Source organism: Rhinolophus sinicus, linkage group LG01, assembly GCF_036562045.2.
Source record: "Rhinolophus sinicus isolate RSC01 linkage group LG01, ASM3656204v1, whole genome shotgun sequence".
In the NCBI taxonomy this organism is placed as follows: Eukaryota; Metazoa; Chordata; class Mammalia; order Chiroptera; family Rhinolophidae; genus Rhinolophus; species Rhinolophus sinicus.
The window spans coordinates 183505383-183627278 of NC_133751.1; the positions used below are offsets into that span (position 1 = coordinate 183505383).

General features: G+C 38.8%; 2 protein-coding genes across 9 annotated transcripts; one reads left to right on the plus strand and one right to left on the minus strand.

Annotated features, from left to right (window-relative positions):
* Positions 1-49658: 49658 nt before the first annotated feature.
* Positions 49659-110516, minus strand: INO80D (INO80 complex subunit D). 8 transcript variants are annotated; one of them, XM_074340838.1, is made up of 11 exons: positions 110377-110516; positions 95896-95988; positions 95534-95689; positions 90052-90800; positions 84023-84131; positions 75924-76148; positions 71371-71480; positions 69544-69677; positions 63464-63681; positions 62602-62759; positions 49659-61438 (listed from the first exon to the last, which is right to left on the minus strand). In XM_074340838.1, the coding sequence occupies exons 4-11, from the start codon at positions 90701-90703 to the stop codon at positions 60276-60278; spliced, it is 2769 nt and encodes a 922-aa protein (XP_074196939.1). In that variant the 5' UTR covers positions 90704-90800; positions 95534-95689; positions 95896-95988; positions 110377-110516; the 3' UTR covers positions 49659-60275. The 8 variants fall into 8 exon arrangements, with proteins under 8 accessions (XP_074196939.1, XP_019582452.1, XP_074196949.1 ...); XM_019726893.2 differs by having other exon boundaries at positions 95534-95780; XM_074340848.1 differs by lacking the exon at positions 110377-110516 and adding an exon at positions 110229-110366.
* LOC141571135 (uncharacterized) lies at positions 109029-112765 on the plus strand. Its single transcript, XM_074330612.1, has 4 exons — positions 109029-109211; positions 109871-110189; positions 110435-110536; positions 110624-112765. Exons 1-4 carry the CDS (start codon positions 109029-109031, stop codon positions 110905-110907), a joined length of 888 nt encoding a protein of 295 aa, XP_074186713.1. The 3' UTR covers positions 110908-112765.
* Positions 112766-121896: the final 9131 nt, after the last annotated feature.

Here is a 121896-nt window from a genome sequence, read left to right on the forward strand (position 1 = left end):
ATAGCGTTTGAAAAGTGGTGCTGTTATTCAGCCTCTGTCTGGAAGAAAAGGAGGAGGTGAATGGAGTTTAAAACAGGAACAAGCAGTTAGTGTCACGGCTTTTCCTCAGTCTTTGAAATGGAGTGCCCGCTATGTACCAAGCACAGACTTGCCTGTTCCTACGGACGTTCCCTCATTTAATCCTTACAATCACCATTTTCTGGGTGAGGGAATGAGACTGAGGGAAGTCATGTAGTTTGCCAAGATGGAGAGGGAAGTAAGGGGCAGAGCTGGGACTCCTGACTCTTACTTCTGAGTCTCTCTCCCCTTGAGTAATGTACGCCCGATCCCAGGACAGTAAGTAGACACCTACCTGTATGGGTCTGCCTATTGTTACCACTTTTATATCAAGTAAACTTAAAATAGAATTGTCCCTGCAATGTGCCAAGCTCTGCGAAGCACCCTCCATGCAATATCACATTTAATACAACCCCCTCCAAAGAAATAACATCAAGCCCACATTGCAGATGAAGAACTTGACTCACAAGTTAAGCAAGGTCTCAAGGTCACACAGCCATTAAAAAGGAAAAGTTCTCAGATTCTAACCCAGGTCAGGCTGATTACAATTAACTCTACATTTACATCAAGTCGGGTAAAGATAAAAGGAACACACACACCCCCATAGGTTTGTTCTTGTTAGATTCACAGTAACATAGCATGTCAAATATTAAGGAAAGCACTTTTAGGAAGGGACCTAATATTGCAGAAGATCCTGAGTTTAGAGGAAAACCCAGGCAAGAGACTCAAAAGGGCTATGGTTTTTAGGAATGAGCCAGCAGTTGTTCAGAGCAATTCAATTTATTTAATTTAAAAAGAAAGAAAAAATAAAAAGAGGGAAAGAGGATGTTAGGGTCTTTTTTTTTTTTTGAAAAGCAAAACTCTCAGCCAGGGAATGCTTTCGCCCTCCACAGCATCCATCATATGATGCTGCAGATTTTCTGAAACCATCAACTGCGCAAGTGTGTGGAATTATTCCCTCAAGGAAAGTGGCCAAAACTTTGTTGCATGAGACTCATATAAGTGTGCTGGACAGAGATGAGGAAAAATACTCTGGGGAGGACTCTGCCTGGTGGGAGGTGAGACCGGACGACGTAAGTAAAAGTGCTGAGCTCTTCAGACCTCACGTCTCTCAGTGCCCAGCAGCACGGAGAAGCATGTCACACCCAGCAGGTATACAGAGAAGGACCCTAAGCTCTAATGGGCCCTGGAGGCCGGGCATAATGTAAGCACCTCTGGCTTCTCACCAGCCCGGGTGGCCCTGCTGACTGAGGCCTGGTGAGGCAGCACAGGCTTCTGCCTGGCACAGCCAAGCCCACCTGGGCCCCCATGATGCCCAGAGCCCTCCCCTCGGCAGGCTGCCCAAGCTGATGGATGACACCCCGTCAGGATATTGATCCTGGTGAACTCGGGGACCCTTGGCTGTGATTAAAAGAACCTGAGCATAAAGAAAAGTCTTGCACTATCGATGATGCCATGCCCCTTGGGAGACATTGCCAGAAAATCAGCGCCAAACGGTTCTAAAGGAATGTGACGGAGGCCTGAAGCAACTAAAGAGTGGAGCAAGACGAAGCTCTCCACAGACAGAAGATGCCATCCACAGCCAGGAGGTCCCAGTCAGTCGTTCTACAGATGTTGAGTCCTTGTGCTCTGTGTGGAGATCAGACAGCCCACCAGCCCTTTGCACAATGACCTTACATCACATCCCTTTAGCGAGAACAAATCGGCCCCTAGATAGCCACACATCCAAGAGTGGGTGAGCCTGTGGCCATGATGGAGCTCCTATCACACGGACTCCCCAGCACCTCTGACCTCCTGAGTCCACGGGTGAACAGCAAGGCACCTGCCGAGCCAGGTCTCTCCACTTGTCCCACCTGTCCCCAGCTTCAAAGTCCCAAGGAGTTCATGATCCTCCCTTCCTCTTTCTGGGCTCTCTTCTGCTGTTGAAGTCACCTGCTAGTCATGTAACGTGTTGAGCCAGGCAATCTGGGCCATTTATAGGAAGTGAAAGCACTCGTGTCCTTTGGGAGCTGAGGCTGATCCATGAGAAACAAAAGGGCCCTTCAGTGGTTTCCAGGCATGAAACAGACTTGAGCGGAGATAAACAGGGAAGCAGGTAACATAACGTGGTCCTTCAGTGGGATCTGAAAACCTGGAGTAAGAGCCATATCAACGGTTCACTGCATTCTGTGATGGTTTTCAAGGTGTGTTTCCACGGAAGGCAGTGCCATGTCTACTTCCCCTTTCTGTCCCCCACTTCAGGTATTCCACCTAACAACTATATGCTTCCGTTTGCACTGCGTTTCATAGTTGACAGGGCTCTTTCCCCCTCACTCATCCATCGTCCCTTCAGCTGACCTCCCTGGTATGTGCCAGGCACTGTGCTGGGCCACAGGAAAGAAAACATTGGAGCCCCTACTCTACAGAGCTCCCATGACGGCAGGAAGAAAAATTAGAATACAGCCTGACAGACACAGTGATGAAAGTGCCCCCTCTCCACACCCAGACAGGGAGAGAGGTCAGTTGAGGAAGCTTCTTAGTGGCGGTAGGTGACTCGGGGGCCCAGGCATGAGGGTCAGTTTTGATTCTAGACAGAGAGCTGAGCTCACAAAAATCCCAGCAAGATTTGCAGCAGAGAAATGATGCCATCATGCCCACCCTTGAGAAAGGTCTTTCTGACTGCACTTGGGGATGGGTGGAAGTGTTGTGGGGAATGAGGAGGCCAGAGGCGGGGAAAGCAGGTAGGAGAGGAGGGAGCTACATCCTGGTGGCTGTAGGGAAGTGGACAAGAGATACAGATGGAGACAGGAAAATGAACGGGCATCCGAGGCCCATGGCCCTAGGGAGTGAAGGAGAAGGCAGCAAGGATAATTCCCAGGGTCTGCCTGAGAAGCCTGGTAGGAAACGGTGCTGTGAGGTAGGAAACTCAGGGGTAGGGGCAGGGGGTCAGAGAAGGAAGCGGTCATCAAGTCAGGCTGGGCCATGCATAGTACCCTCAGGAGATCTGTGCGGAATCCTTCAGCTGACCTCTGGTTCCAGAGCCCTGGATAGGAGCTCGGAGGGGAGCAGGGGATCTGGGTACCAACAGGGCAAGCTGAATCCTGGTAGGTGATGTTGCCCAGGGAAAGCACCCAAGATTATTTAAAACAACCACAACAAAAGAATAAATGGATATGGAGAGAACCCAGGACACACCAATCAATATTTAAGAAACTATGGAAAGGAAAAAAATCCACAAAGAAGACTTTTTAAAGCCCAAGAAAGAGAAGTGAAATCAGGAGAGTTATATGTAAAGTATATTTCAACTTTAAAAAAATATTTTAAGAAAATAAAAAAGAAAGAAACATCAGGAGTGGGTGATGCCATGAAAACAAAGGAAGAAGAGAGGAGGTCCTCAAGGACTAGAGTCTGATTTGCTCTTCACAACAGCACTATCGTTCCCATTTTACAGAGAAGAAAACTGAGTCAGAGAGGTTAAACAACCTATCTGTCGTGCGGGGCGGCCTGCGGGGTCTCTGCTCCCACTCCCCACACAAGAACGCAGGATATGGTAAGGCCAAAAAGGAACACCCACGGAGCCATAGGTAGGGGAGTCATACCACTACTGTCTCACTGGAGGCTGGGTTCACTGGACGTGCGATCTGCTGTCCGTTTTCTCTGCAACCGACCGACGACTCTCTTCCACTCTCCTCGGCTCTCCTTCGTAGCCACAGCAGTTATATTAGTGGCCAATGGCTCAATGGCCACAGCTGATGGCCAATCAGCCACAGCTGATTGGCCATCTACTACCCGAGCCAGCACCCCTCCACGTGAGGCCGAGAGCCTGTAAACTACTTTCTGGGGCTCTGCCCCCACACTATCCAAAGATCTTAGTTTAGACAATAGACTCAAATCCAACTCTTCAAGTGTCAGCCCAGCTCACGCTTCTTTTACCCACTGCTGCCTCCCACAGAGCAGGCTCTTAGGTTCATTCGTTCGTTCATTCATTCATTCATTCATTCACTCATTCATAAATACTGTAACTACTTCTTATGGTCAAATGAAGTCATTGGAGGTGGGGGAAGTGTTCCACACTAATATTTCGATAAACGAACTGAAAAGGGGTTCTTCGGGAGTGGAGAGAAGACCAACATTTGTTAAAATGCTTCGTACCAGCTCCAGCCCCTGCCCCCACAATCCTGGAAGGTCCCGGACAGGTCCACACAGATGAGAATGTGAGATAAAGCAGTGGAAACCAGGTAGCTTCTGAGACACCCAGACACGGAATGGGGAGCTTGCTGTGTTGGTGAAAGGGTCGGGGCTGGGCGCTTTCCCGGACCCCAGACACTGCTGCGGTTTCACGAAGCTGCGGGAAGACGGCTTGCCAGCTGGCGTCCCCCCTTCCGTGCGCAAGCCTGCAGTGCCACCTCGTGCACCGCACCGGCATAAACACATTCCAGAGAGCGCAGCGGGCGGCGAGAGCGGGGCTTGCCTTTGGTTGGATTGGTGTTTCTGCTGGAGATACCCTGGAGCATTCTCAAACGCTGTTTCTCTCAAATCTTCAGGCCAACGTGGCCACTTCACATGATCTGAAAAGTTTTCTAAAGACGGCTTCGGTGGCCGGACAACGCCCACCGTGAGTGAGGATGACAATGAGCAAAAGAACGACTGCAAGAGTTATCAAAATCCTGAAAAGGCTGAGACAGGTGGACAGCCCTGGGGGGGGGGGGGGAACCCCATGTTTCAGAAAGAGCTAGACAAAGGAGATACAGCGAGAAAAACATACACCTAGGAACTCAGCTGCCCTGAGCACACCATTAATTCCAGCCACACTGAATGATAAATCCGAAGAATAAAATTATTTTCCCATGGAAAATAAAAAAAAGAGAGAGGAAAGATACATAATGTGCGATGTGCGATGAGAGATTTTTTTTTTTTTTAAGGGTAATAACAATAAGGGAAAGAAAAATGCAGGCGCCTTTGTAGAAGGGAGGCCACTTGATTCGGGATCCACTTGGTGTGGGAAGGATGGCATTTCCCTCTGCACCCAGCTTAAATCAGTCTTGAAATGTACCAGAGACACCAACAAACAAAACATTCCCTTCTCCCGCATCTCTCATGTAAAAGTGTCCCGGAAGAGGCTCCACAGAATGGAATTGAGCCGAGTTTTGCAATGAGAAAGCATATATGCTATAAAGGAACCTTCTCTATAGAAGCAATCAATCCAAGGTGATTCATGCAGTCAGTCAGTCAGAGGTGTAAGTCCCTCAGGGCCCATGAGGTGTGCGGCTGGCCTGGATGCCTATTTTCTGGGGGCTATGAATGAATGGATTACTCCCTCCTTCCCAAGCCCCAATGCTTTTAGCAATTGGCACTGTGGCAGGATTTATGCCATGGTTCTTGTAAATTGTACCTTCTCTCTCTCCTTTTCAAAGGTTTCTTTCAATAAAATGCAGATGGAATTGTTTGAGAGCTGCTTTTCATGTGTTTATAGGTTACTTCTGCTCGGCTGCTTATGCAGGTGTGTGTCTCTAGGCCTCTTTATTTTCCCTGCCTATTAGGGAAATGGAAACATATGGATTCCTTGTTTGGGCCCAGCAGACCTTATAGAATGGTATCCCTGTTGCTTTCCTCACACATCTTCCTGTAATCACATGGCTCTGAATGAGCCTCTTAATTCCCTGTGGAAAAGCTATAATACAAGGAAATTCAATAAAATGTATATGCCGTCCAAATGCCAAAGCATTTACAAAAATAGATGGGAATGTGGTCATTTATAGAACTGTGAAAGGAGGGTCTTAGCTGGTGTTGGTGATGAGTCACAATGCATGTAAAGAAGCAGACATTCAAAATGGCAGGCATGAGCCTGGTGTTTGGGCAAGTGAAGGTTTTAAAGTCTAGTTGGGGGGAAAAAATAGTACTCAAGTACAAAGAAATTGGAGGCTTGAATTGGATCTGAAACCGTAACATAAACATTTCCTGGTTATAGAATAGTTTGATGCAGAAATTCCATGACTCTTCTTTACCTAGAATATGAAGTCTGGAAACATGGAGAATATTCCCAGAAATGAATGGCGAAGGCCTGCTATAGGTAATATTCCCATGTTAAAATTTTCATTTTAAATAAATAGCTCATTTACTGAAGGCTGTGTATATTCTATTAAAACACCCAACACAGTCCTTTAGGATGTGTCCTTTAGTAAATGTTTGCCCAGGAGGCTGTCCACCATTCCCAACAGAGTGCTTATTTAAGACTAATAGGAACACATAATATCTACATTGCTCAAAATTTCAGAAAAATAACATCCCTCAGGCAAAGATTACCATTTTGCAGTCCTCCTTCCATGCCAGTCTAAGGACAGCCTAGGAAAGGGGTGAAGTGCACAGACCTCTGTCCGCATCTGGACAAAAAGGCAAATGCATCTTGTGAGGTATCAAATTTGCAGCTGGGGGCCCCAAAGTGATTTGCTGAGACTCAGATCAAAATGTGCCTGGATTCCATGTGCTTCACAGAGCCTTTTGGGAACACTGCCAAAGTTGCAGTCTGCAGGGAGTCACACCATTGTGCCCTGAAAACCGATGCCTCTGACCATCTTCCTGATACAATGGGTGGGAAGCCTGCTCTTCTAAACGGATAGATTCCACTGGGGTGGTACGGAGGCTTTCAAACCTTCACAAGCCCTTCCCCTGATCCACTCCAGAATATGGAGGTATGGCAGCTGGAGGAAGGATACAGCAATATTCTCCCAGTGGTGGAGAGTCATTGCATGTAATGAATGATATTGGCAGTGGAGCCTTTTGCTCAATGAACAGAGTGAGAACAGAAAAAAGAATTACTGATCAAGGGTCTGCTGGGAAAACTTTTACAATGACCCTCACAACTTGAACTTGGCTTCTCCCCTCGCAAATTCATGAGTCTAATTCTATACTAGCTCCTTCTCCAAAGCAAGTCAAACAAGAACTAGCTGTGGGATCCCTGACTAAAGGATTAACACACCCCCATTGTAGTCTCAGCTCTGCCTTAAACATATAACCTCAGGCAGATTGTGTGACATCTTGGTTTCCAAATCTGCAAAGTGAGAAGTTTGGACAAGATTCTTTCTAAAATCATTTACAGCCTTACCATTCTAGTACTCTACATATTAAGTGTTAAATATTATCTAGGAAGAGGTGTTGCCTATACAATGCAAATACGATGCTTGTTACTTAGGGGTTTCCCAACAGGGCAAGATTGATTCCCCCCGTCCTTGTATTGACTCCTCTTATGACCATCAGTTCTCAATCAAGAGATGGCTGGCCAGACAAAAAGGATTGCCTGTGATTTGTCATGGAGCATTTTCTCCCCTGGTTTCTTATTGCCAGTAGGAAGATGTAATAAATACTAATTAAAATAACATGATGCAGCATCTTTCCTCCTGACAAATAGCTCCTCCCCCATCTTTACATAAAAAAATTAGAAAAACCACATGAGGATATGTGGCGCTAGAGAAAGTAAAAGAACAGGAGTTACACCATGCACTGAGTATTTGCCACAAGTGATATTGTTAGCCTGTGATTGCAGCTATTTCAAATGTAATTACCTCAGTCACTCCCCACTGGGCAGGGACGCTTAAGGTCTGCTCAGCTTCTAGTGCATGGCTGGTGCTCCATAAATGACAAATGCAATTATAATAATTAATAATTCATATATTAATAATGCAATCCCTTTTCCCATGCTCAGTAATTGCCCACCAACACACTACGCATATACAGGAACCGGGGCTGCCAGGCGCCCCGGAATTTCTCCACACTTTCACAGAGCTGTGTCTAAAGGTCACCTTGAAGAGGCAATCACAGCCGCCTGTTAATCCAGCAAAATGGCTGGTGTAAGTGCTTCATTTCCTTTCTATCTCCTTCCCATTTCAAATATTTAGAACTGTTTTTGAGGGCCAGCTCTGAGGAAATAAATGCCATGTTGACAGAGTCCATAGCTATGTAGAAGCCTCATTGCACTTCCCAGAGGCCCAGCAGTCATGACAACTCAGCCCTCCCTCCTTATCCAAAAACTGCAAAGAGCTCAAGCAACTGAAATGATCAGACCCTCCCTGGGCAGAGCCCAGGGCAGCAGAGAGCCTTGAGGCAGGCAGAGCCTCTTATCTGGGGTGAACTGGTGAGCTCAATCCTTCACCCACAGTGAACAGATTGGTCCTTTAGGAGGCACTCACCAAAATCAGAAGCTCAGGCAGGTAATTAATATCCTAGCAAGTTTCCCTAGAAGAGGGCTAATGTTCGTCTCTTTATCTTAACTGTGTTTTCTTTTTTTCCTGGCATTCTTTGATTTTTTACAATGCAGGTAATTCTGTGTTTGATCAGAACTCACTCGAGTTGTCTAATGAATTTCAATCGCCAGTTTATTTAGTTTTCCAGCTGGCCTCTCCTCCCCGGACATTCCAAGTGATTTCCAAAGAGAGATTAAAACTCAGTGTTTCTAACTCCCACCCTACCTCTTCACCTCACTCTACTCCCTCCCTCTCCCCCCCCCCACCCCAATCTGCCTGCTTTTCCTCCAGACCTTCCCATTTTTTCTGTAACAAGGCAGTGGTCAGCAGGAAGCAGAGAGGCTGATGTCATCAGACAACTCTCTAATCCTTCTGGAGCCCAGACATGACTGACCTTTTGTTATGCATAAAATCCACTCCTCACGAAATAAATCAGACAGAAAAAGTCGAGAACCATATGATTTCACTGATATGTGGTATATAAAACTGAAAACAACAAAAGAACAAGACAAACAAAAGAGGAATAAAAACTCATAGACATAGACAATAATTTAGGGGTTACCAGAGGGTAAGGGAAGATGGGGGCTCTAGAAGAGGGTAAACGGGGTTTAATATATGGTAATGGAAAGAGAACTGACTCTGGGTGGTGAACACACAATGCGAGATATAGATAATGTATTACAGATTGTACACCTGAAATCTATGTAACTTCACTAGCAATTATCACCCCAATAAACTTTAATTTAAAAAAAGTACACCCCCACACCCTAACTCTGAGGGACCCAAAACAAATGAATCCTTTAAACTTATCACCATGCTTCTTACAAATTGCTTTCTCACATTGTTTTTTCTTTAGCTTTACTTTTTCTCAGGCTCCAAGTAAAACCCACTAAAATATAGCTTCTGGTTTTACCTTCAGAGACTAAAGACCATATGAAACTAACCTTCAGATTTAATTTTCTGGGTGTTGATTGGATCACACTCATTAAGATAACATTTAATTGGAGAGCTCTGTGAAGCACTCCATTGGCACAGACCCACCCCAAATTTGCCTCACAGGAGACTGAGAATAAAATCCTTTGAACATCAGGTTTTCTCTCTCTCATGCTTCTAGTTCAGAACCAGTGGCAAAAGGATCTGTCTCTGCGTTAACACTCTCCTTCCACACCACTAAAAATATTTTTGCCTTCAGTTCATTTCTTTATTTTACTGAATTCAAGATTTCTCATTAAACAAATACACTGCTCACTCGTCTCTAAATCTATTCATAAGAGAAACCCAATATAACAAATCCATCATCTTCCCCCATAAATCGGTTCTTTACTAATTCGAGAACACCACTATTCCCCTAGTTCAACAGTTGGCAAACTCTTTCTGTAAAGGGCCAGATGATAAATATTTTAGGCCTTTGGATCATAAAGTCTTTGTCACAAGTACTCAATTCTTCTGTTCTAATGTAAAAGCAGCCATAGACAATACATAAATAAATAGGTGTGACAGTATTCCAATAAAACTTTATTTACAAAAACAGATGGTTGCTCAGATTTGTCCCTAGGGTCATAATTTATCAACCCTTTTGACCAGAAACCTGGAAATCGCTACATTTCTTTCTCTCTTTCGCTCCATAAATCCAATGACTAGATGAGTCTGCCAATCTTACCTCCTAAATATTGCTGAAATCTGCTCTTCTTCACCATCTTTCAATTCTTACTCTAGTTTAAAGAAACTGCAACCACAAATTATAGAAGATGTAAAAAAGACACACCAACTGATGTTCAAATAAAATTGCTCCAAGATTGCATCCAAGAGTGGATAATAAATTTATGCTTACTCTACTTCGTCAAATCTAAGATACCATTGATTTTAAGATATGCGTTATTTTATGCATACCACTAAGAAAAAATACAGCCAAAACTATAATCAAAGTTTTTTTAACACTTAGCATTTTTGTTTTATAATTCTTGAAAAAATTATTTTAGATACAGAAGGTGTTAATAGCCTTGTGCCTACGTTAAATACACATCTGTTTTCAAAACACATTTGACATGTAGAATCCAAAACTTCTTGACATGTAGAGTCCAACTCACACGTCATTTTCCATCTACAATCACGGAAGTCTATATCTTTCAACTTGCTATTTTCTGCTGTGCCATCAGTGTGATGGCAATGCAGGATTTCTTAAATGAGTACTCCCCAATTGTTTCCAAAAATTCTCCCCAGCCTCTGATACCATTCAGCAAGTTTTGATGCTGTCACTTTCGTGATCTTACTAGAAGATGTCAACAGAATATTTGTCAACAGCAACCGGGACTTACATTTCTTCTTCAGAGAGTCTTTAAAGGGTTTGTGGCTTAAAACATTGCAGATATGTAGTTGTCCAGTCATGCCACCAGGAGCAGCAAACTAATATGCTCATACTGGCAATGACAACCACATCTTGAATTTTGCCTGGCAGACAGTGATTATAAAACAATCCCAATTTTAGAAGTGTTCATGTAAAAAAAAAATGTGCTCCTTAGGATCCATGAAATATGGCATGTTTTAAGTTACAACCAATGTTTATGGTATGTATAACACAATTTTTATGATCTCCTACTTCAACCAGTTTTCTGATTAACTAACTGAAAATCATTGTTACCTATGAAATAATAAGAGTGCTTCTGCTGCACATGCCAAACAGTAATTTGACAAAATCAGTTTCTATCAGAGGTGAGGTTTGGAGCTTAAATGCCTCTCTTCAGATAAGTACGTCACTAGCAGTTGGACTGTCTCACTGGCACTACCTTTGGCAATTAGGAAAAAAAAAAAAAGAAATTCGTTTTTCCCCCAAAAAACTCCTTCCAAGAGGCTTGAACAATTCTTATTCCCCTACTGATTTGGCTTGAACAGGCTCAGCCATGGTGGCAGAATGAGCATTAAGAGTCTTAGGCCAAATTCTTCTATTCCAAAGGTTATACTATGACCTCAACAAAGTGAAATCTTGCAGGACACACAAGATACAAAAAGAGAGGAGCTAAGTTGCACAGGGAAAGCCCTCCCACCCCGAAAGGTTGGAACATTCTTCCAGATTCACCCTAGGAGGGCACATGCACCCGTGGTGGAAAAGCATTCAGGCTTCTACAGGACAGCTCCCCATCAGAGACTTGGGTTTCCTCCTAGAATGAGTGGCTAAGTCAGCTACTGATTACAGAAACATACCACTTGTATAATTGCGTAGGTAGAAGGGACCTCGGAGAGCCAAACCCCTCAAGCCTCAGCCGGGAAGATTGGAGAAAAGTGGATTTGCTCATGGGAGCACAGTTGGTGCAGCACAGTGATCAGATTCTTACCCCCACACCTTGGGACCCTGGGTAGCAAAATCCTCAATTCTTCAGACAGGCTACTGCGTAAGGCAATTGTTTTAATTATTAAAATAAAATGCCACCCACCTCAAACGCTAGGATGGGAAATAATCTGTTTTTCCTTTTGAAATGTGGGTGAGCACAGCACTGCCAAAGACGGCGTAAGACCTCTTCTCTATAGCTTTACATGGAATTCATTAAAGCACATAAAATACTATTGTTGATTTTCTTTGTTTCTAAAACACATTGCTGAAGTTTTCAAAGGAAAGGCAGCATAGCTAGGAGAACAAGCTCAGGATGAAGCAACAGAGCTTCTCATTCTAACCCTCAGCTCCTGAAGAAACAGAACAGTTAAACATGAGCCCATCCCACCTTTCTGCGCATGAGCCTATATTTTCCTGAGCTGAAAGACTGACTTGTGTGTGTCCAGGAGACTTAACAATAGGGGTGAAGTGATGGGGGAGCCAGAGGGAAGAGGAAGGCGGGGTCACTTTTCTCTGTCTTACTTCAGCTGTAAATTTTCTGGGCTATATGACCATGAGAATTGATTTATTTTTCATTTAATACAGATTTATTCTGTGAAGCTTTGAACACTCACTGACTCAGAATGGTGAACTTTGAGTTTCGCAAAGCAAACGCTCAATAAGTATCATTGGATATGAAATTTGTTAATCTGCCCTTCCCCTGTTTGGAGATAACCATATTTTCTGCTGCCCCATTTGACAGACCCAACCTCTAGCATTTCAATGTTAATCTGAAACGATGAGTGATCAAGGCTTATAACCTATTTTCTTTTCAGACAAGACTGACATTTTTTTATTTTTTTTTAGTATCACATTCTTCGTATTGCCCAAAGAACAAGTCAGGAATCCCTGGGGAATCTAATCAGATCTATTATGCTAACTATGAAGACACTCCTGCCCCCAAGCCCTCAAGAAAAGATCTGAAGGAAGGAGACATTAAATTGCCAAGTCTAATGGATTCCCTGTGTGACTAAACTATTGTATTATTTCTCATGTTTGAGGAGATACACAAATTTCACGGACAGGCCCACTCCCAGCTTCCACGCTCCTGCTTTCACAGCTGCTGCTTTCCCTTGAGGCTGAGGTCAGGTTCATCGATGGTGAAGCCCAGCAGTTCTTACTCAAGTAAGCTGAATGCATGAAAGGGTTTTCTGTTGACATTATTCTGATACTTCCAGGAGACCCCTCCCCACCCTGTCCTAGGGAAGATTTTGCCTAGCCTTTTCGTCTTTTCATGATGGGAGGCGAAGGCCAATAAAGCCATGGGGTAGATGAAAGCGCTTTCATCTGAGAGTCTGAATAGCATAGGATGATTCGGGTCACCCAGCTGTACCAAATGGGCCCGCCCCCTCACCGCTTCCAACCTTCACTTTCATTTTCAATAGGCCCCGCCCCCTCACGGCTTCCCATCTTCACTTTCGTTTTCAATAATTTGCTTCTTCTTGGTCCCATTTTTTATGCAAACACCGGAGAGACAAGTAAATTAACCATCTTAAATCCTTTGGGGGAAAGGGTGGCATATATACATTAGACAAAAAATAATAAACTTTTGACCTTAGCCTTTTTCTTTTCTGATATTTTCATATTAATCATCCTCATCTTCTGACTGCAACCTCGGTAGCAAAATCTAAACTAGCCTCAAGGCTGGGGGCATAATGTATAGTTCTTTACACTTAATTTCACTTATACATTTTAATACAGTTTAAATTATACATATATATAATTTACACTGTATATAATAATAATAATATGCTTATGTTATATATTACCACTTAATATATAAGTCTTATGCATAATGTATTATATAATTTATATTGTATTATAAAATATATGTTTCTAAACAAGACTATACATATATTCTTGCTTAGAAATTATCATTTAAAGTATACTGAATAATGAAACAAATATAATCATCATACAGTTCCATAATAGTACACTTGTTCACATATGTAATCTAAATAGTACAACATGGAATTTCCTTTTTTTTTTATCTGGATTACAAATAGAATTAATATTTTTTTAGCTCTATAGTGGACCTCTTAATCTAAACTCAGACAGGGACGATAATCCTCTTTCCTTTTTACAAATCCTATGCCTAGGGAACAGTAAAAATAATGTGATGCCTAAAGTTTAAAGTTAGCTCCTCAGGGAGCCCTTTGCTCTGATAATTTTTACTACTTTCTAACACATTATTTCCAGCTCCAACATCAGTTTTAGTTATGTTCAAATAGAAACTTCCCCCTTCCCCCCCAAACAAGTATATCTACCTATTAGAGAAAGAAATCAGAAAACACTAAGACTACATCTCACTGTCCCTTTTTCTATCAAGTCGTCATTTGAAGTGGGCCAAAGAAAGGAAAAAGACGGTTCTGAGTTGACAATGAGGTGTGCGGCAGCTTAGGAGGGATCATTCCACCTGGCAAGGAGAGAGCCCACCAGAAGGCGGGGGGCCCACCCTCGTCGGAGCAGGGAGTGCTGCCCGTACACACATGGCAGGCTGGTGTGAACGAGCCCTGACCTGACCAGTGCCCATGAACAAGGAGAGGGCACCAAGCGAAGAGCTTGAAAGGAGAGGGGAAGAAAGAACTTTCAAACTTGCACATGTGCATTCAAAAAAAGGACTAGGCAGGGGCATGAAATGTGGGCAGAGCTCCAGACTCAATTGAGGTACCTAAGACCTACCCAGTCTTCATTCTGCCACTGCCCAGGCGCTCTATTGCTGCCTGTCCTGGTCTGCTTGGGCTGCTGTAACAGAATGCCTCAGGGGTGGCTCAAACAACAGACATTTATTTCTCTCAGTTCTGGAGGTACCTGGTGAGAACCTCTAGTTAATGGTGGGAACTCTCTTACCGACTTGTAGATGGTTGACTCCTCCTGTGGCCTTTCCTCAGTGTGTGCGAGGGAAGGAGGAAAAAGCAAAGAAGGAGGGGGAAAGAGAGCGAGCAAAGGGCTTTCTGGTGATTTTCTTATAAGGGCACGGATCCCATCAGACCAGGGCCCCACCCTGATGACTTTATTACCTTAATTACCTCCCAAATGCTCCATCTCCAAATACCATCACATTGGGAATTAGGGGTTTAACATATGGACTTGGGGGGGGGGGGGTGAAGAGGAGGGGCAGGACACAAATATTCAGTCTGTTACCCAACTATACATCATAAAACAACCAACCACAAAGCTTCAGCACCATGCAACAACAAATGTTTATTTCTCACACATCTATGAGGTTCATTGATTTCATCTGGACTCACTTGTATATTTCGGGTCCAACTGTGGGTTGGCTGACCTAGACTGGATCACCTGGGGCCCGTGTACCCGGGGCCCTTGTCTCTCTCCTCCAGGAGGCTGGCCTGGCCATGTGCTCATGGTGGTGGCAGAGAAGCAAGAGAGAGAACAAGCCTTTTCCATCACCTGGTTGTATCACATTAGTTACCATTCCATTGGCCAAAGGCAGCTGACATGTCTGAGCCAAGAGCCACCTTGGAGGGCACTATAACGTTACACCCCTCAGTAGGGTGCAGAGAGGGGTAAAGACCCTCTAATCCGTCACAACCACTCAGTAGTTGCTCAGATTATCTTACTTCTCTGCAGGAGCTACCATTTCCTCTTCTGTGGGGCATCAGAAAATATATGCACGATCCTTTCCAGCTTTATTATTCTGTGATGATTGTCTTGACATAATATTTTATGTGTAATTTCATCCTACTGAAGATGAAATAGTTAAATAGTATTTTAAGCAATATTTTCACATATTGCAATGGATGATTTTAGGTCTAGATCGTTCAATTAAATCTTAACTAAAATTAACTTTTTTAAAAAAAGTTAGCCAGAAAGCACTACTGCCTGGGTTTGTCTCTCTCCTCCGCCACCCCTGGTAGAGTCTTTTTCTCTAAAGAGAACTGGGGGTTGGCTTAGGCGAAGTGAAGTATCCAGTGGGGCCTGTCTCCAGAAAACTCCAGTTTGTATGAGAAAGATAACACCACATCCCGAAAAGTTACATGGTGCAGGGAAAGAAAAAGACAAAAGAACTATTGTACAGTCATCCTGATGAATAAAAAAAAAAAAAAAAACTAGATGGAGATTTAAACAGAAAATCTAGTACTATAAGCTTGTGAGATGTCAGGATAATTGAGAACAGGCAATTTCCTAAGCGATAATGAACTAATGTAGAAGAAATGTATTTTTTCAGCACTGGAAACAGGTTGTACCAAAATATCAAATTGAGAGATCCCAGAGAGACAGTTTGCCGCAGTGTTCTGGGAGTGAGAACAGCGCCTGGCCCTGCAGATCTGAGCACACTAATGCCTTCGTCCTTCTGTGGTCCCTCCCCAGGGAGGTGGGAGCCTACAGCACTTCCCAGTTGTCATAACCAGCCTGCCCTTTCTGCAGAGGTGCTGGGAGTCAGCCCAGAGGGGACTGTGGTGGCATAAAGCAGGCAAACCCTTGTCCAAGATCAGTTAAAGGTGTGGAGTTTTGTCGCTAGGGAAGATGTACCCCAATACTCCTCCCTGAGTCCCCTGAGATGTGATTCCACTGAGGCAGGCGTCAGCAGACCCCATGACCTCAACGGAAATCCTGCTGTCATTTCTTCATCTATAGAACAGAGCCATTCAAATCAGGTTGGCTGAGGGCAGGCTGTCTGGGCCAACAATCCCTGCCTGGACATGCCTACCCTGCAATCCCAGGTGTCAGGCGCCATGCTCGCCACCAACTCACATGCTGTGAGCTGTAGTGAACATCACCTTCTATGAGCACGGGCTCCTCAGACTCAGACAACCCACCTGGCAGCACTCACAGGGCAGAAGCCCAGCCAAAAGGAAAAAAAAGGAAATGAGGATTGAATGTGACCAGTGGGCAAAGTATTGTTGGGCTATTTGGAAAGAATCTGGTGTCCTGCTGGGTCCTGGGTCCCCAAGGGAAGATGGGAACACTCCCACCGGGCCCACCACATGTTCTGTCAGGACGAGCACACAGCCTGGCACTGGTGTGCGTGGATGTGGAACTCCACACTCAGCCTACATCGTGACTCAGAGGTGCCCAGGAGCAGAAGCTGTCATGTTGTCACTAACACTAAATGATCTGGTGAAGCACCTCCCAGCACTCGTAACCATGGCTATGCCAACAGTGTAAAGTGCTTGAAAAGAGGATAATGAGAGACTCAAGAAAGTCTGGGGCTCGGAGATAAAGCAACTGCTGTAAAATCTTTCTCTGTTGAACTAGGACAGAAAGTCAAACTTAAGTTAGCAGCTGACACGCGTTCACGGGCTGATTCCACACCTGGATTTCCGAGCAAAACCTATGAGGAAATGAATCCAAGAAGAACCCAAGAATGCTATTTGATGCTATGTTCATTCTGTGCCATTTTTTGTCATCTATTAACAAACAGAGGAGATTATTTTTTAAAGATGAAACTTAAAGGACACCCTTCAGCCATATCAGAAAATTATCCTAACCTATATTTTTAAAAAACCCACAGGAAACAAAACAGGAAATGAGATACAGGAGTGGCCCTAGCTTAGGATGTAAAATGACTCCACCTCCTCTAGCTTTGCCTTTTTCTTGCCCCCCATATCTGCCTTCTGCCTCTCAGCTCTCAGTGCATTCTATCTGCAGATGGACGTCGTACTGAATGCTACAAAATAGGCTACTTTTATACTAAAAGGAATTCAATAAAAGTGGAATACATAAAAGCTGGCACTTATAGATTTTTATTATGATTCTTTTCAGCCAGGCTTTAAAAAATTCTCTGATGTTGGGAGAAGTATAATCAATGTATCTTGCAGGAGGAGACAAGGTGTCAGAAACCAAAGCTGGTGTGTCTATCTACACAAAAACAATCCTAGCCAAGAACAAACCCCTGCCTGTCACAGGAGCCAGGTTCAAGATCAACCCTCCTCATCCCCACGTGCTTTGAGACGACTTGCTTTATGTCTGTTCTCTTGATGGTTTTACGTACCAAGGAGGTGGTCCCCACAAATTGCATCTTTTATGAATCTTTCATGAAAGCACTTGTTTTTGTTGTTTTTTTTGTTTTGTTTTGTTTTGTTTTTTCATAAATGGCGGTGATCTGATGTTCACAGAGGTTGATAAGGGGCCCTGGGTGTCAGCAGAGTAGCAGACAGATGGCAATTGTGACAATAAATAATCGTAATGCTTTTCACTCCCTTGACCTCAACAATCCCAGGGTCTCAAAACACAGCAGAAACTTAGAATTATCGGGAAGGAAGAGACCTTGAAAAATGGCAACCACTTCATCCTTCCAACTTCTCCCCCAGAGCTCATCCTAACTGACTGCTCTGATCAGCACTGGGCCTCTGTTTGCAATGGGGACAGCTGTGTTGCTGTGAGGACACACGTGCAGCCCATGAGTTATGCGACAAGTTTCCTAGTTGCCTCAGGGAATCGATTCTCCCAGACTCAAGGACAGAAAACACAATGAGCTCCAGAGCCCTCCCAATGAGATGGAGAAGCTTGTGGCCTAGGGCTGGTTGGGTGGTGCAGAAGACAGCAGTGGCCCTCAGAGCACCACCTTGGCAGGAAATGGCCAATCTGGCCACCTAGAGGGGCAGCACGTGCCTGGGACCTGGCCATGACCCAAACCATGTTGACATAGACCCATCACGTGGTGGATAGCCCTGGCTGCCCCATTCTTTCCTAGAGTAAACATTCAAGCCAGGGCTCCTTACATGTCCATTCCTCTTATAGGCTGTTAATCAGATGCTGAGAAGGGACGTGGCATGAGAGGGTGAATAGCCACTCACCTCACCTTTCACCTCCCAGCCGCCATGACCAGCACTTAAGGAATGGCTCGTATTTCCAGATGTGGGGGGAGAGTGACAGAGGACTACAGTTACTAAATCTTGGTGCTGAACAAAAAGGATAGAGGAAGTGAGGAGAGGAAATAAAGTTTTGCTTTTGGTTATCCTCGTCTTCTCATTTCCCATCCTGAAGAACCAGTTTGAGGTGAATGAATGTCCAGCAAATTAGTTGTAAAAATGCTAATATTTAATTTTTCCTCATTCCACCGGGTTCAAGTCCCCTTGAGAACTCCTTCCTTCTTCATGGGTTCCAAAATCATAGGTCCAGCTGAACTACCCAAGGGTCTCCTATTTTCTGGGATCTCTCCCTTCCTTCAGGGGCCCCATCTCTCCAGAATCTTGGGTGTATCTTAATTCTCATCTCCTTTGAAAAAGATAATCTTGTCTTTGACTGGAAAAGTAGAAACTATGCTGCATCCATAAAATCTATAACAATATCCTTGTTCTTAAGATTCAAATACAAAAAGGGAAAAGTGTTTTCAGGTCCTTCAGGCCTTCCTTACAATACTCAAAATGAGCAACCTGAATTGAGGGCATTTTTTAATATAACAAATGTCTTAATTTATTTTTTCCAATTAAAAAATGTAGTTGTTGTGTTATCAGAAAACTGACCTTGAAACAACAATGCCAACAAGTAAATAGGACAACTGACAAATCATTAAGGAAAAATGAAGCACTTTTTATTAAAGGTTCCGTTTATGGCTCAGTTATCTTGTCCTAAGTACCGACATAATCAAAAATAAATCCAAGTATCATTAAAACAAGCTAGAATCTAATGTCCAAAGTGTTCCAAAAATACAACTGTTCCTCAAAGGCGGACGTGTCCCCAGTCAGCGGCATAAACCTTCCGCCGAGAAAAATCATGATCATAACCCGGCAGTGTTCTGCCATCTGGTGGCCAAAGGTGAAATGACCCTAAATGCTCAGCCAAGACTGAAAATACTGTAGGTGAGTCATACAAATTACAGTAATCATGAACGAAACGATTTTCTCAAGTCCAAGCTACCAATACGCAGTGAAAGTTGAGATCCTGAAAAAAGATAATTTTAAAGAATCTCCTTCTCTAAACCTCACAGGTATGAATGAAAGGCTCTTAAATTGCTTGGTTAGATGAGCCTGTCTGGTTACCAAACACATGTGCAGAAAAATAGCGGTTATTAAGTCGGCAAACCCCTTTGGCCATATGGATTCACTGGCCATCTATCTGTGTCATGCGCATCTGTGTTGGTGGTCAAATAGAGAAACAAGTAGCTCGTTTTGGTGGTACATTTACAAGATGAGAAAAGGCACCTGGGACACTCGGGGAGCCTCTGTGAATGTACTTAAATCGTTTGCGTCTGCATGAGCACTTCCCAGAGTCTGGTCTATAAAACGCCAGTCCCAGAGACAACGGACAAAACGGGTCACAGAGTTTGAAAAATTGACAGCACTCTCCCCGCCCTTTCTCTAGCACATCTTTCTTTTCTCCCTCCTTGGAGACTCATAAGGTACTTTAGCATATGACAACCTTGAGAACTCCTGCAGAAAAGTTGTTTAACTTTGCTTAACTCAGAATCTCCTAAGGTTCTTGGACCTCGAAATAGGTGTTTTTTTTGTCTTTTCTTTTTTCTTTCTTTCTTTTTTTTTGGTTATATTTTGTCTTTTTGTTGTTGTTATTTTTCAGTATAACCCAGAGAATTTGAGAAACATGAATCTAAATATAGGCTCAGCTCTGTGTTAACTGAACAATATTTTGCAAGGTCACCTAAGCATTGTGTGCCTTCTTTTCTTCAGATGTAATCCAAGAGCAAAAAAAGAGAGAAAAGATATTTTACTTTGGCCATCTCTTAACTCTGCCATACACAGTCAACTTTCAACAATTTCCATTGCAGATTATCTAAAGCCATGCATCTGTGACTACCCTCTCGAAATAGCCAACTGACAACACACATTTGTTCCCTTCCTCTCCCCACACTCAACTAGGCTATGAAGGATGAATAAAAGGGTATTAATATATAAGGATAAAAAGAATAGAAGAGGAAACAGCTAAATATACGCAGTTTCAAAACATGCGAAGCGGACAGAAAAATAGCAACTGGCTTAACAGAATGGACAAAGTCATAACATATAGTACACTGTATTTTGCAAAGATGGCCACAACACTTCCTCCCATCCTATGTGTTCTTCTTACCACTTTCCCATCAAGAAGTGTAGTCTAATTCCCCTCTCCTTTAATCTGGGCTGGCCGTAATGATTTTCCTATGACTAATACAAGTCTTGCAGCTCTGCCTTGGTCTCTTGGAAAGCTCACTCTCAGAACATTCCGGCTTGGATCCCAGACGCCATGCTGTGAGGGAGCCCAAGCTACAAGCAATGGTTATATGCAGGCACGCTGGTCCACAGGCCCAGGTGAGGCCAGGTTTTGAATCATCCTAGCCTAGGTGGCAGACAGGGGAGTAAAGAAGCCTTAGACAGAGAAGACTTCCGTGCCTAGTCTATCTAAAACAACAGTTTCATCCTGCTTTATTTTATTCATCGCCATAATGTGATTCATTTGTTTATTATTCTCCCTTGCTAGAACATAATCTTCATAATGTTGGGGGACTTTATCTTATTAACCACTATATTCCCAACACATGGAACAATACATGGCACATAAAAGGCACTCAATAACTATTTAATGAATAAGTAAATGAATAGAACAATCATTAAAAAATAATAAAATGTGGAAAAAGCAATAAACAAAATAAGACTTCAATGAGGTATTAATTAAAATCCTCAGAGAAGTGTACAGCACCCACATTAAAAGAATCAGAAGCTATTGAGGGAGAGGAGCAGACAAGAATAAACAAGGAAGAAGAAAGAGCTTTCACAAAGTAAAAACATGGTAGTTGAAATAAAAAATTCAATAGAAGGCTTAATTAGAAAAAGCTAACAAAGTCTTCCAAAAAGCTAAACCAAAAGACAATGAGATGAAAAATGGAGGTAGAGGGAATTGGAAAAATTGAGAAAGACTCACATCTAACACAAGTTCCAGAAAATAGGAACAGAGAAAATGGAACTGTCTGAGCAGTAAAGGGAAATCACAGGAAGTCACATGTGCATCCAGCCAGAGAGCACCCCACGAACTGGAGCAGATCACAGAGGGTGGGGAGACGCCAAGGATACGTAGGACTGATGGACTGCATGATTTGTTTGAGCATTTGGAAAAACCATTAGAACGTTTTTTGGAAATTTCTATTGGAAAGGTCTGTTGTGTTTAGAAAAAAAAATCTTTTTTGTACAGTGGTAGATCCATAGAAAATACAAAAATAAGTTAAGATAATTATAAGTTCCAGGAAAAGCAAGACATTGTATAATTTAACCTAGCAGTAAAGAGACATGACTATTAAGTCCCAATTGGGATATCACCATGTTGGGACGATGGGGAAGAAAAGGGCAGAGAGGAGGGAGGGGTGTGTAAGGGAGCTAAATGCTCAGCTTCCAGGGAGTCAAGGATTGTGTCCAAAATAGATAAGTAATACATAATAAGCTAAGCACATTATTTAGAAATATGGAGTCCATACAGAAGACAACAATCATAGAGACCTAAATGGGGCCTCCGGAAAATAAAATGGAGAGCAGAGAGAAATGGAGCAGAAAAGTAATGTTTTCCTCCATATAACGTTTGATTCTGATTTTTTTTTGGCTATATACATATATATCTTCGATTTTAAAAAATAATAACAAATTTTAAAAGAAAAAGAAATAGACTAGAATGAAAGAGATACATAAGGTGTTGTGGAATCTTGGATAGTGAGGTCTTGGGCATTGCTTTCACTTCCTTCTCCTTTTTAACATTTTCCAAATTTTCCAGAATAGAATGTAATGTATTTGTAGTGGAAAAGCTTCAATAAACATTTTTTAAGAACACACTTACCGATATTTATGCTAAAGTGAGGGTCCCAAAATGTTGAAATGGATAAAAACGACCTGGGGGAGTTACTTAAAATGCAGAAGCACAGGCCTCACCCTCAGAGTCCCGACCTTTCTAGATGCCCTAAATATCCCGGGAGTGCCACAGCGCTCCACCCGTCATATAATTCAAACAATACCAAACCATGACGTTGTGTTTGATTCCCTAAGTCATCCAATACATAATACTTATATAATGGCTCTGAAGTTTAAATAGTGTCTTTCTACATTGAACTATTTTCTAATCTGTGTCTGTTTCCTGCACACGCCTTTGCATTGCCAGTGTTCTCAGCAGGTGCCAGGCTTGCCTGATGGCTTATTCAGCCCTAGTCAGAGCTGGGGTACAGAGATTTGCATTTGCAATACACTCCTCAGGTGATATTGGAACCACTGCTCAGGACTCCATTACATGGGGTAGTGCTCTCCCAGTCCAATCCCTGTACCTCTCAGGCCAGACTGCGTGCAGTTCTTCCTTCCACTCAAAGTCTGGAGCCACGCTGTGATCATAGAGATGAGAGAGACACTGGAGCTTTCCGGGAAAGAATGATTTGGTTGAGGGCAGCAGCCAGTAAGTTTAACTGAAGAAAAGTTAACCAAATGAAGTAAATTCCCTCAGGAGTAGGAGGCCCAGCTCTGTTGGAAGTGTCCAAGCATCACTCACCCCCTTCACCCCAGGTGATGATGAAGAGGGCTTCCCACAGCCAGAAGGTGGCTGGATTTCAAGGTCCCTCATAACCCTAGAGGGGTGGTTGCCTAGAGCAATTTTGTCCTCCCCCACACCCACCCTCACCTCTGCACCCCATCACCAAGGACATTAAATGTTTAGAGACATCTTTGTTTGTTATAACTGGGACTAGGGGGTGGGATACCACTGGAATCTAGTAGGTAGAAGTCAGGAATGCTGCTAAAAATCTGACAATGCACAAAACTGTCCCCCCCACCCACCAACTCCAATAATGTATTACCTGACCCAAAAAACTACGTGCTAGAACATGTAATACAACTGTACAAATGAGATTAAAAGACTAGCTGTCCTCGGGGCCGGCGCGGTGGCTCAGGCGGTGAGAGTTCCATGCTCCTAACTCCGAAGGCTGCCAGGTCGATTCCCACATGGGCCAGTGGGCTCTCAACCACAAGGTTGCCAGGTTGATTCCTCGACTCCCGCAAGGGATGGTGGGCTGTGCCCCCTGCAACTAGAAAAACGGCAACTGGACCTGGAGCTGAGCTGCGCCCTCCACAACTAAGACTGAAAGGACAACAACTTGAAGCTGAACGGCACCCTCCACAACTAAGATTGAAAGGACAACAACTTGACTTGGAAAAAAAGGCCTGGAAGTACACACTGTTCCCCAATAAAGTCATGTTCCCCTTCCCCCAATAAAATCTTAAAAAAAAAAAAAAATATTAGCTGTCCTCTTCTTTTACCACAATAAAGCGCTACTATCTATACACACTCAGCTTGCTAGAATGTGTCCCAGGCCTTGTGCAGAAGAAGGGACCATTCATAAACAGGTGCATTTGCAAGAATACCTGTCAACCCTTCCCAAATAAGATCAAAATACACACCATTGCCACCTCTCTTTACAGCAGATTACAGATGTAATCTCATAAAAGATGCTTTGCATGATATGTTTTTTTCTGAAGTCTTATTTCACAGTGTAAGCTGGAGATGATAAAAAAAAATAAAATAAAATCTATATACAAAGCTAGTGAGAAAAACAATTTGATGAGTGATGGCCAACACTAATAAAAGATCTGATGATGTCCTAGGTAAGATGTTTTGTTAGGTTGTATTACTGTGTAGATATGGTAAAGCCAAAGGTTAGGAGACAATTGCCATTGAAAGATAGTTTACTTATAAAGAGTAAACTCTCTGACATTGCTTTTAGTAATGTTTTTTTTGGATATGTCTCCTCAGGCAAGGGAAACAAAAGAAAAACTAAACAAATGGGACTACACCAAACTAAAAAGGTTTTGCATAGCATGCAAAACCATGAACAAAATGAAAAGAGAATCTACTGAATGGGAGAAGATATTCACTAATGATACATCTGATAAGGTGTTAATATCCAAAATACGTTAATGAACTCATACAACTTAGCACCAAAAAGACAAACCATCTGATAAAAAAATGGGCAGAGGATATGAATAGACATTTCTCCAAAGAGGACATACACATGGCCAATAGACATATGAAAAAATGCCCAACATTACTAATCATCAAGGAAATGCAAATTAAAACCACAATGAGATATCACCTCACACCTGTCAGATTGGCTACCATCAATAAATCAACAAAAAACAAGTGTTGATGAGGATGTAGAGAAAAGGGAACCCATGTGTGCATTGTTGGCGGGACTGCAAATTGGTGCAGCCACTATGGAAAACAGTATGGAGGTCCCTCAAAAAATTGAAGATATGACCCGGAAATGCCACTTTTGGGCCTATATCTGAAGAAATCTAAAACTTAAATTTGAAAAGACATATGCACCCCTATCTTCACTGCAGCATTATTTACAATAGCCAAGATATGGAAGTAACCCAAGTGCCCATCGATAGATGAATGGATAAAGAGGTGCATATACACAATGGAATATTACTAAGCCATAAAAAGAATAAAATCTTGCCATTTTCAATGGATGGGCCTAGAGTGTATTATGCTAAGTGAAAAAAGTCAGATAAATACCATATGATTTCACTTATATGTGGAATCTCAAAAACAAAATAAAACAGAAACAAACTCATAGATACAGAGAACATTTTGATGGTTGCTATATGGGAGAGGGGTTGGGAGATGGGCGAAAAAGGTGAAGGGATTAAGAAGTAAAAATTGTCAGTTATAAAAATAGTCACAGGAATGTGAAGTGCAGCATAGGGAATATAGTCATTTTATATTATAATAACTATGTATGGTGTCAGATGGGTACTAGACTTATCGGGGTGATCACGTTGTAAGTTACATAAATACCTAATCACTATGTTGTACACCTGAAACTAATACAATATTGTAAGTCATAACTGAAAAAAATGTTTTAAATAATAAGAGAAAGAATAAAAGGAAGAAAGAAAAGCTAGTTTGTCCCTCACAGTTCTTGGGGGGCGGCATACGGGGAACACCAAGGTCAGCGAGGAGATAGAAGAGGGGCATGGGCAAGGGTCATTATTGCAATTTTCGTGGGAAAGAATGGGCAAGGCAGGGTAAGCAGGCTAACCAGGATTGGGGTTGGCTAGTTTGAATAGTTTGGGCAGGCTCTGGAAAACTTATCCCTATTTGTCTGGTACCTGGCCCCAGGGTGATTGGGGCAGGTGGATAGTGGCCCAGAGTGTGAGAGCCCAATACAGGAGGTGGGTGTGGTTGGTTTGCATTTGAAAATAATCTGTTTACTATTTCTAGGAATTGGTCACCCTGGGGAGAGACAGTTCCTCTAGAGTCAGCAAAGGCCCAGATCACAAAGCATCAAAACCCAGAAAATAAAAGACATGGTTAGTACACAAAATGAGTGTAAGAATGATTAACAAAATATGCTAAATAGTAAACTTATTCTTGCTGAGTGTGCAGGGGTCCATGAAAAGGAGATACACATCCAAGGAAACTGAATGAAACCAGACAGAGTGGGGTCTTTTTTCCCCTCCACAAATTAGGTTTAATTCAAATGGCTGGGTCATATGATGGGTGAACAAAACCAAACATACACCCAAATGCCTATCAGTGGATGAATGGATAAACAAAATGTGGCATATACATACAATGGAATATTATTCATCAATAAAAAGGAATGAAGGACTGACCCATGCTACATCACAGATGAACCTTGAAAACATCATATTGCATGAATGAAGCCAGACACAAAGGATCACATATTTGTATGTATAAGAAATGTCCAGAATAGGTAAATCTATAGAGACAGAAAGTAAATCAGTAGTTGCCAAGGGCTGAGGGGAAGGGGAAACTGGGAGTGACTGCAAATGGATACCAAGTTTTTTGGGGGGATAATGAAAACATTCTAAACCTAGATCATGGTGGTGGTTGTACAAGTCTCTGAATGTACTTTTAAAAATTGAATTGTCCTCTCTAAAAGGGTGAACTTTATGGTACTTGAATTATATCTCAATAAAGTTGTTATAAAAAACAAACAACAACAAAAACACTAGGCTATGCAAGAGCCTTCTAAGACACCGACTGATGAATTTACAGAGTAGCTGGGCAAGAAGGCTCAGGGCCGGCGGTCAGCCCAGAGGAAGGGCCTCTGGTAGGAAGGTAAGGTTTAGGCCTGCCCCCCCCCCCCCTAGAGCTTCCCCACTGTCTGACTCAGATAATTGTATTCCACCCTAAAGTATTTGTTGAGACTCAAAGGCTTTGATAGTCAAGAGCCTCCTATTGATGTGCAAATACTCCTGGGAGAATGATAAAATAGCAATCTCAGAGTTCTAGTCAAGATGGCACAGTAGGTAAACACTGTGCTTACCTTCTCTCACAACCACATCAAAATTTCAACTAAACTACAAACAGCCATCATTGAGAATCGCCTGAAATCTTGCGGAACTGAAGTCCTCCAACTAGGGACATACAGAGGAAGCCACCTCAAGACTGGTAGGAGAGGCAGAGACACGGAAAGGACTGGTCCCACACCTGTGTGTGACCATTAAAAATTGGGTGGGATATCTCAGTTGCGAAGGTCTCCCCAGGAACGAGAAGTCCCAGATCCACCCCAGCCCAGGGTTCCAGTGCCAGGGAGAGAAGTCCCCATAATTTCTGGTTGTGAAAACCAGTGGAGATTATGACTGAGTAAGATGGTAGACAACTGCACTCCCAGGCGCTCCCCTTTAAAAGGGCCCGCATGCGCACTTACTTACTGACAGAATCCCTGTTTCTGAGCTCAGTGCTGGGGCAGTAGCTGAAGAGCTGACAGGGACATATTGGGGGGAACTGAGTTGTCTACCTTCAGGATGAGGGCTGGAGGGGCAGCTTTCTCTCAGGTGGAATTGTGGCAAAAGCCATTGTTTCTTTTTTGAGCTCTCCCCTTTCCCAGCTTGCAGACACAGGTGGCCTTCATATCTGAGTCTCCATCAAGTTGGCTAATGCTGTTTGTTGGCCACACCCTGGTGATTCGAGACCCTGCCCCACCCAACTTTCAGGCACACCCAAGCCACTTCCAGTGGTTTCTTCATACAAACCACCTGCCTTGGCTCATGCTACATATTTTCCTAGGGTCTTTCAAATGTTCCCAGAACCCAGACAAGCAGCATCTGGCTTAAGTGTGTCCCATACCTCCATCTGAGCAGCCCTAAGCCAGGCAATAGTGGCAGCTGAATTTGGTTCATGAGTTGGCCTCTCAAGGCAGCTCCAAGCACAGCACAGGTGGCGGCCAGCTGTGGATTGCTTTGTGGCTCCTACCAGGTGGAAGCGGGTGGGGTATGGGCTTCAGCTGAACTTGGCCAGCAGCAGGTCCACTTTCAGGTAGCCCTGGAGCTGGCACAGCTAGTGGCCAGCTTGTAAATGAGCTGGAGCTTCACCCAGCCACTTCCAAGGATGACACATGCAAGGGGTGGATTGGGCAGGCACTAGAGCCCTACTGAGGCAGATCCTGCTCTGTAGGGTCAGCCCCTGCACCACAACTCTTCCACTGTAGTCACAGCCAGTACTTACAACCAATGAGCCCAAGGGTCAATCTCTCCCATTGATGTGCAAACAGTAACCAAGGCTCAACTACAAGAGGAGGGCACACACAACCCACACAAGGGAGACTGTGCCACAGGGCCCCATAGGATACCTACTACATAAGATCAGGAGACATAGCAGCCCTACCTAATACATAGAAAAAAGAAACAGTGACAGCCAAAATGGGGAGACAAAGAAACATTTCCCAAATAAAAGAACAACAGAGCTCCAGAAAGAGAACTAAGCAAAATGGAGACAAGCAATCTACCAGATGCAGAGTTCCAAACACTGGTTATAAGGATGTTCAATGATCGCAGGGAGAACTTCAACAAAGAGATAGAAAACATAAAAATGGAGATTAAAAATGTAAAAAAAGAACCTGTCAGAAATAAAGAATACAATATTGGAAATGAAGAATACATTAAAGGGAATGAACAGTAGATTAGATGAAGCAGCGGATCGAATTAGGAATTTAGAAGATAAGGTAGCAGAAAACACCTACTCAGAACAGCAAAATGAAAAAAGAATCCAAAAAAATGAGGAGAGTGTAAGGGGCCTCTGGGACAACATCAAGTGTACCAACATTCCCAGTATAGGGGTACCAGAAGGAGAAGAGAGAGAGCAAGGAATTGAAAACCTATTTGAAGAAATAATGACAGAAAACTTCCCTAACCCGGCGAAGGAAATAGACATACAAGCCCAGAAAGCACAGAGTCCCAAACAAGATAAACTCAAACAGGCCAAAACCAAGACACATCATAATTAAAATGCCAAAGGTTGAAGACAAAGAGAGAATCTTAAAAGCAGCAAGAGAAAAGCAATTAGTTACCTACAAAGGAGCTCCCATCAGACCATCAGCTGATTTCCCAACAGAAACTTTGCAGGCCAGAAGGGATTGGCAGAAAATATTCAAAGTGACGAAAAGCAAGGACCTACAACCAAGATGACTCTACCCAGCAAAGCTATCGTTTAGAATCTAAGAACAGATAAAGAACTTCCCAGACAAGAAAAAGCTAAAGGACTTCATTACCACCAAACCAGTATTAACAAAGAATTTTAGTGGCACTTCTTTAACATGAAAAAATAAATAAATAAAAGAATAATAAAATGGCAATAACTACATACCTATCAATAATCACTTTCACTGTAAATGAATTAAATGCTCTAATCAAAAGATAAGGGTGCTGAATGGATAAGAAAGCAAGACCCTTACATAAGCTGCCTACAAGAGACTCACTTCAGATTGAAAGACACACACAGACTGAAAGTAAAGGGATGGAAAAAGGTATTTCATGAAAATGGAAACAACAAAAAGGCTGGGGTAGCAATACTAATACCAGACAAAATTGACTTTTAAAAAAAGACTATAACAAGAGACAAAGAAGGACCCAGTAATTGCACTTCGGGTATTTATCCCAAGAAACCCAAAACACTACTTCAAGGGGATGTGTTCATCTACATGTTCATTGCAGCATTATTTACAATAGCTGAGATGTGGAGGCAACCTGGGTATCCCTGAATAGATGAATGGATAAAGAAGAGGTGATACATATATACAATGGAATATTACTCAAAAGAGAATGTAAAAAAGAATGAAATCTTGCTGTCTGGGACAATATGGGTGGAACTACAGGGTACTGTACTGAGTGTAGTAAGTCAGACAGCAAAAGACAAATGTCATATGATTTCACTTATAAGTGGAATCTAAAGAACAAAATAAACAAACAAATTAATAGACACAGAGGACATTTTGATGGTTGCCAGATGGGTTTCAGGGTGGGTGAAAAAGGGAAAGGAATTAAAAAGTACAAATTGGTTGTTACACAGCAGTCATGGGGATGTAGGATACACCATAAGGAATATAGTCAATAGTATTGTAATAACTGTGTATGGTGTCAGATGGGTACTAGATTTGTTGGGGTGATAGAGGGTTGGGGACAGGGTGAAAAAGATGAAGGAATTAAGAAATACAAATTTGTAGTTATAAAATAGTCATGGGGATATAAAGCAAAGCATAGGGAATATAATCAATAATATCGTAATAACTATGTATAGTGCCAGGTGGGTACTAGTCAGGGGAATCCCTTCATAAATTATATCTAACCACTATGCTATACACCTGAAATTAATATAAAGTAATATTGAATGTCAACTGTAATTGAAATTTTTAAAAAGTGGGGAAAAGTTGAAGGGAAATAAGAGGTTCAAAGTTCCAGATATAAAACAAATAACTCTTGGGGCTGTAACACACAACATAGCAAATATAGTCAATAATATAGTGATAGCATGGTACAGTGTCAGATGGTTGCTAGGCTTATCATAGCGATCACCTCTTTAGCATAGGAAATATAATCAATAAAATGGTAATAACTGTATAGTGCCAGGTGAGTACTGTTGAATAACTCTTATGCACACCTGGAACTAATATAATATTGTATGTTAGCTACATTTTAATAAAAAAACTTTAAAAAATAAAATGAAATAGCAATCTTTCCTGAAGGTGGAAGAAAAACTTGTAGAAGAAGCTGCTGGCCATCTGTGTTCAAATGTGTTATTGCAAAAACCCCTGTGAGACTCAGCTGGACTCATGCGTATATGTGTGCACGTGCAGGTAGACACGTGCAGGTGGTGGGAGGAAGGGAGGGAGGGAGGGAGATGTGCCTGACTGCAAAGAGTCTGACCACAGGTGAGATCAGGTGAAGGATGGAGGGTGCCCCAATCTGGGACAGAGAGGACATGGAGTACGGGAACATCTGGGGCTTTTCCGTGAGGTACTGGAGGTGAAGGTGGAGTGGCAAAGACAAGCCCACACACCCCACGCTGAGATCCCAAGCCTCTTTTCACCACACTGCACGCCCTGAGGTGACACTGGGAACACCCACATCAGATCAGAATAGGCCTACGGTACAGATCAGGAAAGACCTCAAGTAGGTTAACAACAGATCAGGACCGGATGTGAAAGTCATTGGCTGGCACAGCATCATAGGCTAAGAAGTATGCCAGGGCCCAGGCAGCCTCACACCCAGGAAGAAGAAGACGCTGAGATCCAGGGATGGGCCGCGAACAGCAAGGCGAGACTGGTGAACTCGTGTCTCCCCCACCTCAGGTAGCTGGCTGTGGTTCGGTTCTGCACAAATGGAACACAAATGATGCAAGTTCTGCAGCTAGCCCTCGCCTGTCTCGATAGAAGGAATTGCACTAAGGAATGTGTAGGTGATCAGCAGATTACCATTCTGTCCCCATGTCAGTAAACGTTACTGGGGGTTGTAGGGAGGAAAAATAATTCTCCCTCCACCCTTATAGGTTCTTGGCTGACACCCCCTGTCATAAAAGATATATTAACAGGAAAAAAACAAACAGAGATTTAATCACACGTAGACCTCCTGTATAGGTGGGAGAGACTCAGGAAAACTGAGTAAATCCCCAGAGGGCACAAGCCACCACCTTAGCTACCATCTTCAGCTAAAGACTAAAGAAGATGTGGGAGTGGGGGTGGAGGAAGCCAGTTATGGGAGGTTAGCAGGAAAAGCACGGTGAACAGGGGTATGGTTGTTATGCAGATTTAGGTCAGTGCCTTCTCCATTGATAAGAGTTTCTACAAATTTGGTCATCCTCCTCTTCCAGGTAGAGAGGGTGAGATACCCTTCCCTACGAATGGAGATTTCCCTTATAAATGTAAATTGCTCTTACACAAGGGTAACTTCCACTCGGTTTTCAGAGCTTTTACTATGTCTGCTATTTCTTTAAAATAATCAGCCTAAAATCATCCTTATGCCAAATTCTGGATGGCAAATTCTGGTCCTCTTCAGGGCCTGCTTGCTGCAGGCACTGAGCACATGGAGAGATTGAGATGTGGCCCCTGAACAGAGTAGGGGAGATAGTTACATCCACAGTTGGAAAGAAAGCAGAAGAAGCTCCTCCTGTGTTCTCTGCCAGAGAAAGACATTCTCCTCTTAGACTCCGTGAAGCATTATTAATTCAGAGAACCAGGTTGGGGACAAGGGCATAAACAGTGTCACCACCTCCTATGTTTTGAGCAGATGTGATCCAACAGGCCTGGAGAAACAGCATGCAGGAGGGAAGAAGGAAGGCACATCTGGAGAAGCTGCTGTTTGTAGACGTAGGAAAGTCATCCCGCATCTGTGGCTGTCAACCTTCAGCGAGCACGGAATCACCTAGAACAGATTGCTGGGGCCTCTCCCCAGCAATTCTCCTTAAGGAAGACTGCGGTAACCTAAGTGTCACCATTCACAAGTCCCCAGTGATACTGATGCAGATGATGTCAATTTCACAGCCAGGTTTTAAGAGCCACCGCCCTAGGTAAACTGTCTCACCTCTTTTCCCAGCTCACCTGAGCAGATGGGTGACAGGAAGATACACAGAGGGCTGAAAGGAAGGGCCCAGAATCGAACAGCCTGGATGGGGAGAAATGTGGGGAGAGATTCCATTGGAAAATGCCAAGTAGTAAAATAATAACAGGCGCTAACATTGATCTATTGGGCACTTAGGGTGTGCTGAGCACACTCTAAGCACTTTATGATTTATCGCATTTAAACCACACAACAACCCTGTGGAGGTGGCGCTATTACGTATTCCCTACTTACAGAGATAAGGAGGGTAAGTAACTAGGTGGTGTCAAAATTCAAGTTCAGCTCAAGTGCTCACACCTTTAACCATTGTATCCTGTTGCTGGCAAAGGAAGCCAAAGCGACACCAGGAATAGAAAAGCTAGAATTTTCTTTTCCTCGTGAGTCCCCCTCCAGGCCTTCAGGTAAGCACCTCACCTTTGCAAGCTAGTCTTTTGGGGAGAGAAGTACATGAAAAGGAAAGTACAGGTTTAACCCCCATATAACACAGTTGTGAGGTTCCTAAACATGCCACATTATGAGAATCCGTGTTATGAGAATCCATGTTAAACAAAACAAAGAACTAGTACAAAAAAGGGGGTTAGGTTCCAAAAATTAAAAAAAAACATACTATTATATTTTTATAATTAAAAGAAATATCTTTATTAAAGCAACTTTCACCAAAAGTATAACATATTAATATGTATTAAATAATGTTTTCTTCATCACTACCAAGCACCATTAACCGAGAGTGTTTTCTTTTTGACAAGATATCTTCATCCTCTGAACTTAATCCTCCACTAACAAAATGGACTTAAAATTCTAATAAATTTTAAAATTCTGCAGTCAAATCTGATACGACATTCACACTCGAATGGAAAAATTTCAAATGAGGTATCTTTTGCTCTTAACAACTTTTATTACGTTCCGTGTTGTTCGGGGATTTACTCCTGGAACCCTGTTAGAGCGAAACCGTGTTATAGAAGTGCCGTGTTATACGGGGATTGCCTGTATATCAGTTTGTTAAAGCTGCCAAAACAGAGACCCACAAAGTGGATGGCTTAAGCAACAGAGATGTATGGTTTCCCAGCTCTGGAGGCTGGAAGTCCAAGATCAAGGTGTTGACAGGGCTTGTTGCTTTTGTTGGCTGTGAGGGAGAATCTGCTACAAGTCTCTTGCCTACCTTCTGGTGCTTTAATGGCAATCTTTGGCATTCATTTGGTGGATAGACACATCACACCGACCTCTGCCTTCATGTTCACATGGTGTGCCTGTCTGTCTCCAAATTTTCCCCCTTACAAGGAGAGAGCCATATTGAATTAGGGGCCCACCTTACGCTAGGGACCCACCTTACTCCAGTCATAATGGATTAAGGGCCTGCTGTCTGAGGGACAGCAGGAAAATTACATTGGCAATGACCCTTACTCCAAGTAAGGCCACATTGCAATGTACTAAGGCTTAGGACTTCGACATTTGAATTTGAGGGGACACCCAATCCAACCTATAACAGGAAGCAAAAATCTTGGAACTAACTCCAAATGCCTAGATCTTAAAGACGTCAAAAATACTTCCTGGGCAGGGCCACACTGCCATACTGTATAAACTAAAAAAGAAGTTCCACTTTCATCCAGGATTTTAGAAACTGTCACGTATGATGTAGAATCAACTAGGAAAAAGTAGGAGTATGTTAAGAGAATTTTATAGTGAGAACTCTTTTTTCCTAACAGTTAACTTCAACTTTAATGTTGCTTTTTCAGATGTATCTGCCATCCAGTTATATAAAGTAGAAATGCAGCAAGTCAGGTGAAAATCGTCTTTTGGTACCTGCCACTAGCCAGTGTGTGAACCTCTCATCTTTGAGCAGCATTCAAATAATAGCTGTACTCATTTTTGGAGAGCAAGTTTGAATTAGAGAAGGTCGATGTGAAGATTTCTCTGAACAAAGGTCTAAGAAGTTAAACAGAAAGAGCTGATGTTCGGTATCAAACTGACAAAGACATAGTAATCTACCAGTTTCATTATTAGAGATTTTCTCACTTTCTTCCACCACTCAGTGGGGCATAGGCCAAATGTAGAAAAATGCAATATCTGAATTCTACAAGAAGTCCCTACGACTAGAGATGGTAAGAACAACATTTCTTTGTGTACAGAATGCAGTCTCTTAATTGGAGAGACAAAAGCGAGGACATTCTTGAGAAGGCCAATTCATATCCAGTGCAGAATTTAAATTGGTTTAATGCATATCATTCTTGTTTAGAGAGGAGAAAAAGAGACTTGGGTTCCGGCCTTTGCTGTCAATACCTCCTTCATTCTTTCTTTTATTCATTGTTTACTGGACTCTTATGATGTGCCAGGCATTGTGAAAGCAATGAGTTAGAGTCAGATTTAACCAGCTCCTCCTCTCACGAGCTCCACGACCTGAACAAGTACCTTTCTTCATGCATTAGTTTCTCAATTGGTAATATGAAAATAGAAAATTGAATTTCCCTAAGGAATTCAATACAATTCAATAAACATCTACCCAGCCCGTAGCTTGGGGTGGGACAGTGTGTTCAGGGCCAGAAGTCTAGAGAGCAAGAAAGGGAGAGAGGTGAGCGAGATGGGACCCCTGCCTTGGGGTAGGGCGTGGAAAGCACACTTGTAAATGACAGAGACCAGTTCTCAGCAGAGGCAGGGACACCAAGGAAAGGAAGGACTTATTCTGAAAGCTGACGGACAGCAGGAAAAGCACCCAAGGAAATGATGTGCACCCTTTACTCTGGTGCCTTCTCTGGTAAAGCACCGAGGACGGACAGTCCTATACCAAGCTGGTGAGAAAGGCCCACGACAAACGCCGTGCTCCTCAATAATGACCCCTATCTCCTGGCCCTTTCATCCTGTCCTCAGGAATGTTCAGAAGGGAGTCAAGGGGGCTCCAAGAGCCACCAGAGCAACTCAGATAAGTCAGTAACTGGAAATTAAAATATTGACACGTGGCAGGGCTGGTGACAAAGAGCACGTCATCTAAAGAGGACAGCCACTGCTCAGCTCGGCCCAATTGTTGCCACACAGGAAAGTTACAGCAGCCAGATTTGGGGATTTTTTCAAAGCTACATATATATATATGTATATATATATTCACACATATAAATATATATATATATTTATATATAATTTTTATATAATAATATATATATAATTTATATATAATATATAATTTATATATATTTTATATATATACACACACACACACTTATTGAAGGGGAGCTGAATAGGTCACCCCAAAATGTGCCACTTTTGCATGTGGATTACTTTGAGTTGAAGGAAAGCAAGATCCAACAGACTCGAGAAAACTTTTACCACTCCCTTAACTGCCTGAAAGAATTTAGAAGGGGGTTGGGGATGACCCAGAAACAGAGCTATTTCCAGAGATAACTTTTTATCTGAAAAACTTGCCTGCATGACAGGGCAAACATCTGATTACCAAACATCTGCTCTTCTTATCTTCCTGTGAATTACTCTTCCCACTCTGAAGCCTTAGACTCCTATCCCAGTCCTTAGCTCAGGACGGCATAGAAACCTAATTGCCCAGTTGCCCTTGAGTATCATATTTCTGGGGTTCCTGTATGTAAAAAATTAAATTTGTTTTTCTTCTGTTAGTCTTTCTTAGATCAATTTAATTATTAGGCCAGCCAAAGAACCTAGAAGGGAAGAAGAAAAACTTTTATAAAAATATATTTTAAAATGCTATGCACACACACACACACACACACACACACACCCGAGGGTACTGAAAAAATGTATACAAGTGGACACTTTGGTCAACGTTGCTCAAGCAGTAGTTTGCCGTAATCCGAAGTGTCTGGACGCTGATGGTGACCACTTTGAGCACCTCTTGTAATTGCAGAAGTCAAATGTGACTTGTATTCATCTTTTGTTATCAGTATATACTGAGCATTACAATTTTAATACAGTTTTTTCTTTTCTGAAAATGTGTATACATTTTTTTGCACCCTCTGTGTGTGTGTGTATGTGTATATAAATATACATATATACATTTTTTTCCTTAGTGTTAAATATCCTTAATACATTTGCAGAGCAAGTAAAACACATCTGTGTCTGTGGGCCAAATTCAGACCCACAGTCCACCTCATCATAAGTCAAGAGGAAACTGAGGTTCCAAGAGGATAAAGTAAGTTGCATAGGCCACAGCTAGTAAGTGTGGAGGCTGGGGTTCAAATCCTGGGCTGTTGGACCCCAAAGTTGAGCTAGTGGAAGGGCTGGGTGGAGAAAGGGAAACGACTCCGATTATGAAGAGGGAAGTTGTGGAGGGGAAAGAAAAGAAGCTGCAAAGGCACAACAAGGAAAAGAGTTGGCAATCTGGGGATAAGATGTTCTAGCAGAAGAATATTTTTTAAATGATTGAGTAAGTCAAAACGCACACGTGTACTCACATGTGAAGAGTGGCCAGAGGAAGTGGCAAAGTTGAAAATACTGCATTTTTGGTACTGAAAGAGACCAAGAACCAGAAAAAGAAAGAAAATATTTGGAATCACCACAACTGCAGATATTAAATTCTAAAGGGTCAGTTCTCAATAGCAGCTTCAAATACTAAAAGGAAAATTTATTACCAATTAAAGAAAAACACCAACCTGCCCAAAATAAACCTAAAAAGAGAAATGGAATCCTGGACTCTCCACCCCCAGCCCTTCCTTCAAGCCACAATTTCTTTCCATCAATAATTGAAACAACATCCTCCAGGCATATTAAAAAAACCTAGAAGTCTAGCTCTGCTCTGCAGGGTGCCACAGGTGAGCATTTGCATATGTCAGAGCAAAGAACATTCCACCAGCCTCCCCCATTCTCCAGAGAGAACACCAGGGCCTTGCAAGTCTCTGGCAGAAGGTGGCAAACACATGCACACTTTCAGTGTGTGTGTGCGTGTGTGTGTGTGTGTGTGTGTGTGCGTGTGCATGCAGATATCTGTGATCTGTTGGGTTTATGGTGTTGGCAGTGAAGCAAAGTAGGGGAAACATGGGGAGGTGAGAAAGAAAGGTATTGAGAGAAAGTAAAAAAGAGAGATGGTTCGATCTACATGTTATCTTTCAGTTACTTTTCTTTTTGCTAAAGCCATTCCCATTCAACGACTGAATGACGCAGCTATTCCTGTGTTATGCCTTAGGAGAATTGTTTGATTGATAATGTGTATGCTTTTTAAGAATGAGGGAGAGGCCACCTATTTAGATGCATGGCATGAAGCCATTAAGGCTGGAGGCACAGTGACAGATGCCTTACTGGGTATGAATGTGCCAATGAAAGCTTGTCCTTGTCAAACCTTTACCACAATTACACACTGTGCACCCCCAGTGATTTCAATGGAAATGAAGGTCTGAGGGGTTCTTGGAGGAAGAGTCACAAAAGCCACAAAGCAAATGTCTTTGATTCAGACTGGTAAACATCAAGTAGTAAGGGGCTTCCTCGGCTTGATTCGTGGAAATAAAAGGGAAAATAAATTAATCTGCAGTATTTCTGAAAGGCGAGGCCTAAAAATCTGCAGTCTCCACAGGCAACAATCTAACGTCCCTCTACAGGTTTCCTCCTTTCTACAAACGATCAGCGCCAAAGGCTGAGCTGTATGAAATCAAAAACAACAACCCTTCATTCAAAGCCATTCTCCAGAGGGAAGAGGTAGGCGGGGTGAGAAGCAATGGAGCATTTGACCCAGATGAGAAACAAAAGCAAAGACAGTTGGCTGCCACTGCTCCTGAGCTGTCCTCCCGGAGGCCAGGGTCATCGTGTCAAGTTCCCCACAAGATTTCAAGGGAGCGTTCTTCCTGCCCCCTTTTGTGCGGATTTTGTTTCTCCTTGACATCGACTTTTGAAGCTTTTTTGCCCCCTATCCACTGCATGTTCAGGTCAAAAAGTTCACTCAGTCTACTTTCAAAATACATGCTTGGTGCACCTGTTTGAGCACCTGTCACAGGTGCCAAGCACGGGGCTGTGGACCTGTCTAAATTTACTAAGGAGTAAGAAAGGCCTGAGCGATGGATGGGGCAGGAGAGGGAAAATCACTGACTTCCAGTAGAGAGAGACAGGGCATCCAAGGGCAGAGAACAGGCTCCTCACAACACTTCTAGCATCAACAACCCATGAGGGAGCCTGGGTGTGTGGACAGACTTTATCCACCTGGAGTCCGGGAGGCTCGTTATTACTCACCTTGCAGTTTTCTTTTCTTTCTGCCTAATGGATTTTGTGTGTGTGTGTGTGTGTGTGTGTGTGTGTGTGTGTGTGTGTGTGAGAGAGAGAGAGAGAGAGAGACAGAGACAGAGACACAGAGAGACAGAGAGAGACAGAGACCCCATAAAGTCATGTCAAGAAACAGCTGAGGACAGAACAAGTCATTTCTTTGTAACCAAGAAGAAAACACATGCAGATATATACAAATGAAATGGATATTTGTATCCTTCAAACATGTGTTTCTCCATTATGTTATGAAGAAATTGAGGGGAGGAGATAGAGTGTTAATATTCCCATTTCATTTTCAGCCAGAGGAGCTCAATGGGCATGAGCAAGCCTGGCTCTGCTACTTGCTTTGTACTTGTTACTCATTCCTCCATTACATCTCTGCTTTTTATTAGATGTATTTTTTAACGAAAATCATAATTTCTATACACAGCAAACTATCCATGCTTAGTTCTCCCTCAAAACTCTTTTAATTCTTTTTTCTAAATATTGAAAAATATTTTTATCAGAAGTTATTAGATTTGTTTATTGAATGAATCTATTTTCTTGTGGTACATGTATACAATGGAGTATGACTCCGCCATTAAAAAGAATGAAATCTTCCCATTTGCGCCAACATGTATGGACCTAGAGGATATTATGCTAAGTGAAATAAGTCAGACCGAGAAAGACAAATACCATATGATCTCACCTATATGTGGAATCTAAAGAACAGAATAAACGAGCAAACAAAACAGAAATAGACTCATAGATACAGAGAAAAAACTGATGGCTACTAAATGGGAGGGGGGTTGGGGGATGGGGATAAGGTGAAGGGATTAGAAAGTACAAATTAGTAGTCACAAAATAGTCATGGGGATGTGAAATACAGTATTGGGAATATAATTAATAATGTAAAGACATGTAGGGTGTCAGATGGGTACTGGACTTATCGGGGGATCACTTCATAGATTATATAAATGCCTAACCACTGTGCTACACCTGAAACTAACATAAAATAATATTGAATATCAGTTATAAATATCTATATATTTATCTATATTTACATAATATAAATATCTATATCTATATATCTATCTATTTATCTGTATCTATCCATTATATATATATGCATATATATTCACGGGATGTACAGTACAGCATAGGGAATATAGTCAATGGTTTTGTAATAGCTATGTACAATGTCAGATGGGCAATAGACTTGGTGGGGTATCACTTTGTGAGGGGCGTAAATGTTTAATCATTATGTTGTTTTGTACACCTGAAACTAATAAAATAAAATTTAAAAAAAGAAAGAGATCTATTTTCCAAGTGTAAAACAAAGTATAGTATGAAGTGTTATTTGGAAAAAATAGAATTATCACATCTAGATCTGTGTAACATATCTCCCACTGCACTGCACTTTGAAGAGAGAGATAAAATATGGAATGACATCATGCTCACGGAAAATATTTTCCTGTTCTGCCTGAAAAAATTTTGACAAACAGCATTTCAGAGCTAAGGTTAAATAACATCATAGGTTCAAAGCAGTTAAACATCCACAATTTCATTAGATTGACTCTAGTACAAGAGGATTGCGGCAAGTGTCATTTCTTTCCTACTTAGCTATTAATAAAAATTATACTCAAATTTTACACTTAAAATGGGTGAATTTTATGGTATGTAAATTGTGTCTCAATGTTATGGACTGAATGTTTGTGTCCTCCCCAAATTTACTACCCCTTTGGTTGGTAATGAGGATTAGATGAGGTCATGAGGATGGAGTCCTCACGAACGAGATTAGCGCCCTAATGAGAGCGAAGAAAGAGCTTGCTTCCCTCTCTGCTGTGTGCCATGTGAAGACACAGAGAGGTGGTCATCTGCGAGAGGGCCTTCACCAGAACTCCACCATGCTGGCACCATGACCTTGGGCTTGCAGCCTCCAGAAATTGTTGTTTATAAGCTATCCAGTCTATGGTGCTTTGCTATTGCAACACAAATGGACGAAGACATTCAATACAGCTGTTACAAATTCTGCTTGAGTCATTTACTCATGACTATTTTCAAAACACTAATCCATAATTTACAGGTGGGAGGTCTTACTGGGGATCCACAAAGCTAAATGACACATCTGACTTATGCAGACAAGGGGCAAAAAGCAGGCCACAGTGAAAAGCCTAGACTTGCGCTTCTTGTTCAATCCCCTCGCTCACAAAACTTGATAGAAAAGAGCCCAATCCATTCCCAGTGTTTGCAGTTCTCCAAGATGGGAGTATAATTAAACCAAGGCCACAGAAGTTTGTCAAAAAAAAAGCCAGAAGCTAAAGTCCACGGTCTCAACTGCTTCCTTCTCCAGGTAAGTTAACCATTAACTTGAGGCCAAACAAGGACTTTGTCTTTTTCTCTGATGCTTCCCCCTTCTACTATGACACAGCTACATCTGCCACCCCACCTCTCAGCCCACTATGGTAAGTGTGATCAGACAACAGCGTCCCTGTGGAAATCTAGCTCAACCCAAACAGCCCATGGGGGCAGACAGAAAACAAACAGTATTGGCAGCAACATTCTGAAAGCCTTTCACGTGTTGTCCGCCATGCCACAGGGCAATGGCCATGCTGAATGCATTCCTGGTAGCAGATGGACCACTAAATCGACAGGACGCCGTCTAAGAGACACTACTCAAACTTGAACTCTCACCCGAATCCATGCAGATCTGATGAAAATGCAGATTCTGATTCGTTAGGTCTGGGGTGGGCTCTGAGAGTCTGCATTTCTAACAAGCTCTCAGGAAATGCTGATGCTGCCAGTGCAGGGAGCACATGTTACGTTGGAAGGTTCTAGAACAGCGCTGTTCAATAAACATGTAAGGCAAGGCAAAAAAGCGAGATCCATACATAATTTTCTAGTAGCTACATAAAAACTAAATTAAAAAAAAAAAAAGATAAAATTCATGTTAATACACTTTCCTTTAACCCAGGAATTCAAAGTATCATCACTTCAATATGTAACTAATATAATAACTTATTTGCCTTCTAACAGGGAATCTGGCAAGCACACTAGAAGCTTGGGGCGATGGCCAAGTCCAGTGGGTGAGAGGCAGGGCAAGAAACAGGCCCTAGAGCTCCTTCCCTGGGCACCCATCCCTCACCAGCCATCCCTGATCCAGAGCTGCCAGGGTCCATGCCACACACCCTCATGTCACAGCCAAATCCACCAATCCTAGGGCTTGAATTTCAAGTCAAAAATGAACTCAAAGAGGGACAGAAAGAAATTAAAGGATAAAATAAAGAGAAAAAAGGAAAGGGAGACAAGTGGGAGATAAAAGAGTCCCAAGAAAAAGAAAAACTCTTCTAAACATTTAACCTCTATTTTCTTTCTTACTTCCTCACTCTTAGTTCCCAGGCTATACACAAGAAGATAAATTTTGGAGACTTAGTTTTTCTGCCTTAGCCTAGACAGGAAGAGCTTGAAACCATAGCATTTAGCCACATAAAAACCAGCATGAGGGGATCACTCCTGACTCTTTTACGGAATTTGCTTACAGAAGTCACAGAACTGTAGGGCTGTAACTTCAAACTTCCTTCAAGGCAGGAATTGTTTCAGAAACAAGGACAGCCAAACTTTCCTTGAGATCTTTCAGAGTTAGTCCACTACTTCAGTAAGACAGCCTTTTCCATTTTTAAGAAATATTGCAAAGCTATTTCTGTCCAGTTGAAATTGACCTCCATTTAATGTTCACCCACTAATCCAAGTCTGATTTCTGGAACTATGTGAAATACATGTCACCCCTATTCTTTAAATAATTGAAGACAGCTGTTCTGGCATGCTTGCCCTAGATCTCTTCCCATTTAAATCTGCCAACACCTTTACATCAATTTGAGACCTATATATATATATAATAATTGTCCAGAAAGACTATTAGTTAAATAAATTGTAATACATCCATACAATGGATTATTATGCAGTCATTTGAAAAATGATGATAGAGATGTAGATTTATTGACGTTGAAAAATTTTCACCATATGTTAAATCATTAAAAGGCAGGCTAGAAAACCAGATGTATAGTAGGATCCCATTTTTAAAAAAAATGTAAGTATACATGTAGATATATAGTGAGAAAAGTCTAGAATACTCACTAATGTATCACAGAGGTTATTTATGGGTGAAAGCATTCGGTATTTTAGTCTTTTTGCTTAATTGCATTTTCTAATTCTTTTATAAGAACATGTTGTACTTGTATAATACACTTAAATAATGTTTTATATAAACAAATTATAAGCAGTCTTCATAGCAAATAAGGACCAATGACAAATCATGTATTTTTCATTCATTCATTCCTTCCTTCAACGAATGAGCACCTACTATATGCCAGGCACAGTTCTAGGTGCTGCAGTACAGGAGTGAGTGGGAAATGGCCCCACAGCATCTCCTCACGAGCCGTTCACGTTCTGAGGCAGCTACAGGACCAGTGTGGAGATATGCAGATGGCCAGGGGGCCAGGGTGGAGCCGCTCCCCCTGGGGACCGAGTCTCTTGGGAAAGATTATGAAAGAGATGGAGGAAGGACATGCAGATGTCAGTAAAAATAGCCCAAAGGGCTCTGATTAGGAAGCAGGAGTCACAGATTAGTTACCAGCGGAAAGAAGTCCCAGGTATCCCCCAAGCACAGATCTGGAAACACGACAGTTAGAGTCGCAAAACCAAAAGCAGAAAGATTTCAGCTTTTCGGGACAAAGAACGTTTAAAGGCTAACCAAAAAAAAGAACAAAATACGTTGAGAAAACTATTGTTGCTACGTGACTATGCATTTGAAGAGTGTTATAGCTCGGTGCTCCCTGACTGTGCTCAGCAGATTTTGTTCATGGACCTTCCTGATCCTCCCGACCCTACAAAGCTAGAACATGGTGGGACAACGAGGGGAAAACGTGATTTTTTTTTTTTTTTAAAAAAAGGGGGTCCAAAACCGTTGTTTGCTTAGCGATCTGTATTTCACAGCAAAGATACTATTTTCAAAACAAAAATAAAAGTGTTGTTTTAGATGTGGAAGGAAACTTGGAGATTATAAATCAAAGATTTTTTTTTTCAAACATTTTTAATTTTTAGCTCGGGAACTCACTGTTCAAACAAAAGCCCGTGAAAAAGGAAGGGGGAACGTGGAGTCTGAGAGTCCATCCGGCCCACACTCTGAGGGGCCTTGAGGACACTCACGGAGCAAACCACTCATCAAGCCTAAATTCACTTCGTGTGCAGATGAGGAAACAAGGTCCAGAAGAAGGACGTTCTTTTCCCAAGGTTAAACATCTAGTTTAAAGAAACAGCTTGCTTTTTTTTCTTGAGTGTTTCTTCCTAGTCCAGTGCTATTTCTAGCGAACTACTCATTTCTATAATAAATGGTTTGCCAATACAAATTCACACCAGTAAGAAATTATTCCAATGCAAAAATGAGACTTTTAGAATTCTACTTGTTCTGAGACTGAAATTATGCTTTCATAAAATCACTTATTTTTTTCTACTGGATTAATTTCGTGGCATCAAGGATAGCTTCCATTCTTAGTTAATGTAAGCGTTATTTTATCAGAAATTTAAGACTATGTGATTTTAATATTTAATTGCATTTTCCAGCAAGGCTTTTTAGTCTTAGACCCAAAACACTTCCCATAGGAGAGCATCTCCAATTTGGTAATTTATGTCAACAAGAAAATATGACTAATTAATATAAATCAGATTTACTGCCAACTTTTCAGGAATAAATTTATTTTGTCAAGTAGCCTGTTAATTAAACAGGAGTATGATGAGAAACAAATAATAATACCAGTAAATTAGATCCCCAAGTTTCTTATTATTTTCAGAGAAATGTTGTAGCTATGAACAGAAAAACATGTTATACTTTCAATACCAAAATTCAAACACAATTTTGGCACTGCTAGTCCATCAATACATAAAAATCAAGTAAAACAAAAAGACACTGGATACACGTCCTTAATGATTAATATTCTGTACATGTTTTGGGGGAGACAGGACATGGACAAATGAAATGCTGATAACCTACCATATGCTGTGACCAATGAGTGTTATAGGCAAGACCGCTAATTCTGAATATCAAGATATATTTGAAGGTTCTTTGTCTTCCCCCTACCCAAAGAAATCAGATGTATTCTTTGGCTTCTCTGAGCATCATAAGGAACAACAGTCTATTGAGGTTCTGCTACATGCATCGGGCCACCATCTTAATCAGTAAGAATCTTAAAAAGACAGGTCCTTAGCCTAACGTGGCTTGGTCTTCTTGAGGAAGCACAAGATATAGAAAGATAAATAAAAGCTGGGGAAGCATAAGCTGCATCAAATTATGTAGTGCTACAGGCAGTGCTGCCAAGGAAAGGTGACTAAGGATTTCTCGGGAGAGGGAAGTCTTCTCAAGGGTAGGATGGATTGAAAGTAAGTTTGAAAGAAGGTAGTTCTTAGCGAAGCAAAGGGAGGGTCTTCACAGTATGCACTATCATAGGTCCAGACAGGACGAGGGGCGTGTGCAGAGATGTGTGTAGTGTAGGTAAGTTTGGCGGGAAGAGATGGGCTGTGAAGGGAAGAACGTGTGTTGTTAATCATGATCACAGAATAAAATCTGGTTCAAAAAGGTTATAAGAGACATTATGAGGTGCCTTGAAAACCAAACTATGTTAGGACCTTCCAACGGGGAAATGGAAGATGAAATGAAGGAGGCTCAGATCCAAAATCATAAATTACTCTTGGCCAATTTTGGAATGTCTTGGGGAGCTCTGTCTGGCAGGAGAGTATGTAAAGCATTGAGCCGAGGGAGGAGAGATTAGAAGCAGGGACATCAGTTAGGAAACTACGGCACTCTTCAGTCACCAAGTCATGAAAAGCAGGGAGACTGGGAGAGTCAAGATGACTGGAGATTCTGGTGTGACTGGGAGTTTTTATCGTTGCTGAATGCAGACATGAACAAATGAACAAGGGCAAAAATTCAGAGTGAGAACGGGTTTAAAAGGGAAAGAGGTGAAGTGTGGATTTAGATAAACTAAATTTTTAGTCCTGATCGAATAGGGAGGTGGAGGTCCTCAGGAAGCAGATGGAGAGGTGAGACCCAAGTCTGACAGCAGTCCCTCACTGGGAGCTCCTACGCAGGGTAAGAACAACAGAGAAGGTGGAAGAATTAGTTTGAGGCATGCTCAAATTGAGGGAGAAGAAAGGAGTTGGAACTAACAAAGAACCGACAAAAGACATAATCTGAGATGTAAGTGGACAAACAGGACAACGGAATGTCCTCGATGCTGACTGATTCCACGAGTTTAAAGGACAGCAAGGTCACTGATGGCCTTGGGATGAGTAGCGTCAGGAGAATAAAATGGCAACAGGTTAAAGAGTAATAGTGGAAAGAGCAAGTATAGTGTTTAGCAGTAAAAATAACGATGGCGATTGGAGGGAAAATAAAGTAGAGGGAAGATTTTAGTCTTAACCATCCACAGTACAGAGGGTAAGTATGGCAGGGCACCCTGTTTGGCTGTTGTGGACTGTGGAAGTAGTACGTGGTCTGGCTCTTTTAATTTCATTTCTACTTCTCTCGTTTAGGAGGTGACAAGCACATCTTTTGATAAAGGACCCTCTAATTCTTTACACTTGTATTGTCTTAAATAGTTTTTAGCCCAGAGTATATTCTCCAGGATACAATGATATCATTTGTTCCATTAAATGGTGCTTTGCACTACGTAAGAGGAAATGTAGGAGAATTTTAAAGTATTATAAAGCAAAAGGCAAACATATTTCAGTTAATAGGGTTCCAGGAACTGAACACATCCTAGAATATTTTGGAACTTGATTGGGTAAAAGGAACCCTCTCTGTTGGTTACCTACGTCCTCACATCACAAAGATCAGCATTCCCTTATCAGACTTCCTTTATCATCAGAAACGTCTTGCCCAAGCTCTTGTCTATTCCCATCCTGCTTCAATCTTTCCCTCTAGTCATAAAATGAGCGTAACTAAAATTGACCAAGCGCTTAATATGTGCTGGGCCTATTCTAAGTGTTCTGCGGGTTGCGTCACATATTCCTCCTAGTGCATTTTATAGATGAGGTTAAATGACTGAGGCGAGCTCACACAGTTCGCAAATAATGGAGTCACGATTCCAACCAAGGACGTCTTGCCGCAAAGACCACAGCCTTAACCAACTGCCACACTGCCTTTCACCAGATCCTCTAAGTCTCTTCAAATTTGCATTCTTTCTACTCAGGAACTTCAGAGTACTAACTTCATTCAGCAATATTTATTGTGTGATTACAGGCAAGCACGCTGTGCTAGGGGCTGGGGTCTCAGGGCCTAACGATATAGACAGGCACTGGAACATACTGTCCACATGAGGTAAACAAGTCATTAGCATGGTGTGTGAGGGGTGAGTGCACAGCCACCGGCCCTCACTAGGTCAGGGTCAGGGGGAGGGGCTGACTTTCCTCAATACCACCAATCCCAGTGGAATGTGAAGGAGGTGAGTTAGCCTGCCAGCCTTTGAATTCCAGATCCCTATTTACTAGGTGGGAGACACCGGGGGAAATTATGTAAGCTCTTTCTGGGCTTGTAAATAAAATATAACAGGTTACATACAGCGGTTCTCCAAAATCTATGCTTATCTTTCTTCCTTGATCATTTATAGAGGGCTTCAACACACAAGTCTATGTCCGTACCTTCCTAAATGAACTTGAGCCTGAGCCTCCTTTCTGAGCTCTAACTACCACTACTGACTGGTAATCTCCACGTAGAGGCCCGTTTCCTACTCACACTTTACATATTTAAAACTCCTTGGCTCTCTCCCAATCACTGAGTGTGGAGGAGTGCAGCCCACTTCTGCCACTGGCACCACTATTCTTCCAGAAATTCAAGGGTGAAGACTGTTTTGATTCCTCCTCCTCCCTTGCCCGACAGCTACTTCGTCTGTTTCCATGCGTCTGTTTCCATGTCTCGTTGAATTCCTCCCTCCTTTACATTTTTATTGCCACTAGTTGCGACTTCCTTAAGTAGTCTGTTGCATAGTCTCCCTCACTTACCTCTCTGCTATGCACCTGTCTCTTAAATTGTGACGCCAGATTAGCCTTCCTGAATCACAGCTACCCATCACTCCCTTGTCCACTGCCTAGCCTTCCATGTTCATTCTGCTCACACCCCTATTAGCTTCTCCACTCTATTCGTCACCAGTCTCCATACATTTTACACTGAAGTTGAAATGCTTCGTTCTCACACCAACCATGAGTTATCTTGCTTATACTGCTCCCTTCATCTGGAATTTTCTCCACTTCTGAATGTCCAAATACTGCCCATCCTTGAAAGTGCTCTGTTCAGATGCACTTTCCTCTACAAAACTTCATGTCCTTTGGTTGGAAGTGATCTCTTTCCAACATGAACATACACAGCCCTTTATCACTCTCCTAAGCACTTGATGGTTTTTACGTTGTTTGTATAGCTACCCATCTTCTCTCCTACTACACGGCAAAGTCTTTGAGTATAGAATCCAGTTGTGATTCATCCGCTATCACTAACACAAAGTGCTCAAAAATATAAATGACTTTAAAAAAATGAATGGAAGATGGAAAGACAGAAGATTGGAAAGATAGAAGAACAGAAACAACAGATTTCAGAGTGCTAAGGAATAGGCGTATCTCCGTTACAGGGATTTGAAGTAGGAAAAATAACTGAGTAAGTCACGTGTTAGTTGAAGAATTTTCCAGGAGCTAGTTATGTGAAAGGAGAAAAATTATACCATCGTAATGTTCAGATCCACATATTGCTGAAAGAAATAAATTAATTCAAATAAGCAGGTTTATAAACAATACAATTTTTAAAAAAGAATTATTGTTAATGAAGCAGAGGAAAGAGCAAGGAGGTGGAGATATGCTAAGGAAGGAATTAAAATATATGCTCTTCTAAAGTCTAATCTTTGTTGTCACATGGCCATCCACAGGCTCTCAGCGCCACCCCTTTAAAGATATTGCCTCAACTCAAACATTTCACTAATAAATAGCTTGTCCCCTTAAGGCTACTATTTTTTAAAAATCAAATAAAGAACTTAGAATAATATTAAGTTTGTGCATTTGTGCAGAGATTTATAAAAGAAGCATCCTTAATTAGAAAAAAGTAAAAGAGTTTTAAAGCAACAAGGTACCATGTAACTGAAGAAAAGGACAGAATAATTTCAAGCATTCTTCTTCATACCTGGTCAATTTCAAAAGCAGAGGAATTGATGGATGACATTCTGTCCGTGCTGGTCAGCTTACTACACAGTACTGTTGACATCTGCCTCTAGCGTCAAAATGTTAATTTCTTTTAGAGAAGCAAAACACAGTTGTAGAATATATCTTAAACATGCCTGGATTAAAGACCAAAGAAAACAAGTCAAAATGACCCACAAAAATAAAAAATAGTGAATCTCTACAATGGAATGTGTAATTTTAGATTACAAAATTTTCTTTGCAAATTTTGTCCTAGCATCTATATGTTCCACAAAATCCCTCAGCAACAAGACAGCACAGAAAATGAAAAGTTCCAACTGACATATTAAAAAAAAAAAAAAGGAACAATTCAATTTCAAGGATACAGGCACGCACTTGGCAATACCTTAAAGGAAAAAAGAGTGTTGCTTCAAGATTTTTTTTTTTTAAACTTTGGTTATACAGCATGAAATTGCTCTTATACTTGTGAAGCTATGAAAATGAAGAGAGAAGGGGCGTCTGATTAAATGAAATAGAAATTGGCTTGTAAGACCTCCATTACAGCATATATAGTAACAATTTCAAATCCAACTTCTGGTTGGATTTCAAGGTTGGATACCACATTAAAGTCACCTTGGCTAGCATTTAATTGATGCTGTTACAAATATTAGTCATTGGCAGTCTAGTCATAAAGAACCATGAATGTATTTCTCTAGAATTCTTGATAACATATAAGATATTAAAAAAAATATTTACTCTGCTTAAATAACAAAGTGAAGGGGGAATATACTTCCCTTGGATTAGTAGCCTCCATCAATATCCAAGTAAAGGAAATTATACCCAAAACAAGGCTACTTCACAGCAAGATTTATTAATACATCCAAAAGAAAGAAAGAAAAATCATTTTGTCACACTATATACAGATAATACATACAGTGTTTTATACACATATTACATCAGTTTTTACACAAGAAAAATATACATAAAAATGTAAACTTTTGTATACAAAAACCCTTAAACAAATTAAACAAGGACCAGATAACAAAAGGAGACCAATCATTATTATTTCATCAAATTTTTAAAACAGTAATACAGTACATTCATTGAGATATATATGGAAAATGTGAGCCATCTCTTCTTGTTTAAAGGGAAATTACAAACCAAAAGCCCAGTACCTCCCAAAATGTGGTCTCCCCCCACAATATCACACCCAATGCCATAGATATGCCTTTCCTTCAAAACGGGGGGGCTCTTACCAAAACCTGCCAGTCTCACCTTGCTCCTATGGTCTGTGCAGAAACGAGTGGCTCCTTGCTTTTGTGCATATAACTAAGCTTCCAGCCACTATTAACACAAATACATAGAAGCTTCTCAGTTTGTAAATTCCCTTTAAGCAACTTTTTGTAAATATTTTTAATGTATGCGCTGTTAAACATACTTGTGTGCCAAGGTGAATGAGAACACTGAAAAAGAAGGGTTTTGAGAACTGCTAGTCCTTGCTACCGTGCAGTTACTTTGTTAAAAGAGATTTTAAAACTGTGCAACCTGTCTGTCCTTTACTGGTTTCAAATAAGCTACCTCACCTTTGATTTCCCACTGCAACTTGGTTTTAACTTCCACTTCAGGACTCTAGTTAGTACCATTCAGTCGCCAAGAGGCTTTTTGTTAAAGGCTGCTTCTGATATCAAGTTCCAGCTAAGCTACTCTGAAATCACTCAAACCCCAACCTCTCTATTTTAGTCTTTGGGGCTACTCTTAACCCACCGTTTTGTTGTAACATCTTATAATTTAGGCTTATCCATCTACAATCCTCTCTCTGTAAGGTCGTGAAACGAAATCTGCTGCCAACTCATCACAAGATAAAATATTTAACAGTATTTTCTTAATATTCTCTCATTTGGTGTGTCTAATATCAATTATCAATTTGATATACTAATGAAAAATACTTGAAGCTGTGGGGAATAAGAATTAAATCTATGTCAAGTGCATGCAGACTTGGAGTTCTTTTTTAAAAAATGTCTGGGAAGACCTTTAATAAATAGCAAAACATGCTTAAGACAGCTTCATGAGAGTGCTGCCTTCTCTCTGAGTTGAATTTTGAAGAAGGCAGAATAACATATTTCCCTGCAGCGAGAGAGTAGTTAACTTCCCCCAGGCGAAATGATCTGGACGATCATTATTTATTAATGAAAGGAAGAGGCAGATTGGTGAATTAAGTTGATCTAGGAGATGGTGGATGACATGTACTAATGGAAATACTAGGATTGCTTTATAACTGAAATAAACAGGCTGGTTTGTGGGACGTCTCCATTTCAGAGACAGGAAAAATGCACAAGGTTCCTCAAGTGAGTCTCCAGCTCTCGCCTTCTCCCATGAGACACATGGCATTTAAAAAATGACAGTCTCCCTTTCGGTTAAAAAAATAACATAACAAGGAAAAGGAAGATAAATAAATAATGTGTGGATGTCTTTAGATGAGACTTTTAAATGTTCTTTAAATAATTTTTGATAATGTATTTTAAATCATTACATACAACTGCCATTGCAGCGACAATATTCCAGTAGGGCAGCATTTTGCTAAATGTAAAAGATTGCCATTTAAAACTCATACATGTACATGTGTATATACAGTATATCAACATTATTTATATACATATATATCTAGAGAGCAACATTTCATTGCCTTTGAGTATCTATATATCCACTCCCACAATATATACTAGAGACATACTGTGTGAGTATATACGAAAGTATATGTACACATGCTCCGACATGTATATATACACTTTTGTCTGTGTGTGCATAAGAGCTTTAAAGGCACAATATATAGAGAGATGCAAGTTTGCTAAAGAGCTGCAGCAGAGTTAAACAGAATGTCACAAAATATGAGAAGAGTCAAAAGGAAATAGAGCAGAATTCATTACACAAGAATTCATTAAAGCAGTTTCATCATGAGTAAAATGAGTTAGTTATAAAATTCAAGACGTTTACATGTAACTTTGTATACTTTCCATTAAAATGAAAATGGTAAACTTATGATAAAATTACAAAGTAAACTAAATTTTCAAATGACAAATGACAATAAATAAGGAAATAAACCTAACACTAATATCAATAATAAAATCATAATAATGTTCTTTTTTAATTTAAGTAAAAAATCCCAAAATTGTCTAGGTAAAATTTTTAAATCAGTTTTGACTGAATGTTGATTTTTGTTTTTGAGACAAAGACGAATGCCTGATTCTCAAATATACTATAGAAAATATTACCAAAACTTGTATGTTCTGGGAAATTTCAGAGATAAAGATCTTTAAAAGAAACAATTGAGAAGTTAATGAAATACACTTAAGACAAATGCTTCTGGCTAGAAAGGACCTCATAAAGGAGAAAAAAAACACAATGAAGTGTGATTTTTTTAAATGTTGAAAGATTGACTTAGAAGTTAGTGAAGATGAATGGAATTGGCAAGTAAGAATAGTTCTAAGAGAAATTAATTTATACTAACCATAAACAAGACTAGAACAGAAAGGATTTCCATTTTAGTACGCTCTGGTGATGTACTCGACTGTCACTTCCTCCTGCTTACAGAGTAACCCAGAATTTTCCATAGATGTATAATCTTGCTTAACAAAGGCTGTTTATCTATTATACACACACATTTTTTTAGGGAAATATATGTATATAGCTTTATCTATACACACACATATACATACGTGTATATATAGATTATACAAATGTATAAATAAACATAATACTTCTCAATCTTTCCATTGACAAGGCAAGTTCACATTCAGCAAAGTGCCACCACATCCCATATACACATCTCTGTACAGATATACACAAAGGGTCTATTTTCACCCTTCAATCAGGGGGAATTTATTCTAGCAAATCCCATTAATTAGTAACTGAAGGGAGAAATGGCACCAATACAAACTCCCTTCTTTCATTTGCATGCATATGTACAAGAAATATGCAGATTTTTAAAAAATCTATAAAGCAAGAGTGAATGGAACTGGGAGATGCTACAAAAATACAACTGTAAAAAGAACAACATATAAAGCTTTCCAAGGTCTTGACTATATATAAGATGAATGAGGCTTCAAAGATAACTACAAATTCAGGTGTATTATCCAAAGTTGTTTTGACATATTTCAAAGTACATGATTTTTTAATATTAAAAATAAATGTGATTGGAGCATTTAATAACAACTCTAGTTTTGACTATTTTAGACCACCAGATACTCCAGTAATGAGTGTATAGCAAAATGACAAATCTCAAAATATAGGAATGTATTTTTTTAATTACATATGAATCAAGTCAAAGGTAGCATAATTCTTCCTAGAGCCAAAATACGGGGTAGGGGGACATGCTAACTTCATAAGTAATAGCACAATTGAGTAATTGTTTTTTTAATTTTTGGAAATACCAGCAATCATCCCAGCTTTGAAATGTGCATGGTGAAATGATCCCACCATCACTTTAAACAAAGCAGTTGCTTCAAAAAGTGGCATTCTTTATAAAAGGTCTATAATATTGGTAACTTCACCAAGAAAAGATGGTCAATAGTATTTTCTAACTCAGAATATAACAAAATCTATTAATGTAAAAAAAAAGTTCAACTGATGATCTCTGGTCCCATCACCCCAATAGATAAACACAGCTCATGTCTTGGTCTTTCTCTCTCTCTCTCTTATTTTTATGCTCAAAAGCAAGAGGCTGGTCTTAAAACCTACTGTTTCTCATGTCATTTTAAAAACATAGCATATAATCAAAATGTTAAAATGCACATGATATCAGAGCTAGCCTTTTAACATAAGATAACATGATGAAGAAATTGGTGTATTTATACAAGAGACAATGAGAAAGTAACTCCCTCAACTAAACAAAATACCCTCAACTAAATAAATCATATTTCTACAATACATTGTTACCTTTCTCTATTTTTACTGAAGCACACATTCATCTCTCTCACACTTGTGCCCCCAATGTATATTTTTGCATGTGTGTAAAAACACAGACATATACATACACACAAGTAATTTAATTCTATGTTTAAGTCACAGTGGGAATTCCTTAGTGAGGAGGGATAAAAAGGTTCCTGAATAAGACACTGAGAACATCTAGATTTATTATTTTTTCTCTATTTTACTTCCCAACTTACAGAATCAACTGTAAATTAAAGAATAAATCCATAGGAAATAAAAGAGGTCTTAAATTAGTTTACAAATTCCAGCTACAGTAGTTGGGAATTTTACTTGATCTATGTATTTCTATTTACCCTGTAACTAAGCTTCTAGCCATCTTAAGTGTAAACCACAGATCATTTACTAAAGAAACATGATTCTCAACAGTTCTATGAGTAGTAATAAATGGTCTAATGGTGTTCTACATTTTGAGGCCCCAGAATATCCTTTTATTTTATATATCTGCAAGGTAGCAAAGGATAGCTATACACCTTGACACGGCAGAGATCCAGTGTAAAAAGGTGCTTCACTAGTTTGTTGTTTAAAAAAAAAAAAAAAAAAAAAAGCTCATATATAATTTTTTAGCTATTAAACACATAGGCAACATAATTCATTACACTCAATACAGCTTTAGTATAAAACTTATAATTTATGAGGTGATGTTAATAGCATAAATTAATATACCTTTTCTCTTAAAATCTACAATAAGTATTCTGAAAGCTCATTGGGGAAGGAGATTTTTAAATAAAAGTTTTAAAGCTGTGCGTGATGGGAAAGGATTCTGTATGCTGAAGCTGAGATGAGAGGCTGAAGGAGAAAGGAAGAAAGTCCTATGCAAGACACTGTGGGCTACGAATCCAAATGTTTTCTCTTTCTTGCGCTCTCTTCAATGATGAGTCACCTTTAGTTTCTTGAAAACTATTTTCTTATTTTAAAAACTGCCCTCATTTCCACAAGGAATCCCTGAGACATACTCAACACTATACAGTGAAAAGAACGATCACTGTTGAGAGGAACTGATTCAACCCTTCCAAGCAGATGAAGACAACGTCACGACTAAGACTTCCCATCACTTCTGCACTGATCTGCTGGAACCCACTGTACCTTAACCACGCAGGGTGGAGTCATTTCAGGGCAAATCAGTCTATTCCCCAAGTAAAAGCAATGGTGTGGCATTTAGCTGCATGGGAGCCTGCTGCGTTGCAAGTTGAAAATTTTTCCAAGGGGAACTTTGGGTGCATATAGAGCTTACTTCAGTGGTCCCCAGCTTAAAAACAAACAACAAACAAACAAATAAACAAAAAGCGAAAGAAGAGGATTCTACTACTCTTAGGCCAGGATCAGTACAGACGTGTGTACGTGTTCATACTTCAGGACTGGACATGGGCTGAGCAAGCCGGCAGAAGGGAAAAGGAAAGGAAGCTGTGCTGCCTGCCTAGCTTCCTAAGTTTGACAGGTTTTCTCTTATGAGACTGTTTTTCACACTAAACTTTGGATCACCAAAAACTCTGCCATTGAAAGTAGCCTAACATTCCCAAGATCTGGGAACCTAGGGGAAGGAAAGTCCTACCAAATTTGCTCTCTCTCTGAAATGCCCCATTTCCTTTTATTAGCTCTGTATCACAGTGCAGAGAGAGGAAAGCTAACAAAAAAAAGAAACAGCTGGAGTGAAAAGAAAATTCTTGCTAGTTAGAAATAAGGCTCTCTAAATTTGACCCACAATTTCCACATTGATGACACTGGTTCTTAGGAGAGACATAATTATTAATTTATGTTTTATGTTTTCTTTCCTAACTCACTGGTCAGGGGAAAACGAATATGATCTTCACTGGTATTTTATAACAAATCTCTTGAAAAATAGCATTTACAATATTACTTTAATCTACTAACCATGGATTTTGGTTCCTTCCAGAATATTGGAATGCTTATAAAGTCCAAGATATTAAGAAGTCATTAAATGTTTTACCTTTCTGTAGCATGCCAGTGACGATTCAATTATTTTCAAAGTATTGAGGTGGGGGGAAATCTAAGTTCTATTTTTTATATATATTCCCATCCCCCACCTCTACCCCCAAGAAATATATTTCTTGTCAGGAAAAAAAAAATCCTTTGAGCAATGTAGGTGTTAGTGATGAAAGAGATACAAATGAAAACTATTCAGTAGGACTACATTTTCTTTTTCTAGGAATCCTTCAAATTGCCTCAATAAACTGTAGAATTCTGTTGACCATTTAGAAGACCATTATATTAGATTATTCTATGTATACTAGATTAAAAACAGAATTTAAAAGAATTTTAAAAGGCTAAAAAGAGGATGAAGAAAATGGAAATATCTAAAAACATTTGAAATGAATTTCAAACCTATTAATTCATTTAGTGTTTTTAATATCTTCATCTTTTTACAATAATACCAATCCACGACAACCTATTGAACTAACTTGGAGAAAAGGTAATTGCCTCACACGACACTGCTGATGAAGCCTCTGACCCATCATCACCAACCCCCACCGCCATGGTACCAGGGCACAGGATGGAGGGAGCAAGTGTCAATCAACTGACAGTACAGGAGTTCCCTGCAGGCTTGAATTCTAGTGCCAATTGATAAGAACTGAATGGTACAGGTCCACAGACATAGAAATTCTTACACATAAGAAAATTGTACCGAGAGGGCACCTGTGTGTCTTCCAGACACCGTTTCTTTCCAAATCAAAGAACTGTCTTTGCTGCTCTGGATTGTGATCATGGATTGAGAACAAGCTCTGATGAGGAAAAGTTTTAGTGTTAGTCACAGAAAATGGTGATTCCTAACTTGGAGTGGAGAGATTGGGCTTATTTAAGAAATATGCTTATAAATAATTATTTGGCAAAGATAAAGGGTTAGTTAGCTTTCTTTAGCCTTGAGCCACTCAACATATAACTACAATTTTAAGGAAAGGAAAAGAAAAACAAATATTTTTCCAACTTTATTTTCATACCTACTATTTGCTTCTCATTAAATTATAATCTTTTCATGGAGGGACACTAGACACAACATGCTGCCTGCCAACATGAAATTGCTCAGGAAGTCATTTATAAAGCAGTCATATCTCACATGGTAGGTTACTAGAGAAAATAATCCTTCGCCGTATAAGCTACGCGACGATAATTAGAAAATGTTTTCATTGCATAGTCTGTCACTTGGTGGGTTAAGTGTAATTGCTATTAACTATTGTGAATTGTTTACTAGCTACATAATCTACCCAGATGTGCAAATTGCTAAGCCATTTTTAACAGAGGAAAAAACAATGTCATAAGTTCTTTAATTAAAATAATATTAACAATTATGTAGAGAGAGTGAAGGAGAGAAAACACGTCTTTTCTCAGATGCTACAGATCACAGCCAATGAACATCATACATAAGAATGGAATTCAGATTCTCAGAACACAAAACGTATCCACTAACTGCAGCAACTCTGTAAATCAAATCACATTAACACAGTCCAACTGGCCTTTATAAATGGTCCCCCAAAACTGCAGAAACAGAGTGAACCTTCTTTGCTACTACTTCTCATGAGTTGAACACTAGAATAAAAGCTAGTTTCCACCTAATTAGGACCTTATATAAAATTTGTTTTTGATTCCAGTATTGCCTTATTATAGCATTAAAAGAGACTAATTTTCCTATTTCTGGAGTAAAAGACACTTCATTCCTTTCTTTACACATTAATAGCAAACCTACTACTAATAGACCAGAATTGCTCCGTTAGCTAAAAGAAAAACAACAGATATCTCTGGGTTCACAAGATGTTCTTCTCTCTTCCAAATAGGGACTCAAACAAGAAACAGCAAGAGCAAAGCAAATTGTAAGCTCAGATGTTTGTTTTGAAGTAGATGAAATGAGAGGAAAATTTCCTTTCTTACTAATTCCTCAAGTCCACACTGGGACTTTCTACCGGGTGCCCTTTCTTCAAGCGATCATCGTGGGCATCTAAACAAAAATGAATTTACTCAAAGTTTTTGGTGTGAAGCTGTAACTGGCAACATTCCTGATCATTTCTTGCTTCCTTACTAGAAAGCAGAAAAGGGCTTTTAAATGCACATAAAACAGAAAATTGCAAACAATAAAATGTGCAACTTACTGCAAACTCAGTTTTGATAACTGAAGAATTTTAAGCAGCTACCATGAGGGGACAAATAGCCATGAAAATTCAGATCGACTACCCATGACTTTCCCTTTGCTGTCAAAGAAGGGCTGATAAGAAGAAAGTCAATGCGCTGCTCCCTACAATGTTTCATTAGTACACAATGGAGGACAAACCAAATAGCTGGGAATGGACAGCTATCTAGTAATGATTACAATGGGGTGTGAAAAGAGTTTAGCAAACTAAATGACACTTTTGAGCAGAGATAACTACTCATAGTCATTTCCTTATAGTACATTAAAATAAAAAAGCTTACTAACAGGTTCACAGGTGAGAAATAGTCAAATTATCTGTTCTCACCGTTCACAATAGAAATTTATGGTGATACCAAATATAATTTTGCTTTGTGACATAATTTATAATTTAGAAATTTCTCAATCTGCAAAAAAGACAAAGCTATTAAAAATAAATCTTCCAATTATCATGATTAAAAAAAACTAAATATATTACAAACTTATTTTTGGCCCACAAAAAGAAACTTCAATAAATACAAAATAGGGCATATAATGATTTCATACAGTCATGTGACATTTCCCCTCCATAATCTCAGGCACGTGGTATCTGCATAATGCCTGCTGATCACCATCATTCCTTTAAAAAGCAGAGAAAGAAAAGCTTTCAAAAGAAGGGATTGGTTAGAATTAGCATGGCATAAAGAGAATACTTATAGGAAGTAGGAAAATACATCCAAATCTTTACCTATTGAAAAGGAATTAAGATCAAATATTCCCTGACAAATGAATCATTATATCACATCATTAATAGATATGCTCTCTCTAATCATCTTTTAAAATATATATATGTAAGTTAGACTAGACTCAGGTATAAATAGCCAATGGTTATCTCAAGGGACAGTGAACCATCTCGGCAAAAGCAGAGCACAGATGCCTTTAAAATCTAGTTCCACCCTTCTTCTGGGAGGAGATGGGAGGGCAAGGGAGAAGGCAGGTAAAAAGAAAACTCACATGTTCATTTCATAGTCACCAACTTACTAAACTACCCACCATGATTTTTAAGCCTAAAATCCTGGTACTTTAAAACAATTTCCCCCAAATTAAACCTAAGTACTTAAGTTATTTTAAAAGTACCAAAGGGTAGGTAAAATTTATGTCTCATTTCCATATTCTGCTTTGAAAGAAACTTTAAAATGTGTATCCTTCAGATATTACATATCACTTCACAACTGGTACATTGATTCCACAAGCGTGTTCAACATTTTACAAATCTCACCAAAGAATCACTACTGTAAACATGAAAAATTTAAAAGTAAAAGATGGATCAAGAAGTTCACAGATCCCATCTTTCCAAATCTATCTGACCTATCCTGGGTTTCACATCGAAGTATTTTCTTTAATTACATCTTGCGAATGTATTCCATGACAGAGGGATTTAGGAACAAATGCGTATCTAAAAAGGCAATATAACAACCAGACCTCAGAATTTCAGCCACCCTGCAGTCACTCCAGGCGAGCTTTTCAGGACATCCCCACGGCACTAATATGAATCCAGCTTTTTGTGTTCCGGGATAACTTAGCAGAAAAGGGTTGGGCTATTTATGCCACCAGACCACCACCCTCTTTAGTAAAGAAACTTAGTTAACTCAGTGGGAAAGAATGACCAACCTTATTAGGGTTGTGAGACGTGGGAAAGGAGAAGAGCCTTATACTCATTAGGGAAAAAAAACAATAACAATGGGACAGCTGCTTCCTGCCCTACACAAAAAACACACACGAGGGCGCACACATACACACAGGCAGTCAAAAGACTCGTGTTTTTCTTTTTAATTAAACATGATCACAATTAGGAATGGACTCCTGGCCTCATGTGGTAGTGAGCAGTTGGTGCTAAGTCAGAGCCTTGTCTTGATCTGCCGCTGCACACCATGTGCTACGTCTTACACACAGAGACGCAATGAAGAGCATCATTCTACCAAGAACCACCTATGTAAATACCTGGTAATCGAATGAAAAGCATTGATCTGAATCCTAGGAAACAGGGCACTGGTAATCTGAGGTATCTTCCACTTCTAGGACTCGCTGCTAAAAGTCGCTTCTGTCCAGTCACTGTGCTGAGCCACTAAGGAAACCACTGGGGTAGAGTGACCCTGCCAGGAGGGAATGAGCACCAGTGCAAAGGAGCACATGTGAACACTGAAGCAAGGTCCACTGCAGGGTAACTTGTTTAACTGGAAAAGGGAGTTCCCCTCTAGTCCCCATCTGTTATTTTTAAAATCTTCTTTAGGAAAAGGGGAAAGGAGTGATAAAGAGGAAACAAAGATAGAAAACACCAGGTTCCCCACCTGCCTGCAAACACACAGACGCACTCAGTTAGGGGAGGTAAAGGGAGAGGATGCATTATTGGTACTTGTAGCTGTGGCACCTGTTACTGTGAAGCCTGTAGGAGGCGCTATAGAGCTGTGGCTGGGCTGCAGGTCCTTAGGAATGCCACTGTGAGAACTCAGCTGGTGGCCGAAGGCTGCGCTGAACTGAGGGAGCTGCTGCTTGGGAGAGGTGGAGGCCATTAGTTCAGCAGAAGGCCCCATGCCACTGAAGCTGGTCTGCGGTAACCCCGGGAGCACACTGGAGCTGCTGGGGGTCACGGTGGCGAAGGCAGGCTGTGTGGTCTCTGAGTTCGAAGTGGTGGGTGGCGTGGATAGGGACGTGGAAAGAAGATGTCCATCTGCGTCGAGAAGGTTGCTAAATGGAGAGGGATCTCCGAGGTTGACAGGGAGATTGCCCCAGTGAGTCCTGGGGTTTACGACTCCTCCAAGTGGCACCTCAAGTTGGGTTGGGAGCAAGTGCTGCGTCATGATGGGCATCTCTGCTGAAAAGGTAGCTGCCATATTATCACCAGAGTAAGATGTGTGGGGAGAGGTGATATGGTCACTGTAGGGAGACGGCACGTGCTCACTATCATAATGGCTTCCATGGGGCGAGGAGTGTGAATGATCACTGCTGTATTGCTGTCGTGAGGTGATTAGGTCATCTGCCTTGCTCAGCAGCTGGGCAGGATGTGGCCTCTGGGAGGCATGGCTGCCATCATGAAGTCCATGAAACTGTCCTGGGAAGGCTCTCTCCCCAAGTGCACTCTGGCTGATCAGAGTGGCAGAAGTAAGGCCAACGTTGGCTGGGGCAGAGAACTGCCCTTGGATCTGCCCTGCCAGGGGTGTAGGTGGGTTAGACAAGGTAGCAGAACGGAGCAGGTTCTCATCCAGCTCTAGACTAGAAAAATTGTCGTGTACTATGCGCCCATTCAACAGCTCCCCGAGGTCCGTGTTTACTTCTCGGCTCAAGGACTGAATTCCTGAAGCTCCAGTACTTGTGGAGAACACCCCTATTCCTCTGTCTGACAATTCCTGGACTGGCACACCGTCTGACTGGGTAAGTACCCCAATGGTACTCAGGCACTCGAGAGAAGTTACAGCCTGCAAAGCCCGTTCAAGTTCCTCAGCCTCTTCGGTGGTTGGGAGGAGGTCTCCATTCTTTCCTGAGTAAGCAAAAGCCATCAAGAATCAGCAGAGCTTTTAGCTGTCCCAGACCACAAAAGCTATGCATGTAAGTTATTTCTAACAATATTCTATTACAGAGGCCCCGTTGAAAGAGAAGTTTCCAAGGACTGGACCGGAAGGAAAAAGTGAAATATTCACGTGTAGGACAGGTCTGAAATGTCAAGCTGTCCTAGAACTTGTATCACATCTTCAGCTTATTTATAGTACTCTCAAAAATTAGCTCACCAAAGTATTAAGTTCTTAGGGATTCTGAACACTACCAATTCAAAACTCATTGTGACTGTCTGAATACACAGATGTTTTTACCTGAAGTTATATTAAAGTCATTAAAATAGAAAATATATCCTATCAGTTCAGATTTGCGATAAAAGGCTGTGCAGGAGGAGTCCACCAAGTTGTTCTCTTAGACTCTTCCAGCCGGAGGGGCAGCTGTGGAAGAACTAGGACACAGAAATTCATACATGGATCTTAACACAACACTAAGTACCCACTCAGCTCATCTCATAGATTATCTTTTAAAATGCTGTTGCATTATTCTCTAATCCTTCCCTCTCATTCTTCTCCCATTTCTAACTGCTTTTCATAGTATGGAAACCTTTGGGTCTACACTGACTTCATTTCCAATATAAAAACATCTATTGTTAGGAACTTGATTAATCAACACAAAAATATCCAGTTTTTAACAGTGAAAGGAACACTCTAAGAATATAAAAGATGTCTCCTGAAATCACCAGAGAATTGGCGGGACAAAGTAAAGTTTGTTTTGGAAAAGCACTTCAATTGAAGTACAAGGTGGGGTATTAAAATCAGGACAAGTTCTAAAAGGCTTCAATAAACTCAGGTTTGAAATGTCTTCGCTCAAAAATATGTTCAAGTAAAATTACTCATTTTAAAGGAACGAAGTTATAAACCTAGTTATCAAACTATCCATCAACTAAGTCTATATAATATGGTTAAACAAATTGCACATGCCTTACCTTCTGAAAAGGGTAAATTAGCTTTAGCAGCATGATATTTTCTAGCTACAGTGAAAGATATTATATGTGAAGAGGAATACTTCAAACACACCTCCAAAAACTGTTTCCCTTTTTAAGAACTCATTTAAAAACCCAGTTTTCTTGAATCCCAGTATTGGCCATACCTTCAAAAAAATCAAAATCCTGTAAGTCGTCAGGTAGCCGTGGCAGGACGTCTGAAAAGTCCTCCTGGTTCAATTCCAAGTCATGTGGAATGTCAGTGATCTCATTGGCAATGTCATCCGGTAACTCATCAGCACTCAGCTCTGGCGTGGATGGGCTCCTGGGGAAGACGACATGGTTGGCCCCACCACTCCCCTTTCAGCTTCACGAAACAAACGGCAGCAAGACAAGTGCATCAAACATGAAAATGGGAAGTCCTAACTCAACATTTCTTACTGTAAGGAAATTTGAAAGCAAACAGACCCCACCATATGCGGTCACATATTTCTACAACCTCTACCTATGCATTAAGACAATCATTTCAAGATGGGATTTTTTACTTCAAATTAGTAGAACGAATACGGTTTGGTATATCAAGTGGTGTGTCTTAATACTTTTTAGAGCATTTCAAACCTGGTCAACATAATAATTTAAAACGATGAAATAAACAGATAAAACTAAAATGTTTAACTGCAACAGAGGCCTCATTCATATGGTCAAAATGCTTACCCCTGCCAAAATTAATAAGGCATCAGATTTCTGATGGAACATTTCTGTTGGGATATGTATGGAATTTCTGTTAAAATAGGAAAATCTGAGGGCAGGCCATTAAATGCTCAATTTCAACATCTGCTCTCTCTGTTTTAATCAAAAGCTTTACTTCAGATCTAACCCAGTCAGATATTTTATAAAAATTGCACTGAAAACTAAACAGTTTAGGTTGATACACCGAATGGCTTCTGTAGCCTAGTTCCAACACCAGAAAAGGCAATGAGAGCAATCAGAATGTGGAAAGGAAATGCAGACTCTGGCGCCGTCACTGACCGGATCTGAGAGGCCCCCACTGGCAGTGAGACGCTGGTGGGCATGCTGAGGTTCCCTTGGGGGACTGCAGGGGGAATGGGTTTTTGGGGTCGCCGAGGTCCACGCCTTCTCTTCTTCTTGTGTTTTTTGGTAAGTGCAGGAGGCTTGGTTTTTTTCCTGGGTTTCCTCTGCTGCTGGTGCTGAACTTTACGGGAGCTATCTCCTCTTAAGAAATTATCCTTTGGAATGAATAAATGGATATTTTTAAACTGAGATTATGTGGGAAAAACCTAACAGCTACCTAAAAAAATACTTGTATCTCTTCATATTCTATAGCATGCCTAAAATATACTGTCTACCTAAAACTAGGTATAACAATAAGTAAATGAATAGAACACTCATTTTTATTTAGCTCAGATTAATGCAACGTACACATATAGTTCATCCTACATTTAAAGACATTGAGATAGGTGCTATAGTATAAAAAAATAAAGAAAATTTGCACTCTCAAAGAACTTACTCTCCCGTGAGAAAAATATGAATACAAGTTACCTAACTACAGTACAGAGAAAATTGGGCAATAGTGATATACACACCTTGTATGGGTACACAAAAGGATAATTGATTATTTTCAATTTTGTGGGATTAGAGAAAAAGTAGGATTTTAAGTTGTTGGGTGCAAGTGGAAGACTATTCTAGGCTACAAAAAACGGCACAAACCAGAGAAAAAGAACAGCAAGCAACAGGGTTTGATGGGTGCTTGGCGCATAATAGGGGATGAAATATAAATATACACTTTAAAGAAGTTTGGGACCGGATCGTGTATGACTTTGAATACCCTAAGTTTAAGGATTTTAAACTTCTTTTGTAGGCAATGGGGAATGATTTTTGATGAGAGGAGCAGCATGACTTGACAAATGTGTTAAAAGGATTAACACATTTAACCCTGGTAGCAATGTAAAGAGATAGCTAGAAATGAATGGAGGCAACAATTCCAATATGAGGGCTCTTTCAACAGTGGATACGAAATAAATGGTGAAGGGCAGAGCGAGTGAGAATGGGAAAGCAAGGGACTGTCGAGGTCGAATCTTATGATCTGACAGCTCCTTGGATGTGGCGGGGTCAAAGGGAATATAAAACTCTAAAATGTCTCTAGGGTTTCAAGTTCGGGTAATTGTTAAATGATGACACCATCAGTTGGGATGGAGAACACAGCAGAATAAACAGATTCCTACCAAAAGTTAAGGAATTCAGTTCGGCTCACATACAGTTTGAGGTATGCAGATGTCCAAGAGGTAAGAGAAACTGTATCTGGTGCAGGGGAATCAAGAAAGGGATGGAAGTGTAGACTTGGAAATCATGACACAGTAAAAGTCCTTCAGTCCTGACATGGTTCAGGGAGAAAAGGTAAAGGCAGAAGACAAGGAGCACAGCTTCATAAAATTGCTGCCATGAAGTGAGTAGGCAAAGGAAGAAGAAACTGACCACATAGCTAGCTTTTTTCAGCTAGCACCCTTAAAGCTGAATGCCGCATTTCACCAATTCCAACACGCACATTTTAATATCTCTGCAATTGGGGACCTTTTACAATAATGGCATCTTATAATGTAGTCCAGGGGATAGTCGTTGGCACTGAGCCCACACATGCTCCAAGTTGGTCACAGCTCTTTGTCTGATATCGTGTGAATTAAGGTATGTGCATCGTTGGTTTTACATGTAGAGGAAAAACTGTTGTGCATGCAGAAAGGCACAAAGAACATCAGGGTATAAAATTATTATTAGTGAAACAAATATTCATTATTAAAGAACTGACCACAATTTCTTTCTTTGTTTTTTAAAGCAAAAACCAAATGAGAAAAGAAAATAACCACAAAGAAGACGAAGCTGTGTTATAGGTGATGTAAGAAAATACTGCCTTTTCACAGGTCAAGTAATTCAGCTACAACCAGGAGCAATACAGATGATAAAATCTACATCTAAGTCTAAAGAAGCTATTTTAGCAAGTATAAAACAAAATATTGTATGTGACAAGAAACGCACTGTGCAGCATTTTTTCTTTCTTGCTGGTATATAAAACAATAGTGCTTTTTTACAATTGATGTCACTTGATTTGATGAATTCAGTAATAACTCATAACTAAATAAAGAGTATAGGAAATAGTATTTAAAGACTAATAACTATTATTAGCATCAAACAAATTCAAAACAAGAAAGAATAAAATTAAAACAAATTTAGGAAACCTAAAAGAAGTTTAGTCCCAGCCAAATACTTGAATCCAAACACAATTACAGGCTCAAGTCAAAATGCACAAATTTATAAAACTACAAAAAAATAAGGCTGCTTCTTTTGGGTCAATACCTGAGGTTTACATGTATGTCTATTATTCAATTCAACAAATAGTGACTGAGCAACTAGCAGAACCCACCAGGAGGTAAGCATCCACTCCAGGCTTTCTCTCTGGGACCGGAGTGGATTGTAGGCAAGAGAAAGTTAGTCAGCTCTAGGCCAAGACACACAAATCCTACTTGTAAGACCTCCAACATCACCTGCTTCTAGTTCTAAGCTTGTGTCTTATTCTCCTAAGCTTATGCCTCACAACCCAGCAACATTTTTGGTAATGTGCCAAGTACCCCACACAGAATTGCCCATGACTGAGGCCCTGCCTTGCCGTTGGCAGTCCCTCACTCCGTTTTTCCAGAGAGCTAGAACCCCTCTAGCCTAGAGGCTTTCCTAATGCTGACTGTTCGTTTACCTACACTATTACTACAAACACTATTCACTCCCGACTGTCTCATTCTACTTATATGCTGGGACAATAACGCATATACTAACTTACCATCTGTTGTATGGTCTCATACCTATTGAATACCATGTTCTGTCTGCCAGCCTGGACTTTCTGTAGTGCGAGCCTCTAGTTCTGAATCTCAACCCGTCAGCTATGTGCTAACTTTTACTTTATTCAACAATTACTTATTGAGCATCTGAGGATACAGCAATGAACAAAAACTGCTCCTGCCTTTGAAAAGTTTACATTCTAGTAGAGGGATACAGACAATAAACACATAAACTAATTAATAAATAATGTAATGGTAGGTACATGAAAATATAAGGAAGAAAAATAAGGTGGAATATGAGGATAAAAAACTGACAGGATAGAGGGGAGGTGGAAGGCTTCTTTGATGAAGTGACATTTGATCAGAAACTTGAATAAATGAAGTGATGCATGTAGAAAACATTTAAGGAAAGGAGAAAGACAAGTACAAAGCCCCTGAGGTGGAAACATACTTAGGGTGTTCAAGAAATAGCCAGAAAGCCAACGTTGCTGGAACTCCGGAAATGAGGAGAGGGTATAAGATGAAGCTACAAAGGTTGTAAGGGCCAGATGAGGAAGTGGCTTATAGCCACAGTAAGAATTTTGGATTTGGTTCTCAATGTAATGGAAAGCCTTGGAAGGTTTTGATCAGGGGACTAAAATGATCAGATGTATATTCTAAAACGTCTGCTCTAAAGGTACATACTGTATGATTCCATTTATAAGACATTCTGGAAAATGTAAAATTATAGGAACAGAAACAGCTCAGCAGAGGCAAAGGAAAGGGTTGACTACAAAGGGGCAGAACAAGAGAATTTTGGTGGGTAATGGAACTGGTCTACACCTTAATTATGGTGGTGATTATATGACTGTATGCACTGTCAAAACTCAGAACTGTACACCAAAAAGAGTGAACTTTACTGTGAGTAAATTCAAAGAAAGTGAGAGACACACAGAATCTACTGGCTGCTATGTGGAAAACACATCTGGGTGTGGCTGGTGGGGCACGGCAAGAAGAAGGAACACCAATTAGGAGACTATGAGAATAATCCAGGCAAACAAGATAGTAGCTAAGGCTAGGGTGGTAGCAGTAAAGGTGGTAAAATGTGTTTGCATTCAAGATGTGGTCTGAAAGCAGAGCTGAGAGATTTGCACAGTGTTTGTCACCCAGTGTAAGTCTCTCCCAGTGGGGGACTGATGGGGTACACGTGTTTGCTATATACACTTAACGTAATTTTTAACTTAAAACAAAAATAGTTCAAACTAGTGTCTGATTCTCTATGTTCAGAGAAAAAAACATTTTCAAAACTTTGTATTGTAAATACCTTTTAAAACCCTGATTAATATTATTTATATAATATAAAATGTATATTACTTTAAGACTATTTTTATTACACTAGTTTAAACTTATGTTTCCCTAGCTGAATTTGCCTAAGCAGGAATATTTAATCAGATGAAAAGAATAAACTGCTTTTAATTTCTTTAAAAGCATTCACGTAATAATTGTTATACTAATCAAAAACTTATGAAATCAATAAAGCAGATCCTAGGGGCCGGCCCGGTGGCTCAGGTGGTTGGAGCTCCATGCTCCTAACTCCGAAGGCTGCCGGTTTGATTCCCACATGGGCCAGTGGGCTCTCAACCACAAGGTTGGCAGTTCAATTCCTCGAGTCCCACAAGGGATGGTGGGCAGCGCCCCCTGAAACTAAGATTGAACACAGCACCTTGAGCTGAGCTGCCGCTGAGCTCCCGGATGGCTCAGTTGTTGGTTGGAGCGCATCCTCTCAACCACAAGGTTGCTGGTTCGACTCCCGCAAGGGATGGTGGGCTGTGCCCCTGCAACTAGCAACGGCAACTGGACCTGGACCTGGAGCTGAGCTGCGCCCTCCACAACTAAGACTGAAAGGACAACAACTTGACTTGAAAAAAAAAGGCCTGGAAGTACACACTATTCCCCAATAAAGTCCTGTTCACCTTCCCCAATAAAATCTTTAAAATAAATAAATAGATGAATGAATGAATGAATGAATGAATGAATGAATAAATACATGAGATCCTGAAGTATAGCCTCCCTATTTAATATTTTCCGAGTCTGATTAGAAGTATGCTAAACAGTGTAACTTTAAAATCAAAATATACAACCAAGATGACTTACTTCAGTGGTTTGAAAGCTGCAGTGCAGTGCCTATATTACCAAGGGTCTGTGAAATCATCAGTGAAGGTCCACAAAAGTGGTTCAAAACATAGAAATCATTTCTTAATCATGATAGAGCCTGAATAAACTAACAAAATTTTTTATATTTGAAATGTTTTAAAGTTAAAATGGTAAAATAATTATTCATTTGTATATGCAGTTTAGTATACAAATATTCAAAATATATGGCCCATATACCCTGTTTACCCCAAAAAATTCTGTGTCACTCAAATTTTTAGTACATATACCTTGTGCAATACCTTGCAAATAGAACTCAATAAGTGTCTGATGGGTGAAAATAATACAAATGCATTTAATGACTATATAATTCAGATAGCTCATTAAATTCAGACTTGTCTCTCCTCCAAATTATTTTGAATTAATTAGGGCTTATGATAATAGCATTAAGAAAAGCAATAATTAAGTTCAGTAGAATTACAGAAGTTTTATAAAATATCCAAGACATCCATAGAATTGTATACCATGTTTCTTGTTTCCCTGAAAATAAGAGCTAGCCGGACCATCAGCTCTAATGTGCCTTTTGGAGCAAAAATTAATATAAGACCTAATATTATATTATATTATAATATTATATTAAAGACCCAGTCTTATGTTATATTAAAATAAGACCGGGTCTTATATTAATTTTTGCTCCAAAAGATGCATTAGAGCTGATGGTCCGGCTAGGTCTTATTTTTGGGGAAACACGGTATATTAAAAACAAACAAACAAAAAAACCTAGAGAAATGGGGCAAAAAAGAGCTTAGGAAATCAATGTATAAGAAAATGTATTTTAAGAAAAGGAGAGGTACAGAATAGATAATAAACAAAATAACCACATTTAAGTAACTACTAAAACAGTGTTGTTGTTTTTTAAATGAGGGTAGGAAATTAACTCAGTGGGTCATAACAAGCATTTTTTTGGGTAAAACAGAATAGACTAGAAAATATCAGGTACCAAAAGTATTGTTTCATAAAACCTGCTTCATTGATTTTGTATACACATAGTTTGTACTAAGTCACAAAATGCTTCCTACTATGGATAGCTATCAAAAGCTTGAAAGCCTCTGTTGCAGAAATAAAATCTGAACTCACCATTTTTTTGGCATGTTCTTCGCACAGAGGTGTCTGGTGTGTGATGTCAAATACGGGCACAGAGCACTGCTGTCCATCTGCAAACTTGGCCGTGCAGCTTGAGAAGAGCTGCTGAGAGCGGTTCAAGAGGATATCTGGGTTGTTTTTTAAGTTAGGGATAAAATACACTGGAACTCTACTTAATTGCTCAATTTTTATAAAAAAATTTTCCTCTTCCCTTCCTTGTGTAAGTATAAATTTTACTATCTATAAAAGTTAAAGAACCAACCCAACTACTGATACCTGAAAATGATAATAGTTTCATCATTATTTATCAGATGATACTCTGTTTCCCCGAAAATAAGACCTAGCCAGACAATGAGCTCTAATGTGTCTTTTGGAGCAAAAATTAATGTAACTTTTTTTTAATTCTAATGTATAAAATAAGCTGCAAAACTGCCATTCTCCTGAGCAATTTCTTAATCCATTGAGATTTTGCTTCCTGGCAACTGTCGTCAGTTTGGCTCAGCTCATTAAACTTCTCTATATTATTTCATAGACGGGGTCTTATATTAAAATAACAATGGGTCTTATATTAATTTTTGCTCCAAAAGACGCATTAGAGCTGATTGTCCGGCTAGGTCTTATTTTCAGGGAAACACGGTATGTCTGAAGGAGTCTATTTTGTTAATGGGTTCCTAAACATGAGTCTCCTTTATGGTCATTCTGACTTCCATTATTTGGAGAAGCAGGGCCATTTCCTTCTTCACATACTAACTCCTAAAAGTTCCACCATAATGGTTTAAAAAAAACAAAAAAAACCCTTTCTTTTAAGGAAAACTTCTGCATATCATCCTCATCAAGAATAAAAATTTAAAGATAGAATTCTAAAAAAAAAAAAACCTCACCTACCCAAATTTGGATTTTTCATTTCACATTTCCAACACCACACTCAAACTCACAACTTATGAAAAATTACTTTTAAATCAAAACAGTACTATTAAAATTGGAATAGCAGCTTTACAGCATCAACATTTTTAAGCATCCATACTTTTAGCCACTAACTACATTTCCCCCAGATTTACTTTATATCTGTTAAGGAAGTATCTTTCTACTTTTTTTTATGCTTTTATAGTTAAGACTCTAAAAGCCTTTACTGCTGCTGAACAAGTTGTGAAACTGTAACTCTAAGAACAGAAGGGAGGGCAAAAGTCAAACAGGTAGTAAAAAAGAGAAATTGTTACTATACAAATGTTTTAAATGCTATTCAATTTTAAACGTTTAATAAAAGTAAGAATAGTAAGATTTCATAACCAAGTATTTTCTTTCTTAAGGTATCTTCTGTCCTAGTCAGTGATGTTTATCTTTCATTCATCTCAAATCAGTGCTGTACTTGATACAAATAGCTAATTATTCCCACAGCAAAAAAGCACACTGTAAAATTGTATAACCTTCTTGGAAAACTAAAAACAGTTTTTGAATAATACTTGATTTTTCCATCAATGAGTGTTATAGCTGCTTCTTACAAATCACCTAGAACCCCAGAAGGATTGGAATTCCGTTGACAAAATTTAATTAAATGACAGCCACTGGAAGAACCTGCTATGTGCTGTCAATTTTGTTTATTTTGATGTGATTCTTAAATAAAGAAGCACAAGGACACAAACAGAAAAAATTAGCAGACAGTGTGAAAATTGGAAGTTATATAAAAAATATTTTAAACATTAAATGGTTATGATTTCAAGTCATTCACTTGGCTTAAGAATGAAAAAAAAAAAAAGAATGAAATAACTAGCCTTGACTGGGTCAGTACTTTCCAATGCGCATTCTATTTAGTGACGAGGATACGTTGGAAACAATGTCTGGTGAATGGAAGGGCTTTGTTCTTGCACTGTTCACCCTTCACTGTTCCACTGCATGCTGCTGGTTCCACCTCCTTCAACTTGGTCCGGCTTATGCTAAGAAAGGAAAGAAAAATTAATTTTTAAAAAATGCTTTAAGAATCCAGGGCAATTTTTCTACATTGTGTTACCACAATGCAACACCAACATTTTAACTCTCTACATTCATTAAATAAAATATAAATATGGGTTACAATGACCAGTTCCTATTATTTCCCCAATCTGAAAAACAAATAATTACATTATAATCAGTTTCAACTATGCCTAGCTGTTTTTTTTGTTTGTTTGTTTTTAGGTGATATTTTGTTTCCTTTTGCTTCTCAAAGGGATAGTGAAGTGATGAAGAACATGAGACTAGATCAGTCAGACCTGGTTCTGAAAATCAGCTCTACGTCTTACTAGCTGTGTGACCTCGAGCAAGTTACTTAGCCTTGCTTGAGCCTCAACTTCCTTACCTGTAAAGTGGAGATAAGAGATAAGATAACATATCGAAAACACTTATCATACACAGTATATAGCGCAGTACATAGTAAGCAGTCAATGGTTAACTGCTGTTATTATCATCCTAATTAGATTTTGGGCATGTCAAGCTGCTAAACAGTTATTCTGCAAAACCTTGATCTGAAACATAAGGAAGGGGATACTGATATGCAGAAATGGCTGATTTGCTCTCATCTTCCAAAATGCACTCACTTTGTACATATTTTTTAACCTTGTATTATACGTGCAATTCCATCTTTCATTAAATGCTATCTCCATTTTATACATTTAATATTTAAATATTTTAATATTATTTAAAATGTTTATGAATAGGCAATACATTCACATGGTTCCAAAAATCAAAGAGTAGTAGGAAAGGAGCCAGTGAAGAACCTCCGTTCTATTCTTGTCCTGATTTGCCAGTTCCCAATCCCTCTATTGTAAGTATTCATTTTAGTAATTTGCAGATCCTTCCAGTTTTATACACATATAAAAAAATAAAATAAACAATACTTAAATTCTTAGTAGTGCAAAAACTATCCTATGTGACTCTATAAAGCATCACAAACTACTAAGCCTTTGCACATGTCTGAGTATACACATGTGTAAAGAATGAACTTAATGCACTGAGTTACAAGTCAGGCATCAGAAACAAGAAATCTTTTGAATTCTTTGTTTCTAGTATCTAAGGATTTCAAAGGAATGATTTACTCTAACTATAGACAGTCATAAAGAATCTAAATTACATATGACTTTACATATAATCTAAATAAAGTATATTTCTATTATAACATATAAACAGTAAATGAAAATAGAAAACCAGGTGCCGTGCTGCCACAGAAGTTGCTTTAATTAAGAGTTCTGCAAGATTTGTTAGGAACACAAGAGTGGGGAAGTGGGTCATTAATTTCAGCCCTCTAAAAGGGATACACAATTTCAAATAAATGAAGTTTTCCTCAGTATTGTGGTAGCTAAGCCCACATTCTCTTGGTCTAGATTTCAAAAGAAGGTAGCTCTCTATATTGAATGGATAATTTTCATTGAACACTTGAATAATTATGCTCAGCCACCTACCAAGCCCAGCACACAACGCATGCCCTCATTTTCTTTATCCTAGACTTCAAAGGAAACCATGTTTTCCATTTTTTTAAACCACAAATATGTTCCAAATCACCAATCTATTTCTACAAATAAATTACCCAAAGTTAGAATTTTGATATCTCCATGGATAATTACGATAAAAATGCCTGATAAATTGGGTATGTTTTATTACCAAAACAAAGGGAGAATTACCAAAACATTTTGATGTTTTTACTATGAAAATACTACAGGCTTCCCTTTTGTATGCTCTATTGAAGTTTCCACACAAACAACACACAAATACATGACACACAAACAACACAAGTCTCTTTAGGCTTGTAGGCTACAAGATACTTAGATTTGGGTTTACGTACTTTAAGCTACTGCAATGGTTTATTCCACATATTCACCAATAAATATGATGAAGTTATTAGTAAGAATACTTGAATGTTATTCAGTTTATACCCGAGTTATATTTTTAAAAATACCTATTAAGAGGTAGCCATTAAAGTTCGAATTTCTAAAATATTTAACAGCAACTTTTGTGGAACTAGTCTTCAATAGCAAAAATATCAGAGGGCATTATCCAACTGACAGCTGAGTTTTGTGAGCCTAAAATACAATGTGAAGTAGTAAGCTGCCAATCACCAAGGAGTGACGATCATCTCATAGATGATTATCAGTAATGCACTGGGCAATAAATCTTTTACTAATCATAGGTGACATAACTAAATGACATCAAATACATGTGAGAATTATAATAGAGTTCATCTTGATATTTGTTTTGCAAAACTGAGTTATCGTGAAACTTTTTTTAAAAAAAATCACTGAAGGTAGTTTGGCAGATGCTCTGAAAAGGAAGGAGTTGCTTCTGCAGTTAAAAATCATAGATAAATACGTGTTCTACATAAACACTAAACTGTCCCAAACTCATACAATAGTCCCTTACATCTTGACAAGGTCATAATAATGCACTTAAGACTCAATGTTCTACACATACTTTGTTTCATGCTGGACAAAATTTAAGGTTTCTACTGAAATGATACACTTGAATGCCGTATACAATATAAATTTTAGATATTATTTTAGAACTTATGTCAAGCTGAGTGAATTCTTTCAACAAGTAGTGAACAGATGTGTCTTCACTGGTTCAATTCTATTCATTTGTTCATCAACATTGGTGATTTAAGAACAAAGTGTACATTGTTCCTGCCCTCATAGAAATTACTGTCAAGCCTGACAGACAGTCATTGATGCGAGTATAAAATTCTACAGTGAAGCAGAGTACAGAGCACAATAAGCATATATAATAGTGGGACTTAACATAGTCAAGGGAATACAGAAGTGTTTCTCTGAGAAAGGTAAGTCCCTGAATACGTAAGCTAAGACCTAAAGGATGTTTTAGAACATACACTACATCCCCTACAGAGGACTGGGAGTTCTAAGAGTGAGGGAAAATACTATAGGCTGCAGTCATTAAGTAAGTATATTAGATACACATACATAGTTTCAAACAATTCTAAATATGCCAAGAAGCACAAAACTCCTCAGGGCACAGTATCTTTTTAAGATACACAATTCAAAAACAGGTTACTTTTTTTTTTTACAACAAATATAGTGAAAACCAAAACATACAAAACTAAAATGAAATTTCAAAATATAGGTATATAACAAAATATGATAGCTACAAAGCAGAGGTGTTTCTTTAGTTTTCTGTTTGTTTTAAACCCTTGTTTTCCTCAAGCAACTCATGATCAATATAGAAAAAGCAGAATATAAGACTACAAATGTTTTTAACTTCATCAATAATCCCATCATCTAGAGATAACCACTGCTAATATTTAGATATATAAACTCATAAAATGTTATATACTGTACATAGTCAAGGTTGTTTTAAAATATAAGTAAAAAGTGTGAAATAATAAACTCAATATGGAACTAAGCCTTTTAAATTTGAAAATTATTTCCTTAGTTAAATAAATAGGGAGATATTTTGGAAATTCAATTAAATTAGTATTTTCAAAAGGTATATAATCTAATATAAGCAATTATGATTTGACTTAAGTTTTTATTACCTAAATGAACAAACTTCCAAAATGGTAATATATCATAATTTCTTCATTGAAATACCAGCTAACTCTACATTTCCAATATACGGATTTTCATTCAATAAAACATTATGTAAACATTATAAATCCTGTTTTCAAAACAATCTTTAAGAAAACAGGGGAATGGCTATGACATATTTTTATGGAAAAAAAAAACTGGACACATAACTCACACACATACACACACACACACACACACACACACACACACAAACACAGAAAAAGACTAGAATGAAACAGAATCAAAATGTGCTCTTTCTGCTTTGTGAATGGTGATATGACAGAGGTTTTTCCCTTTTTATTGATATTTTTCAAATTTTTTTAAGTAAGCAAGTATCTATACTATAAACAGAGGAATTTTCCTCAAAAGAAATCCAATGTAATGAAACATTTTGAACACGTAATATGGGGGATAATGTAAATATTAACAGAAAATACATTTGAAAAAATTTTTAAATAATGTAAATAGAAAACATACTGTGGTACTTTTGTAATAAAAAACTCTAAATATTACTTTTAAATAACGTAAGAAATTTCTAAGTATTGTATTTTTTTAAAGACAGGTAACATTCTCAAATCCTTTATTGAATAAATTCTAATCAAACTCTAGCAAAATTATAGTAATGCTTTAATTTTACTGTCAGCTCATGGCAGTATTATTTCTCCACCAGTGTAGAATAGAACTTTGTCTGAGCAGCAAAACCAAAATACAATGCATAAATATTTCAGGCTTAAAAGCCTACCACCTATTGTGCCTTAACTATCCTTTCAAAACATACAGAAACAGACCGAGACAATTCCTCAGAAACAAGTGACTGCATCGGGCTCTAACCTGGTTCGACTGCTTGCAGCTCTCTGCAGTTCTTGCATTAACTGACCAGTACACTCTGGTTCTCTACTAGCCGCCTGCAGCAAGGCTTTCCTTAACGTATGCCGGCATTTCTTTTGACGAGACTCTGCCCGCTCCAGGCGGCAGAGATGCTTATATTTCTGCTGAAAGTAAGTGCAAAGTTGGGTCACCCTGGAGCTCCTACTCTCCATATCATCGTCATCAGACCTGGAAGGAGCAGGGAGAGAAATGAAAAACTGATTATACGTGGATAAAAGCAGGGGAAGAAGGGTAGCCAGATGCACAGGGTTAAAGCTTGGCGGCAGGCATTTGAGCACACACTTTAACAAAGTTAGAGGAAGAGAATTCCAGTACAGCTGAAAATAAAAGTACTATGTTTCAACAATAAGTAGGGGGATAGAGACAACCCAATGCTTTAAGACGCTTAACCTTCTTAGCATGTCACAATCAGTGTCTTCCAAATTTTAAATGACTAGGAATTCTTGGGAAGAATACATTTTCTTTACCTTTACTTACAAAAGGGTCTGAGTAAATGGCATGGCAGTTATGAGGAAATACAGCAAAATTTCATAAAAGATAGGTCATACCAGAAATAGAGCAGCGAATTCCAGCAGTGCATTATCAAAGAACTGCCCTTTTAGATGTACTGGTTTTCAACTACCTTTTTCTTGAAGAATTTTGATTGTAGGGATCACAAACATTCTACAGGTTTTTTGGTTTTTGTTTTTTTTAACTATAGGAGATATCCTAAACAACATTTCATATACCAGGGTTTTTTCTGTAATTATGCTAATGTCAACTGATCGGTGGAAGTGCTCCATAGAAAAGGATGCTGAGGGCACATTTTGGTTCAACAAGACAGAGTGTTGTAGTTAGTTAGTAATGTCCCATCAGTGAGGTCAGAAAGGTCCCTTTCTATGGAACAAATGTGATCTCACTTTTTAGTGTTAGGAATAATGCACACTAGACTTGAAAACTGACCCATGTTACTTTACCTTCTTTCTCTTCTACTGTAACATAAATAAATAGCACACCAGTGACACTACAAACTACATGTTATCCTACTGATCTTCCGTAAAGCATTGCTTGGTTTCTCTTAAGTGGTATCCCTCCTTTTCCCTTCAGAACAGCTCCTTAACAGGCTGCTCTGTAAACTTCCGTTCAGTATATGTCCTAAGAAACATGTTCTCTTCAGTATACGAGTACATTCTACCACAGATATACCAATTGAAAGATCTTACTTCAATCTTTTCATTTATTCAACATTCAACAATTACTGCATGTCTATTATGCTAAGTATAATACTACAGAGGAGAAACAAAGCATTTCATGAAGTCTGCAATGCAATTTAGACAAGATAAATGCATCCCAAATGTTAAGCCAAGAGGATAAAATCAATAACTAAAACTGTGGGGCAGACAGACAAATGATTCAAATATCTGACCTAGAATTAGAAATATCTGGGAGCTTTTTAAAATTTCACATTTCCAAAATCTACTGAACCAGTGTTTCCATGGGACGGGGCCCATGAATCTTTATTTTGAATTGTCCCCACCAAGTCCCTCAGCAGATCTTCATTTTGGGAGCTGTAAGTTCTAGTAGAGCCACCCATGCTATAAATATCTTTAACATGATGTAGACAACAATAATTAACATCAGAGAAGTACAGCGAAAGAGCTATTAAAGTTCACTAGAAAGATTATTGGATGGAAGCTTTGTAGAGAAGATGACAATACAACTGAATCTTGAAGAAGGGGTAGAATTTGAAGATGAGAGGCGAAGGGTACATCACAAAGATGAAACAATATAAACCAAGATACAGACATGAACAGGATGGGGAACAGCAAGTGCTAAGTAGCTTGGCTTTGCTAAGGTGTGGAGTAGGGAGGGGACTGACCCTGGTAAGGTAAACTTTCTGAACCTGAATGCCAAATTAAAGAGTTTAACCTTTATTCCACAGGCAATGAAGAACCTTGGAGATTTTTAAGAAAATAGGTAACAGTAATAGAGCTGTGCATGAGAAAGATTACACTGCCAGAGAATAAAATGGAGGGAGAGACAGAAGCGGAGAACAGTGGGGAAATTATTATAAAACTCCAGATAAGAGATAACAAGGAGCCACATCAGGGTGGCAGCGCAGGCCTGGAGAAGATGAGCGGTAATCTGCACTTATAAAACACAGACTTTGTCAACTGGGCAAGGAAAATGGAAGGGACAATTATCACTCAGTTTCCATCAGCAAAGACCAGGGAACGGGAGCCAAGTCCAGATCTGGGGCAGAAAGTAAATTTCAGACCTACGGAATATAAAGCACAGATGAGATCTCCAAAGGAGCAGTGGAAAAACTGTTGGAAATGATAAACTAGAGCGCATTTAGGGAAGAGATACAGATTTCAGAGTCAACAACTAACAACTGAAAGACAGGGGAGTGACTAAAAATAAAAGGCCACAGAGATACTAGGAAGAACAAGACATAAGAGCTATTACAAAAGAATTAACTCAATTTGGTGACTGGATATGAAGAATAAGAAAGTCAATAATGACTCAATGACTTTGAATCTGAATAACTAGGAGAATGGAAGTGTCATTCTATTAAAAAAAAAGGAAAGAGAGAGGACAAACAGCAAGTCTTTAAGGGAAAGTAAAGCTCCTGGGGGGACGGGAGAGGGCAGTAATCACTTGCCAAAAGTGTTATTTGGAAAGACTATTACTGCAGGGAAGACTGGCCTAGAGCAATGGTTCTCAAGTGAACCACAGAAAGGCGCACCTGGATGCTACATCATTACAAAAGTTTTCAAAGCTTATTCATGGTTTCCATACTTATCTTGATGTGGAGCAGTAAGTAATAAACGGTTTGCAGGCTGGCATAGGTCCACAGACCATCCCTGGCACGGTCCGAAACTAAGATCTCCAAGATGCTTCCTAAGATGCCTCTAAGATGCCATGACAATACTGTTTCAAACCAGGTTGCTGAGGAAGAGTAGCAACTGGGAAGACGAAGGCCAGTTCCCATCATTTACCAGCAGACAGCAGGCCTGGCACCCCCTGCATCCTCAATATGTGTTAGTTTCCCTCCTTCTTTAACTTTCCTCACCTGTGAAATGAGAACTATGCCCAGTGGGCTTGCTTATCCCCTGAGGTTAAGAGAATGAAAAGAAATGATATATGTGAAATCACAATATAAGTACAGGTATTATTATTAAAATGCTACTAATAACTCCAAATATGAGCAGTAAATTCCAAACCTGATTTCCTAAGACTTCAGATTTGTCTGTCATCTCAAGGCATGACGTGAAATTCCCCAAATGAAATTCATTTTAATTTATTTAAAACACAACGAAAAGGCAAAGAGGCAACATCTCTGATAAAACAGGGGAGTCAGGAAGAAATATACATATTGAGGAAAATAATGAGTTTAATTTTACAAATGCTAAATTTGTGGTATTGGCAGAACATTCCATGAGAAATATCTGATAGGTAGTTTAAACTCAAAAGAAAGGTGGGACATGAGAAAAAGATTTGGGAGCTATTCACAGAGATAACAGTTGAAACAAACAAACAAAACAGGATAAAAGACTTGCGACAATATGGCAATTTAGATACTCCAGGGGACCTAAAGCAACTACATACAGGATAAGACATACTTATGGACGCATTTTTGGTCTCAAAAGAAGTAGAGGGAATCTCTTCCCCAAACCGCTTGGTCAACAAACAAACAAACAAACAAACAAACAAACTTTTTTTAAAAATCAGAATTGAAGCTAAAGTCAAAAGCAGGGAACAAAAGGGCGGGGGGAATGGACTGCACTCAGGGCACATGATGATAGAGGCACTAACAGCGGATATAAAACCTCATTCCAACAAGATGAAGTAGCCCAACCCAAAGTTCTAGGATAAGTCTAGGACCTAAAAAAAAATCAAAATTGCCATGCACACGAGAAGGCAAACCACTTTACATGACAAGAAGAAAATAATAAGGACTTACAAGGACTACAAAGGTTGCAATTACGAGATACTGAATATAAAATAGTTATGTATGAAATGTTAAAGGATGGATTTACAAAGGTAAGAAAGCAAGAAAAGACAAACAGAAACGATCAGTAGATCTGAAAAGGAAATAAATGTAATACCTACATACAAAAATTATTTTAATCCAAATTCCGTGGACATTTTACCCAATAGAAAGGAAACAAGGCAATTATGCCCATCTCCACTATTTCTATTTAATATTTTACTGAAGGTCTTAGCCAATGCAGTAAGGCCAGAAAAAACAATAAAAGTCATAAGACAGGAAGAAGTAAAACAGTCTATATTCATGGATGACATAATTATTTGCAAAAAAAAAAAAAAATCATAATTTACCAAAAAAGTCTAGAACTAATAAGTAAATTTATCAAAATTGAAGTATATATTAATGAGTGCAGATCAGTCTAACAAATTTTAGTTCTATATAAGCAGCAAACAAATGAAAGATAAAATTACAAAAACAATTCAGTTTACAACAGTATCAAAAACAAAATACTTCAGGACAAATTTAATAAAATATGTACATGGCATACATACTAAAAACTAAGCGTTACTGAGAAAAAATTTTGAAGACCTTAACTAGAGCAGTATCTATCCCATAATCATGGATTGAATGACTTACTATTGCTAAAATATAAATTCTCCACAAATGAATTTATAATAAAAAACAAAATTACAATAGGCTAGTTTGCAGAAAATGACAATTTGATTATAAGATTTCTGTGGAAATGAGAAGTACCCAGGATAGTCAAAATAATCATGAAAAAGAACTAAGTTGTAGGATACAAACAACCGAATTTCTAGACTTACTATAAAACTAGTCAGGGAGTCAGAATAGCCTAAAAATTAATTAATGGGACAGAACAGAGTTCAAAAATAGGTTCACATTTATATGGTTAATTCTTGACAAAGGTATCAAAGCATTTGAATGGGAAATGAAATGTATTTTCAACAAATAGTACTAGAACAACTAAATATCCATATATACAAAAGAATGAACCTTGACCCCAAAACACCACACATAAAAATTTACTTGAGATGGGTTATGGAACTAAATGTTAAAGCTAAAGTTAAACCTAGAAGGTTTCTAAAGACAACCGAGGAGAAAATTAGAAATCAATAACTATATGCAGGTTGAGAAATTCATTAACGTATGTCAGTTAAACAACACACTCCTAAATGATCAACTGGCCAAAATATAAACCACAAAGGAAATTAGAAAATATTTTGAGATAAGTGAAAATGAAATACAGATACCATAACTTATTGATGAATGTAAAAGAAAAACTCAGATTTTTCCTTCCTGAATAGAGGAAAACCCAGTTCTTCCTTAGTGCTTTTTCTTTCCTGTGAGTTTCATTTACTACTGACTCAAAACACTTCCTTTCTGGTCACCAAATGTGTGGAGGGTTTTCCTCAGACCACACCAACCAACTGTCTGCAATATAAGGTTGATGTCCTACAATTTAACTCAGTTCTGACACCCTCTACCTGGAGATAGCTTCAGACTTCAGATCCCACAGATTAAGGGCTCTGTCCCACAAGACTGCTCCCACCCCACTTCAGCCACCAATCGCAAGTAATAGGTCCCCAGGTTACCCACAACTTTTGTCCAATTTAGCGGTAAAGAGGAGGTTCACACGACCTGCTCCTCAGGTTCGATTAATTTATACTAGAGTAGCTCACAGAACTTAGGGAAACACTTATGTTTATCAGTTTATTAAGGGATACAGATGAACATCCAGATGGAAGAGATGCATTGAGCGAGGTATGTGGGAAGAAGGGGTACACCAGTCACCCAGCACCGCCATGAATTCACCAACCAAGAAGCTCCTCAAATCCCACACTCCTGGGATTTTATGGAAGCTTCCTCACATAGGCACGATCAATCGATCAATCGTTAATTCCGTTTCCATCTTCTCATCCCTCTCTGGAGGATTGTGGGTGGAGCTAAAAACTCTAAGCTTCTAATTATGGTTTGGTCTTGCTGGTGACCAGCACCCAGCCAGAAGCCATCTAGGAGCCCACCTAGAGTCACCTCATAAGAACAAGAGATGCTCTTTGTGCTCTCATAACTTAGCGATTTACAAGGGTTCCCGGAGCTCTGTGTCAGGAACTCGGGACAGAGACCAATATATTTTTTCTATTATCTCACAGTGAAGACTAGAGAGAGATGTATAGCTAAATCCCCTTTCTTTTTTTAAAAAAATAAAGATACCAAATCAATAACCTACATTCAACCTTAAGAAACTAAAGGAAGAGAAAACTAAACCCAAAACAAGCAGAAGGAATGAAATAATAGACTAGGGAAAAAATAAATGAAAAAAGAATAGAAAAAGTATAATAAAGAAAAATCAATGAAACCAAAAACTGGTTCTTTGAAATGATCAACAAAATTGACAACCCTTAAAGCTCAACTAACCAAAAAGAAAGAGACGACTCATATTACCAAAATTAGAAATGAAAGAGGGGACATTACTAACCTACCTTATAGGGGAAAAAAGATTATAAGGAACTATTACAAAAATTGTATGCCAATAAATTAAATAATAAAGATGAAATGAACAAGTTCCTTAGAGACACAAGCTTCTGAATCGCACTCAAGAAAAAAACAGAAAAATCTCAATAAACCTCTAACTAGTAAAGAGATTGAATTAGTACTCAAAAACTTACCACAAAGAAAAGCCCCCTGACCTGATGGCTTCACTGGTTAATTACACCAAATGTTTAAAGAAGAATTACCACCAATCAATCACAAATTCTTCGAAAAAATGATGAGGGAATACTTCCCAATTCATTCTATCAGGCCAGTATAACCCCAATACCAAAATTAAACAAAGACATCGCAAAGAAAGAAAACTACAGACTGATATCCATTATGAATGTAGATGTAAACTTTTCAACAAAATACACACAAACCAAATCCAGAAGCATGTAAAAAAGGATTATATACCATGACCAATAGGATTGATCCGAGGAATGCAAGCTGGATACAACATATGAAAATCAATGTAATAGACCCCACAAAGACCAAAAAAAACACATCATAAGACACGTGCTACATGAATGACTCTTGAAAATGTTACACTTAGTGAAATAAGCCAGGCATAAAAGGACAATTATTGTATAATTCTACTTATATGAAATACCTAAGTAGTCTCTTATGAATCAGTTCCCTTAGCCTAATCACCTCTGGGTGTACTCACAAATCACATTTTTAAGCCTATAAATTAAAAACCAGACCCTATATAATGTATGTCCATACAATGATACTGTATCGGCCTGGGGCAGATATCTGGTCTCCCCTCTACCTCACTGAGCATCCATTCAAAAAATAAAAAAATAATCAGCTGATTCTCTGAGTTATCTTCTGCCCCCACAGATAAAGATCTCCCTCAGTACTGTCAAACTTGCACCAAGTGAATTCCTGTGAGGCCAAGGCAGTCAGTCCCCTGAAAGAAAACTAGCTTCCTCACTCTCACTGCAGGGGCTGTTCATTAATCTACAGCTTTCTGGTAAGGTAGATACTAAGAACCTTTAATGAGATTATCTTGAAAAACATTTTAGCGTATTTGAAATATGTAGCACATTAACATATTACAGAATAGATCAATCTTGCCAAAGCTAGAGGTGAAATAAAAAGCACTATTTCCAGCTACTGTGGGGCTAGGCCAAAGAAGATATGGAGAAGTCAGGCAGAGAGACTCCATGTAGCCCTGGGACCACGGGCAGGTTCCTTAACCTCTCTGGGCCTTGATTTCCTCTTCTGTAAAGTGAGGAAATGAGATCAAATCATCTCTAAGATCCCTTTCAAATCTAAATTCTATTTCAATTGTTTCCTACAGTGATAAAGGGGAAAGACAGAAATAAATTTACCAAGGCAACTTAAGAATAACTTTCCTCAAAAAATATAGCACATTTCTTCCCAAGTGAAATCTATTTTACCTCCTTACAATAAAACTAGATCCAATAATGAAAAAAAAAAAAACACTTTTGCATATATAGGAATCAATCTACTACAGTAATTTAGAAAAAAAACAAAAAGGAAGACTTACGTGTGTCTTTCATATCTGAGGGTTTCTCGGATGGACCATGCAACCTGGTATGGTGAGGCCTGCTCTGAGTCCTCCAGTTCCTCTCCGCTTTCTTCAGACCAGTCCAACCCTGGGACAGATGAGAGGATATTGCAAGTTAGAAAATTTTACTTCTATTTAAAATTTCAATAAAAAGCCACCTAAAATACGTAACCCAACATCTACAGCAAGTACATTCATAGTGTGAACAAATGCCTCCTGATGAGTTTTATCCCTAACAAAGTCATTAATAGTAATAATGAACAATGAATGTCTAACAAAGATATTAATCACATGCAGTCAGGTCCGAAATGATGACATTATAACAGAAAGGGCTATCTATATTCCAAGGATGAACTTCTTTTGTCAAACACTTCACTAATGGAATAGAAACAACACAAGCAAATTCAAGTCCAAAAAAGGTAGAATTCCTTAAGTATCAAAACATCATTACAATATCAGAAAAATATAAAACATATTCATGACAGTGAGAAAAGCAGTTTGGGCAACAACAAAATCAAAAGGGGTCCATGGAATCATATACTTCAACAAAGAAGGACCCTAGAGTAAACTGCCCAAGGTAAATACTCCATTCCCCTATCCCAACACCTCTACAGGAAAGGACTCTATCCACTAGACAGGGCCATTCCCTCCACAAGAAGAGAGAAGAGTAAGATGGCAATTCTATTTCTAACGTGGCTTGGAGTTTCGTGTAATTCTTTTAAATAATATCTGCCACATTTTGTGTTCAATTTTGAAAAACAAGTTTCAAGGGAGAAGTAGAGAAATATAGTATGAACAATGCTTGATTTTGTTAAATGCTATTAGTTTTAATTGGATAATTGCTAGCTTCCTACAGAAGGGTTTTACCTTTTCAAAAGCTTTACATCTTAAAGCGGTCTTGATAAACACTGACGTTGCATAGCCTAAAATATGACAGTGTGTAGGGACTACATAACTTTCATATACTCATACCAGTATGAAACTTAGAGACCTTGATAACTAGTATTCTACGTCTTCCTTCTTGACACATAACTTAGATGCAGTTATATCAGGAAGGACCTCATAGGGCGGCCAGATGGCTCAGTTGGTTAGAGTGCGAGCTCTTAACAACAAGGTTAGGGGTTCAATTACCACATGGGATGGTGGGCTGAGCTCCCTGCAACTAAAGATTGAAAACGGCAACTGGACTTGGAGCTGGGCTGCGCCCTGGAGAAACACAGTTCCCCAATATTCCCCAATTAAAAAAGAAAAAAAGGACCTCAGAGATTTTTTCCATATTTTAAATGATTTACATGTGCCAAACAGGGAAATTAAGAAAAAGTTAACTGAAATGTAAATTATAAACACTTAAATAACACATTGCAATTGGCATCAAGAAACCTCAAATCTAGTTACAAGATGACTATCCAAAATGTGAGGTCACCTTAAAAAGTAAGTTACTTTCTTTCAACTAAAACAGTAATTTGTTTTTTTGTTTTGTTTTAAGTGAAAAACAATTAAGTGATCACAACAGCATCAGCTTCAAAATGTTGAAAGGTGAGGTCTTTCAAACACAAAGTGACACTTAAGGCACTTTTAAAAATTAGAACATGAGTTATCTGGAGAAGTTACAATAATTTCTAAGACAACTAAGCTTTCTCTGAAAAAGTCAAGATCTAAGTCATAAGAACTAAAATGGAAGTATTTCTCTTGTTGTGAAATTAACTGTCCAATAAAGCAAACCTTTGATCTTGGCTTCATTATCACTAGTTTTAATGTAACGAACTGAGATAACCAGCCCAAACAGGAGTACAAAAGCTAATTACAAGAACTGCGTTTGTCTTGAAGTACTCTTTGCGAATATGAATGCAGACTATGCTTGGTCATAATGGTGCATTACAATTTCTGATTCTCCAAAGAACCTTTGTTTTGAAAACTTGGGCCCCTAATATGTTTGAGTTAAAAAACAAAAAGACGATAGTTTTTCTGTGTTTTCGTTCTGTTCAAAATGATGGAAAATCAGCCCCCAACACAACATGCAAAAGCTAAAAAAAAAAAAAAAAAAAAAAAATCAGCCTCCAAAAGTAAAAATAAAAATCTTGTAGATGGTAGAGGTAAACTTATTCTTACAGTAGAATAAGAGGCAAATATTTGGGAGCAAAAAGTTAGATCTCTGTCTCAAAACTAATGCCTAATGAGTTCCAAATAGATGACTAAAATGTAAATAATAAAAGGACTAAAGGAAAATGAATATAATTATATACTCTTGGAATGAAGAGAGTCCAAACATGGGTTAAAAAAACAAAAACAAAAAACACCTGATTCAAAAGGAAGAAATCCTTAAAAAAGAGAATACATAAAAATTTTTAACTTCTAAATTCTAAAATCATTAGAACAGATATTTAAAAACAAATAACAAATGGGAGGAAGGAGAAGCTTTGCCACAAACATGAAATATGTATAAAAAGCTCTTACCAATCACTATAAAAGAGGAACACTTCATTAAAAATGGGTGAAAAATTGAAAAGGCAAAATAAATAGAAAATACAAATATCCAAAATAGCCTATGAACAAATATTCAAAACTACATTATTAATTCAAAATAGCAGTTCTTACTCAAAGTATGGTCCACAGATCCCCAGAGGTCCCAGGAACCCTCTCAGGGAGTTCCTTAAATCAATACTACCTTCAAAACAACACTAAGAAGGCATTATTTGCCTTTTTCACTGTGTTGAGATTTGTACTGACGGTTAAAAAAAAAACCATGACGGGTAAAATTGCTGGCACCTCAGCATGAAGCAAGGCAGTGACACCCAACTGTACTAGTAGTCATTCTATGTTCCACACCATGACTTGCAGTGAAATAAAAACAAAAGTGTCCAGAAGGTCCTTGATAAAGCACTTGTTTATTAAAGATTGTTCTTGAGCATGTCTTTATAGTATTTTGTGTGACTAAATGTGAAGTATATAAAGCACCTCTGCTGTATGATGGTTGTCTTGGGGAAAAGTACTTGCGTGACTTTTAATTGTGACCTAACCTAGCTGCTTTTTTTTTTCATTCAATACCATTTTTATCTGAAAGAATTACTAACAATCTATGGTTAGTAAGACTTAGATATTTGGCAGTCATTTTTTTCTAAAATGACCACAGTAAAACCATCTCTTCAAGGTACACAATGGATAGTGCTTGTTACCAATAATAAAATTCAAAGTTTTACTTGAAAGCTCAATTTTTTTGAAAACTTGAATTCATCACTGAAACTTCCTAATAGATGTTTCTGATGAGATTGGTGGTAATAACTAATGAATATAATTTTTAAATTTTACATAATGAAATATGTACAGATGTTCCAAATGTTGACGTATTTTATATAATGAAATTTATATAATGAAATATGTCAACATTTGGAACATCTGTAAAACTCAGTAAATCAGTATTTTCACCAAATGATCAACACATGATGTTACAAAACCTTGCATGGGTAAAAGATCCATTCAAAGTACAAGGTAGATCAATGGATTTTAATGTACCAGTATGCAAGATTCCCCGATACGGTTTCAGAATCCACATTGTAACTAATCTTCAAGAAACTACCACTTGTCAAGGTTTGGTGTAGAATCAAATAAGAATGTCGACACTTATTTGAAAACAAAACTATTAAAATATTCCTCCCTTCTCCAGCTACAAATGTGTAAGACCGTATTTTCATCTACTAACCCAAACCATGTATCACAACAGATCGACAGATCAACTACAGAAGCAAATAGGTGAATCTAGCAGTCTTCTAGTAAATCCGACATTAAGATTTATAAAGTAAAGTAAAAGAATGCATTTGTAATATTACATTATATTTATTTTTATTCTGGAAAAGTTATTTTTCATAAAAAGAACATGTTAACATGTAGTGAGTTTGTTTTCATTTTAAATGAGTTAGCATTTTTAAAATTTCTCAGTTTTAATTCCCAATTCAGTAGTCAATAGATATAATTTACATACACACTATGGTGTCCTCAGTACTTTTTAAGACTGTAAAAGGATTCTAAGGCCAAAAATATAAATATAAGAAACACTCAGATCTAAGGTATGCAAATATCCAGGGCTGTAAAGATGTAGAAAACCTGTCATTCTCATACACTGCTGAGAAAAGGGTAAACTCACAAACATCAAAAACCATTTTAAAAAATGGTAAGCTTGGAATCAGAATTTCTGCTTCTAGGAACCTATTTGAAGGAAAAATTAAAGATGTGACAGTAATTATTTTACTGTAAGGCTATACAGCTACAATACTTTACAATGATATAAACTGGAAAAGACTTAAATTAGAGAAAGTATTCAGGTGTTATGTTTTCATACACAACAAATTATGCTGTGTATGAAAAATTACTAATTGATAATACATTAGGAAAAATTTTAAAACAGGCTACACAACTGTATGTATGGAAGGAACCCACTTTTATATATCTGTAAGAATATACCAAGGTATTAACAAATATGTATTGATAAGGTTTGAGGTGTTTTAATCTATTATTTTTATTTATCTATATTTTAAAAATTTTATTCATTTTTTTAATTACCAAAGTCATACATGGTTTAATAAAAGGTGAAACAATGTAAAGCTATATAAGAAGAGTTACCACTCCCATCTCCTTAAAAATACATCCTGTCCAAGTCCATCCCTGTGTGACAGCCAACGTTAACGGCCTAGTCATGCATATTCACTCGCGCTTTACCTATGCTCAGACCTAACAGGCAAACATCTATCATATACTTGATCAATAGATATACTGATGTCCCTTGTTTATTGAGTTTATTTTTACAAAAATAAGATCATATAATACCTCTTGATCATTTTCTACTAGTTAACATATCATGGGTACAACCAGGTAAAAGATAGATTTCATTCATTTCTTTTTAGTAGCTGCATAATACTTCATAAAACATATATGTACAATAATTTACTCATGGTTTCCTATTGGTTATAAAAATTGTTTACAGATTTTTAATATTACAAGCAATGCTGTAATAAACATCCTTGAACACATATCTTTACACTCTGATTATTTTTATCCACAGGAGAGTCCCAAAGGTGAGTATGCTAGCTATACATACACTTTTAATTAACAGATACCAGCAATGTATCCCATAGCCGCATCAACACTGGATGTAATTTTTGCTAACCTGATGATAATTCATTGTTATTTTAATTTGCATTTCCCTGCCTGAGGATTGAGGGTTTCATTTGTTTATTGACTAGACTTCTCCTTCCTCTGTTCCCATCCCTTTCTCATTTTTCTATTGTCATGTCATATAAATAATTTTTCCTAAAGTCAGACTCACAGCTCATACCACATTCAAGAATAAATTCCAAATGAGTGAAAAGTTTAAATGATCAAAAACAAAACAATCAAATTCTTAATATACAATGTATAGTATCTGTATAAACTTGGGATCCAAGAGATTTTCTTGAGCAAGAAAGAAAACTCAGAAGCAACAAAGGAAAGACATGAACTATATTCAGGTCCTATCTATATTGTTTCACTTTTAAGTCATGAACAGGTAATGCTTTGGGAATTTTTTTTCAAAGACCTGTTTTTAAAAAAAAAAAACACACAACTGTTGGCAGATGTTAACAATGCTATCATTATTCCAAAGTCCTACGATAAGACATGTAGAGAACTTAAGACCGACAGGCAACTGAGCTCAGAGGCGTACAACCAAACACAACTACCTTTTGATACGGCTGCTGCTGTTATTACTACTCTTCCTCCTCCTCCTCCTCCTCCTACTACTACTAGAGGCTAGGACTTGAATTCTAACTTCTGCATTGTGTTCACCGATTATTATCCTCTCCAGCAGCAATTTACTCTAAGGTGCTCTACCAACATACAGGCTTTCTCACTGGAATACTGTGCAAGTGGCTCTTCTACCCCACCGCCTATGGGGAAGCTATTAAAAGAAAGCCTCGTGCAAAAGGCCACATTTTGTTGTATTCTGCACACATGATAAGGCAAAATAGATATTAACTCACCTAAATGGGGAAACAGATCAGTGTCCAACTGATGTTTCTGGGTGCACAGTTTCACCAGTCTCTGCAGCCGACTTATACAAGAGAAGTGTGGAGAGAAGGCTGTGGCTTTCATAAGGACCCGGTCAGTCCTGGGCGGGGCGGCGACAGGAGCCCTACTGGCTGGCAGGAGGGGCAGAGGCCTCTTGTGAGACAGCTGCCTGGCTTGTGCTATAGTGTGTGTGGTGGGGGCCACTCCCTGCATTGGTAGGCTGGTGTTCTGAGGTGGAGGTGACTTGCAGACTAAACCCTGCGGTGGTGGCGCGGAAGGTTTTAAAGAAGTGGACAAAGGTGACAGGTGGGAGTGCTGCTGCGGGGGCGGCTGCTGTGAAGGTGCAGGAGGGGGACTAAAGTGCTCTTGCCGAACTTTTAAAATCTCGGTCTCTCTCTGGCGCTGCCGATTCTGGGCCAACTTGCTCTGCAACTTCTTTCTCACAGTGGCTCCTTTCTTCAGGTCATCATCTTCCTCGTTGAAAGCAAAGGGGTCTTCCAACTCAGTTTCCAGGTAGTGGAGAGGGACCCTGGCCCCCGGTGGAGAGAGGGACATTCCATCCAGTCCGTTGGGCATCTTCAAGGCCAAAGTGGGCACCGTCAGGCTGAAGGCCATGGCATCCATCTGGTGCCTGACCTTCACCTCATCTATAGGATCATTCTTTTTCTTCCTCTCTTTTTTCGGGATAAAGCCAAGTACCTGCAAGTGGCTGTTGCAGTACCTTTAAAAACACATATACATGGGAAATGCTCATGATACATATTAGGAAAAGCAGGATATAAAACGACATATAATAAAACAGGAATCCTCCTGTGTTAGAAAGGCGTAACTCTCGGTGTGCATGGATTTAATATATGCAACTTGCACTACTCGCAAGCAATCCTCAAAGTCCATGCAACTTTGCTAAAGCGAATATGTGAACTGCACATGTGCAGAGGTTGTCAGACAGAACCAAGTCATTGAAATAGTGAGTGGCCCTGGATAACCGCCCAGCTATTGCTTTTCATACTGCTTTGTTAGTCTCTATTCATAGCAAACAAGGTAACTAACTCATCAAGAGTCACTTAAAATTCTCTTATTGAAAAAAAATATATGTTTCAATGCCATTCAAGTATTTGGAGATTCACAAAGATCTTATGACATAACCCTTAAGAATATCAAGTGCCCACTGTATGTTCTACAGGGAGGAAGGAATGCAGGGAGGAAAGAGGGAAGGAATAAGAATAGAAAGGAAGGAGAAAGTAAAGCAATAAAACTAGTCAGTAGGATTATAGATGAAATGGGTTCCTCAATAGCCAGATATAAGGACGTCATGGACCATCTCCTCTAGTTTCTACCTGCAGTAGGCACTAAAATGATGCCCTTTATACAGATAAGGAAACTAAACTTTATAGAAGTTAAATAACTTGCCTAAAATCATCCATCTGGAAAATGACAGAGCTAAGACCTGTTCTAAAAATCAAAGCTCACAAAGCCTTCAATAATGGGCAGGTTACCTTTGTAATGTAAATGCTATTTCAAAACTGCTATGAAAGGCTAGAACCCTTCTACATAATAGGAAAGTAGAATGCATGTTATATAACCACACTTAAAACCTATGGAAGTTTTTAACCAGCAGAAAAGCAGTGTTTTTTCAAACTGGTATTCCTCATGCAGTCAGTCCCACAGTGTGTTAACCAGCACGCCCTGGAAACACTGTTCCATGCTTACATAAGTTTGGGAAATGATGGTTTAAACAGGATAACGATTTCGTTATTTGTTTCTGCTGAACAACTACTCAGAGCATTTGCGTATGATAAAGTGCATTATGTTTCCAGGTGGAAATGTACCCATGCGGCAGTATTTCCCAAACTTATTTGAAAATGGCACATATTTTTCTTGCAGCACAACTGTGGTAGCTCCACAGAACACAGTTTAGGAAAAAGGCAATAACGTAAATAATTAATGCTAATCATCAAACTGAGCTGCAGCGAAATTTTTTTTTTACTAATTGTTAAAATACAGATACACCAAATAATCGGGAAACATTGTTTTATTGGTTTGTCGTAGAAATACCACGTTTCCCCGAAAATAAGACCTAGTCAGACAATCAGCTCTAATGCGTCTTTTGGAGCAAAAATTAATATAAGACCCAGTCTTATTTTACAGTAAGACCGGTTCTTATAGAATATAATAATATATAATATAATATAATATAATATAATATAATATAATATAATATAATATAACATAAGACTGGGTCTTATATTAATTTTTGCTCCAAAAGACGCATTAGAGCTGATTGTCCGGCTAGGTCTTATTTTTAGGAAAACGGTAAATCTATCAGAGGCACGCTTTAATTTTCAATACGACTATTAAGGAAAAAGCTTTCTGGACAGTAAAGAGAACCTATTCGGCGCCGCGTGTGTGTGTGTGTGTGTGTGTGTGTGTGTGGTATGTGTGTGTACACACCTAACAGGTGTGAGCCAAGTCCCACATACACCTTAAACAGAATAGAGTCATAAAGCTGTGGCGAACAAGAGAAAGGGCTTCAGGGATAACTACTACTGACCAAGAAGCTTCCCAAAAAAGAGTAAATGGTTTTTGTTGTTTTCAACTCATTCTCAAATTAATAAAAGGATGAGTTTTTGTAGTGGGGGGAAATGAGATGGGGTATTTTCTTTAAATTAGAAAGCAGACTTCCTGCTCATGTACATGTGGGCAGCCTGAAGCGGTAAGTGAGGCTACTGTGTGCTTCCTTACGTAAGAGGGCAGAGGCTGCCTGAACGCACGTACAGTCCTCCTGCAACCTCACCCTCAACTCACGCCAGCCACTCTGGCAGCGCTGTCACAACACAGAGTCTGAACTCTTAAAAACCTTGCCTCTGCTAAAAGGGGCAGTTCTTCACAACTGGAGTTTAAAAAGCTTACTTAGTTATGAACAGCATTTAAAATAAGTATGCAAACAGGAATTTCTAGTCTGAAAGAATGACTATCCAGGGCAGTAACTGCTATAGGGCTCTTTTGGCGGGGATGAAAATGTTGTAAAATTAGGCTGTGATAATTGCACAACCCTGTGAATATACTAAAAAAAAAAACTGACTTGTACACTTCAAATGGGTGAATTGTATGGAATGTGAATTATATCTTAAACTGCTTTAAAAAATAAACATACAGATAACAAGAAAATTCCTTGTTAAATACATATGTACTACTAAAATTATACATAAAATTATAGCAAACTTAAATTTAAAATATTACATAAAATAACCAACTTGATATAACCTCTTATCTCTGAGAAACAAAGGCTACAGTAATGAGCCTTAGCTTCCCACTGTACAAGTATATCAGCAAATGAACTTTACTTTTTAAGTATACCAGTACTTCTACTCAACATAACACTATTCTATTTCAGAACGGTAGACCATAAGTTAGCATTTATAATACAAACCAGATAAGCTAGACACCAGATATTAAGAAGCTTCCTCTAGCTGACCACCATCCAGATAATTTTGTCAATTAAAGGTCCTTGGAAATTTTTTTTCCTAAAACAAAACATAAGCCACCTCAAATCCTTAAGTGTCCAAAGAGTAGCTGCATTAACAATAATGAAAGCATATTTTCAAAAGAATGTTAATCTTTTCTACAGTATGTCATGTACTATAGTTACAACTCAATATTTATACATAGGTTTAGACATATTATTACATGAATTCAATCTGGATTTCTTGAGGTAATATATTACCTTCTGCTAATGCCTATTTTAATCTATTTTCAAACAACTCTACAACAATAAAAGTATTAATATCATTTGCATTCAGTCTCGGACCAATTTTGAAAAATATATGTAACCTAGTACTTATTATATATAGCTTCTCTTGACACAGCAATAAAAAGTCCTTTCCTTTTTTATCTTGTTTTAAAAAGGAAATTGCCTAGACTATAAAAGTGAAGACATGCTTCACAGAATTAATATTTTAGACAAATTCAGAATGACTCTCACTTTACTTCTTGTTCACAATACTTGCTTTATCTGAAATGAAAAATATCCAAGGTTGACAATTGCAACTGTGATAAAATGAATTTAAAACAATATTAGAGATGTGTTTACAGTGGAGCTTAATGTAAAAAAAAATTAATCCAAGTTCATCCATTCTTCAAGTTTAAAAAGGGTAGGGGTAAGAAATTATCATTTTCAGTCTGCTAAAACCAACTGGACAGATAAGCTTAGCCTAATACAGTGGTCCCTTTCTCACCTGAGATTAAAATTTTATTCCTTGCCTCACTAAGCAGCTGTTTCTAACCTTCAGGTATTGTAATTTGAAGCCTTAAGGGCTTATAAGAAATTCTAAGAGTATTCCCAAATCACCACATTATACTATACTCATTTTGGTGAGACCTCTATCAACACAAATTATGTATTTCACCCTAAAAGTGTAAAAATTGCTCACCATGACAGATAAAATACATGATTCATTCTCAACCAATTTATGGAGGTGACATTTGCTTATGCATAGGAACAAGGATGAATTGAAGGCGGCATATATTTTTTAAATTAAAGGTAGAAGTAAAAAAAAATTCAAATTTTCTACCTAAAGATAACAAATATTTGAAATTTTTTGTAAAATAAGCACGTGTCTCTCTGTAATACCCTACAATGTTCAACATGGGTTCTGGAGAACTCAAGAAAAAGAGACGTGGAAAAGAGATTGTATGTGAAACATAACGTGAATTTTTCTAAGAATATGAAAGCTGAATAACATGCACAAGACTTCTTTAAAAACACCACCCTGTTTTATTTAATTCAGCAAAGCAAAAATTCACAATTCTAGTGATAAAGCCTACCCTTACTCTGAAATTACAGTTTTTAATTTATAGTAAACATACTCTACATGGACTCTTTTTAACCAAAAGAGGCAAGGTTTTAAAAACAATGCCAAACACTGCTTACAAGTCTGATAGGAAGTAAATCTTCTGAATGATTCAAGTAATCATTCTTTTGTATAATTCTTTTTCAATAAGTACATACCCTTTGCTACCTTTCAAGCACAGATTTAAAAATTCCAAACTTATTATCATTAATTATAACACCTAAGTAGTTCCTACAATTTTTTTCATTTAGGCAAATGACAAAACTAAGAAGATAAGTCAGAAACACTTTATAAGGCTGCAAACCAAACATGTCAGTACCAAGACTTCAAGCAACAATTTCAAGGGAAAAAGAAATTTTTTCATAATCCTAGAAAGTCCATTAAATCAATTAAAAAAAGGAAACACTCTAAGATACTTTTCAAATACTTCCCCAAATTTACTACTCCGTTTTAAAAAAATTGCCATCTCTCATCTTTAGAAGCATTCCAGAGTTTACTTAGGATTACTCCCAGAACGCAACATTTAAATTCACTGTATGAAAAGAAGAAAAAAATCCAAGCCTACTACTTAAATCAAAGATTGAGTTCCATTCTTAACTCTTACCTACGATCCTCTGATTTGGGGATGGGGTTGGTGCAGCGTTGGCTGTTATACTTGGCCACATATTCACATTGCTTGAAGGGGGCAGTCTTGTCCTCCAGAACGTGTCTGATACAGAAAGCGTAGCCGTTGAGTCGCCGCTGCTTGCACAGTTTGGGGCTATATGAGCACAAGGGCTTATTGTCAACCTCAGAGAAGTGTATATGTTTCCCTTCATACATCACGTGACTCTATTCCTTGTGAACATCAGCTAAAAAGACCACCACACACACATAAAAAAAGAAACCCAAATGATAAATCAGAGAGTGGTAAGGCAGATTGAAGTTAAGAATTTCACTGAGGGACTTGTGGCCCCACAGCCATACCTGATTTTAAATCTTCTGCACCATAGCACTGTTAAGAGACCCCCAAGGATACCAGAGTGTGGAATGCTGCAGAATCAAGACGAAGCAGATTATCTACAAAAATATCAAAAGGCCTAGTTAACAAACAGAAATAAGCAAAGATGGCTCACTTGGGAAGTCAAATATTGGGATATCACCCTTCTTGTAATCCAAAATCCTAATACTGAATTCAAATCATAAGAGGCATCATAAAATACTAAGTTATCTTACCCCTCCAAATTGAACTACATAACTTTGACTCTGTTTAAGTTTTGGAAATACCTCAAAGCCGTTAGGGGTCTTCCAACCAAACAAAGGTCATAGGGTAAGCAGGCCTTTTTATTTCATTACTGGTGGTTGCAGACTATGCCTATTTTCAGAACCCAAACCTCTTTATAATGCCAATGGAATGAATTCTAAAGACCTAAAACGTCCCTCAGAAAGTCAACATTTTTGACATGTTGGCAAATATTTGGCAATTTGTAACAAATATTTCTATGAAATACAAAAAAAGAACAAATTCGTTTTTTTAAAAAAGTCATTTTCCCTTCTAATCTTTCCCCGCACTTATCCCATCCAAACTATAAACATTTTGAGCCCAAAGACTAGTCACCCGACCATACTTCCACCATTCAGTTCAGTGCTCTGTACCACATGGCACTTTCAATTACACTAAGGAGAATAATAATCATGACGTATGAATCTTTGAAGGTATAATAAGCAAATGGGAGGAAGAAGTCACACAATACTCACTACCTCTCCAAACACAAAAGGCCCAGCAATAGCATTTATATATCATAAAATCATAGTCTACAATGAAAGAAAATAGACTAATTTGTCAAGTCAGCATACTAGTGAGCTGATGTGGTCTCACCCACTTTTTTCTCCACACTCCGAAAGTCACCCACATAGCTAATGGAACAGCTGAGATACCAGCTACAGAAAAACTCAAGAAATACTCTCTCCTTTACAAAACTCATTAGAAATTCTTTATGCCAGTGAATGACAAGATACATAAATGCTTGAGGAATCAGAAGACATGTTTGCTCAAGTCCAAAATCTGCCACTTACAGTGTGTACTACCTTGAACAAATCATTTAACCTCAATTTTCTCATCTGTAAAATAGGGATAATAACAGTAGCTATATTATCAACAGGTTGCTGTAAGGATCAAATGATACAAAGTATACAACATATTAAGTACCCTGCCTTGTGTACATTAAGCACTAGACAAATGGGAGTTTATTTTTATAAATGTTAATTCTTATTATTACTACATTCTATCTACCGATGATAAAGAATTTGTAGTACCCTTGAGAATCATTTCAGGTAGGAAAAAAACAAAAACCTAAAATATTAGCTTAGTTAATAAAAATCAGTCATTACTGAGTAAACCTAATCATACACAAATGTAAAACAAAAATAAGACCGTTTCCTTTTCACTTTATTAAGGTGGAAGGAAGAAAAATTGAACTAAAGATCTAAATGTAGCTGCCCTGAAGGTCTGAACATTCAGGACAGGAAATACTTCAAAGCAAACCTGTGCTGTTTCATTTTTACACTCTCTTTGGCCTGCTCATCCACCTGGCAAACATAAATCTTGTATGAATTAGTTCAAGTAAATCTAAATGAACTTCAGGGGGAAAAAATATACTGGATTTCTGTAAGTGAAAAAAGTAATTTACAGAATCAATTTGATTGTCATTATGGAAAAAAAAATCAGCCTATGTAAATACCTATTAACATTTTATAAATCATAGAAGTCTGAGGCCAGGGGTGGAAGGATATGAAGGGCAATGTTTACTTTTTACTCTGACATATTCTAGGTATGTAATCATATCTGTCAAGATTGATTTCCCCTTTTTCCCAACCTTACACAATTTTTTTCGAATTGGCCAAAACTGTTGGAACAATGTTAATAATAATGATGACCACTATTACTCCTAACTTTAAATGACTGAGACGGCTTTAAGTTAATGGGAGGAATAATGCTGATTTTTATCATGATACATTTTCTGTTATGTTAAGGAAGTATCAAGTAATTCCTAATTCATTAAGATTTGTTTCTTTAAAAAAACAACAACTCAGAATTGATATTTAATTGTATCAAATTCTTTTTCAGCTTCTGGGAAGATGGTCATTTTTCTCTTTTGTGCTTTTTAAAATATCGTGTTTAGGTATTGACATTCGAGTAGTTTGTATCATTTTAATGTTAGTTCTACATTTAAATTTATTCAGTGTTAATCACTAATCCTTTTAACTGAACTCTTATAGTACTGGGATGAAAGCAACGTGGTCATTATTCTTTTAACACATTCTTTTAATGTCTTGCTGAGTTATACTTGATAATATTTAAGATGTTTGTATTTTGAGGATGGTCTATTATTTTGTGTGTTTGCTTTGTAAGAATTTGGTATCAATATACTTCAAAAAATAATTTAGAAAATCTTTCTCTTTTTCTACATTCTTGAACAAGTCAAAAAGCATTGCAGTCATAACATTCCTTAGAAGACTGCCGGCTTAGTGCTTTTTGTGCAGTGGATCAAGTTTTCAAATTTATGTACTTAAAATTTAGCAATGTGACTTCTTATATTTAATTTCCTAAATATATATGATTCACTCTCATATTGTGTGCATTCATACTCATACGTGATATTTGTGCTTTTTCCCTTTGTTCACGATAGGTTCAATCAATAGAGGTTTATCTGTTTCATATTTTTTGTTTTCTAATTCATCAATTTGTGCTTTTACCCTTGATAATTCTTTCTGCCTTCTTCCCATTGATTTTATTTTTGTAACTTCTTAAGCTGAATTCTTTTATTTTCACTTTTTTTTTGCTTAGTGATTTAGTTACATCTATGAATTTTCCTCTGAGTGATGCTTTAGCAATATCCCATAGGTACAAATACACAGACATTTGATTATCAGTACTTTCTAGTTGAATTGAAATTGATTTTTTAATTTCTCCTTTGACCCAAGAGTTATTTAATTTTTTTCAGATAGTAGAGTTTTATGCTTTCCTTTTAGTCCTAGTTAATAAGGAGCATAATCTGCATATATCTCTGCTTTTTGGATTTGACTGAGATTTTCTTGGAGCCTAATTGTTGTTCTTGAAAAAGAGTACTCATTGTATCCAGGGTATGTCGTTCGTTATATCATATATCAAGCTATTAACATCCTCTATGTTATTACTTATTTTGTCTGGTTGCTCTATCAAGAACTGAAAGAAATCAATCAAAATCCCCTAGTATAATCTGATTTGTCTGTTTCTCCTTAAATTTTTTGTTTTATAAATTTTAAAGTTGTATTATTTGACCTATGAGATTCAATAACCACTAGACTATTACCCTTTATGATTAGAAAATGAAACTCAATTGACGGTTTTTGTCTGGAAGTCAACTGAGTCTGACACAAATATCTGGATTGACATTTCTTTGGTTTGAAGTTGCCTATTAAGTCTTTGCCCATCCTTTTACTCAAGTCACTGTTTCAAATCATGGGTCAGAAAACTCTGGCTTACAGGACATGTCTATGGCTAATTTCATGCTTTAACAGTGGAGCTGAGTAGTTGCAACAGAGATTTTATAACTGCAAAGCCTCAAATATTTGTTGGTCCCTTTTTAGATAGCATCTCTTAATGGGGTTGACATTCTGCTCAAATCTGAGTGTCATTTTCTTTCAATAAATGAGTTTATCTAATTTATAATTTTATATTATTTATATGGCAAATATTCCATCTTAACTTTATCATCTTATTTTTTTCCATTGCTTATTTAGCTTTCAAGTTTATCTTTTCATTAAATATTTCATCATATAGCCTGTTTTCTTGGAAGATGTATAGTCTGTGTCCTTTAGATAACATTGCTTTACTGCATACTAAGAAAATTAGTATACTTAGCATTATCATGATTGATTTCATGTTAGGAACAATGAGAAAAATTTTCTTTTTTGTACCTACCCAACCTCAACTCAGTATTTTTTCCTCATGTTATTATTTCCACATTGACATAGTTTGTAACATTTTAATGTTAGTTCTACATTTAAATTTATTCAATGCTAATCACTAATCCTTTTAATTTCATTTTCAACTCATCTCTTGATTCAACAGTTTATAATATAGTCACCTCCCTTCTCTAACTCCCCACCCCCCCCCCACCCCCGCCAAGGCTGACTTATGGGAGCTAAGCCATGGTTTTCCTGTTTGGAAATCTATGAAAACCGATATTATGCTTAAACTATAGCTTGCCTGGTCATAAAGTCCTTGGGTCTTAATATTTCCTTATTTTTTAGGGGGTCTACCGACTTTGTATATTTTTTTCCATGTCTTCCAGAATGGAAATGCCTGACGCCAGCCTCTTTATTTTATAGGAGGCTTGATTATTTTTTTCTATTTTGACGTAACAATAAAAGGTTTTATAGTTAAAGACTAAAAACCATGCTAGAATTTCAAGCCTTCTTTTATTGTGGGAAACTCTTCCTTAATGTCCTGAAAATTTTTTTCTGCTTCATTTATTGTATTGTCTTCTTCAGGGATGTCAATTACTGGTAAGCTAGATTTACTGTATTCATGTCTCTCTCTCTCTCTCCCTCCCTCCCTCCCTCCCTCCCTCATAAATGTTTACTTTTTCCATTTTGGATTGCTCAAATTTCTTAAGTTTACCTCCAGTATCACCAACTAGCCGGGTATATTTGCTGCTTTGAAAGTGACCTTCATTTCTATAATGACTGTATTTTTCTCTTTCATTTTGTACCCTGAATCCATCAATTCACTCTTATCTCTTTCTGTGTCTTATCATTTATCCATTCCTCCCTTGAGGCGTGACTCAATGCTGGACTAGTTTCTCCAACTCACAGGGGCCCATGACGTAGATTTTTAGGGGCTGGTAATTTAGACTTTACTTAACTTCAGGAGACCAAGACCAGCAGCTGTAAGGCTGCCTGCTGCCAGTTTCTCCTCCACTCTAAACTTGCAAAAATAGTATAACTGTACAGTCTGTAATTCAACCCCACCTCTCTTGCCACTCAGGGAGCCCAATGTACATACCAACCCCGTATGGAGTTATTCGTTTCCCGTATGGAGTTATTCGTTTTGTCCCCATGGTAAGTCACCTACTTGGAAGAAAGCTGCTGCCCTCACTTTGCCTGAGTTCTATAGAGGAAATCATCCTCTCCTGGCATCTTCTCTTGCCCTTGTTCAATTTTCACTGCACTTAATAGCAGTAATTCTCATTACAAGGTTTTGATAGTTATCAAAGATTGTCTTTTCCGTTTCTCACTTTCAGTATTTTCAGTTGGTTTAGAGAAGAGAGAACAGAGATGCTGGTATTCTGCCATCATTAACCAGAAATACCATTTAAAATTCTGTATATTAAAATATACCAAAATAAAATCAAAATCATAAAACAAATTTATTATATAATTTTTACGTTTCTTTTGCAATAACTTTCTATTTTTTTATTTTAAAGAATCGACATGCTATTAAAGAAGTTACTAAACTTGATTCAGTTCATTTTCACTATGTCAAATTCACGATTCTAGCTTTAATGACAAGTATTTACTTATTTTAAACACTTATGGAAAGGCTATCATTTTCCCAGAAGCTGTAGAGGATATAAAAGTAAGAGATATAATTTTTGCCCTTATAATCTCGGAGATGAGATGCACTGAAAGACAAGGAAGTAAGTAATTGGAGGACCTCACCCACAGCTCTGAGCACCCCAGGTTCCTCTAGTGTCACCATACCTAAGAAGAGGCTGCTCTCTCTGTCCAGAGCAATGGACATCTCCTCTCTCTGTACCCCCTCTTCTGGCCAACCCTAGTCTAATTCTTCAGAACACAGCTTAGCTGGCACCACAGACAGATTCCCTAAGATTGAGTTAGTTACAGGCTCCATGAAGGTACGTGCATTTCCCTCTTTGGGCACTCATTACATTCTACTAAGGATAATTGCCTATCCTTCTGTTGTCTTCCCTCCTACAAAAACACACTTTAAAAAAAAAAAAAACGTTCAACTTATCTTTATACTTATATTTTCAATTCCCTCATCTGACTCACTTTATATACCGTAAAAGTTAAGAATGTTGGGGGGAAATGGCCCTCTGCTTTGAAATTTCACATCTTTCTAAGAGTACTAGGTATTTCATATCAACATCACTCTGTCTATAACCTAGAAACAACTATTCATCTGGTCTTCTCTATTTTAACGGGAAGAAATCATGTCAAAAGCACTAGGGCAGATCTCAGGGGAAAAACATCCATTTTTTTCATTCTTTACACGTAGCCTCCTACAACTGAAGTTCTTTACCTCTACTCCACCAAAGGTGAAGTTCATTCTTTGACATTCATTGTCATATACAAAACAGAGAGGAAACACAGAATATACAAAGTCCACATGATCTTAATCAATGTCTTACAGACCCTGATATTTAAATATTACCGCATGTCTAATCCATGAAGAAAAGCTATACCTAAGCTCTACCTTTTAACACATGATGACTATCATTTAAAAAAGAAAACAAAACAAAAAAAATTTGAACCAGATTACATTTATCAACAGCTATAGCAGATATTATATTCAGCTATGGAAGTCACTTGCTGAGAATATAAACGGATCCACGCTCCCTTAAAGAGGAGAATGCAAGTAATTAGCACTTTAGAGTAGCAGCAGAATATACGCTTATTTAATTATTACCAAAAAGCAAAAATAACAATTACCGAGAATAGTCTCACAGAAAGAATATTTCCACAGTAAACACATCCATATATTGGAATTCGAGTAGGAAATATGGTTAGGTATAAAAACTTTTTTTTTTTTTTAAATCCCCCTTGATATTATATGCTAAATTTAATTGGAAAATAAAACAATTCCTTTCTATAGGAATAGTGGGCAAAAATAGAGGAATAAGACCTTACAGGAGAAAAGTAAGGAAGATCAGCTTTTAAGAAAAGCAAGCTACAGCCCTTTAGGTCTTCCAACAGCAACCATAAACCAATTTGACAAAAATATGAACATTATTCTCTTTGGGACTGCTGCTGTATCACCTCCATGTGGAATCTCTGTATGTCATTACTGTTCTTTTGAGTCTCATGTTTCAAAAGCATGTTCATTTCACGGCCCCAGCATTTTTCCCTAATTGCCATCTGTAATTTTATATTCTACTCCCTTTCAAGAGCCTAGACCTACAACATAGCTTACATTTTTTTTAATCCAGCATGAACCTAAATCCTCAGAATGTTAGTTTTATAGTATATCTAATACAAATGAAAAGAATATTTACTTATTACAAAGTCACATACTTTAAAGTCTTAAAAAAAGTCCCCCGCCCCCCAATTTTAAACTTTTTTTGAAATGAGTTTTAATTCAACTTCATGGATCACAAAAAAATGTAATAAAATACTACACAGATGAGTATACTGATTTGAAAAACAAAAAAATTAACAGCTCACATATCAGTGTGAAAAGTAGTAAAATTAGAAATGATGCAAGTCTATCAACTGATGTGATTCAAAGAGAAAGATCAGTGAGAAATATTGCCTATCACCCCAAAATATAAACAATATTCAATATAAAGTTCACACAAGAATATTTTAAATCAAATAAATCCTTATTGAATATCTTTTATGTGCCCAATACTGTGCTCAAACTGCACTGTGCAAATAAGTTTGCAATATGAATTTAAACTAAAATAGTCTTTAAGCTATTTGAATTCCTTACCTGATTTATCCGAAAAGTAAAGGAGCGCTCAGGCAGCCGTTAAGCGTACTCATTGGTTCTAGTGGGTATCAGAGATGTGCTCAAATGTGGTTCCGCTAATTACTAGGTCTGTGACCTTGGGAAAGTTATTTAGGTTTTAGTTTTCTCATATGTAAAGAGAGAATTATAATAGTATGTATCTCAGTGAGTCGTTTAGAATTAGGTATTTCATGAACCGTGCTTAGCATGGCACCCAGCACATAGTAATCACTTAACGTTAACTACTATTAGAAGCTGTAAGTAGTAGTTTATTGGTATTACCATTTTAATCTAGAATCTGCAGAGCTAAAATGTACTCTCCAGCTGCTAGTGATTTTCTGAATGTACAGTGTAATTCTCCATTAAGTCGGGCCCTCCTACCTTCTTGGGGCTATGGTAACAATCCACTGAGGATTGTTCCTTATACTCCATATTAAAAACCTAACCTTAAAAATATTTTCTACATTCTATTTAGCTTCTATATACTGATGTTCTTGTAATGGAAAATACTAGCAGTGCTTGATTTGGTTACAGAATTTATTAGCTCCAGTTAATCATCCTTTACAACAAATGCTTTTTGAGCTTCTATCCATGCCACAGTCCCTCTCAATTATTACAGAAACCGTATATTGTAGAATAAGGGGAAAAGTTGTAGCTCTAGTCCTCAAAGACCATTCTTTTGTTCTAACAATCTGAAACTAATGACTCCTTTGTTGCTAAATTCCACATACATTGTTCCATCCTTATCTTACTCGTAGCCATTTGACTCTGTTGACCACTTTCTCCTTCTTGAAAATCTCTCCTTTCTGACTACTCAATGGCTTCCTTTCTCTTGCCCCGACACTTAAATGTCCATGTTCCCCAAGATTCTCTTAATTTTGTTTTATAGAGATGCAAGATGAAATGCTGACATGGGCCACCGGGATGGGCCACCGGGGTGGGCCAGGGGCACAGTTTGGCAAACTGGTCCTCTAAAGGTGGCTGACTCAAATCAGTTCCAGCAAACTGGCGCGATTTAAATGGGAAAAAAATGCAGACCAGGGTCTTCAGATCTTCCAATGTTTTTCAAAAGAAGGTAAAAATCCAAATCTTCCCACAAAATATACGATTTTTTTCCTGTCAGCAGCTCACTTAAATTGTTAAAATACAAGATTATTTTATAAATATGATTTCTCATCTATGAAATGGCAGTGATCAAGTCACACACACACAAACATGAGTCAAACAAAACATTTCCACAGGCTCTCCTTTTAATTTCTACTCTACATCTACCTCAACACTTGGTTATTATCCCAGGTTTCAAACCAAATGCACAAAATTGTTGAATGTGAATAAATGCATTTTTCTGGAGAAGGGTCCATAGAGTTCATCATATTCTCAAAAAAGACTAAGAACCACTGACTAAGTCAAATTGTTCTACAACTCCCGCTGTCATCTACATGAGGATGATTCCCAAATCTACATCTGGTCAACCTGCACACACACACACACACACACACACACACACACACACACACCCTTACCTCAGTTAGCAGCCTCTCCACTTCTTCCAATTGAATCTCCACTGCCATTTGCCACCACCTTAGTTCAAACCTTCAATCTCTTCTCAGCAGCCATCTCACTGGCCTAACCCCAGTGTTGCCCTCCTTTCTTCCATTCTACGTACAACTCAAACCCTCAGTCCTCTACAATGCAAATACTTTATTTGGCCAAGGCCTTCAGGGTCTGCCTACAAATGTCACAGGAATCCAAACCCCTTTGCCTAACCCATAAAGTCCTTGGGCCAGGACAGGCTGACTTGCCCCTTTCCCCGCTATTCCTATTGCTACAATTCCGACAATTCGCAACACAGAATACTCCTGTGTCCTTAGGCATTTATTCATGCTTGCAGGTCTTACCTCCTGGAATGCCTAACTCCTCCCATCTGCTCAGGGCAGAAACATCCCTGGAAAATGCTCACTTTAAAGGCTTGCTCCTAGGCCAGAATAAATAGGTTTCCTTCCTCCAGGCAAATATATCCCTTATCATTCAGAATTGTAAATGTCAGGTTTCTTTTCTTCCTGACTACACTAAAAACTTCTCAAAGGGGAGAGAATGTGTCTTTGTATTACAAGGCCCACAGCTACTGTTAAATGAATGAGAAACAGCACGGGCTTCAGCAACTCCTACCATCACAGGTAAACATCCCCCCCTCCCAAGGTGAAGCCACCAAAACCTCCAACTATTCAGTGCCAGAGAGAGAGAGAGAGAGAGAGAGAGAGAGAGAGGGAGGGAGGGAGGGAGGACAAACTTCAGGAATTTAAAAGGAGCAAGAAGGAAAGTAAACCCACCTTCTTTGCCCACTGGTCTACTTAGCACTCCTTTACATTTGACAACTCAGAATTCAACAGCAAAGACCAGGCCAACATCAAGCTGCTGAAAGTTTCTATGAATATCTTCTCATTTTTTTACCAGCAGAAAAATATTTATTTGCCCCATGAAGGTAATTATAACATTCTATCTATACTCAAATACTCACTAGTATTATTAGTATATACTGAGTCAAGAACTCATTCACATTGAAAAAATTCACATCGAGAAGTATTAAAAATCTTTAGAGGAAAATATTACCTAAAGGTCATAGACAGGAACCATTCTAAAGGCTTTATGTGCAATTCCTCATTTAATCATCACAGCAACTCTATGAAGAAGGTATTATTATCACCCTCTTTCACAGATGAAGAAACTGAGAATGAGATTAAGTAATTTGTCCAAGTCACATAGGTAGGATTCAAAGGCCAGTTTGACTTCTGAGCCCAAGCTTTTAACCAACAAAAAAAACTACACAACATTGCTAAATGGAAAATCCTAAGATTATGTTTACGTTGTAGAACATAAGAACAGAGAAAGAAAAAGATTAACCATGGTTGCCTCCTAAGTGGGGTAAGTAGTTCTGAATGTGATGAATATGAGCATGTGTTACTTTTAGAAAAACCAAAAAATGCAAACAAGCAAATAGGAAAAATGGTATTTAGATGGCTCTAACAGAAAGGTAAGGTGTGCTAGGGGAATTAATATTTGAGGAACACCTACTAAGAGCCAAGCACATGGGCTATCTCATCTAATGCTTACATCAAAAAAATGTTATTTCCATTTTACAGATAAAGAAACCAAAGGTGGAATAACCCACCCAGCGGAAGAACTGGGATGAGAACCCAAGTCCAGTCCAAATGTGTATAGGATATCATGCTACAAATAAAATTTAACTGAAAAGCTGTTTTAAATCACATTCTGGGAAAGAATCAGAACCAAGTAGCCGAACATCTTAAGTGCAAGGAGAGAAAAGAGAGAGGCCTAAGGTTTTAACTTAAACTTTAGTGAGAGTCTCTTTGCAAGTGTCTCAAAATAGCCAGAAGTACTGTCTAAAATCAGCATTACAGTCAGGGCTGTAGGACAAACAGAGTTACATTAGCATAAATTAAATGGATTTGGATGTGACTCCATTGTATATGCAGTGGAGTATGTACTCTGGGGACAATTTGCTGCCTCCAATCCAGTCTCACCTATCTACCTATTGCTTACAAGTTACCAAGTGTGTGTGGAGACAGGGTGTTTCATGTCTGAGAATACTAACTGCATTCAGATATAAATGGCCTCTCATTATCCATACAATTTTCCAAACCTGGATAGTGTGAGCTGCTAACCCTGAGGGAACAGCTCAGATTAAGAATGAATGGATCAGCATTTATTATTTTTTTTAAAATGACTTGTTTAATTTTGGATGCTCTGACTTAGAAATTTTAAAATCCATCTAAACTAAAATTTCATTTCTCTAAAAATGGTAGTGACATGATATGCTGAGAAAAATAGCTAGGGTGGGGTACAAATTTCATTGTACAATCTTTCAGAGGAAAGAAAAAACTTCATTATTTCAGACTTATAAATGAAAATAAACATCTATTTTTGAAATTAAATATTTAAGAGTGAAAAAGTATACTACCATAGCAATTTTAAATTAATTCAATAGTTACCCTTCATATTTGTCTTTTATTAGTTTCAAATAAAATGTAACTTTTAAAAATATCAAACTCGCCATTCCTTCAGAAATAAAGTAGCCCTTGAGGCGACTGGATTAGGAAATTTAATATATGTTTGGGACAGGGTGGAAAAGGTACAAAAGTTTTGGTATTTGTACATATACAGTGTTTGAAAACTTAGGAATGTGAAGTCGACACTATACCTTAAAAATATCAAATTATGAGACAAAGAAATTTTTTTAAAAAAAAACCTTAAAACGTTCTAAAAAAAAAAAAAAAAGAGAGAAACTCATGGAATGATTTCTTCCAACCAATATGCTCTAAAAAATAAGGACAAGCTATAATAGAAGTAACAATTTTGAGTACACAACTATATAAGCAAATGAACTCCCAAGTTAATCAGCAATTTCAATTAATCAATAAAGTTAAACAACCATTAAATGTAATTTGCATTTTTCTATGAAATCTATACAACCTCAATATCAAGCTTTTCTTAAGTATAATGCTAACTGGCTGGCTATCACCGTGGAGAAACAGAAGTTTAATTTTAGGCAGACAAAAAGACACACTTAGTAAGAATCACAGAAGTCTCACTTCCAGGCCTGACAGAATTCGCACATGGGTTATCAATTGCTCTGCAAAGTGCCAGCGTTTCACTGGGTTATGATAGTGCTCTGGGGGTTCACTGTTCAGAATGTGGAACACCTCTGCCAGCGAACTCCAGCCTGCCACCAGGCAGGACACACATACATATACACACAACATACAGCCCTAGGTCCACTAAAAAGAGAAGGCGGGCAGGGCAAATGAACGAGGAAAAAGAACCTCTCCAAGCGTGCCCACACCAGAGGCTGGTAGTGGGGGGCAGGGAACATTAACATTGCCACTTCCATACTAAAGAACGACCAGAAGGAGATTAAGTGTAGCCACAGGAAACCTCCCATCCCTGAAAAGCAGGATGTCTAGATTTGGAAATTTAACTTTTCAACTTTTAAAAAAAACTTCCAAAGCTCATGGCACCAAAATATAGCTAAAATTGAATCCGTTTAAACCTAGAAAAAAGGAAAAAGAAAAAAAAAAAACCCAAACCACCCTGTGTCAGCTATGTTCAGTTCCCTGAGGGCTCTTCCACAGACCCTTCGGAGTTGGCAGCAATAACCAATTTCCTTAAAATCCCCATATTTCTATTTCTAGGGTGGAATACAAGCTATCACATCAATCCAAATAGCTATTATCGGAATAAATCAACTACTGATCCTTAAACCGTAGACCTCGTTTCAGGAGCTTGCCCTGCCCACCTCCTCTCTCTCCTAATTTTTAATGCTTCCGAGCGTTCTGACAACCAGGCTGCCTCTCGGGTTCGGTTCATGCGTTTGTGTCATCGGACAGTGACCAAACAGGGCAGGAAACTCCTCCATCTGGGGGCTGCTCCAGAAACCCAGCCCCCTCTCACTGACAGTCTCCTCTCCGCTCCCTGCAGCTTTCTCCCCGCGGGGGCAGTCCAGAAAAAGGGGCTGGAGACCCAAAGGAGCCCTGGACGCAAGGACGGGGTGGGGGCGGGGTGGGGTGGGGGCGGGGGGAGATGCTAGATGTGAAAATCTCACTCCCGGTTTCTGGGGTAAGAACTAAAAAGGCGATTAGGAAAGCTTGCCCAGTAGAAATACCACCTGAATTTACCTCCTCCCTTCCCACCGCAAAAAGCCCAGTCACTAACTAATAAGCTAAGAAAAATCCCTGGGAAAGTTTTCCAAACGGGAAGAGAAGGCCCTCTCCCCAGCCTGGGGGATCCTGGGGAATGGGCTGGAGTTTGCAGCCCAGGAAGGGCTCGCCGGGGAGTGGGGTGGGGCGCGGGCGAGGGGTGCAGGAGCGGAGTACCTTCAATGGACAGGAACTGCCAAAGAGTTTCAAAATAGCCGAGTGCTCTCCCCAACGCCCTCGGGGGTCGCGAGCGCTAGCACCGGGGCTCCCCAAAAGGAGGGCAGCCCCCCATTCGGGCCTAAAAGGAAACTTTCCGGGCCGCGGCTGCACCTGACTCCTCACCGCCCCACCACCCCACCCCACGCCCGCCAGGCCGCCTGCCCCGCCCCAGCCAGGCCGCCCGGAGCGCAGAGGAGGGGGGATAAATAAATTTATTACCGGAATGGGGGAGGGGGGCGTTTGCGAGAGACCAGGGAGAAGGGGTGGGTGGGTGCCCGTTCCCCACTCCTAGGCCCTCACGCCCCTGTCCGGGCAACCCGGGCCTGCCGCCCCACCGGGGAGCTTCCCGGCCCGCGCAGCCTTCAACCCAGCAACGACGCCGTCTGACCCGGAGGCCCCGGGGGACCCGAAGGGGCGCGGGGAGGCCCGAGTACGGGGGCAGGGCGCGGTCGCCGCGGGGCCCGCCGGCCCAAGGCCTAGCCGGCACCCCCACCCCGCCCCACACCCCCACCCCGGCCCGCAGGCCGCGCCGCTCGCCCTGCTGCGGCCCCGGCTGGACCCGCGTCCGCCCGCCCGCCGTCGCCGCCCGCGGGCGCCCCCGAGGCCCCCAGGTCCCAAGGCCCCGCCACCCCGGTGCCGGCCCCTCTCACCCTTTCATTCTGTCCGGGGCCTGGCGCGGGCCGGCGAATCCCCGGCCTCACGTAAGCGGGCTCGCCGCCCGCCCTGCCTACGCGGCCCAGCCCGCCGCCCTACGGGAGCCCGGGGATGTGGGCCGGGCCTGGGGCCGCCTCTGCTTACCTTTCAGCTGCTTTTTTTTTTTTCTCCTTCCCCCCTTTTCCCTCGGCTGGGCTGACAGATCAGAGTGAGAGGCGCTGGCAATGGACTAGGAAGCTCGGCTGCCGCTGCTACTGCTCCCCCCTGGGCTCCGGAGAGAGCCTTTCCCTGTCAAGCAAGAGGGGTGAGGATCATATTTTTATTTTGGAAACTAAAAAGTGCTCCCAGGGTCTGTGATTATTAAGGGGAAATCCCTGAATATACTCTCCAGCCAAGAAGGCAGGGCTGCCGGGGCTGCACAAGAAGAGGCAGCAGCCTCCTACAGCACCACTACAGGCACTGCGAGGACATAACACCAGAGAGCCGCTCCTCTGCCCTCCGAAACGACAACTTTCCTACCATCTTGGAGGCAGAGGAAAGGGGGGCGAGGGGGAAAAGTGCACCCGCTCTCGACAAAGTACAAATTTCTACTTCTCGTCTTTGGGAAAAAATCCACACCGGCCGTCTACACCGGCGTCTGGGGGAAAAAGCAGGGAAGAAACTGGGGATGCTTGAGAAACGTTTTCATTTGCACCAGGGAGAAAAATGTTTCTGCATCTTCTGATGGAAAGAAATCTTTACAAGACCCAGGTTTTCCGGTGATTATTGTTTTCTATTTTCTATTTAATTTTTTTCTTGTTAGTGACAGTGGTATTTTAGTTTTTTTTCAGGCTCATGATTTTTTTTTCCATTATAGATCTAAGTTCTGTGTCTAGTGGTCAGTTCATAAATTTGTACTTCAAGAGACTTGATAACCACTTTATCTTTGTGTATTTATGTCTGTTTTTGTATATATAGATATTTATGTTTCCTTATATATAAAATTTTGTTATATATTCTCAAAGGTGAGATTGCTGAAAGACAATTGTAAAGGTATGTCTTTTGTCTCCTTTTCTCAATACAATGTAAATAAAACCTATTGACTGTGCAGAAAGGCATGATAGAACTGATTATTTTTCACAGTACAAATAAAGACAGAGATCAGTGGGGGTTAAATACAATTTAAGTATCACTAACCATGTTTCTGGAAATAATCCTAAATTCTGTTATGGTCGGCCCATGAAGAAAGGTTACTGTAGAACTGGAATTAGATTTTAAGTAGAATGGCTTATTAAGAATTCATTATATCCAGGCATTTAAATTTTATTTTTTTTTAAGATTTTTTTAAGGTTTAGATTTTTGGTGCATTACCCGTGTTGCTGTCCACTTTCTGCTGTGTCACAGAATTGAGAAATGTGGCTTTTTGTTAGAGTTGAAATGTTGTTGGTTCCAAACTTCCAGTGTGCTGCCAGCCTGTATAAATAACTTTTAATATATTGCAGTGGATGTCATCAGTCTTTTTTTTTTTTTTTTAATGAGGAAAGCTTAGATAAATGGAATCAAAGTTACACAGTGCTGAGGTAGGACAGAGGTGAGAGGAAGGTGCTGCCCATTTGCAACAATTCCCATGGAACTCTTACTGAAGGGGAATAAATTGCAGAGATATTTTCCTATTTTGTGATAAAGAGAACACTAGAACATGACCAGAGGATCTTTTTGTGTGTTCTCCAGGGAATGATGAGTTGAATCTTACAAAATTATTTTTCTAACACATGTTGGCTAACCTAGTGGGAATTAATTTGTAATATTGGTTCCTTGAATAAATAGAATATTTCATTTCTTTCATTTAAAATGTATTACAAAGCATCTTGAAAATAGCTGATGACTCTACTTCAAAATATTTATTTTTGAACTTCCAAATTTAGAAATTCCCATTAATTTAAAGTGAGTTCAGATATTATTTTCATGCTGACTCCCATTTTTTTTCTTTTAGATTTTTATTAAAAAATATAGCTAACAGACAACATATCAGTTTCAGGGTACAACATGGCTGTTCAACATCTCTATATCTAGAGAAGTAATTACCCTAAGTCCAGCAACCATCTGACACTATACCATGCTATCACAATATTATTGAGTATATTCCCAATGTTGTACATTATATCCCCAAGACTTACTAGTGTTTTTATTTGAAGTTGGTTTTTTTAAAGATTTTTAATTAAAATACAGCTCACATACAATATTTTATTAGTTTCAGGTGTACATCATATTTATTCATCAGTACCCACCTAGCACTATACAATGTTATTACCATATTATTGATTTTATTCCCTATGCTGAAGAAGTGATCGTCTTAAGTCCATCAACCATCTGACACTACCATCTGACACAATGCTGACACATGCTATCACAATACTATTTTTCCCTCCTTTTTAAATTTTTCAATTAGAGTTGACATTCAATATTATTTTATATTAGTTTCAAATGTATAGTATAGTCTGACCCCATTTTTTTATCATCTAAATTTGAATACAGTACCTGAATAATCTAGGTTCTCTTTTTTTTTTTCTCTTTGGTAGAAAAATCTAAAGCAACTAAAGTAAAATTAATTGATTCTTACCATCTTGGAAATTTTACTTGTGAATTTGTGTTATATTTACAATTTTTTTAAAAACACTTGGAGGTCAAACACGTCATAACAAAGAAATTACTTCCCTCAAAGTAGTGGACTTGAAAAACGTGTTTTTGAACAACTGGCTCCTTAAATGACATTATACTATAAAGTATGACATTACTTTATAGATATGCTTTCAATTTTTCAAGAAATTAAGATGTGCTTCCTCACTGAACTCTTATGCAGCCCTCTTTTGTAACCAACAAACTTGTTTGCATGATGTGTATCTGGGCGGGAGGATATGGTGCATAATCTTAGCATTTGAATGTCTTTCTCTTTATAAAGCTTGACTTGTACATGGCTATAACCATGATGTTTATCCACCAGCTGAGCTAAATAGCCCAAACTCAGTGAGTTATAGCCTAACCAAGAAAGAAATTCCACTGTATTTGCAATGCTGGTGAATTTGATTGGTCAGTGTTTATTTCAGTTGATAATTGAATTTATTTCAGCTGCTATGTCTCTATAATTCCTTGAAGCTGCAAGTGCTAACAAAACTATTGGCATAACCTCAAATAATCCTACATGTTCCCATTAAAATTCCCAGTACTCAAATCTGGCTAACATTATTGAGTACCTAATGCATCTTGGTAACCAAACTGGACACTTATGTATGTGCTTTCATTTAATTCCCCCAAGAGCTCTAAAAAGTATTATTGTTCTTTCTTTTCTTTCCTCCTACTCCTCCTTTCTCTTTCTTTCTCCTTCTTTTAAACAGTTGGGATAACTGTCTTCACTTTCAAGGAGTGTAGGGCCACTACTCGGCCCTACAGCTTTCCAATAAGATTCCAAATTTTCCTGCTGTAGATTTTCTGAGGTACCTACCACAGCTCGATTCTCTGTATCTGGAAATGCTAAGTTCCTGCCATATGCTCTTTGCCAAAAACAAACTGAGTAGCCAGCAGTTTGGAGCCCTCTTCATTCAGTAGTGGTTATGTCACCTTTGTGAAGTCTACTGCCTAAGTCTATCCGTTGTTTTGAATACAAAAATAGAAATTATTTGTCAACTGAAATGCACTGAGATTAAGAGAGACGTCCTGATCCTGAAAAGGAACAGTGTATGTTGGTAAGCACTAGAATAATTAGAAATGTTACCTACAATTATAAACTTATGCTGTTTTTTAAAAGATCTAGTCAGTGGTGACCTATAGCCATGAATGCCAAAGTTTTCCCTAGGTGATACTTGAAGCAATAGTGTCTTTCATCTATTGTTATTATGCCTTACTTTCACGAGTAGCTGGTTTGGCCTTTAGTTGAAATAGGAAACTCTTGCCTTAATATTTTTACTATTAGAATATTTAATTGATCTGCCTCTTGGTATTAATGCTTTTAATTTTGTAAAAATTAACTACCGTATTGTGAGTACTATAGTGAAGTTATTAAGAAAATATCACCTATATCCTTAAAAGGCCCCATTCTAGATTGTGTGGTCTTAAAGGGAAAGATTTATGCATGTCTTTAAGCAATAAAGCCATGCCTTTATTAGCAAATGTGTGCTGACAGAATCACCAAGTGTTTAAAAAGACACTGACAGCAGACATGGTTATACAAATTAATGGGTTGTTTGTTTTTTTGTTTGTTTGTTTGGAGGGATAGGAGTGTGAATATAAACCTTCCCTAATCTTACAGATGTTTTCTCTAACATTTCTAAAGTCATACCAAGAATCCTTAGCTGGTGTAAAAACTCCCAAGGAGGTGAAAAGGTAGAAGTGAGATGTACGTGGCGGGCCAGATGGGTCAGTTAGTTACAGTGTGAGCTCTGGGCAGCAGGGTTGCCGGTTCGATTCCCACATGGGCCAGTGACCTGTGCCCTCCCCAACTAGATTGAAGGACAACGACTTGCAGCTGATGATGGGCCCTGGACAAACACACTGTTCCCCAATATTGCCCAATAAAGTTTTTTGTTTTTTTTTAAAGTGAGGTGTGTACACAGCCTAAAAGTTTTTAAAACCATGCTATTATGATGGCCATAGACACAAATTTTTTTCACTTTAAGCATTTCTGTTTTGGAAACATTTATTGGTAATGTTTCTATCTAAAGCAAAGATTTTGGTTTTATTGTGGTTACTGGGCCCTGCAAGGAAATGTTTCTGAGACAAGTGTTGTCTTTGGCAGACATCCAAATCGTAGCTTTAGATTATTTAAGTATGAAATTTCTGTAATATAGATTCAACGGTAGTCAAAACACACGATCAGGTAAATCTCCCAAGTTCTAACACCTAACCGAGGGGCATTGAGATCTGGGAACTTCTCCCTGATGTCAAGCCAGAAACCACAGAAGTCTTTTTGTTTTGTTTTGTTTTGTTTTTTGTTTAATCCCCACAAGGGCCAAAAGATATCCTCTGGGAACCAGATGGTCACTGGCAACAGCAGGAGCAAGACGTGTCCCTCGTGCCATTTCACTGCCTTCTCATCATGCTACAGGCAGAGAATTGTGATGTCATAGCCTAGGCTATAAGCATTCTTGGGCCATTCTACAGACTCCCTTACCTTAGGCTAAGGAAAACCACTCTGCCACTGAAGTCATAGTTTAAGTAATGATTAGAAGAAAGAAACAGCCTAAAACAGTATTAAAGATTGGACTTGGGGGCTGGCCCGGTGGCTCAGGCGGTTGGAGCTCTGTGCTCCTAACTCCTAAGGCTGCCGGTTTGATTCCCACATGCGCCAGTGGGCTCTCAACCACAAGGTTGCCGGTTCAATTCCTTGAGTCCCGCAAGGGAGGGTGGGCTTCGCCCCCTGCAACTGGCAATGGCGACTAGACCTGGAGCTGAGCTGCGCCCTCCACAACTAAGACTGAAAGGACAACAACTTGACTTGGAAAACAGTCCTGGAAGTACACACTGTTAAAAAAAAAAAAAAAAAGATTGGACTTGGGTAGAATTATAAGTGATAGCCTTTTCTATAATTTATAATGAAAAAACTATGTCCCAAAAGTGGTGGTTACCTAAAACATTGTAGTAAGAAGAGAAATCCATAGAGTCCTCAGAGTAATAGGCAGAGGTCCACACAAAGGTGACTACTATTCAGTTCTGGAATACAGCCCATTGATAAGTTTGGACTTCCTGTACTATAACATCTTTGCCATATATCTGTTCTAGATTTTCAGGATTCAGTAGTAAGATTGGGAAATAGGGAGAAAATCTCTCATTTTTTAAATAAGGAGTAACTATTAACACAATTCAAACAGCTTGATTTAAATTCAGGTAAAGAAGGTTATCAGATATAATATGATGAGGCCAGTTGTACACAAGGAAGGAAAAAAAGACCTCAATAACTAAATATTGTACTATTTACCTTACCTGTATACATTGGTATTTCTGTTTTATGCATATCTGGGTGCTATATGCTCTTACAGTAGGTATTTGCATTTTGTTTTATTCTTAAGGAAAACCAGAAAAAAAGAACTGAGGGGATTGGAGTAGATAAGATTCTACTACAAGTTACCCAACCTCATCCTTCTTTTAGGCTGATTCTGTTTTTTTCCCCCCACAGCAAGCCATGGCCATTCTTGTCTTGATGCCTCCATTTTTCTCAGATCTACCAGATAAATCTCACAATGCTTTGATGCCTTATTCAAAGTCTTGTCTCTGAAACCTTCTGCTGCCAACCTGATTCTACAGTGACAGTATTTTAATGCCTTGAGTTGTTTTCTAGGTTTGGTTTGGTCTGGTTTCGTTTTTCCACATGTGTACCTCTTGTGCATGAGGGGCCATAGTGGTTAAGAGCTCAATCTCCAGTCAAGGTCATCTGGCTTAGAAACTTGGCTCCACCATTTTCCTTGGTAACACTACCCTGGGAAAGCTACTTACCCTCTCAGTTTCCTCATTTGTGAAAATAGGGATAATAATGGTATCTACATCACTGTGTTGTTGTGACATTTAAATGGCATAGTGCATGTAAGGCACAAGGCAGGGTCTCCAGCACATAGTATGTGCTACATAAAGGTCAGCTGCTCTTTTGGTTGCTTGCCAATAAACACCTTACAGGCAGTACGGCTCAAGGTCAGGGAGTATTTTGTTTTGTTTTTAAACACTACAAAGTCAGTGGATTTAGCACTAGTCACAAGTTGAATTCAACACAGAAAAAAGATGAAAGAAGGCTATGATTACAGCACACCAAATATCTGCATTAAAACAGAAACAGCCCATTGATTTTTTTTCCCCCATATATTTTTCAATATCCAGATAGCTGATAGTCTGCAACAAAGAATTGTGAGTTGAATTGAGCTTTTGGTGTACTTCACACTGAATCAAGGTCTTAAAAATTTTTAAATGGAGGCACAGGAAGAGTACATATAGAATACACAACAGGAAAATATTGTGACCAGTTCATGCCTCTTTCATTAGCCGTTCTAAAGAAAGAGAATTGCATTTAAATTCAATATGAGTTATTGATGAAAAAGACTTTTCTGAGACATAAAAAAGATTATTAAGCATCTCCAAAAAGAGTCATCACACAAAAGGAGTAGTAGATGTTTGACACATGTAGTATTTCCAACTAACGTTATATAGAACATTGTAACACAGGTACTAGTTTTTTGTTTTAAAATGCACATACAGTGTTAGGTAGTAGGCAAAGTGTGGGGTTTAGATCAGGAAACCATATGTATCTCCCAGAGCTAATATTTATTTACTAGCTGTACAAACTGGTGCAAGTTCCCTAGCTTGTCAAACTTCAGTGTCCTCATTCTTAACACATTGCTTGAATAACATGATTTATAGGACCATATGTAGTGCAATATCTGACACATAACAGCTACTCCATAACTATTAATTTCTATTTTCTTTCCTCTTCAGTGAATTCATAGAAAGTTAGACTTTAATTAGAAAACTGAAAAGAGGTCTTGCTCTAGAATCAATTTCTAAAGTATTAAAGAATATCAAATTAATTAGAACCCTATTTACATATTTACTATATTTTCTTGCATGATTTATGTGAGATTTCTTTTTTTGATTAAAGTTGTTAGTATTCTTGAGTACCGTTAAGTTTAATTTTAAAAAGCATGATTGAACTATATATTTTGACAGTAAAAACAGGATCAGCCAACACAAAACCACAAGCATTTATTCCCTCATCCATGTGCCAGATTGCTAGGCATTTCCCTAGCACTTGGCTCTTAACAGGAAATGATTACAGGGGTCTTCTTATTAGCACTAGTGATACCGTGGCAAGAAACCTCACCACAACTCTGGCATAGTGTATTTGAAACGGAACTTAAATCCATTTAGCAGATTCTGACCTACTACAAAGAATAGGATGATAGAAGATATCCCGTCATTTTGGTCACAGTATTATTTCATGAAATTGTTCTCTTCAGTTACATATGTATGTAGTATATTTTTTATGGTGGGTTGGGACAAAAAGTTGAAGAGCTACTGCTGTACATTAGAAGGCTGAAATCTGTAGCGTCCTGCAGTGGGTACGTAGTGAACAAGACAATCCTTGTGCTCACTGGCTTTACAGTCCAGGCATAGGATAAAGGTCTAACCTGGCCTGCTCGGCGGTGGGGACTGAGAGGAACTTGAGCCCACTGGACTTAAAAATGTTTTGTTTCGTTTTTTTCCAACTGCTGGCCAAGCTAAACCTGTCTGTGGCAAATTAGATAGGTTATCTCATCAAAAAGCAACTTGTCCATGCAATTCACCTCAAAGACAGGAAGGAGCCATTGTGTGATCAAAAAAATAAAAGAAAACCCAACAATGCTAGGGCTTCTGTGCTTGGAAAAATAAAATGAACAGAGTTGTAATTAAAGGCAGTGAAGGTAGTAGACCGACTGAACTTTACATTGTTTACCTGTAAATCAAAGATAATTTGAATCTCAAGTTACATATTTAAGACTAATAGGAATCATTTTTTCACATAGCAGGTTCTGACCTTATAGAACTTAATTCAAAAGACAGAACTTGTTGCAAAAGTTAACTTTGTAACAGTTGAAAATACGAGGAAATTCAGCCCAATGTGGTTAGCCTTCTCTTAGTGAGTGCTCGCTGGGCACAGTACTGAGTTAGGCTGTGGGGTAAGGAAGTGAAATAAAATATAATACCCAGTGACAGAGAGCTTACCATCTAGTTGCAAAGATAACATCCCGGAAGTCCTTGGAGAACAGGCAGGGGCTCAGCTCCCAGCGAGAGAGGAGAGAAGGCTGTTCAGGGTTGTCGCAGGAGGAGATGCAGGAACCCAACTCAGTAGCTGAGTGACCCTGGGCCGCTCTCTGAACTTGGAGCCTCTTTCACTCCTAAAAACCAAAAAAGAGTGCTTGTGTAGATTCGAGAAAAGGCGTGGAAATCTCTAGCACAGTCCTGGCACATAAAAGATACTCTATCACTGTTTGTTGAATCTAAACGGAGAGAATTTTTATTTCTCTGGGGCAGAGAAAATAACATAAGGTAAAGCAGGAGTGACTGACTTCTCTACAATATAACAGGAGTTACATGCTGAGAAATGGTAGAAAATGAGGAAACAGGGTAGGGCCCAATTAAGAGGATTTTGAAAGCTAAGCCGAAAAGTTCAAACAGCTATAACAGGCAATAAAAAACCATTATTTGTGCTTAAGCAAAAAGGATCTGCTATTTAATGATTCAAGGAGTACCTATGAATCATTTATAGTGTGCTAGGTAGGTACTATGGTCAGGATGTCGAGGAAATAATAGACCCTGCCCTCAAGTGGCTTACATCTGGCAAGAGAGAAGAATTATTGTTTGGGGGATGTTTTATTTTTATACAGATCCTACCTTTAAAAATATAAGCTCCATAAAGGCTAGGTAGGGTTTTTTCCCTTTTTTTTCTTAATCTGTTTTGTTCACTTAACATCTAGAACAGTGTGCCTGCCACAAAATATGCACCATAAATGTTGGTTGAATTAATATTTGAGATTTTGAATTCCTAAGAATGCAATCTCTTTGAGACTACTAGATAATTAAGATATGGCTTTTAAATAGGTTAAATGAGAAGGGTTCTGAGGAAGCAAGTATGGACTTTCTGTCAATTTCACTAATAGTCTAAGATGGTTAGTAAAATATCTGCACAGTTCTAATTATGTCAATAACTGGAGCGTTCTATTCCAATTACCCATATTATAGTCTAGCTTAAAAAAAATCTTGAAGTAGTGCTAAGTATCCTACTTTTTTCTATTACCATGTTTCTGTTATACATTCTTTAGTGCTAAAAACACTTACATGTATGCATACTCTATTTTTAAATGACTGTCACTTAATATTGAAAACTCTATAGGTTAAAAAATAAAAAACAGATATAAGAGAATCACCTGAAGTAAAAAGCAAACATACAAAAGGAAAAAAATATGGTTTTCATTATAGCCTTTTGTGTGGAAACTCTAGAAAATTTGAGCAAATATCTTTGAGGATTCCCTACCCCCCATTTTGTAAGACATGATCGATTATACCATCTGCTCCCTGGGTAATTTGGCAGCTGGTAATTGACTAACATGGTTCATGAGTTTTGTTGTCACCATAGATGGTTCTAGAACATAAGAACAAAAGATTTGTAAGAATAGCTTTCATAATAAAATGTTTCCTTTAAATTATAGAGGGGGGGAAGAACATTGAATTATTGGAAAGAACTAAATAAATATTTATATAGTCATAAATCATTTCAGTTTTCTCAGAGGTTACCACCATGATATTTCATATCATCTAAATGTTTAAGCGTTTAATCCCAACAAAATTTATACTTCAAATGGGGAACGAATGGATCATCTCAGCTTGTGGTAAAACACACAGATGCTTCCTGTTGCTCTGTCCAGAACGATGTTAACATTAACCTCAGAGGTGGCCGTTAAGCCATCCCTGGGCTGGATGGTAAGTACTATGTTTCTCTCCATGGAGGAAGGAGGGAAGAATGATCTTCCCTAAAATGTATGAGCAGCACAGTTAGAGTACTCCATACACTAATTGCTGATGATGTGATCAATTATTCTTCAGCCCCTACGGTATATATCCATCTCTCTGGAATGAAGCTAAGAAAAAAAATTACAGGGAAGGAGACTTATGATACCATTCTTAGAAAGCTGTTCTAAATACTCCTAGTATGCCATTTGTCCTTTTTTTTTTTTCTATTAGAAGGGGGGAATTTCTATCTTGTCTGTATCAAATTGTTCAAATAGTGTATACTGAGTTCTTTCTTGCTTTCCCTCTCTTTAGTTCAGAAAACTTCTGAAATGTTCTTTCAAGCTGTTGAAAGATTTTGTGTATTTATGGTTTTACATGCTAACTCCTTAATTCGAAATAAAAGTAAAGAGCAAACATCAAAGCAACAACCACAGAAAGCCTCCCTAATGTACTAAGTTGTCCAAATTTTTGTTTTTGGATTCCATCCATTAATAGTATTTGTTTTCATTAATTTATAGTATTGCGTCAAAAGTATTACAATTTTGAAACCTAATTTTTCAAAAACACACCAACTCTTCCAAAATTAAGCTATCTTGACAAAAAAATAAAATTAGTTCTTAAAAGACAAACAGTAGCAACATAACTTACTATTTCAGCTAAGAATCTTAAAGCACATTACAAACATTTTTCATGTTGCCTAACAATTGGACAAACAAGTTCTAGCAAGTGAATTGCTTAAGATTACATAGACTAGCCCAATTTTAGAGAGAAGTAACTTTAAGTGTGTTTTGTTGTAATTTGTTGCTGATAACTAAACTACAGACTCTTGCAGATTTCACCAGTTTACCACTGCCGTCCTTTTTCTGCTCCACTCAGTCTTTCCCGTCTTTTGTGACCTTGGCCCTTTTGCAGATAACTGGTCAGTTATTGTGTAGAATGTCTCTCAATTTGGGTTTGGCTGATGTTTTCTCATGATTAGAATGAGGTAATGTATTTTGGGCAAGAAAATCTCAGAAGTGATGTGGGCATTTCAGAGCATCCTATCATGGAGGAGGACGTGATGTTGATGAGTTATGACGAATAATTTTCTACTGCTGCCTTAAGAAATCACCACAGACTAACAGTTTCTGGAGGTCAGAAGTGCAGACAAAGTATATGGCTGGG

Coding starts and splice junctions, on each gene's coding strand:
- INO80D (XM_019726893.2), bottom strand. CDS start 95,751: ATGTATGAAGGGAAACATATACACTTCTCTGAGGTTGACAATAAGCCC. Junction 90,801..95,533: donor CCCAAATCAGAGGATCGTAG/GTAAGAGTTAAG, acceptor GTGTTTTTAAAG/GTACTGCAACAGCCACTTGC. Junction 63,682..69,543: donor AAGAACATGCCAAAAAAATG/GTGAGTTCAGAT, acceptor TTCATTCCAAAG/GATAATTTCTTAAGAGGAGA.
- LOC141571135 (XM_074330612.1), top strand. CDS start 109,029: ATGCGTTTGTGTCATCGGACAGTGACCAAACAGGGCAGGAAACTCCTC. Junction 109,212..109,870: donor GCCCTGGACGCAAGGACGGG/GTGGGGGCGGGG, acceptor CCCCACTCCTAG/GCCCTCACGCCCCTGTCCGG. Junction 110,190..110,434: donor GGCGCCCCCGAGGCCCCCAG/GTCCCAAGGCCC, acceptor CTGGGCTGACAG/ATCAGAGTGAGAGGCGCTGG.